The sequence below is a fragment of the Triturus cristatus genome, chromosome 5_2, assembly GCF_964204655.1.
Source record: "Triturus cristatus chromosome 5_2, aTriCri1.1, whole genome shotgun sequence".
In the NCBI taxonomy this organism is placed as follows: Eukaryota; Metazoa; Chordata; class Amphibia; order Caudata; family Salamandridae; genus Triturus; species Triturus cristatus.
Window position 1 is genome coordinate 1,099,939,533 of NC_140588.1, and position 144,179 is coordinate 1,100,083,711.

General features: G+C 44.2%; 1 protein-coding gene across 1 annotated transcript; it reads left to right on the forward strand.

Annotated features, from left to right (window-relative positions):
* The first annotated feature begins 6,870 nt into the window (after positions 1–6,870).
* Positions 6,871–76,540, forward strand: LOC146829763 (nicotinamide N-methyltransferase-like). The gene is made up of 3 exons (XM_085606728.1): positions 6,871–7,084; positions 20,745–20,952; positions 75,587–76,540. Exons 1-3 carry the CDS (start codon positions 6,937–6,939, stop codon positions 76,023–76,025), a joined length of 795 nt encoding a protein of 264 aa, XP_085462854.1. The 5' UTR covers positions 6,871–6,936; the 3' UTR covers positions 76,026–76,540.
* Positions 76,541–144,179: the final 67,639 nt, after the last annotated feature.

Below are 144,179 nucleotides of genomic sequence, written 5' to 3' on the forward strand. Positions count from 1 at the left end.
TTAATGGTACTGCACACAATATACATATTTAAGTACACCACATCAGTGTCAAAGCATGACTCATTTAATCAACGCATAAGCAAAGACTGTATTCTAATCCTACTAAAACTTCACAACATGACAGGTTTTAAAACAGTTATCTGTCAGCAAATACATGATGTTACCAAATGCTTCTCTCACAGTGATCCCAAATACACACTAACTCACAGTGTGATTCTAGACAAGCACCACTATCCCTATGAAGTTACCAAAACTCATTCACTACAGTGCAAGTGGTAAGGGAACTGCACACAATCTACATATTTCACAACTGCAATTTACTGTCAATGCCTGACTCATATAATGAAAGCATAAGCCATAACTGTCTTCTAATGCTACTAAAACTTGACAACATGACATGTTTTACAACACTTATCTGTCAGCAAATACACGATGTTACCAAATGCTTCTCTCACAATGGTTTCCCAAATGCACACAGACTCACTGTGTGATTCTAGACAAACAACACTATCCCTTGCAGTATACCAAAACACATTTCTTCATCTAGAAGTAGTACTACATTTTAGTATAGAAACATAACATAACTCATTTCACAAATTCATAAACAATGACTGTTTTCTAATTCTACCAAAATATAAAAACTGCACAGTTATCTGTTTACAAACACATGAAAAACACAAATGCTTATCACAGAATGGTTTCCACATGCACACACATTGTAGAGAAAAAAAGTACTCCCTACACTTTAGCAGGAAAAATACATTAGTCTGATTAAAATCAAAATAGTCTACATACATCCCCTCACGATTAAATAACTCATCTTTCAAGTTCTTTTGTAGATTAAGAAGTATATCAATCACTCACCATATTTTCTTTTACAGAATCTCTGCACAGTGCACCTCTCAGCAAAAGCAAAGAATGAAAAAGTTTCCCTTTCATTTTCCACACATATACATGTAAACATCCAATCACAATCCTTCGCACATAAACTCAAAGGCAAACACACATTTCTATTGGTTAAACATTTCAACCCTTTCCAACTGAAATACATTTCAACCCATCCCCCAATCTGCCTTCTGCCTGTTACCATAGAAACAGGTCATGGAACACTGCACTGAGCTCACAGGTCACAAGTAGGCCCTTTCCAAAATTTCGTTCCATTCGCCGAAATTGCGATAATTTGGCATTTTCGCGTTCCGCGGAAAGCGCGAAAATGTCAAAATTTCCGCATTCCGCTGCTTAGCGATAATTTGTTTCTTGCTCGCGCTGTAAAATAATACATTCTCGCGTGCGCGCGATCGCCTTACCTGAATCCCCGCGTTCGCCGCCAAGTTTTCCCGATCCGGTCACGTTCTCCACGAGATGTTGGATTGTTGGTAGCCATTTGCGCTGTCTCGCGACAGTTCGCTCCCGCAGTAACGTCATGCATCACGCGATCACGTCTTTCTTCTCACGATCATGCACCACGAGACAAGTGAAAACAAGATGGCCGCACCCGCGAGCAACCCCATGGGTAAGTTGGCGAGCCGCGACCACGCAGAAAATACCGCGAACGGGCGGCAAAAAAACTTCTGCATCTTCGCGATATTTCCGCGTGTTTGCGGAGATTTTTAACATTTCCGCGACAATTTACGAAAGTGAATTTCGCAAATTCCGCCCACCCCTAGTCACAAATTCAGCACACAATGTTCCTACACAAGACAGGCAGTGTGCTTGACTTTTCAACATCTCAGCTTATCATATATTATGTTCCTTACAATCTGTTTTTGTTAACCAATAACAATCATACCTTTAAAAAACAGAACTATACACCCTACCGTTCAGTGTAGAAAGTTGTCATACAACCAATGATTTCTTGTCGGTTTTTTAAAAAACGTTGCCGTGGATCCACGCACCCACCGCGAGAGAATCCGTGCATCCAACGCGATAGGATGCGCGCACCGTGCGCGCCTTTCCCCATGTTTTTTTTAAAAAAGGGGGCTCCAGGGGGTCCTTCTGGGACCCCCTAAGCACCTCTAGAGGGTCAGAGTATTTCCACTCTGCCCCCTTTATATGTTTTACACACTTATTCCCCTTGCATCTTCAGCCTCGCTTCTACCGAGGCAGAAAATGGCCGCCAACAGTTCCTGGTTTTCGAATGTAGAGAGACACTTGACAGCCAATTAGCATTCAGCGCTCGATTGGGAAGGTGCGCGCTCCGTTTGGGTAGGGTGTGCGCTCGGTTCGGGGAGGGTGCGCTTACGGTGCGGGTAGGGTCCGCAGATCCTCCGCGGCCATAGATATCACTAACTTTTTTACCCTAATTTTCTCAGGAACTACTGAACAGATTCACACCATATATGCAAAAGGCACGAGTCCGAACTGAGGACTACCTCTTTGCCAAATTTGGTGTCATTCCGTTCAGCGGTTCGGGCTGTAGCTGCGACAACAGATCCTATGGGAAATTGCATGGGGAAAACATGTTTTGGAACCCCCCTTTTTTCTCGGCCCCCGCTTGACGGATCACCGCAAAACTTTCAGGGTCAGAGCGGAGCGGAGCTGGCCAAAAGTTTGGAAACTTCCGCGAGGATTCATCAACCGGCGCTAACGTTATTCCAAATAGAATGTTGCGGATTTCCTATGGAAAATAGGTCCTAACTATAACTATCTACTGGCGACAGCCAGTAGATAATATACATATATATATATATATATGTATATTAGCTACTGGCAAACGCCAATAGGTAGTCATAGTTAAGTCCTTGTTTCTATTCAAAAAGCGTTTATCTTTGGCGCCGTTTGACGAATCTTTGTGAAATTTTTAAAACTAATGACCAGCTCAGATCGGCCCCTGTCTTAAAATTTCGGGGGTGATTTGTCAAGCGGGGGCTGAGAAAAAAGGGGGGGCCCAAAACATGGTTTCCCCATGTTAATTTCCATAGGAAATTTTAGAACAGGCTACAGCCCGAACTGCTGAACGGAATTACCCCAAATTTGGCAAAATGTAGCTCTTGGTTCAGAAAGCAACCGTTTTTCAAATGGTATAAATCCATTCAGAAATTCCTGAGAAAACCCTCCCGAGCATAAGCTTAATTCTGAATGGCTGCCAACACTCCAAACCAGGAAGTGTTGGCAGCCATCTTGTGATTCGGTAACTGAGTCACAAGAAAAAGTAAAAAAATAGATCACAAACAAGAAAAGGGGGCAGGGTAGAAACACACTGACCCCCTAGACCTGCTCAGGGGGTCCCACTAGGACCCCCAGGACCAAAAAAAGCCCTGGGACCGCCACCTCCTTAGGGCTTAGATAAATATATATGGGGGGACATGCGGTCCCTCCACAGCCCCAGGGACCGCCATCTCTCTGGGGTGTTGTAATTTTAAGGCGGGGGCCTCACATGCCCCCAAGCCCCGGGGACTGACACATCCCTGGGGCTATTAGGAATTTTGGGCAGGGGGCCTTGTGGGCCCCCCCAAGCCCCAGGGACCACCACCACCCGGGGCTACAAGATTGAAATGCGGGAGGCACGCAGCCCACCCACAGCCCTGGGGACTGCCACCTTCCCGGGGTGACTTCTAAAATCAAAGTGTGGGGGGGCTCAAGCCCTGCACACTGCCCCGGGGACCACCACCCCCCAGGGCACAAATTATGCAAATTCAGGGGTTCATTGCGCACCCCCAGCCCCGGGGACCACCACCCCCCCCTGTGCTTTCAATAGTTGGGAGGGGAGCTACACGGCCTCCCTCCTGGAGCCCTTGATGGCCATGGGGACTGCCACCACCCAGGGCCGGCTCCTGGAATGTCCTATGGTGCCCAACCCCAGGACATTGCTGTTTGCTATGGCAGGGTGGGAGCACGGCTCCCATCTGCCATAGCAAACACTGCTTTGCCATGCAGCCCCCCTCCCAGGAAAATTAATTATTTGTTTTAAAAGGAAGGCCGGCCCAGGGGGATGGGGTCCCCGGGGCCATAATTGGCCCTTCGGAGGAGGGCCACGCGTTCCCCCTCCTCAAAAAAAGCAGGCTTGCCAGGCCCTGGGGGATGGGGTCCCCGGAGCCAGAAGTGGCCCAGGGAAGGGGGCCACACGGCCCCCCTCCCTTTGTAATTATTATTTTTTTTTAAATGAGGCCGTGCCCCCCCAAAAATTTAAATAAAGAAAGGCTGTCCAGTCCCCAGGGGATGGAGTCCCCAGGGCCCAAAATGGCATAGGGAAGGGGGGCCATAATTTTTTTTAAATTCCATGAACAAGGCCATGCCTTGGAGGATGGGGTCCCCACGGCCGAAATCGGCCCTGGGAAAGGGGGCTTCTCGGCCTCTTTCCTGTTTTTTTGTTTCAAATGGGTCAGGCCCTGGGGGATTCTAAAAGAAGGTGGGCACACAGTCTCCCGTCTAAAAATGCAAAAAGAAAAGAAAAGCCAGCATCTCGCTGGAGGCCTCGCCCCCTCCCTGCGCCACTCTGCAGACACTCCTCCTGGAGTGTTCTGAGTTGGGGGATTAGGTCCCCTTGATTCCTGAGGATCCCTGGGGGCTAACTAGGCCACCGGGTACCTCCAGTGGGATTGCTGAGAGGTGGTCCGAGGCCTCATCCCTTTTTACAGCACTCTGCAAACCCAACTCTTGGTGCATTGCTGGTGGGGCGATGAGGTGCTTGTGTGTCCTAAGGACTTCTACACCCAATCTTGCCTTTCTGTTTAATTTTATCGCAGATGCACTTGCTTTTATTCTCTCGTCTTTCTTTCACGCCAGCTCACAGCAGCAATCATGCTCATGGTCCCGTGGTTCTGACACCCCAACTACAAGTGCAAGTGTTGAAAGATAAGTTTTCAAACGGGCACTGTCGAAAGCAGTGCTGCATTTGAAAGTGCAGGTACATTGACTACAGACGTGGCTGGTGTCTCTGGACATTTGCATAACTGTAGATTTAAATCAATGCACTAATAACTCCAAAAATACCCTTCTTGAAATCTAGGTATTATAACGTTTTGGAATCATTTAGAAATTGGTGGATTTTGTGTTCATTTGTTTACATTTGATACGTTTTGAAGAGCGTCACTTATACAGATTAAACATTTAGGTTTAATTGGTGCAGACAAATCAACTCGTACTGCGGGAGGACACACACCCGCTCACCTCTTAAAAGGGGTTTTAGAAGCGGGCTTGACACCCCAATGCTCCCAACTCGTACTGTGGGAGGACACACACCTGCTCACCTCGTAAAAGGGGTTTAGAAGCGGGCTTGGCACCCCCATGCTCCGAACTCGTACTGCGGGAGGAAACACACCTGCTCACCTCTTAAAAGGGGTTTAGAAGAGGGCTTGGCACCCCCATGCTCCCAACTCGTACTGTGGGAGGACACACACCTGCTCACCTCTTAAAAGGGGTTTAGAAGAGGGCTTGGCACCCCCATGCTCCCAACTCGTACTGCGGGAGGACACACACCCGCTCACCTCTTAAAAGGGGTTTAGAAGAGGGCTTGGCACCCCCATGCTCCCAACTCGTACTGCGGGAGGAATCACACCCGCTCACCTCTTAAAAGGGGTCTAGAAGCGGGCTTGGCACCCCCATGCTCCCAACTTGTACTGCGGGAGGACAAACACCCGCTCACCTCTTAAAAGGGGTTTAGAAGCGGGCTTGGCACCCCTATGCTCCCAACTCGTACTGCGGGAGGACACACACCCGCTCACCTCTTAAAAGGGGTTTAGAAGCGGGCTTGGCACCCCCATGCTCCCAACTCGTACAGCGGGAGGACACACACCCGCTCCCTCTTAAAAGGGGTTTAGAAGAGGGCTTGGCACCCCCATGCTCCCAACCCGTACTGCGGGAGGAAACACACCCGCTCACCTCTTAAAAGGGGTTTAGAAGCGGGCTTGGCACCCCCATGCTCCCAACTCGTACTGCGGGAGGAAACACACCCGCTCACCTCTTAAAAGGGGTTTAGAAGCGGGCTTGGCACCCCCATGCTCCCAACTCGTACTGTGGGAGGACACACACCTGCTCACCTCTTAAAAGGGGTTTAGAAGAGGGCTTGGCACCCCCATGCTCCCAACTCGTACTGCGGGAGGAAACACACCCGCTCACCTCTTAAAAGGGGTTTAGAAGCGGGCTTGGCACCCCCATGCTCCCAACTCGTACTGTGGGAGGACACACACCTGCTCACCTCTTAAAAGGGGTTTAGAAGAGGGCTTGGCACCCCCATGCTCCCAACTCGTACTGCGGGAGGAAACACACCCGCTCACCTCTTAAAAGGGGTTTAGAAGCGGGCTTGACACCCCCATGCTCCCAACTCGTACTGTGGGAGGAAACACACCCGCTCACCTCTTAAAAGGGGTTTAGAAGCGGGCTTGACACCCCCATGCTCCCAACTCGTACTGCGGGAGGACACACACCCGCTCACCTCTTAAAAGGGGTTTAGAAGCGGGCTTGACACCCCCCATGCTCCCAACTTGTACTGCGGGAGGACACACACCCGCTCACCTCTTAAAAGTGGTTTAGAAGCGGGCTTGACACCCCCATGTGATACCTGCTCCCAATGTTGGGAGAATCCTATCTCCTGGTCAATATCCTCCTAGGACACTGGGATTCGATTCAGATACTCAGCAATCTGCATTTATTTTTGCACTTTTAAAATAAGGAAAGTATTTTTAGGTGACTAAGCAGAGAGAGAGGAAAAGGAATGGCAGCCAGTCAACTTCACGGCGCGTCTTCTGAACATTGGAAGGTGGCTTTGAGATATGCACGCAGGCTAACCATCATCAAAGGCAAGGTAAACGATCCGTCAACAGAGGCCGGAAGCCATATGTGATCTGCAGTGAGTAAGCAAAGACCAGAAAGAAACAGGAAGTAGGTCCTGCTCAGAAACATATAAAACACAAGCTTGTCTCGAGGAGTACCGGACATACTTAGAAGACTCACCCAGAAGCAGCCGTCCCTGTAACTTCACTTCACTTTGTGGCAGAAATGGAAGCAGATTTGTCCATTCAAAGTATATATGAGGAACATTACGACGCACAGTATATACTTGAGACATACTTTAAAGCCCAGGGTCCATTCCTTGAAGACTTACTCCTGCAGCCTCTGAAACAGATGGAGGAAGCGTTCACCTCATGTGAGTACAAGTGCACGGATTGTCTTTAAGCAGGCATTGTTATCCTTAAATGCCCTTCATTCTGTCCCATTAATGGAACTTTACTGCTTATCTTCCTGCAAAAGAAAACATTGTGCTGCACGGAAATGTTTTGAGGGACACTGATGGAAAATGCAAAGCTAGTAGGAAGTTTGAAAAGTATATTCGGGAAGATCATGCTGAATTTCTAAACAGGGTGCAAACCCTGATATTTAGTATGAGTTTTTGGCGTTAACGAATACATTGTTTGCTGGTATTCTTTTCTGGCTTTGCCTTATATTTGATCTGCCAAATTGAGCATTGGCGGAATCGGAGACACAAGTTCCACAAGGTCACGATGGCTTATCAAAGGGAAACAGAAGGTCTCACTGAAGCATCGATAAGTGCCTATTCAGGAGCATGGGTAATTATTATTATTTTTTTTAAATCATATGCTGTTACTGAGGCACAGGGTGTGTGTAAAAAGAAAGGGCCATATTTATCACTTTTTCACGTAACACAGCAAACCACCTGCGCTACGTTGCTTGAAAGGGCAGGAAGGCACCGTATTTACCATTATACAGCACATTACTAGCCTTTTCTAGCACTGGCGCACTTTTGGCTGCTAGCGCAGGCACCCTTGCATCATGGTGGAAGTGTGCCTGTTCGTAGGCAGGATTGTTATTGTGCATCACACATAGAAAGAGGAAAAAAACAAGGAGAAATAAAGATATTTCTCCTCATTATGCCTCACCTGAGGAGGAGTAGCATTTTGACGCATTGCCACGTCTACAACCAATATCTGTGAATGCACCAAAATCCATGGGTGGGTGAGTGAGAACACCCACGCTCCACCCATGAACGCCTCCACGGGGCAGAGTAGCAGCGGTTTTTGCTGCCTTGCTTTACTCCAGATTTATCAAGCCATGTAGGACCATGTACGGTGGCATTGCATGGCTTGATAAATCTCACTTAGGTTTTGCGTCACCTTTGCGCCCCTTTGAGTCGCTCAAGGGTGATGCAGAACCTTGCTTAATGTGGCCCCAAGAATTAAAAAGGGCATATAACAATCCACAAAATAAGACGTAGCACATCAGACATAACTATGCATAATGGTTTTCATAACATGTCTTTAGGGTCAACACTTAGGGCCTGATTATGAGTCTGGCAGTCCAAGGACCACTACACTCATGGTGGTGCAGCAGTGGCGGTCATCCGACTGCCACATTTCGAACCTAGTGGTCATGGCGCTTTGGGTCCACTAACTCAGCCAAGGAACAGCTGTGTCCTGGAGGTGGCCCGGCAGTCAAGAGAAATCAATACGGTAGTCCTGCCAAGCACATTATTACTTTTATCACCGCCACTGATTTCATGGTGGTCTTTCCTCCATGAAAACAGTGGTTGTGATGAAAAAAGGGGGCCCTGCAGGGCCCTCTTGTGCCTCACCCCTTATGGATGCACACAGGGGGCGCAACATGTGCCCCATTGTGTGCATGCACAGAAGTTCCGTCATGGCATGGACTTTGGAGCCGAGGCTGTGCTGCAACTTTCTTTGACGTTCCCATTGTGGTGCCTATTTTATAGGCCCCGCCATGGGAACGACAAAGGAAATATCCACCAATGAAAAAAATTGCATTATTGGGCGGAGGTCCTCACGTGGGTTTGGTGGTGTGGCGGTAGAGTGGTCCCGCATCCGCACCGTCAAACCCATAGTTGGGCCCTTAGTGTACAATTCACTAGTGAATGAATGAATGAATGTCTAGGACACATTGAGGATGAATTATGAAATCATCATGTAACAGATGTTAATAGATCTACAAGATCCCCTATGTCCACCTCCCACCTTCCACCACCCCAGCCCTTCTTTCTGACCTCCCTAACAGCTTTTTTCGATTTTTAAATATAGTTTTTGTAAATGTGTAATGCATATGTAGTTAATTTTACATGTAAAGCACATTTATACAACTAGTGAAGTGGTGCGATAAAAAAACAATGTAAAATAACAATATACCAAAAATTGCTTTGACTTTCTTTAGAGGGATAGAGCTAAAAGCCAAGTCAAAAGTGTAAATATTGGGTCGTAAGTGGAGGTTTGTTTCAAAGGAAAATATATCTTTATCTGTGTAAAATGTTTGATGCCAGGCAGCTTCAAGCTGCATCCAACAACAGAAGCACAACCTATGGGCATGATTTTAAAAACTGACACACTCTGTGGGGGTCAGAGTAGACACTTGGCAGGTGCAGCTGGGCAGGGCACCTTTGGCTTTGCATTCACTAATTTGCGATTACCAAATAGGTAATTGCAAATTAGCAAAGGTAAAACCATGTGCACCTATGGTCCTTTTGGCCCATAGGAATGAATGGAATCATATTATCTAATAGTCAATCGCTATTTACCAAATCGCTATTAGGAAATACTAAAGAGTCACTAAAATTTTACTGATTCCCACTTACATAGCAATTTGTTATTCCCAAATAGCGATTCGGTAAAAATCGCTATTTAGGAATTGTAAAATGCTTGTTTGATACATCTGGCCCTAAGGGATTTAGGGGCATATTTTTTCAGCTTTCATGCAGCACAGTGCAGCCAGTCGCCGTGCTGCATTGCTTGATAGGCAGGTAGGCTCTTTATTTAACAGAATGACCCATTTCTGTCTCTTCCTTGTGCTGGAGCCCTGTTGACTGCCTAACGCGAGCGCAGGCACCCTTGTGCTGTGGTACAATGGTACCTGAGTTGTAGAAAGGATTGTTTTTGTGAAGGAAGGGACACCTTCCTGCATCAAAAAAATCCTCTGAGGCCTTTTCCCTTTTCTATGTGTGCTGCAGAATGCAGCAGATGTACAAAGAGGAAAAAACAAAGAGAAATAAAGATATTTCTCCTCGTTACACCTCCCCTGGGGAGATGTAGCATTTTGACCAATGCCCAGGTTAACCAGTGTTGGTAAATCTGGGAATGGGCCTAAATCCATGGGTGGATGCATGGGAGCACACACACCTATGGAATGCCTCCCTTGGGCAGAGTTACTCAACACGGTGATGTGTGCTGCGTTGTATTACTCTGCATTTATCAAGCCATGCAGGGACGTGCCAGGTGTTCTTGCATGGCCTAAAAAATCCGACAAAGATGTTGTGCTACCGTTACGCCTTCTTCTGCAAGGGTGTTGCAAAACCTTCATGAATATGCCTCTCAATTTTTGTCTTTTTTCTAGTTTTTGCTATCAAACAACTTCTCCAAGAACTTGGTAAATTCATGTCCAACCCCATATATGGCCGTAAGGTCTTCTTTATGCATTTCACAAAATCATTTGGGGCCAGATGTACGATCCAAAATTGCATGCGCAAATGGGTTTGCGACCCGTTTGCGCATGCAAAATGTTACAGGGTCATGTACAATTCCTAATTAGCGAGTCACAACTTTTTTGTGACTCACTAATTAGGAATTGTGAGTCGCAAGTAGTAAGGGGCATGCCGAGGCCGTCCCTTCCTAATAGCGAGTCTGTACCCTATGTAAGAATGTTTTGGGTCTGCAATTGCAGTCGCAAAACACTCGCAAATTACTGCCCTGTTCAAGAGGGTGGAAATGGAGTCATAAATGACCCCTTCCCCTTTGTGACTCTGTCCAAAAATACTTTTTAAGGGCAGGCAGTGGTCCCAGGGACCACTTACGGCCCTTAGAAAATCAAACAAAAAAGCACTTCATTTTTTTTTTCAAATGCTTCCCATTTTCCTTTAAGGAAAACAGACTGCATTAAAAAAAAAATGTTTATTGAAAAGCAGTCCCAGACATGGATGTCTGCTGAGTCCAGTAGGCCACCATCCCTGGGAGGGCCAGCCATTCACAATGGGGTCACAGATTGTGAGTGCCTCATTAATATTCATGAGGCTTACATTTTGCGACTCCATTGGGAATCGCTAACAATGTCTCTGACAATGTTGTACATTTGCTTTTGCGACACGCAATTTTTCGCAATTTGCGAGTCGCAAAATCAAATGGTCCTAAATCTGGCCCTTGGTCTCCATAAATATGCAGAAGATGTGAGACAATCAATTAGAGATACATCTGATAGTGCCTTGTTGGTCCAAAGCCCATGTTACCTTCTTCAGATCAAGCTTTCAGTTTGGCTTCCCAGGATATTTCCATGGTTAGGGCCTCTTGTTGGTCCTCTTCTTTCAGAGAAGTTTCTCCTGCACCTCCATCTAAAGGTTTGGAACTTGAGAGAGTCACCTTAGAGGCTCAGGTTGTTCAATTTAAGTTGCCCTTTGTATTCAACAATCTTATCATGCTGAAATTCCAGCCCACGTGCAAGACCCTGCCATTATTTTGTAGTATTACCAATGACACTTCAGGTATCTTACAGTGAACCAATTACGATTTTTGATTTCTCTGAAATTGTTTTTGAACATTTTTCAGTCTCCACCCTTGGAAGGCAATAGGTTGCCAATAGGGATTATCGAAGCTGTGATTACCATCCATCCATCCATCCATCCATCCATCCATCCATCCATCCATCCATCCATCATCCATCCATCCATACATCCATACATCCATCATCCTATCTCCTTCTCTCCTTTCCACCTTTCCCTCTCTTCGTCATTGGACTGTTAGAGGTTGTTTTTATGAGCTTATTGGAGAGGAGACTATCTGATGTTTCTTGTTACAAAGTATTTCGCTGTGACACCTACCTCTGCTGAAGCTGATTAAGTGGGGTTGTTTATGGTGCCTCTGCACACACCTATTGCACCCTTGGGGTACTATAAGTAATACTGCCCCAGAGCTCAGGTTATCTGCCAAAATGTTTGAATGTTATTGGTGGAGGAGGTAGGGTTGAATGGTTCATGTGAAGATGCACAACATCATGCATAATGTTGATGCTGATTTCACTTGAATGACCTTCCAGTATATAGCTTCAGCTCAGGAGATTACCAGGTAACTCAATTAACATACTCTATTAAGGTAGAGAGACTGAATTTGTCAGTGTAATGTGTCATGTTGTCAGTGTAAGAGTTTGTACATTTACATCTACATGCTTCTCATAGATGGCATGAAAGAGAACCGGGAACGAAGAAACGACAAAAGAGATTTTTATGTATTTTTGGATTAAATCATGTAAGTAGCTTCACCGTGGACTCTTTTCACTATGTGATAATATTCTCCACACAAAGAGCAGATGGCGCTAAATACAAGGAAATTTGAATATTCCTCACTAGGGGCTGTATTATGTGAAGTGCCTGGGGGTGCAATGTGTATGAGCTCCCACTTCCAGCCCCCTGGGGCACTTTGATATTACAAAAAGACTCTTGTGTGACCCTTTCTGGAATACAGATAGCACTGGCACTATCATAGAGTGTTACTTCATTTGCTTGCGACTTTTGTCCTATGCAAATATGGGAACCCCCTTGCCTCTGTCCCCACCCTGAATTATGGAGGTTGGCGCAGAGGCAAAGAAGCTGTCAAGAGACGCACTGACAGTGCACCATCCAAAAGGTGGTGCACTGTCAGTGCACCCCCTAATTGCAGCCCTCTGGGAGGAGGAAAGGGGGTCCCAAGGACCCCCCCAGACATCCCTGTGCAGGCAGGTGCAGTCACTCACTGCACCCTCATGCAAGGAGATCTTGAATCCCCCTTCAAAGAACAGGCTGGTTGCAGCCTGCACTGTGAAACATGGAGCGGCTGCTTCAAAACTCATGCTATATAATATGACACAAACAGAGTACACAGTATTCTGTAATATGGTTCCTGGTCTACCTAATAATAAAATGTTCTAAATGCCTGCTATGAGCTTTAACACAAATTCACATTACGTAGTGTGCTTTTCATGGACATCACCTCTCACTCGCATTCCTACAGGCCTGACTGTTGCCAGCAGCCCGAGTGACAGTAACTTTAAGTAATACTAGTCCTCTACATCAAAAAGCTGGCTTCTTTTTTGAGTGTAGGTAAAAACAAAAAGGTGGAAAAAAGGAAAATAACATCTGGGTGTTTCCTGGGTGTTTCCTGGTTGTGTGTGTGTTACCAGTGCAGCACACATGCAAAGTCAGAAAATAAATGAGAAATTAAAGCATTTCTACTTCATAGCGCCTATTTGAAATGGATGCTATTTTCTCACGCTAATCCCTGTCCACTTATTTAAGTAAATGAGGCTTAACATCAGAAACCTTGTGTGGTTGCATGGGAATACCCATGCACCACCAATGGTATGCCCTATGGGGCTAAGTAATGCAAAGAAGCGCCATGAGCTCCTCTGTACAAATTTCAACTGATTTTCCAGTTCTAAACAAGTTTAGTGCTGAAACATAAGGGCCTCACTTACAAGAAATTGGCATAAGGCTGTGCTGCAAGTCTTCTTTCCAATTCCAAAGGGCTTGAATGCACTATATTTACAAAACACAGTGCATTCCTGTCCTTCTATCTGGTGCATAATTTGCAGTAGAGTGCCAATGCAGGCACCCTTGTACCATGATGCAAGGGTCTCTGTGTTGTTGACATGATGGGCGGTAGTCCCAGAATGTGCAGCAGGTGCAGTCCTTCAGAGTGCAGATTGTTTTGGGTTTAGATCAGGTTTCCAGCAGCGACAGTTGTTTTCTTGTTGTTGTTTCAGACAGCAGATCTGAGTTGCCATGCAGCCATTCCACATTTATGCAGTGTTCCTTGAAATCAAATAGGGGGGCACCCCTGACCAGTGGGATGCAGGGTGCCACCCAGGTGTATGACCATGTCCTCCAAAGTGTGGTATATTCTTTCGCCGAAAAGCATCATTCTTCAAAAATCAATAAATGCTCTCATTGGAGATTAGATCAGGCTTAGCCAACCCACTGGTGTGGTTAATATTCCCTAACACTCCCCTTCAATCAATCAATCAATCAATCAATCAATCAATCAATCATAGCATTTGTAAAGCACACTGCTTACCCATGAGGGTCTCAAGGCACTGGAGGGGGGATGCTGCTACTGCTCGAATAGCCAGGTCTTGAGGAGTCTTCTGAAGGTTAGGAGGTCTTGGGTCTGCCGTAGGAGGGTGGGGAGGGTGTTCCAGGTCTTGGCGGCGAGGTGGGAGAACGATCTGCCACCGGAGGTTGCTCTTCGGATGCGGGGGACTGAGGCGAGGTCGGCAGAGCGGAGCTGGTGGATGGGGGAGTAGAAGCTGAGTCACCTGTTGAGGTATGCTGGTCTGGTTTTGTGGAGTGCCTTGTGTGCGTGGGTGAGGAGCTTGAAGGTGATCCTCTTGTTGACGGGGAGCCAGTGCAGGTCTCTCAGGTGGGGTGTGATGTATCTTCGGCAAGGGATGTTGAGGATCAGGCGTGCGGAGGCGTTTTGAATGTGTTGGAGTAGTTTCAGGAACTTGGCCAAGGCTCCAGCGTAGAGGGCGTGTCCGCAGTCCAACCTGCTGCTGACGAGAGCCTGGGTGAATGTTCTTCTTGTTTCTGTGGGGATCCACCTGTAGAACTTGTGGAGCATGTGAGGATGAACCCTAGGTTGCGTGCGTGGTCGGTGAGTATTGGAGCTGTTCCCAGTGTGGTCGGCCACCAGGAGTTGTCCCAGGCCGAGGGGGTGGAGCCGAGGATGGGGACTTACCTTTTTTCTGAGTTTAGCTTCAGTCGGCTGTTTTTCATCCACTCGGCGATGGCTTTCATTCCTTCGTGGAGGTCGGTTTTGGCAGTGAGGGGGTTCTTGGTGAGGGAGAGTATCAGCTGGGTGTCATCAGCATAGAAGATAATGTTGAGGTTGGGCAGTCGGGTGACGTGAGAGAGAGGTGCTGTGTAGATGTTGAACAATCTTGGGCTGAGGGATGAGCCCTGGGGTACACCGCATATGATCTTGGTGGCTTTGGAGCGGAAAGGGTGAGGAGGATGCTCTGAGTTCTGCCGTAGAGGTGGTCCAATCCAGAGCCTTGTCTTGGATCTCAGCATCACGGAGGCGTGTGCGTCGGGTGCAGTGGCAGACAGTGTTAAAGGCGGCTGATAGGTCCAGGAGGATGAGAGCCGCGGTTTCTCCGCTGTCCAGCAGGGCTCTGATGTCATCTGTGGCTGCGATGAGGGCAGTTTTGGTACTGTGGTTGCTGCAGAACCCGGACTGGGACGGGTCCAGGATGTTGTGCTCCTCGAGGTAGCGGGTCAGTTGTCTGTTGATAGTCTTCTTGTTGACCTTCACCGGTAACAGGAGCAGGTTGATGGGACGGAAATTCTTGAGGTTCTTGGGGTCAGCCTTGGGTTTTTGGAGTAAGGCGTTGATCTTGGCGTGCTTTCAACTCTCCGGAAAGGTTGCTGTCTTGAAGGAGATGTTGATGGCTTTCTGGAGATGGGGTGCGATGGTGGTGCTGGCTTTGTTGAAGATGTGGTGTCGGCATGGGTCTGACGGAGATCCAGAGTGGATGGTGTTTATGATTTTGATAGTGTCTTCGTCGTTTATGTTGGTCCAGGAGAGCAGGGGGTCGGAGCGGATGGTGGTCATGGGGACGGAGGTCTGAGTGGTCGGTGGGGTGGTCGGGACGTTGAAGCTGTTGTGGATGTCTGCTATCTTGCAAGGGAAGAAGGTGGCAAGGGAGTCGCATAGGTCTTCCGAAGGTGGGATGTCGTTGGTGTTGGAGCTGGGGTTGGAGAGTTCCTTCACGATGTTGAAGAGCTTTTTGCTGTTGTATGCATTGTTGTCTAGGCGGTCTTTGATGAAGGCCCTTTTGGCCGATCTGATGAGGTGATTGTGTCTGCGGGTGGTGTTCATGTGGGCTGAGTAGCTGTCCGGTGTCTGTTCACGGTGCCATTTCTTCTCTAGCTTTCGGCAGGTTTGCTTGGAGGCCTGGAGGTTTTCAGTGACCCAGCTGGCTTTCTTGTTGGCATGTCTGTTGGAGGGTTCCTTGATTGGGGCAAGGGTGTTGGTGCAGTCGTCGATCCATTGTCTGAGGTTGCGGGTGGCTGTGTCGGGGTGGGTGGGGTCGCAGGTGGGTTCCGGGCGAGGGTGGTGGTTAGCTGGTCTTCAGTGACTTTGCTCAAGCAGCAGTGGGGGATCTGTTGGGTGCGGTGGTGCATGGTGGGTTTCCAGGAGGCGAAGTGGATGCAGAGATGGTCGGTCCAGTGGAGCTCGGTGGTGTGGTTGAAGGAGACGTGGGCACTTGTGGAGAAGATGGGGTCAAGCGTGTGGCCGGCGGAGTGGGTGGGTATTGTGACAAGTTGTCGGAGTCCCAGATTGGCAAGGTTGTCGATCAGGGTGGTGGAGTTGTGGTAGTTGTTGTTCTCGAGGTGGAAGTTCAGGTCCCCGAGAAGGATGTAGTCTGTGGAGGCGAGGGCGTGTGTACTGACGAAATTGGCGATGGAGTCATTTAACTGTGGTCGAGGTCCGCGGGGTCTATAGATGAGAGTTCCTCTGAGGGTGGTGTTGGGATCGGTGTGGATCTGGAAGTGCAGGTGTTTGGCGGTGCTGAGGGTGTCATCTGTGTTGGTCGAGACTCTGAGATTGTTCCTGTGGACGATGGCGATTCCTCCTTCTGCTCCGTTGGTGTGGTCCCTGCGGGTAATCTTGTAGCCGTCCGGGATGGCTATGGCAATGTCGGGTGCCGAGGAGGGGTTCAAACAGGTCTCTGTCAGGAAGGCGATGTTAGGGGAGGTTGAGTCGAGTAGGTCTCAGAGTTCAACTGCGTGTTTGTGGGCGGAGCGGGTGGTGAGAAGAATGCATCTGAGGTAGTTGGGTTCTTTCCTGGTGGGTGGATTAGCGGGTCAGATGCTGGTGAACCTGAAGTTCCGGCAGGAGAAGGGACCTTGGGTGTGCTTTGGGGCAGCTAGGAAGCAGGTGTAAGATCATCCGTTGTTGAGTGCATGGAGGGTGCTGGCATCGTAGCGGCGTCTGGTGTCGTGGTGTTCGCAGGGGCCAGGGGTACTGGTGCTGGGCGCGATCCAGGCATGGATGGGCGCAGATGGCCTTGCCTTAGGCGCGCCTTCGGCACGCGAGCGGCACGCTGCTGTGTGCAGCCGCCATATAAGGGGTGGTGGGAGGGAGGAGCAGCTCAGAGGTGGGAGCGGGGCGGTGAATGGGCGAGCAGGGGGGCAGGGCCGCAGGGACGTAGCGGCGGGAATACGGTTGAGGAACAGCAGAGGGAAACAGAGGGCAAAACAGGGCACAGAATCACAGAAAGGAAATAGAAGCAATATGGATGGAAAAGACGGTACAAAAACCAATACAGGGCACAGAATCACCAGAACCAAGTACAGTGAGCGAGCCACAAACACTTCCAGCCCTCTCCCAAATCTAATTCAATTGGCTCTTGTGTGGTTGGGTTTGCAGGATGTTGGGGTGAGCCAGTGCGGTACTAAAGTGTTATCCTCCCTTTGAAGACAAGTTTGGCTACTTCTTTCTCATCCTGCTTTCTGCTGTTTTCCAACCACAGGACATCCTTTGTCTCTTTAGCAGGCCCCTTCATACCTCATTAAGACAGCTTGACTCAGCCCGACATAGGCTAACCAATAAGAGAAGGGTTGCTGAAAGGTTGGATTTTGGCTTACAGAAAAGAAAGTTGAATGACTTATTTTCTGTTTGCAAGTTGTTGGATTTATCATAACTATCATTTTAAGTCCTCAAATGACATTTTTAGCTTGTTCTTGTCAATATTTATACTTAAATACAATATTCCATTATGAACCTACGGAGCGAATTATCTGCAATGAGGAAAAATAAAATGGTCGGGTTGTCCCTCACCAGGGCATATACAACATATTTTCTAATATCCCTTCATTTAGTTACATGGCACCCTACCCCTGGGACACCTAGGGGAGGCCTTGGGGCTGGCTTATGTATATATATAATTTAATTTTAAGGGCAGTCTGCAAAGCAGGACTGCCTTTAAAATGACAGCAGCCAACACAACAGTGCACACTTCAGTGAAGCAAATCAACTGGGCCTCTAAACCTTCCTGCCCTATTTTATACTAAGACTTATAGGTAGTTTGAATACCCCGTGCTTTATTATATACTAGGGACTTATAGGGCTGGTGTATATGTCAATATATAAGGTAGATTACTACTTTAGAAAGTACCTTTAATTCCAAAGTTGAATTTGTATATGATTTAATTTTGAAGGCAGTCTGCCTTGGGTTTCTTTAAAATGGCTTTGCTTGTTTGTTTAAAAGAATTGTGTTTATTATTTGAGTAGGGCTTCCACCCCTCTGAACTAATATCCCAATTCCTCAAAGAGCTGCATCGCGGAGTGCCCCCAAATCCCCAATATGTTTACAGACAGTGCAGTTAGGAGCAGCGGAGACAGAGACAGAGACTACCACATGTAGTTTTGTAAATACCATTTGTTTGTATGTGCGTAGTACTTTTGTAGTAATGCTAAACGTCGCATAAAGTGTAGTTTGTGTAATAGACCCTGTAGTTCTTAATTTTCTATTACCATAGTTGGCAGAGGAAGATACATTAAAGCATATATTTAGCATTGCTTGATATATAATATTAAATCTGTCATTCCGAAATCCCAAAAACCCACGATTTCCATATCTGATGCTAGGGTCCATCAGTACGTGGCTAAGTGTTGAACCTCTGGTTCACAATTATCACCCCAACCTATACAACAATGGATGGCTTGTTCTTTCTTGCAGTTCCTTTATCTTTTATTTATCAGCTAAGTGGAAGACAGAGAAACACAAATGAATGCTTTAAAGAGTTGAGGGTCTGTTTCTGAACTCTGCTATGAATGGCAGGTCATGGGATCCAAAATAAGTAATTGATTGACCCTTTGAACTGAGTGTTGTAGTCTTTATGTCCTCATTATCAGTGTATCGTTCCTTAATCTGAGAAGAGAGTTGTGAAATCTTTTCAACAGTGTCAACATAGATATCTGTTGTTTCTTATCTCTAGACACAGTAACATCTCTGACTGACAAGATTAACAAAGCCTGAGATCAGAGTATTGGAGAGATGCTGTCTTGATTATATGACCTATCTCAATTCAACAAATGTGATATACATTGAGTCAGGTTGATGTCAGTAGTGTAATGCTCTTAGCACATTCGCTCAATGTCCCCTCCTCATTAGGACTTCCAGACCCCTGAAGTTGAGAACCGTTTTTTATGATGGCTGTAGGGCTTTACATGGGGCTGTACGTCAACTGCACATCTTTAATGGTGTCTTAGTGAGGAGTCATTCTTTGCTCTGACAAATGTAGTCAGATTGTGGCTGAATCCCTGTCCAAACAGAAGTGATTTAATGCTATCAAATGTACTGTAATTATGTTATTCATTATTTTATCCTCTAACTTAGAGCACACATGATTTGCAGTCCAATATGATTGAGTTCACTTTTTTTAAAGTCCTTGATGCCAAGAAGAAGAATATAAGAATAGAGCTGCTGGACGTATTAGAAATATCCATGATGTAATCTCTTCAAAGGACTTTCAATTGGATCCTATATGTATCCATCTAAAGGTTGTGGCACTGCTTTTGAATGCCTTTGTGCATGTGCTGTCTCAGCAATGCAAGCGGTGTTGGTTGATGGTGCATTGAATGTAGGCATCCTAGTCCTTTTGCTTTGACTGGTGCCCAAGCTACCTGACCATATGTTTGCATGTTGAAGGGAATAACAGATTCTCTCATAGCAGAACACAAGCCATCACCGTTTTTTGCCTTCGACAACTACCCCAAAACTGCTGGCTAACATAATCCATCTCAATAGCATTAGAATCATCTATCACTTCCTTGGTTAGAAGGTTAGTCTAAATGAAGGTAGAAGTGAGGTGTTGTTTCTCGAACAAGGGTCCTCAAATGCACACACAAAGTAGTGAGATTGGATTTAGGAGTTTATACCTACCTGTATATACTTATATTCACAATATTATGGTACTCAACTTTCTGAATATGGGTCCAGATCTACACTTAAATCATGCAACACAGCACAGCAAGTGAAGTAACTGGGCTGTGTTGTATGAACAAGAGAGAGAGCAGTACAGAGACATATCAACAAAGATGAGATGTGGCACTGTTCTACTGTCTCTCTGTGCTTATGTACGTTATGCTGCCATGCGCCAATGCAAACACCCTTGCACCATGGTGTTTCTGTTGTGATCAGAATAGTTTTTTGTGCTGCAAGCGTTCCCTTCCCAAACAGACACTATACCGAAAGGCAATTTCCTCTTTGTAGGTTATTTCCTCTCTGTGCAGCACACAAGCACAGAGCAAAACATGAGGAAAAAATAAAACTATTTCTCATCCTTCTGCTAGTCTCAGGAATGCACAGGAATTTGGGGCAAATCCAGGTCTACAAGTCTTTGTAGATACAGATTTTCATCACAATTCATGGATTGAATGCACAAAAACATCCATGCATCACCCATGGAAAGCATCCTTGAAACAAAAAAAAAAAGGCAACACATTGTAGCGGTTTGTGTTACTTTGTGTTACAGTCCAACTCAAATGTGATTTGCATTGGATTGTACATACCAACACAACCCTTAACGTTGGGTCTGTGTTAAAAAAAGTATAACAAACCTGATGCAAAGTTTTGGGAAATCTAGGCCTTAATGTTTGACAAGTCAGTACTTAAAACTCGATATGGTAATAGACACCCCACCGTTGATGACTGTATTATTCATTTGAGGATTTATGAAATGTAAAATTGTATGTGGTGCTTGAGGAACATCTATGCTTGGGGCACAATAACTATCCGCTTTAAACTTTGTAATTCAGGTGATGTGAAGGGAGATATTCTGATTGGACTGTCCTTACCACCCACTATTCACCAATTTCTACCAGCTTGTGAATTGTTCCGCGAGGTCATTGTTGCCCAGTACACTGACACTTGCCTTCAGGAAATCAAGAAATGGTGGAAAAAGGAACCTGGAGCATTCGATTGGGCACAATTTCTAAAGCTTTCATACGAGGCCGAGGATGACAGGTACTGTACAAATACACATCTTGCATGTGTTGGTATTGCATCACTTACTCTTGGTTTCATGTGATCCATTTACTAGCTTTCTAAGTAACATATAAATGTATAGGAATTCTTCTGGTCACTGTGATTTTTGTGATACTGTGCCCATTTGACCTAATGAGGGTATTATTTGTGAGACCAGAATATTATTAGGCCTGGGTAAAATGTTAGGTATGACGGAGTAATCTGAGTAATTTTGCGCTACTATTATAACATGAAATTACTGAAAATTACACAATTTCATCCACTTGTAAGATTCTTAGTCATTCGTGGAAAAAATGCCTAGCTGAAGAGCCAGGTACAGAGAGTGAGTGGCTTCTGGCAGCTGCTGTTGCATTTAGCGCTGTTTCCTTAGATCCATTTTGGACACAAGCGTGCATTTTGAGGTAAGAAAATTGGATTAAATGTTAGGTTACGCTTCCAGCATTATTTTGTGTAATTGTGCATAATTTTGCTGTAATTTTACGTAACTATGCTACTGTAAATAACACGAGTTATGCCCACCTATGATTATTATTTCAATTAACAAAAATATAATAATATAAAAGCTCTGAATTAAAATGTGACCTACAAAACTGACTACATCATTTGGATGTTACACAAGGAAGGCTCACTTTTCAAATTAATACTGCTAAATACCATGAATGCTGAAGAATCAAATTTGGTAATGCACCCTAGATGATTTGAAGAAACAGCATTATCTTTCCAAGGACAGAGAATATTCTACATGGTATGTTCACTGCAGGAATTCATAAGGAGAGAGAAAAAGAGTTCTGACATTTGCCATTTGAATTTCTAACTCCACTGCAATCAGAAACCATGCATCTGCAAATTAAAAATAAATGTTGCGATTTTTGGCCAATACTGTTTATTCTGGCTGCTTTTATTTGCACATGAAAATGGGATTTCTAGAGAACTGCTGATTGTGTGAATCATGGCAAAGAGAGGATTCTCACATTGGTCTTTTAATCCACCATTATACAGTCTGTATTACGGGTTGCATCATCTTGTGGCAAGTGCGGTTCTGAAGGCATTTCTTTCAACATCACTGTAGTAATTGAGGAAGAAACAGATATAAAAACATATAAGTATTTCTTAGAATTACATGGTCGTGGAGCCAGTAGAGAACAGCTCTACCAGGCGCAGCAGAAACGACCAACTGAACCAATGCATTCAATTCCTAGGCAACACAGAGATTCTACAGGTGACATCATAAAGAATAAACTATATTCTGAAGAAGCACATTTAACACTACAACATTACTACATACCTTCCCTTGTTTTCAAACTAAAATATAAAAAGAAACAAGAAGAAAGGAAAACTTATCAAAAACGAGCAGGAAGAGTACGAGGTCTGGTACTTCTTCTCACTGAATGAGTAGGCATGGGAACTTGCTTTACAACAGAATCAAGAGCAATACATTTTCTCTGAGTTTCAGAACTAGCATCTGACACGTCATCAGGATTGTGAAAGTCTGAAGGACTAGAACGATGAACAACCTCAGAAACTTTTGACAAATTCCACCAGTCCCCACCTTCAACTTGAACAGCATTGTCATAGTGGCTTCCCAAATTTGATTTCCCCTTTCTTGGCATAAATAGGAGACATCATTTTGACAGAGTCACCAACGTTAAGATAAGACAATTTGACACCTTTCTTTGAGTCAAACCAATTTTTCTGTTTAGACTGTGTGTCCAGCACATTTTCTTTGACAAGAGGCATGAGTTTATCAATACTGGTGTCAGATTCCACCCATTTCGTCATCCACCCAGGTCTAAAAAATGTATTGGCTTTTCTACCTCTCATGAGAACAAAGGGTGCAACTTTAGTTGAAGAATGCGGTGGCGTTCTAAAAATTCAAATCATGTCATTAACAGCACGCACAACATTGTGATGTCCCACTCTGGCCCATTTGACACAATCACCAACAACACGATTCATTCTCTCTACCAGACCGTTACTCTGGGGATGAAAAAGTGAGCTCTTAACATATTTGATACATGAAGACTGAAGAAATAGCTGAAATTCCCTGCTGACAAATTGCTTGCCATTGTTAGACACAACTATCTCTGGAAAACCGTCCATCAAAAATACCTCAGTGAGGAAATCAATGATAACTTTGGCATTAGCTTCTTTGACAAGTTTTATCTCAGGCCACTTGGATGCATAGTCCATAATGACTAGAACTTACTTATTCTGTAATCATAAAACATCATAGGGCCCCTGGACATCAATCCCTACCTTAATCCATTGGCCATCAGGACACTCAATGGATAACAAGTGAGGGGTAAACACTTTCAGAGACTTATCTGAAGTCTTGCAAACACAGCACTCTCGAACCATGTCCTCTACGTCAGTATCCATGGATGGCCACCAAAAGGCATCCAGAATACGACATTTTGTGAGTGTGGCACCTAAATGGCCTTCTTGAGCCCTTTTCAAAATGTTAAGCCTGAGAGAACAAGGAGGAACGAGTTTCTCACCTCTCATCAATAAACCATATTCTAAGGATAACTCACTTTCAATCTTGCAAAAGGGTTGTAATGATGTAGAGAGAACTTGTTCACGTGGCCAACCATTCTCAACTAATTCACAGACATCATGAAGAATGGAATCAGCTAGAAAAGCAGATGTCCATTCCTCTTCAGACCCTACTTTAGTTTCAGGGATATCAAGAGTGGCAACAAAACAATCTTCACAATCTTCGTCAACAAGGTCATTAAACTTAATGTTGTCTTGTTCATTGTTTCTAACTGGAAACCTAGAAAGAAAGTCTGCCCTAAAAATTTTTATGCCAGCAATGTGCTTGACATTGAACTGATACTGTAACAGTCTAGTGCCCATTCTGAGAATCCTGGGTGTGCAGCACTTACTCACCCAGAATGTTCACAAGAGGTTTGTGGTCGGTAAGGAGTAAAAAATGCTTACCCCACACATATGGGTGAAACTATTGTATGGCCCAACAACAAGCCAACAGCTCCTTCTCAATGACTGAATATTGATGTTCTTCACCTCTCAGAACTCTAGAGGCAAACCTAATGGTTTGCTCAACCCCATCAACAATTTGAATTAACTAGACCGACTTGGCTGGCATCAACAGTAAAATAACAATCATGATTGGGATCAAAAGGTTCAAGAGCTTGACAATTAGACAATCTCACACTTTCCAATGCAAGCCCACACTCTTCACTCCTCTCAAAGGGCAGCCCTTTTTTTAATAGGGCACTTATGGGGCGAACAATGGTGGCGAAGTAAGGAATGAATTTTGAATAGCATTCACAAAGCCCTAACAAGGACTTAACACCACTCTTGTCTGATGGAGCAGGAGCCGTTGTGATGGCTTCTAACAAGTCTGGCTTGGGATTCACACCTTCTTGAGACACAACATGTCCTAGGTATTCCACTTTGTAGCAACCAAACTCACACTTTTTTGATTTGAGAACAACAACATGCTCTTTGAATAACAATATCACAACTTTGGGTCTCTTGTACAAAGACTAGAACATCATCCTGAAACACCAGAAAGGAGTCTAAACATCTAAGGATATTGCCCATGACCCTTTGGAAGACAGAAGCTGCAGAGGATAGCCTGAAAGGCATGTGATGGTCCTGGAAAGTGCCTAAAGGAGACACAAAGGCAGTGAGGGGTCTGAATTCCAGGTGGAGCTCCACCTGATGATATGCACTGGCAATATTAAGTTTAGAAAAGCACTTAGCTCCCCTTATGGCAGCAAACAAATCAGATATTTTTGGTAGGGGATGAGAATCAATCCATATCTTCTTGTTAAGGAATCTCAAGTCGACACAGACCCTGAGTTGACCATTCTTCTTACGGACCACCACCAAGGGAGAAAGACACAAGGAGGACTCGGCCGGCTCAATGATTCCCTTAACACACAACTCGTTGAGCGCCGTCTCCAAGTCAGACCTAACGCTAAAAGGTGCTCCTCTAAGTTTCTGTTTCACAGGTGCAGCACCATGCTTGATCACAATCGTATGTTTGAAACCACTTATCTTAGCTAGATGATCCCCAAACACGGAAGGAAATGTGGTTATCCACTTTTGTTTAGTGTCATTTTGTTTTGTGTCATCATGTCACTCCACCACTAACACTTGTTCAAGTGTGCCAGGCTTCAATATCATACCAAATAAACCCTGGTGAAACCACCCAAGAATGTTTAAGCCTTTGAAAGCAACATAAATGTTGCCCTTTATGTGCCTCCCTTTAAAAGACATTTCATCTTCGAAAAAATCCAAAAAGATCAATCTTGCGTCCTTCATGAGACACGGGTGATCAATCTGGAGGGGACAGCTCAATTGAATTCTCCATGTCTCCACAAACAATTTCTTCATTATCATCGTAATACGGGCACCTGAGTCTACCAGTAGGGGAAGAACTTTGTCCCCAACACCTATGTCTGCAATAGGGTCTACACAAGAAGAAGGATCACCTTCAACAGTTTCATAAGAGAAACTGATATGCTTGTTTGCATTCTGTGAAACTAAATCACTCTCTTTGCAAATTAAAGAACCCCCCTCTGAATCACTTTCAGTCAGAATCAACCACACACACAACAGGTTTCTTTGAGCTTTGCCTCTTTGGACAAACCTTGGCAAAATGCCCTACTTTCTTGCAGAAATTGCATGCAACAGTAATAGCAGGACATCTACTATTCTTGGTATGAGTGGGGTTGCCACACCTAAGGCAAATATTAGGATTTATTCACTCAGGTTTGACAGACTTCAGAAAATGTTTGTTAAAAACATTCTTGGATTTGGTATGAGGCTTACTAATCTTAATGACGTTAACACTTTCATTACGTTTGTCACTACTTTTGTCCACAAGTTCTTTGAGAGACGTCATTGAAATCTTGATAGCAATTTTGATCGTCTCATCAAGCGAGGGGTCTCTTAGGCCTAGGAGTTTTTGTCTAATGCTTTTGTCTCTACATTGACAAGCAAACTGGTCTCTTATGAGTTGGTTCGTGAAATTTTAAAACTTACAAACTTCAGCCTGTCTCCTCAAAGCAGAGATATACAAATCAACATCTTCATCATCCAATTGCTTCCTCCTGAAGAAGTTGTGTCTTAACACCATAAGACTGGGTTGCTCATCGAATCTTCTTTTTAACTACAAAACATTTTCTCGAAACTCATCTAGACCATCACTTTCTTCTGGAGATAGGGTGGGTAAATCTTTGAAAATAGATCTGCTTTCAAACCACAGTGAGTGAAGAAAAAGGCATTTTTTCTATCAGCAGCATATCTTGATGCTCATATAGCCCCTAAGTACGTTTCGAAAGCATCAAACCAGATTTTCCATCAGACTGGAGGCTCACCTGGATTGTCCAGGAATGAAGGAGGAGGGTTGACAGCTTGTACACATTTTGAGAATTGAAGGAGAAAAAAAAAATAGATAAAAACGACGTTATAATGTATATAAAAGAAAAATGGAAATAATGTTAGACATGCATTACTAACACACACTATGCAATTAAAATAAAAGGAAAACCAGTGTCACTCTGATAAAAATGTCAAGATGAATCAATGGTGTGTATGTCACTGTTTAACACACATCCTTACGGGTAAACCCATAATATTAGAATAATGTCACTCAAAATGGGTTAAGGATGAAGATTAGAAAGCCAATTGGTGTGTGTATTGCTGCAGATCGGAACTCCTAAATTCTCCCTACTTCCACGGACAGAGTAATTTTACATTCACACGCACATACACTCACCATACGCTAGGGCCCATCATACTTACATTCATTCTATTACTCTATCCACACTGAACTTATGAGAGAACTCTCCAAAATTAATCCGCATCTGTTCTGAGGTCAATGCAACCTAATTGATTTGTCTCGAGTCATGATTTAAACAATTAAACACATTTGAGATCTCAATAAATGACAAAGAAATAACAACCCGACACTGAAATTCAAACAAGAATGATTTATCTAAAATTAGTTCAAATGGAAAAGTCATTCAATTGCAAAATCATTATTCTCATAATTACCTATTCTGGCTAAATATTCTCTAAGTCAGATCAGGTCTCCCGGCAAAGTAACAGAGTCTCTTGAGTTGCCGTCAGTCAGCATCGATCCTCTTGTACAAATGTTCAGGAAGAAGTGGCCACAGACCCTCTCTAGTCTAGTAATATTTATACTAAAACTAACACATTTAAAGTTACAAACAAACTCCAAACGTCCGTTGAGCCATTGAGCAGAGCGAGCAGGAAAGGATGTTGACTCGCAACATTTTAGAAAAATCCTCCGCTCTCGAAAATCTCCAAAATAAAAACACGGAATAAGGAAGCACAAACTAAAAAATGTAACATCCATGAAAATCGGCTGGCTGTCGTGATGCAATGGAATTGAAAAGAAAGCATGGCATAAATCAATCACTGTGTACCATTCAACATCATGAGGAATCTGATACAAAATCACAGATGGATTTGGCACAATGAGACAACACGATACCACAATTTTGTTAACTTTTCTCAAATCTTGCTCTATCCTGAACTTCCCATTAGGTTTCTTCAAACCCATTATAGGTGAATTACATGGGCTACTCAGTAACTCTCTCAAAACACCTTGCTGAATCATCTTATCAATTATAGGTGTTATCCCCTCAATTATCTCTGGTGTCAATCTGTATTGTGGGATATTAGGGTAAGTAATTCCGTCTTTCACTGTAATTTTTACTGGATCTACATTATTCATCAATCCCACATCTTCTCCAGTAAAATCCCAAACTACTGTTTTTACTGTGTCTCTCAACTCTTGAGGCAAATCATCTGGATTAAAGACAGCATATGTTCCAACAATTTCACTTTCTCTATTATCCAGAGTCATCCTGTATAAGACATCCTCATCTGGTGTCTCAAAGGCTATTCCATCCGGAGTACAGAAAATTGTACAGTTCATCTTACACAATAAGTCCCTACCTAGCAAGTTCACTGGACTAGTGTCGCACACCACAAATCTGTGCATATCAGAAAATTTCCCTATTCTAACCCTTACTGGTTCAGTAAGACGAGTCTTAATCTGTGTATTAGACACACCAACCACTTGGATTGCTTCGTCCGAGAGAGGAAGATTTCTTATATCTGCTGACCTGACAGTTGATCTCGTTGCTCCTGTGTCTACTAAAAAAGTAACACCTTCCCCATTTATTTTCCCATCTACAAATGGTCCTGCCTGGTCTATTTCTAGAGTTGCTCCAAGTATGCACTTTTCCTCCTCTCTTCGGCACCGTCAGAAGTCACCTTCAGACTCACTCCCTTCATTCTTTAGCCAATATTGCTGTACTGGGTTAGTACGTCTTTACCTGCTCTTCATTATAGAATCCCGAGTCTTGATTGTATTTCTGGGACCCTCTGTTCTGCGGCAAGGGCGGTTTCGGCTCTTGATTCTGCTGCTTGACAACCTTCTGCTGTTGCTGCTGATGATTACACCCCTCGTTCTGCACCTGTTGATTCAAGGATTTATTCTCATTACTCACTAATGGTGGATTCGTACACTCGGATCTCCAGTGCCCCAATTGCCCACAGTTGTGGCAAGGGAACTTCTTTTTGGCCTCTTCTAAATTTCCCGTTCCTTTTCCTGTACCATATCTGGGCCTGTTTCCCGGATTATGTGCCTGTTCAACCAGCTGTGCTTCTTGTCTTTCTGCAACCTTCACCTGTGCCCACATTGCTTTTTCCTTCAGCTTTCTTTTGTTTCACCTCAATTTCATCACGGAAGTATTTTGCATGTCTCAAGATCTCATCAATCTTCTTACTCTGCCAATCAACCGTATGCTCACGAATCATCTCACTGATCTCAGGTCTCAGGCCATATACAAATCTGTATACAAAATGACTCAAATCCTTGTCACCCAGGTGTTCATCTCCACTGAACTGTTTAAAGGCCAGTATTAACCTTTCATAAAAGGCATGAACTGATTCTTTCGCTTCCTGATTTGTTCGATCTATCTTAACCCAGTCTGTCTCTTTTGGAGGTACCTTATTCTTCAGGAACACAATAACCTGCTCGTATTTTTTCATAACCTCTGGATCTGGAGCTCCTGTCTTTGGATCTCTTGGGTATTCCTTAGCAGGCCAATCTATGACTATTTTACACTCTGCCCACAAGTCTGCTGGAACAATTATATCAAACAGACTATTCAGGTCAATCCACAGCACTTTTGACAATTTCACAAACCTGTCTACCTGCCTATACCACTCGACAGGCTTCTCTCTCAGTCGAGGAAAATCATTTGTAAATGACAAAATATCCTGTCTGGTCCATGGAACATGTACATATCCTCCTCCAGGTATCTCTCTCATAGGATAAGCATCCACTGTCTTTTCCTTTTCTCTCATGGGAAATGCTGAATAAGTCCTGTCCACTGAATCTTCCCTTTTCTTGTACCACCTATCCTTCCATTTTTCCACATCACCCCATTTTCGCAACAAGGAAATCATTTCCTTAATCTGCCCTGTTCTGCCAACATCATTTAGATTCTCAATGTCCTTGTCAGAAAAGTCCACCCTGTAAGGCTTCTGCAAAGCTTTCACTTTATCCATGTCAACTCCCATTTCACTCGCTATTCCTTTTAACCTATCATGTGTACTCTTTGCCCTCCAGGTGATGCTCTTGCACATGAATAACAACTCTCCATCATGATGGTTTTTCAACATTTCTGTAGGAATTGTTCCCGCAATAAGCTCCTCCAGTTCTATGCGCAACCTTGCTACATCCATTGCCTGAGAATCTTTATCCTTCTTTTGGAGAACTTTCAACCAATCATTCAAATCCTCAGACGTTATTTGTGTAGACGTTTTCACTGTACTCACTTTTTCCACCATCCTCTGTGGTTCCAAAATTGATCCTCCTAAACAACCAGTATTCAATCCTGAATTAGGCTGTACATCTGACTCATCATCACATATAGTATGCCTCAACTGATTTTCTCCCGTCCTCATTCCTGACTCTCCTGAAGAACCAGCCAGTCCATTTCCTACATATGGAACTGTTAAACCACATTCACCCATTCTTTGCTTATCAAAAATAGGCATAACTGGACCTATAGTTAGAGGCACTGTAACAGCTTCTAGATTCTTTGTCAACTCCCTAATTCTCTCAGTCAGCTCAGATGTCGTCCTTGCTAATTCTCTGGTTTTCTCATCCCCGATTGCATTCTCTCTCTCTCGCTCCCTCTCTCTTTCCCTTTCCGTGAAAGAGCTACCACTTTTCAGATCAGGCGACACAACTTCTGTCTTTATAATTCGCAAGGTACCTCTTATTGGTGTAGCAACTGGTGTTCTCACTTCTGGCTCTGGTCTATATGGAGGTGGTCTCTTATAAATCATGTCATCCAAGACCTCATCCTCAGAGTCATTCATCCCATACCTCCTCAATCCTGCATCAGATACCCTTTCCGTACCTTTCCTCCCTTCCGTTTCTTCAACAGTTCTCATAGGATATAGTCCCTCGGTCATACTAGCATCTTGCCATCTCCTCATTCGATCATGATGAGTTTCACGATCATATTTCCTCCCAAACATGTACCAATAATTTCCTCCAGACCTCTGTTTTTCTCGCTCATGTACCTCATCTTCCCATTCTACCAATGCCTCGAACTGTGTCGGCCTTGGTCTTGGCTCTAGAAACAACATCTTTTCCCGTAAATTTCTCAACACGGCCAGATTAAATGAACCATGTTCCGGGAATGCTAAAACACCATCCTCCTTAGTGTACTTAGCCCAATTGTCCAACCATATACAGGTATGATACCCATATTTTGCAACCATGAAGGATGCAGGAGTTCTTGTCGGAGGTAGCAATTCACCTTCTCTAGTTATTATGTTCTTATCCTTGTCGAACCACTTTTTAATTTTACCGAACAAGGATTTCTTCTTCTTTTCCTCTGCATGGTAATACATTTTCGCGTTTACCACAACCCTCTAGTCCTTTCCACAACTGTACGATCTTTTGTCCAATAACAGCGCGACTCACATCAACGCACCAATCCCGGAGCGTCTACATCACCCTGTACTTCTTCCAATCCCTGCGCGGCTCACACCAACGCACCAATCACAGCGCTTTCGCTGTTCTAACCCACTGCCCAATCACAGCGCGGTCTTTCTGACATCAACAGTCGCTGCAGTCGCTTCTACTCCTGTCTCCTGTCACTCGTCTACCCCTCCTTTACAAAGCCTTCTCAGTAGAATCTGTTTCAGATTCTACAAAACTACAACATATAAACATCTCCATTGTCTGCTTCGCTAACCACAGAATAGTAAAGAAAAATCTTTCTCACAAGAATCCCGCCTTTCCCTGAAACAGCGCTTACCTCTGCTCCACTACGGAATTATTATTTTCGTTGACACAGTAGCACATCCCTCTACTCTGCCCTTCTAACATGCATCCATTAACTGCTTCCTCCCGGAATGTTCCTAGGAGCTTCACAATTAACTAAATGCTCATACATTCACGCACTTTCACACCAGAAAATGTAGTACATTTACACAGAATCCTGCCTTTCCCGAGAACAGCGAACAATCTGTCCTACTACAGAATTATAACACACGTTAACTAGGCAGCGCTTACCTCTGCTTAGTCCTTCAAACAAGCTCAGAATATACCTACTACTTCTCCAGAAGTAAGCTTTAACGGCAAACCTTACGGATCCCTGGGACTTAAGACCAGAGTTTCACAGATAACCTTTTGATTTCATATACACTTCTCTTATACAAGAAATATCTCTAATAGTAACACACGACGATGTCACTGATTCCAAATCCAGACAATGTGACGCGCAACTTCAATTGTCACACGTTTTTCCCTGCATGCGTACAGGGCCACCAATTCCGTCTTTCCATAGAGCAGCACTTACTTCCCTCTGCCCTACTACAGAACCGTCACCAGCTCCCTACGTTCCAGAAGCCGTACACACTACATAGAACTCAATACGACGATTTCAACATTTAGTATTAGTACATGTATCAACATCAATCAATAAATTCAAAAGCCTATGTACAAGCAATCTATCAGATCAAGACAATAATCAAAACCATCATACTGCTACCAGGAAACTGCTGCAGATCGGAACTCCTAAATTCTCCCTACTTCCACGGACAGAGTAATTTTACAGTCAAACGCACATACACTCACCATACGCTAGGGCCCATCATACTTACATTCATTCTATTACTCTATCCACACTGAACTTATGAGAGAACTCTCCAAAATTAATCCGCATCTATTCTGAGGTCAATGCAACCTAATTGATTTGTCTCGAGTCATGATTTAAACAATAAAACACATTTGAGATCTCAATAAATGACAAAGAAATAACCACCCGACACTGAAATTCAAACAAGAATGATTTATCTAAAATTAGTTCAAATGGAAAAGTCATTCAATTGCAAAATCATTACTCTCATAATTACCTATTCTGGCTAAATATTCTCTAAGTCAGATCAGGTCTCCCGGCAAAGTAGCAGAGTCTCTTTAGTTGCCGTCAGTCAGCATCGATCCTCTTGTACAAATGTTCAGGAAGCAGTGGCCACAGACCCTCTCTAGTCTAGTAATATTTATACTAAAACTAACACATTTAAAGTTACAAACAAACTCCAAACGTCCGTTGTGCCATTGAGCAGAGCGAGCAGGAAAGGATGTTGACTCGCAAAATTTTAGAAAAATCCTCCGCTCTCGAAAATCTCAAAAATAAAAACACGGAAGAAGGAAGCACAAACTAAAAAATGTAACATCCATGAATGCTCTTCCTCGGAATCATAGCGAAGCCACCGCAAGTTTATCAGAGTTCATTGTGGCTTTTATTCTCTTCCAAGGGCAACTGGCATCAAGCCCGGAGCTGCTGTCCACACGGAAACTTTGAATACAGCCAGAGGCCGAGGTCAGGTGGTTTCCAACCATATTCAGCGAGGCCTCTCTTCGTATTTCATCTACTCAAATGCAGGCTGTAAATATCGGCCATCTTTGACTAGGCCAAAATGAACCATCTTAATTAAAAGAAACACAAAACAACGTTACTACAACGTAATGATTATACAGTGTTAATTCCCACTAATACCCTTATGTGTATGTAATCATCTAGCCATTTGCGACATAAAAAAGCATTAAAGCATGTTAGTTTAAAGCGCAAACACATAACAAATAGCACATAAGTCACACTTATTTAATTGATTTGCTCACCAACTTAGTTCACTTATTAATTTAGCCATATATTAGCATTCCCACGTGTAATTTCTCCCATTAGTAAGATTGATTAGTTTAAAGACTCAACAAACTTAGTATTTATTTATTAATCATTAGTAATTTTAATTATGACATATAAAAAATATAAACTGATGTTTGGGTTTTAATAGAAAACCCTGCTCCAGCATATCACCATGTAATACACAATAAGAAGGGATGTGCACTTGAATATTGATGATTTTAGAGCACCATATGGTGTGTATATCACCGCATAATTTATGAAAAAATGATGCAAAATGTTAATTCCTACGTGGGTGTGCGTATCACCGCATGATAGACAACTGGTTGACTTGGAAACGATGCCCGCTGCAAAATCGCATTTGTAAAGATGACAGAAATTCAAACCGTGCACGTCTAGAAAATAAATGAATGGGAGTGTGTATCACTGTGTGATACACAAAGCTGTTGTCATAGAAACCACCTCCCAAAATGGCCACTGCAACGCAAACTCAAACTCTGCACGTCTTGAAATGAATTAGTGGGTGTGTGTATCACCTCGTGATACACAAAGCCGTTGTCATAGAAACCACCTCCAAAGTGACGATCTCAGGATCGTTGAGCGTATGACTGTGAGCTGGAACGCTGATGTAGGACGTACAACTAAGAGCTTGAAAGAGAATGGCAGAATAAAAATGTCCGCGTAGGGACAGAATAATTGTCTGCGTTCCCGGCTGCCAAGGGAAGCAGAGAAATGTAAGTGGCGGTTAAGTCTTTGAAAAATGCCGAGTGCACGGCAATGTGCAAAATACACTGAATGATAACTTGTTTGCGTGAAGACAGACAGCACTGAGCCTGAAATGTGGTGTGAGGTAAATGTCTATAAGCACAACACGGCAGACAAACAAAAAAAAACGCAAGCTCCTATCATTTCGTCGTTTTCAGGAGTTAGGTACTTGGAAACAAAATCCAAAGCTCCCAAACAGTTGAAGCAAAGGGAAAGGCAATCATCTTATTGACCTTTGAAACGGCAGGTTTGCTTGCTGTTTCCTTCTCGATTCATGCAGAAAGCTGCAAAGGTGTTGGCACTCAGGGTAGCAAGGGTGACCTTGTAGTTCGAAAAATCGTCGCCAATCAATTTGTAGTAATTGAGGCGGAAACGGTTATAAATACATATACGTATTTATTAGAACTGCATGGTCGTGAAGCCAGTAGAGAGCAGCACCACCAGTCTCAGCAGAAAGGACCAACTGAACCAATGCATTCAATCCCTAGGCAGCACAGAGATTCTACAGGTGACATCATAGAGAATAAACTATATACAGAAGAAGCACATTTAACAGTACAACAATCATCCTATATGGAACTTATACATCCTGCACCCAAAGTTTATTAGGAATTAATAGCCAAGCCTTTACAGACATTTAGGGATTCACCTGAGAGGGAGCTTTTGCTGATGCAATAAAAAGGCAAGCAAAGGACTCTGAAAGCTTAAAGAATCCGCAAAACAAAATGCCAATGAATGTGTGACTCTTTCAGTAACCATGCATTCATATTGTTGCTTGTTTTGAGAGCCGTTATTGTAATGCTACTTAATCTATTGGATAAAAACAGCAATTTTATTTTATTCTTATAGTAAATGCCCAGCAAGTGCCAGGCCCAGCTCTCAACCTACCTCTGAGTGGCCTTCAGGCCAACTCCAGGATCTGGGTTCTCCTGCTTATCCTTCAGACCTTCCATTCTGCTGCATTCTTCTTTGATTTCCATTTCTGCCTCGTATTTTACAGCAAATCTCCTAATATTGTTCTTTACTTTCTCTACTCCCTCTTTGCCTCTTATTGGTTGCCCCTCTTTCTCTCCCTTTTCACTCTTCTTCCCATCCATTCCATGCTGCTTCCGCCAATTCTACTCTCCTTTTCACACTTTCCTCCTCTTGCGTCATTCTCAGCTTTCCTTTTGGGGTTGGCACTCTTATACTCATGCTCTGCTCACTTCAGCTTCCTGTCTTTTGCTCTAGTTTTCATCTTATCCCTCTTTCTCATTGAGAATGGTCTGATGAGGGGCGATACCCCGAAACTGGTTCCAGGATGCTTGCTTCCTGGTCCAGGGAGTACCTGGCCTCGCATTTTGGGCTGGACTTTCCCATGGGGAGTAGGGTCAAGACTGATTTGCAAATGGCTGGGTCCAAACTGGAATGGAGCTGTGAGCAAAAAAACATTGGATTTTACCCAGATCTGTGAGTGGAGTGAAGGTTTAATTTGTTCAGCATTACGAACATCATCTGTTCTTTTTGCACTCTGCAAACACGCCATCGAGATCTGGGATCTAATCAACACTTTCACTCAATTCGAGTACCTTCTCGTTCAAAGACTACAGACCATCCAGAATGCTGCAGCAAGACTCGTACTTGATCTCTCTCATCGCATCGCTATCAGCCCCCACCTGAGAGAACTCCACTGGCTCCCTGTACACAGGAGATGCCAGTTCAAGGTTCTCACCTACTTGTAGAAGACCCTGCACGACTCTGTACTTGCCTACATCAACCATCACCTGAGATTTCACAAACCCTCCAGACACCATCGCTCTGCCTTCATGGTGCTTACTCACAACCCCTGCAAACGCCACAGCAGAAAGGGAAGATACTCTTTCTCCTACCTCACAGCCAGGGCCTGAAATGGCCTCCCCCTTTCACCTCAGGATCTCTCTTTAACTGAGAGTCTGGTCCCCGCTAAACCTGGATACCTTCACCTGTGACACATCGCACTCTACAAGTCTATTGATTGATTCATTGAATACCCTGACCATTTTTATCTGTGTATGTCATATTTAGAGCTTGGGAGATGGATTACATCTGCCAAAAAGAGCTGGTTTTCCTATTTTCCCCATCTAGAGAGTAAAGATGTACTATATACTGTGAATGGGATGAACACAACAGCCACTGCTTTTTGACACGTGACATATTCAGCAAACTCTAAATCAGAATCTTTTCCCAGTATAAAGCCCAGGTATTGTTGCATCATTGCAGCCTGATATTCAAGCTGGTCACAATGAATCATGCATATATAGTCATAGCTATCAGCTATACAGTGAAGCACCTTCTGGTAGCTTGTGGAAAAATTGTAATCACAAAGATGGGTAGATTAGTTTCTCTTAGGCTAAGAGATAACCCCCCCAACTCAGGATGACGAGTTTACAAAGTCTGTTGACAGTGGACCTCATGTTATATAAATCGTAAAATACATAAAAAAGGTAAAGAACACGTATACATGTTAGGTGATCGTGTGAACGTTTACTTAAAGACATTAAAACCGATATGGTGCAGTAAACAGTTATGCATGGGCATATATATTGAGCAGCAGACAGGAATGTATGGACTACAGTTTCCAGATTTTAGGGGTGTTTCCTAGGCATGTTAAAGCATTTGTTCTTATTTTCTTGAACCAAATGTTATGTGCATCTTAATGAACAGATGAATTCAATAAGGTAGTGTAGGAAATTGGGTTAACTGTTGAGGTAGGATTAAACCCTACTCAAGCAGCAATCAGCATTCCTGTCAGGTGAAACAACAGCAGACCCCAAACTAACCTTTGCTTAAACCTCTGGTAGATTCGTACAAAGCAAGCAGGCTTAACTTAGAGGCAAGGTGTAAAGTATTGATGCTGCATTTCAGACTGTATTAATGATAAAACACAACACAAATAAATCCCACACCAAATTTAGAAAAATAGAGTTAGATTTAATAAATTTTTTGACACCAAAATGGCAAAAACCCAATTAGTAGAATTGGAGATGTGCAATTTTAAAGGTCTTGTGAAAGTTAAGCCCTAAGAAGGGAAAAGCACCAACCACAGTAGTTGGGGTCCACGTTCAGGCTGACTGTGATGAAGCGAGTACTGGATGCAGGACTTTTGGGCCAGGGCATTGAGATGTGATGTCCTTGCACCGAGCTGCGTGGAACAGCAGTGAAGAGCAGTCGATGAGGAGCCGCGATGCAAGGTCCAGGCATCAAGGTGCATCATTGAGCAGTAGGTCGTTGGCCCCTCTTTAAGAAGATGCATCAGGTAGATTCAGCTGTTGATGAAGAGGTGCAATGTGATGCCCTGCGTTGGTTTCAAGGGAGTCATTGGAGCTTGCAAGGACTTGCGCTGAGATTCGGTGACATCAATGATGAGCTGCGTTGTGCTGGATCAGAATCAAAGGTGAGTTGCGCCGGGTTCAGGTGCATCAAGATCCTTCAAAATGCACCAATTTCTAAGCAGCCTGTTATGTCCCTTTTGCTTAGAACAGGTGGCCAGACAACTGACCATTGGACCTTAGGAGATTTACAGGAGTCCTGGGTCCACACAGGTAGTAGGCTGGATTCAGCATGTGGTTCACAGCAGCAGAAGAATCCTGGTGCAGCAACAGCCGGCTGCAGGGCACAAAAGCACTCCTTGATCGGCAAGCAGGTTAGCAAGGCAGACTTCACAGCTGGGCAGTCCTTCTTCCTGGCAGAGTCCACAGGTCCACAAGTGATCTGATGATTTGGGAATAAAGGTCCACTATTTATACCTGGTGGTGGAATGTTCTAATGGTTTCCACCCCGGTGATGTGTGGAATTTCCTGCCTACTTGCCCAGGACCCAGCTTGTCTGGGGGCACAGCATACTGGTGTCAAACCCTTTGTGGGTTTGCTCATGGAGTGCTTTGGTGATGTGCAAGTGTGGTAAGTGACAGCTCCACTCCCTATTCAAGCCAGAGACTGACCATCCTGCCGACACATATTCCCCCTTTGTCTCACCATCTGGGAGCAATACACAAAGACCAACTGCCAGCTATCCTCATGGGATTCAGGATACAGGCTGCAGGCACCAAAGGGTTAGGAGAAGCAAATGCCAACTTTCTAAAAGTGGTATTTTCAGAATTGTGACTTAAAATCTAACTTTAAGATTAAAGAGGGTTTTTATAATACAAGTTCATAGGCACCACACTGGGCCATACTTAATGTTGACAATTGAAAGGTACCACATGCTAAATATAATAATTAAATCATATGCTATCCTATTGGAGAGATAGGCTTTGCCATAGTGAAAAACTAATTCAAGAGCTTTTCACTAGTAAGACATATAAAACTTAAAAGAACATGTCCAACTTTTAAAGTAAAATGTACCCGGCTCTATGGGATATTTAGATCCTACCCTAGGGGTGACTTCTATGTATTAAAGTGGAAATATTAGGTCTGGTAAAAAGGTTTATTTTGCCAGGTCAAAAATGCTGTTTAAAATCCACACACAGGCTGCAATAGCAGGCCTGAGACATGTTTAACGTGCTACTTAAGTGGGTGGTACAATATGTGCTGCAGGACCACTAGTAACATTTAATTTACAGGTCGTGGGTACATGTAGTACCACTTTACAGTGCCATTCAGTTGTTTCCCAATGTTACAAATTTAAAAGAGAGAGCACAAGCACATTAGCACTGGTTAGCAGTGATGAAAAGCACAGGAAACAGGAGGGTGAAGGGAAAACCTTTGTGGATGACCATGCAAAGAGGGCCGAGTCCAACAGGTACGTTTAGGGTCCTTTATTTGTGTTTATTGAGAACCATAAACACCAGCAATGTCATAGCCAGTTTGCATCTGCCTTAAAAGAACACCCAATAGAATTAGAAGCATATGGCGTCCAGGATTCCTAGCTGCAGTGTAGCAGCATCACAATATTAGACAACTTTAGGACTCCTAAATGCCTTCTGTGAATACCGAAAGTCTTAAAGTTAGGATTTTTCTCAGTTTAGGAGTAATACAGTTAGGACTCCTAACTTCAGGACTCCTAAATGCCTTCCGTGAATACCGAAAGTCTTAAAATTAGGATTTTTCCCAGTTTAGGAGTAGTAAAGTTAGGACTCCTAACTTCAGGACTCCTAAATGCCTTCCGTGAATACCGAAAGTCTTAAAATTAGGATTTTTGCCAGTTTAGGAGTAGTAAAGTTAGGACTACTAACTTTAGGACTCCTAAATGCCTTCTGTGAATACCGAAAGTCTTAAAATTAGGATTTTTCCCAGGTTGGGAGTAGTAAAGTTAGGACTACTAACTTTGGGACTCCTAAATGCCTTCGGTGAATACCAAAAGTCTTAAAGTTAGGATTTTTCTCAGTTTAGGAGTAGTAATGTTAGGACTACTTAGGAGAAAAATCCTAACTTTAAAACTCTCGGTAGTCACAGAAGGCATTTAGGAGTCCTAAAGTTAGGACTCCTAACTTCTGTGAATACCGAAATGAGTAAGTGCCTTCTGTGAATACCAAAATGAGTAAGTGCCTTCTGTGAATACCAAAATGGTAGTAAGTTTAGGATTTTGTCTTAAGTTAGTTCTGTGAATCGGGCCCATAATGTTTATTTTGAGACAACAGTTCAAATGTACCAATGATATCTATTCCAAATTATAGCCATGTCTCAGAAGGAATTTCTACTGATGTAAGAGGAGTGGTGATTGTGGCTTTACTCTTATCACTGTTTTCAAACTTCCAGCAGGCTCTTACTGTTTCCTCTACTTGGCGATCCACCCAATCATTTCAAGTGTCTCAGAAATATTTGCAAAGGCTGGCGATCTACCCAAATATACTTATTAAATTCATCTAGATCGACACACATTCTTAGTTCTTTCATCCATTGTTAAGTGCTAAAACCGTTAGAGCAAACCATTTCAAATTTCTAAAGCAATGTGGTCCTCTTTGAGTGGGCTAACATCATGTTTGGACTTCCTTCACTTTATGGAAACAAGGTACCATATTTTTCTTCAAGATAATGTTATGCTGGAAACATTTAGGCAATCCTAATTCATCAACAAATATTTTGGAGAACTCTGACCAAATATCACTGACCAGTTCTGAGTTGGTCAAGAAAAGGACGAATTAAAATGAATTGTGATTCAAATTTTTCCCTGCATCAACTTGATTTCACGACGCAAGCAGCTTGTTCGAACACCTGGCAAAATATAAATTGCCCATTAATTCCCTATACTGAAATTGAAATCTTATAAAAGAATAACCTTGTATTTCAATTCTCCTGCCCCCATATCTCATGGAATTTATGTCAGAGGGGACAGCTGGATATTATCTTCACCAAAAATATGTTGGCACCTATCATTGTAAAAGTAGTCTGGGGCAAACTTTTTATTGCACCTAAGTATTCAGAGTCATTTTTCATTACTCTTTAAATGCAAAATTATTGAACATTTTGCAATTAGGCCTGTTGACATGATGATGAGTAATTGGGCACACAAATCCTACCACAGGAGCAAAGGAACAATGAACTTAGCTAGCCAGGGAGCCTGATGAATGTTGGCTGCTGCAGTTCATGTTCTGTTACATTTAGCACTATTTTCTTAGCACAAAATGGATCATAGAGTCCACTTTGGACACAAGGAGGCCTTTTGCACTAAGTAAATAACTCTGAATTCTGGATGCATGGTCCTTGCATAATTTCTCACATTTATACTATGATATTTTGGTGTAATGTTGCATAATTACATGAGTTATGTCAAAGGTGAACCTGAATCCACCAACAATATCAGTTTTTTACCCTCAACTTTGATTTCACATGCAGGCATTATTATGGGTTCTCTGTCAACTCCCTTGTCTTCTCTTATGCTCAAAGTCCCCTTTTTCAATTGTAAAACAGTTTACGTTATGCATTTTCTCACTATGACATACTCTTGCATAATGGCCTCTTTTTCTACATTTCATAAGTGTCGCTGAACTGACAAAACACCAGAGACCATAATAAAGATGACCCTCTCTTTCACACCTGTAACATGTGTTGTGTTGTTTACAACAATCTTTGTTGGAAGATTTATTATAATCATTACCAGATGTATGGGCAATCAAATGCTGGAATCACATTCAAAGATTTACTCATTTAATTTACATATTTGGTCCTGTAGTCTCTCCCATACCCAAGAGAAGGTGTTTTCCAGTCCCTAAATTATAGCCAATGTCTCGTTAAGGTCAGTAATACTAACAACAAGCAAGATTCCTTTCCTTCACTTTCTGGCTATTGATACATCTCACTCATTGATCCCTGATCAACAAATCAATGAGAGTACAGAAATCCTATGTGCTTGTAAATTTTGTCCCAGATGTCACATATGTTCCTACTTTTTCAGACTTCCTCCTGGACTCTTGTGAATTTATGAAGCTCCAAAACTATATTGAGCAGTGGCCCTAAATGTTTTTCAAGCATCTGAACAGACATCTAATATAATACAATGAGTTATCCTTCAGCATTGCTTATAGGAGTCCACACATTCAAAATACTCCTGCCTTCTACACCCAAATTGTAATGTAGACAGCTTCTTTCCTGGCTGCAGAAAATTCTTCTCTTCTAATAAGCACAAGATTCTCGTCATATATTGTTTTCCAATGTTTCAAAGTTATAAAGGATGTGGATGGTTGAACATACTTTCAGCAGTCATTAGTTAAATCGTCTTTCCAGTGCGTTATACGTTTGATGAAATGAGTCAAAAAAAATTATAAATGCAATGCCTGAGGCCTTGCTGAGAAAAGAAATATGGGCCACAGACACAGTAAATGTTCATCAAGTCTAAATTTGTGTTTAAATGCTTGTCAACCAGCAGTATGCTTTTTTTAAATACCTTCGCCATCTCAGAGCAGATGGTGGCTAATTTGTGCCATCCGTCTTTAACCTGTTTTTTAAATAGCCTAGAGAATTATTTTTTCATTTTAATGCAAAGCTTAAATGTGTAAAGTCTTCCTGTGTTTTGCCAACCAATTCAATGAAAAAACGTCACAACATAGAAACGTATGCATGTGATGTCACCGCATATGTGTGTGATGTCTGCTGTGTGCAATTGGACTGGCAAGATTAGGACTTACCTCTGCTGTGTCACCTAGCACTTTTCATAAAAGCAGAGAACTCTTGCTCTTTGAAAATTGGCCATGTCTTGGACTCCCTTTTACAGTGCTCATTGTGAAAACAAAGCAAAGTAGCTGTGTCCTTGCTCTGCCTGCTATCTTTTGAAAACAAAGAAGAACAGCACGTTACATATTGACCTTTTCCTCGCACTGCTTTTCCTTAAAGGATCTTGCATGTTCTTCTCCATAACAAATACTCAGCCCTGTAGAGAAGCAGAGAAATTACCAAATGTCTGTGGACTTTCTCACCAATCACAAGATCCAAGATGCTGCAAGCTGTTGCGGCAATGATGCCACACAGAGGAAGACGTTGCAGAGTCTTCAAAAGGAAAAAGTCAGTGGTCCACGACTGTCCCTGTCAGACACTTGTGGCTGTGTAATGCTTGCCTTAATACATAGATGAATAAGTTAAGTTCCTATTTGACAAAAAGAGAATTGGGTACTGTGTTTAAGCATTTTACTTGTGGGACAGATATAAGCAAAGCTTGGTTTACCTTGGAGGCACCCATGAGTGAAGTATTCCTTAAGTTGAGCATGACTATGATTTGTGATTGAACCAATGTTTTAAAGTCATACAAAATAGATAAAATAAATACAGATTTGATCATGAGATGTTTTATTTCATATGGGAAAAGACATCCAGGACTCAATGGGGCATATTCCCAAGGACGTATTGCCGAGTTATCGGAACTTCATCGCTGCCAAAGTGGCAAGAAATTTATCGCCCGATTCACAAGCTGGTGCAAACAGCCAATACCACCAGTTTCCCTGCGATAGCAGCTGCAAAAAACATTGCAACAGATGACCCCGGCAACTAACGCTAATGAGATACAGAGTAGGCGTTCCCATGCAAAAAGCTACGACAACACCACGTCACAACATTCTCAACGACTAGCCAGTTCGGCGAAAAGATCAAAAAACATGCATTAAGGCAGCAGTGATTTAACACCTGTTCTGACCTGGGGTAAAGTCGGCCAACAACCAGCACCATGAAAGGGAACCCAGCCCAGAGCCACACCTGAAGAACAACAGATGCCATGTTTTAAAGTCAAATCCAAGTATCTTGGCTTAAACTCCTCAAATAAATGTAAGTTAATACTGGAGGACCTTTGCTGTGACATTTGTATGTCTTTGCATCTGTGTATTTGTTTGTGTGTGTGAATGTATGCATGTATATGTGTGTTTTTGTTTTTATCTTGTGAGAAGATACTCCATAATGTGAGGTTTGCAGTCCAGTACAGAGTGAGTCTAGTTAAGATTGAAGTAGGATAAAATAAAACATATTCATACAAAATAGATAAAATAAATACAGATTTGATCATGAGATGTTTTATTTCTTATGGGAAAAGACATCCAGGACTCAATGTCTTCAAGAGTCTGCTCCAGTAGTGATATACCTTTTATGGACAATGCTGTTCGGTGTAGTTGTGTATCATCTACACATAGATTATACAATATTTGAAATTGATTAAGAAGCATGGCAAAAGGATGTTAGTACAGATTAAAGAGTGCTGACAACAGAAAGGGCTTTACAGAACCACCAGACCTAGAGCCGAAGAGCTGAAAGATTATTGCTCTATTTTAATTGTTCAGATCAGTTTTCAATGAATGTAGATAATGCACCATTTAAGCCCATTCTATTGTTGAGTGTGCTAAGTATGATGTTATGGTTTCGCATTCAAACAGTGAGGGGATAAGAAGGATGGGCATGCTGAAGGCACTTTTTGTTCAGTAAATATAGTGTTGTATAAACAATTTGCAGGATGGCTGCTTCAGTGCTACATCAAACTTCACAACCTATATACTTCATAGTGTTAGCATTATCAATAAAATAAATTGTGTCTTCAGTTCGATCCCCTTTAATATAAGACTAATAGTGTCTTCTGTCCACAGAAATATTTCTTAGAGTGTGTAGAGTGTTATGAATCAGACAACGGATGATCTATATGATCCCATATCTATTCCAAAGAAACAGAGGGGTATGGTTAAGAGACTGAAAGATAAACAGAAATAGACTGATCTATGTCACAGACTGTTTCAAGTACGAAGAAGACAAAATGCAAACTATAATATCTTAGTAAAAATTAAAGAGAAGGTAAGATTTCTAGTGAGAGAGATCAGACAATCACTGACAGATTACATCATTTTGGAGCATTTGGACTCCTTAGTCCAGTGTTTGATATCTCTTAAAAATACTTGCGGTGAACAATCGAACAGTTTTACTGTTTATTATTTATATTTATTTATTTAACATACTTCTACAGTGTGGTCCTAGCCACAAAGCAGCAGAGCTGTCTCCCAATAATGGAGTGGTCATTGTTCATTAAATAGGGAAGGGATATGAAAGAGGGGTTGGTCAGGGAAGTACTTCCAGAAGAAGTATGTGTTTAATTCTTTCTGGAAAGCAATAAGTTCTGGATGTTGACAGGTGTAGTCTACAAAAGAGCAGAATAATCTTGTAACTAGGCAGAAAAATGAGAAAATATGTGTTGATATGTTATTTTTTTTCTCAAATTAGGACAATTTCTGATACTGGTAATACGCTGCCGAAAAATGAATTGCAGTTCGTTCGTCATATTGGGGTGTAATGCTAATATGGAAAAAGTCAATGCTAATATGGAAAATTATACATTTATTTATGAGAATTAAATCACATCCTTGTTGACTAAATCACCCGTTGTAAACTTCACATAACCCCAACTCACAAATGCATAGTCAGGCAAGTTCTGAGAACTAGGCCCAGGGTTACTGATTGATAGGTCACAGATGTAATGGCACATAGCCGGAAGACAAACACACAAACTGGAAACCTTAGATCACTCCCACAGATAGGCGTAGCAACATTTCAATGGTCAAGGGAGATTAAGTAAATATAACGGATGGGGTACGCCTGCTCCTAAAACACCATAAAGTCAGATGTCACAGGAGTTAGGAACATACAGCCAATCAGTACACAGCACACACAGTGATCACACACTCTCCACGTCGGACATCTAGACACGTTACCCACTGGCCACATTGTGTCCACGCAAGGTTGAGGCCCACCAGTAGTTGACATTATACAATTAATTCCAAAAGCTGTAACCTACATTCCGCACCATATACGGATCACAAGAAACTTTTAACACCTACAATTAACAGTATAAAAGCCACAGACCAATTGTAAATTGAGACAGTCTTCGGGCCCTGTGCCTGTAACTGTTCTCCTGGCCTATGTATTTAAAAAAACAAACTGCTCCTTTTTTGCCAAACGCCTCTTGTCTCTTGTTTTTTGTAAGGCATTTTGTGTTCAAGTAACATTTTGGCAAGCATCCAGGAGCTGATTGGTACTCACATTTGTGCAACAAGGAAGGTGAGCAGACACCGCGATTGATTGGAAGCTCTGCTGAATCCACAGGATGGAGGTCCATCATGAAGAAGCTGTCACAGAGGATAAGAGACTACATCAGAACGTAATTTAAAGCATTTTCTATATGGTAAACTAGGGAGAAGCTTAAAAAGATCGCCTGAGCACCTTTCCACTGAAAGAATCTGGCATATTACCTATTTTCATGTCCTAGCTGAGTAGTCATAAGGCGCCACCACAGGCGATTCCGCGGAAGTCACTTTTTTTCGATAGTCAGCACACTTGGAAAGGTGAATATTTATTGTATAGTCCTTGATAACTCAGAGGATGCTATTTTCGTGATAAGGTTACCCTGATTGGGAAAATTTGGCACCTCAATCTCATAGTTGTTAATTCAAAAAGGTTTTCTCAGTGCTACTGGTTTCTTGGCACTGTTGGTATCTGACAAATTAAACAAAAAAATAAAACTGAGCCATTCCATATTACAGGATAAAGTTCATCTATAACTATATATATAGGTAGCTTAATGTTAAATAAATATTTAAAAAATATAATAATACATTCATAAATTAGCACTTAAAAAACCTTGCAAATTCACTTAAAAAACCATAGGTTTCACACACATTGTAGTTAGGAATTAGCATTTAAAAAACATTGCAAATTCACTAAAAAAACCATAGGTTTCACACACGTTATAGTTAGGAATTAGCATTTAAAAAACCTTGCAAATTCACTGAAAAAACCATAGGTTTCACACATGTTATAGTTAGCTGGACATTTCACTCGTAAAAAACCATTAAAATTCCCCCGTTATAGTTAGTTCAGCTAACTATAACTTGCGCGCCCGCAATCAACTGCTGATGACGTCCAATATTACATCACTCATGACATGGTCAGTGACATCACTCATGACATCACTGATGACATCTCAAATGACATCACTGATGACATCACTGATGACGTCATCCATGTGATAAATTACCACATCTTCTCACACACTAATATAACCTTTGATACACCGACTAAGAGTTCCATTCTCAAAACCATACATACTGCAATACCAATAACTACATACCCACTTATTAACTCTTAGGTCTACATACACCTCCACTCATTCACCTGTACAGTCACTCATACTTACAGTCATAACATACTAAACTATCATATGCATTTATACACCTATATAGACACTAACACACTACCAATCATCCATAGAGGTACTCTCACACCTACTCAGTCATGCAAATATTCACACTCCCATTTACTCACCTATGTGGTTATACACACTCAAGTTCACTTACTCATAAAAATAGTATCACATTCTTACACTCTTATAGAATCATTGATACAAGCACACACTCATCCATACAGTCACTCTCACAATCACACACTCTCACATCTCCCCACTTATATACTCTTACACTCATTCAATCCCTAACACACCCATACATACACTCATTCAACCATACAGTCCATCACAGATGCACTCTTAAAAACATGCACACATAGAATCACCCACTCACATATCTATGCATAGAGTCACACACACCCTACTCACACAAACACTCAGGAACCCATACAGATACTGAGACAAGCAATCAATAACTCATATAGACACTCATATAGGTATTCACAAAACCATGCAGCCACTTATACACCAACATACAGAAACATACAGACATTTACACAGTTTAGTCACTAGTCTGCAGTAAGATACATTTAATGACTCACTTATAGAGTTAGTTACTCACCACAGAAAATCATCCATTTACACACTTGTACACCCACTCATTCTTCAACAGGCCTTTCCCTATATATATTAAACATATTAAAATTGTTCAGAAACCCATACTCAATGGATGATGTCATCAGTGATGTCATCAGTGATGAAATTTGAGATGTCATCAGTGATGTCATCAGTGATGCCACTGACCATGTCATGAGTGATGTAATATGTGACGTCATCAGCAGTGGATTGCGGGTGCGCGAGTTATAGTTAGCTGAACTAACTATAACGGGGGAATTTCAATGGTTTTTTACGAGTGAAATGTCCAGCTAACTATAACATGTGTGAAACCTATGGTTTTTTCACTGAATTTGCAAGGTTTTTTAAATGCTAATTCCTAACTATAACGTGTGTGAAACCTATGGTTTTTTCAGTGAATATAAATATATATATATATATATATATATATATATATATAAAGATAAAGAAACAATCCATCAGGACTACGAGGCCCAGCAATCTCTGCTTGTGTTCTATCGGAACTGCCCATAAGGGCGGGCTTACCTGCATTAAAGGAGGGTGGTCCTGAAGGCACAGAACTTTCACCTGCGTCCACGCCTCTGAGGAAGAGGATTTTACTTCGAAACGCGTCAGGCGGAAAGGACGCCGTTGACCTGTCTACGCTTTTGGTGACACTTTTCCCCTTATACCATTAAAAAGTTTTCACTACAAACAGCGTTGGAGTGCTTCCCATTACAAGGGTAACCTTTGAGCAAGCATATATATATATATATATATATATATATATATATATTCACAGAAAAAACCATAGGTTTCAGGCACGTTATAGTTAGGAATTAGCATTTAAAAAACCTCAGAAATTCACTGAAAAAACCATAGGTTTCAGGGGTGTTATAGTTAGCTGGACTTTTCACTTGTACAAAACCATTGAAATTCCCCCGTTATAGTTAGTTCAGCTAACTATAACTCGCGCGCCCGCAATGCACTGCTGATGACGTCACATATTACATCACTCATGACATGGTCAGTGACATCACTCATGACATCACTGATGACATCTCAAATGACATCACTGATGACATCACTGATGACATCATCCAGTGAATGTGTGTTTTTCTGAAAATTAAATGTTTTATATATGTATATCTCAAGGTCGATGGAAGAATAAATGGGTATATAAGTGTCTAAATGGATGATTTGTTTTTGAAAAACTTGATTGTGTAACTGACTGATTAAGTGTATCATAGTGAATACATGGCTTAGTGAGTAATGTTTAAATATGTAAATATCTGTATCAGTCTCTCACTTTGTGTATAAGTGGCTGCATGGGTTGGTGAGTAGCTACATGGGTGTCTATATAGGTTATTAGTTGGTTTTTTGAGTATCAGTCTGAGTGTCTGCATGGTTCGGTGGGGGGTATTACGTAGTGCATAGGTGCATGAACGAGTGACTCACTGTTTGTATGTGTTGAACACAGCATGTGTGCAGGACTGTATGGGTGGATGAGTGTGTGTATGGGTGTGTTAGTGAGTGAATGACTGTCTCAATAGTGTCTTTATGAGTAACTACATATGTTTTAAACTAGTATATGTAACTATTGGTGTATATATGTGAGTATATGTGAGAGTGAGAGATTGAAAGAGTTCCTGTATGAATAAGTATGTGTTTCTATAAGTGATTGTTTAAAAGACTAAGTATGTGTAAGTTTCCGTAGAAGTAAGTATGGTGGTGTGTGTATAACTGTATATGCAAGTATATGTATGTTTGATTCTTTATTAGCATGAGTGACTATGTGTGTGAGTAACTCTATGGATGAGTGGCATTGTGTAACAGGATGTATAGGTGTATGAGTACATATGATGAGTGAGTACATGTATGAGTGACTGTATAGGACTGTTGGTGAATGAGTGGATGTGTATGTGGATCTTAGAATTACTGAAGAGGTTGTTGTAACTGGTATTGGTATGTCCATTGTTTTGAAAATTTTAGTCTCTATTTTTGAATGTGTGTATCAAAGGTTATATTAGGGTGAGAGGAGGTCTGCCACTCTATCACAAGGATGATGTCATCAGTGATGTCATCAGTGATGTCATTTGAGATGTCATCAGTGATGTCATGAGTGATGTCACTGACCATGTCATGAGTGATGTAATATGTGACGTCATCAGCAGTGCATTGCGGGCGCGCGAGTTATAGTTAGCTGAACTAACTATAACGGGGGAATTTCAATGGTTTTGTACAAGTGAAAAGTCCAGCTAACTATAACACCCCTGAAACCTATGGTTTTTTCAGTGAATTTCTGAGGTTTTTTAAATGCTAATTCCTAACTATAACGTGCCTGAAACCTATGGTTTTTTCTGTGAATTTCAAAGGTTTTTTAAATGCTAATTTCTAACTATGCCTACAGAGATAGGACATGTGAAGAAAGAAGAAAAAATGCACAGAAAGAAACAAAAGAAGTGCAGAAAGAAGCAACAGAAGCCCTCAAATACGAAGATAAGTGCAGGAAGAAGGATAACGTGCAGAAAGAACAAAAAGAAGAGCAGAAAGAAGCCTTGTTGCAAAATCATCCTGTACCCTCAACTTTTTCAGACGGATACTGGTGGTAACTGAGTCTGACTAACCAGTCCTAGAGCCAGTGCTATGTTAAAAGACACTTAGAATACAGTGAAAACACCTACATACACTAGGGAACATTATGCGTTGGGGTCCCCCTGTGATTAGCATGACCTCCTCTGTAAGCCCCTAGTGTATAATAGGGCATGGGGATTAAAACTACCTCTTAAAACAGGCCACAGGGCGTTTTTGCACACGTTAACTCAGGCCCCGTCCCCTCCCTTCACCACTGTGTAAACACGCCCTGTGTCCATTTTTAGTTGGGAGATTAAGTTAATTTGAATCCTGAGGGTCCCTAGGGTCCAACTAGCCCACTAGGTACCTCCAGTAAGTGCCACAGAGCTGCGTTGCAGAGAGGTGTAAAAAGTGGCACGGCCTGGACCACCTCTCTGCAATGCAGCTCAGTGGCGCTTACTGGAAGCACTTGGTGGGCTAGTTAGCCCCCAGGGGCCCTCAGTATTGAAGGGAAATTATATCCCCAATTTAAAACGTGCCATAGTGCGTGTTTGCACACGTCACCTCAGGCCCCGTCCCCTCCCTTCACCACTGTGTAAACGCGCCCTGTGGCTGTTCTAAGTTGAGAGATTAAGTCCCCCTGAATCCTAAGGGTCCCTAGGGTCAAACTAGACCACTAGGTACCTCCAGTAAGCGCCACAGAGCTGCGTTGCAGAGAGGTGTAAAAAGGGGCTTGGCCTCAGAACACCTGGCTGCAGCGCAGCTCCCTGGCGCATACTGGAGATGCCTGTTGGGGGCGCGTTTGCAGAGTGCTGCACGGAGGGGGCATGGCCTCCGGCACGATGCCAGTCTTTTATTATTTTAGTTTTTTAAGAAGGGGGGCTGTTTGGTTCCCCTTCTTATTCTAATTTATTGGCCCTGATGACCCCATCCCCCAGGGCCAGTCTCCTAATTATATTTTTTTGACCCCAATCCCCAGGGCCGGCCACTGTTTTTTATTATTTTAAAAAAATATATATTTATAGACACACCTAGGACATGCTGGACAAACCGTACGTACCTATCACCATGACGATTTGCGTGATATTCATTAAAAGGCGACTATGCATGCAATGAATCCACGTGGAATGTATTTACACCACTAGTGAAGCTCTGACATGTCTGATGCCCTACCGTGCCTAATCCTGGTAGACACCCTTGTCGTTTATTTATACAAACATGGGTAGCTATTGACGGGCACATTTAATACACATGCACACCAAGCCATTCAAAGGGGATTCGACAAAAATTCGTTCAAAACTATGCAAGAAACCCCCCTCACGGTTAATAAAACACACATCCACTGCCGGATGTGTAATACTTTTTACTTTACTCTCTGGAAAGGGGACGAACATCACTTGAGAGTCACAGCGTGCTCCTGACAGAGCCCAATGCTGTGTTACACCCACCATTGCCTGCCGAGTGCCACACACCTCTGTGTTGTATTCCACTAGCTAGTGCATATGCTATGACACTCTCTAGCCCATGTGCACTGTAACACCACCCCGTGAATATGTCATGCCACACTTGTCTTCGCACGGGTTATATTTCCCCATCTAACGTGCCTTTCTCGATGCCTATGTTATAACGCACAGTGCTATGCCATACATATTACAATATGGGATCCATATCTTTGTCACAGTGCATATGCAACGTTACACTCCCCAGCACATATTTTATATTACAACTTTAGAGACTAGTTAGGTTACACAACACTGCCCTGTGCATATTACACTCCAAGGCGCATATCGCATAGCACGCGCTAGTGCCTGTGCTATCTCGCGCTCTCCAATGAATCTGTCATTGCGCACAATGTATTGCATATTATATTTCACGCCCGGTTCATCTTATATCACACTTTTTGGTGCATAGTTTATACCATACACTATATCTAGTTTTCATTTTCAATCGTGCTCTCAGGACTATGTTCTATATAACACTGTGTTCACCTACCCTTTTCACGGGCATTACATTTTGCGATAGGGGGTGGAGGGTCAGGGGGTGTTTCTGCCAAGTGAGCCCGGAGTCACAGTCACAAACGTCCTCTTCTTCCTGAATAAAAGTGAGATTATGCTGCATACTTGTTCATATTTTAAGTAGTTCGCACAGACACAATGTTTTAAAAACAATAAAGTTCCTAATACCCGCCTTCTCTGAACAGTTAGCTTGCTGCCCCATCCCCTTCCTCCCTATCCTCTGTTGTGTGAATCCATGGAATAGCCTCCTCCCTCCTGCCATGCATGGTCTGATGTGCTGCCACTGCCCTCAATTTAGTATGATGTACCAGTCCACTCCTCCTGCCCTCCATTGCCCAATTCTATGCCCCATCATTGACCTCCTGCTTAAACTCTGTGCTTAGCTTGCTGCCCCTATTCTCCTTCCCCCTGCCCTCCGATGTCTTTGTGCATGCCCCTGCTCCATCCTTTTTGCCCACCATGTCCCATGGACCTGCCACTCCTATCTACTCTGAGTGTTCTGTTGAGCTGCCACTCCCCTCCCACCTGCCTAGCATTGTCAGATGACTGTAACCTGTCCCTGCCACCTCCACCCTGCCTGTCCACATGCCATGCCCCTATCCTCTTCCTCCTGTCCTACATGGTCCATTGTACTGCCACACCCTTCTGCCCTCCCTGGTCTGTTGTGCTGCAACTGCTCCTCCTGCCTGCCCCGTGTGGTCTGTTGTGAGGTCCCTTCCCCTGAACTTTCTTGTCTGTGCACAGGTCCTGACCCTCCCTTCTATCCTCCATCGTCCTTTGTGCATGCCCCCCCACCCTCCTTCTTGCCCATCATAGCCATTGTGCTGCCACTAACCCTCCCACTTGCCATGCATGGTCTTCTGTGCTGCCATGGCCCCTCCCACCTTCCCTGTGTGGTCAGTTAGCTGCCCCTGACCCCCTCCCACCTTCCCTCCATGGTCTGTGTGTATGCCATCACAGTCTCACTGTTGCTCTTCATGGTGTGTCTTGCTTCTAGTGCCCATCCTGCCTGACCTCCATGGTTATCTTGCTGCTCCTGCCCTGCCCCCTTGCCCCCAGCCCTACTCCCTCCCTCCTGGCTTGCCTGTTCCATTGTAATGCCCCTGATCCGTCCCTCCTGCCCTTTATGGTCTGTTATGCTGCAGCTTTCTCTCCTGTCTGTCTATTATGGTCAGCTAGCTACCATTGCCTCTTGCCCCTCTGTTCTCTGTTGTCCATGTGCATGGTCCTGTCCCCTCCCTCTTGCTTTCTATGGATTGTTGTGCTGCACTCCCGTCCTGCATGCCCTGTGTGGTGTATTGTGCTGCTGCAAACCCTGATGCCTGCCCTGCAGGGTCAGTTTGGTGCACCTCTCCATGTCCCTCCTGTCCTCTGTTATCCAAGTCCATGTCCCTATCCCATTTCCTTCCATGATCCAATGTACCATACTTGCGAACATTTTGAACTTGGTAAGAGGGAGATTTTGAAAAAAACTGGGGTATTGATTTTCCCCTTTGAGTTACATTGAAAAAGAGGATATTGTAGACAGGAGACAGATCAAATAAAGCCCATTTGAGCTTAAAAACATTGGACGTTTCCTGGCTGAATCGGGTCTGTTGGCATGTATGGTTGTACTACCATTGCCTCTTCCTTCTGCCCACAATGGTCTATTACATTGCCACAGCCTTGAAGGAGGGTAGATTTTGTATCACAGGGGGCCCCTGACCCGTTCTGTCCACACCTGAAGTATGAGACCCTTGTCCTTGCCCTGCCAGCTGCATTTGTAGGCCGTATTAAATTGACCAGCGGGTCCTGTGTTGCTATATAATTATCCTGAGACATCCTTACCACTCAGCCAGCATAAAACCCCTGTGTAGGCCCTTCTGTTCAATATGTAGGCCTCTTTGTTAAATTGACCATAGCTCTGCAATTTTAGTGTATAGCAGTCTGAAGGCAGGTCTGCGAGGCCTTCTGATCCAAACTAGTAGCCCCCACCCTACCCGAGTACTCCGTGCTCGGTATCAAAGTTCAACATCCCCCTGAAGCTGTCGACATACAGTAGGCTGCATCCTGGACTGGTACTTGCTTCCTGGGCAGGTTTCCCGCTTTTAAGGAAGTGGCAACCGCAGAGCGTCAAGTTAGGAGAACTGAGGAGATTTTATACATGAATATATTGAATTCCCGTACAATACCCATTATTTTCTGCTTGCTCTATGGAACTTACGATAAGCGATTGGCCTGAGAGACTGACCTTTTCACCCAGTCCATTGTCAGCATTAAGTGGGTAAATGACGAAATGTCTGGTAAAATCTGCAGACGAAGCTTTTGGGTAGCATACGTAGGTAGATGTAGCGTGCAAAGGAGCCCACAAAATGATATAAAAAGGGAGCACCCACAGATATCGACGGACTACCTCGCCGTCTGTATGTAGGTTAACAGGCAGTGCAGGTTTTCCCCAAGAGCTGGGAGCTCTTGTCTTCCTTTGCTTAAAATGTCTTGCTCTGCTTTGCTTGAAGTATCTTATTCTATTTTACCTATATGAAATGTCATGTTATGTTTAACCATTGTTCTCTTTACTTTTGCATTTAAAAGATTTTGTATTGTAATTGCAGGAATGCTTGCTCTAAGAGTAAACGTGAGTGTTCCTAGGTAACATTTTCCTTGGTGTAACTTGTTTCTCATGATGCATTTATAGATGTGTTTTCTCTCTCTCTCTGTCAGTACATTAATTGAGATACAGAGAATATTATGACAGCTGTATGATTATCTGGATTCTGTATTTTGTACTTTATGTCTCTATTCTGCGGTTTCTTTGAAGTTGCATCTTCTCATTAAACTGCCATTGTATTCTGCCTCCAATTCCATGTCTCATATGTCTGTTTTCTTCATTTTTGGAGCAAGCGTTCCTAGGCACCCCGGCTCAAATTAAGGTGCCCCTTTTGTCCCTGACTCACTCTCCTGCTCAGTTCTGTGGTGGCTCCCGGGGATCTGGGGACCGCCCCTAGCTTCCTTGACCCGTAATAGATCTTCCCTCCAACAGCCTCTCTTGCAAGTCCTGTATTGTTGGTTTGTTGCCCCTGCCCCCCTTTCCACTGCCCTCCATAGTCTGTTGTGCTTCCACGGCCCTTCCTGCCTGCTCAGTGTGGTTAAATTGTTGCCTTTGCACCCTCCTACATTCCTTCAATTTTCAGAGTCCGTGCCCCTGGCCTCTGCCTCTCAACAGTATCCTAATGAACAACTAGATTGCTAACATTCTATATTTATTACAAAAGTGTGGAACGCCTGACATCATCTTGATGTAATCAAAACTGTAATACCTAGAGCATTTCCTTTAGAAATTACATATATGAGAGGGTCTTATTGGCATCAAAATTATGGTTAGTGCTCTAAAAGACTAAAATAAGGACATATTTTCTGAGTTTTCAAATAGCGACAAAGCACTTTTAAATTATTTGTTATCTTTATGTTTTTTTATCCAGTTGACCACTTGATTAAATGTTGCACTTAGGGGAGAGGATGTGGTGTTACTTCCAGAACTGCAGACTTTGCAACTGGGGAACCAGGTTGAAGTTTCTGCTTCAGCTCGACATTCTGTGATTCTGGTCAAATCACTTAGTCTCCCCATGTCTACAACCAAAATGAATTTGTTCTTGTGTGATGTAACCAATGCTCATGTAAAGCACTCCAATACCTGACAAGTCTGCACTATATAACACTGCAAAAACACAAAATAATAAGTGTTTTGCACACTTCTGTCATTGGGCTATATTTGGGCTACATCTGGGTGATTTTGGGCTACATTTGGGCTCTTTTGTCTCCGGTGGCCATCTTGGGAGATTTATTTGTTATGAAGTTTCCTAATTTCCTCATGTACTGCAGTCTCCTCAGTAGGAAATGCTTTCAGTTTTTTACTTTGATTCCATCATGAAGGTATTCAGATATGTCACACATTTGCCATAAATTCTGAATGTTAGCACTCTAGTTGCTCATTAGATCACTGTAGTAAAACTACTGCACCATGGAAGTCTGCTCCTGGTATTAAAAGTGCATGTTTCAGTCTGCATGTCAGAATTTTTTTATGAAATAGAAGAGGATTTGAGAAGTCACTCAAAATGTGCCCTCATTTTCTTTCTTCAGCATTAATCATAATTTCTATGGCAAAATGAACCTCCTCATTGTGTTCCTTTTTAAATTAAATGTTTTAAGTGTTACCAGTTTATTCCAATCAAGATGGCTTCAGGTGTGCCATACTTTTGTCATAATGAAGACAGTAAGCGCTCTAGTTATTTTTAAGAACATTCTGGGACATTCTGTCATTGGGCTATACTTGGGCTACATCTGGGTGATATTTGGGCTACATTTGGGCTCTTTTGTCTCTGGTGGCCATCTTGGGAGACTTATTTGTTATGAAGTTTCCTAATTTCCTCATTTACTGCAGTCTCCTCAGTAGGAAATACTTTCAGTTTTTTACTTTGATTCCATCAAGAAGGCATTCAGATGTGTCACACATTTGCCATAAATTCAGAATGTTAGCACTCTTTTTGCTCATTAGATCACTGTAGTAAAGCTACTGCTCACCAGGGAAAACTGCTGCTGGTATTGAAAGTGCATGTTTCAGTCTGCATGTCAGAATTTTTTAATGAAATAGAAGAGGATTTGAGAAGTCACTCAAAATGTGCCCTAATTTTTCTTTCTGCAGCACTAATCATATTTTTTTATGGAAAAATGAACCCCCTCATTTTGTTCCTTTTTAAATTAAATGTTTTAAGAGTTACCACTTTAATCCAAGCAAGATGGCTTCAGGTGTGCCATACGTTTATCATAAGTAGGACTGTTAGCGCTCTAGTAGTTCTTTGGAACACTCTGGGAAGCTGCAGTAGAACACAAAGGAATCAACTGACAGTCTCTGCCCTTGTTGGATGTACATGTTTTACTGAGAATGTCAGACTTCATTCTCACATGACTGAGAAAGATAATGTGAATTTACAGAAAATAAGCTCTCAGTTTAGCCTATAGATCACCTTCCAAACCTCTGTGGTAAAAGCATGAGAAAATATTTTTCTCTCAATCATGATATCCCAGCAGAAGGCTTTTTCACATGGTGAAATCACCTTAGAACATACCACAATTCCTAAAATGAGTATGGTACCATCAACAAATGATTTATAATGTAACTAAAGTCTTAAAACCTTCTATTAACTGCAATGCTTTTTAATGAGGTGCTATCATGTATATTGGTCCCAAGATGGCTGCCAACACTTCTTGGATGAAGTGCTGACAGCCAATCAGATCTCAGGATGAGATGTGTGGTTAGGCTCCGCCCACATATATATATGCTTTTAAATGCTATTTTCTCAGGAAATACTGAACAGATTTACACCAGACCTGCAAAAGGCACTTCCTTGACCTTATGGCTACCTCTCTGCCAAATTTCAAGTAATTCTGTTCAGCCGTTCGGGCTGTAGCTGTGTCTAAAGGTCCTATGGAAAAATGCATGGGGAAAACGCGTTTTGGGACCCCCCTTTTTTCTCGGCCCCTGCTTGACGAATCCCCCCGAGACTTTCAGGGTAGGAGCGGAGCGTAGCGCCCCACCTATTTTGAAACTTTCGCGAGGATTCGTCGACCGGCGCCAAAGTTATTCCAAATAGAATGTTGCGGATTTCCTATGGAAACAGGGTCCTAACTATAACTACCTACTGGCGACCGCCAGTAGGTAATATATATATATATATATATATATATATATATATATATATATGCTTGCTCAAAGGTTACCCTTGTAATGGGAAGCACTCCAAGGAGGCGCTACAAGGAGGAGTAAATGCGCTGCTTGTCCCGACCTGCAATAAAGACAGGAACTTACCTTCAACTGTGTCGGCTTTCCTGTATTAAGGGCAAACTTTCTCGTATATATATATATATATACATATATATATATATATATATATATATATATATATTACCTACTGGCGGTCGCCAGTAGGTAGTTATAGTTAGGACCCTGTTTCCATAGGAAAACCGCAACATTCTATTTTGAATAACTTTGGCGCCGGTCGACGAATCCTCGTGAAATTTTCTAAATAGGTGGGGCGCTACGCTCCGCTCCTACCCTGAAAGTCTCGGGGGGATTCGTCAAGCGGGGGCTGAGATAAAAGGGGGGTCCCAAAACGCGTTTTTCCCATGCATTTTTCCATAGGACCTTTAGACACAGCTACAGCCCGAACGGCTGAACAGAGTTCCTTGAAATTTGGCAGAGAGGTAGTCCCCAGGTCAAGGAAGTGCCTTTTGTAGGTCTGGTGTAAATCTGTTCAGTAGTTCCTGAGAAAATAGCATTTAAATCAATATATATATCTGTGGCAGCTTACGGTGCGCTTACAGTGCGCTTACGGTAAGCTTACCGTACGCGTACGGTGCCGTGCGCGAGCGCGATTCTGATTGGCTGTTAGATCTTAGTAAACATTCGAATCGGTCGAAACCAGGAAGCGGCGGCCGCCATTTTCTCTCTCGCAGTCTGAGGGGGTGTAAAACAAAAGTGGATAACGTGAAAAGGGGGCAGGCTGGACAGTTCCTGACCCCCTAGCCTTTGTCAGGGGGTCTCAGAAGGACCCCCAAGGGCAAAAAATGAATTTAAATTTTTTTGAAAAAATCGCCGAATGCGCGCAGCGTACGCGCACGGCGTAAACGGAGAAATTTCGCGAAATTCGCGGAATTACGCGTAGCGTGCGCGCACGGTAAAAAATGTCCAAAAAAAATTTGCATTTAAAAAACCGTACAAATTCACTGAAAAAACCATGGGTTTCACACACGTTATAGTTAGGAATTAGCATTTAAAAAACCTTGCAAATTCACTGAAAAAACCATAGGTTTCACACATGTTATAGTTAGCTGGACATTTTACTGATAAAAAACCAATGAAATTCCCCCGTTATAGTTACTGTAGGCAACTATAACTCACGCGACCGTAATCCTCTGCTGATGACATATGTGTCTTTATGAAAAAAAAATATTTGTAATATATGTATAGCTAAAATGTAATGGAAGAAGACATGGGCAAATAAGTGTCTAAATACAGTATTAGCATCAGCAGAGGATTGCGGTCGCGTGAGTTATAGTTGCCTACAGTAACTATAACGGGGGAATTTCATTGGTTTTTTATCAGTAAAATGTCCAGCTAACTATAACATGTGTGAAACCTATGGTTTTTTCAGTGAATATATATTTATATATATATATATATATATATATATATATATATATATATATATATACAAGAAAGGTTGCCCTTAATACAGGAAAGCCGACACAGTTGAAGGTAAGTTCCTGTCTTTATTGCAGGTCGGGACAAGCAGCGCATTTACTCCTCCTTGTAGCGCCAAACGTTTCGGGCCATAATGCCCTTGTTCACTGGCTTTGAACACAACGCTGCAGCTGCGCCAAACTTTAAACCTCATGCCCCGCCCTGATGGGACTTCGAAATGTCTCATGGGAGAGGTAGTTCGTGCATTCTCTGTAGTAGTTGCTGCAGTTCTGTTGTGTGCAACAATTTCCTTCCCCAAGTGGGTTACACAGAGGAAAGCGACAGCGTCCCTCCAATAACACCCCTGCAACAGCGGTCCTACAACTCCACATGGCCCCCAAAGTACGAGAGCCGCAGTCCGCAGATTACACGGCGGGGCTTTCCTATGACGAAGGCATCGCCGCAATTAAATCCACAAGAAAGGTTGCCCTTAATACAGGAAAGCCGACACAGTTGAAGGTAAGTTCCTGTCTTTATTGCAGGTCGGGACAAGCAGCGCATTTACTCCTCCTTGTAGCGCCAAACGTTTCGGGCCATAATGCCCTTGTTCACTGGCTTTGAACACAACGCTGCAGCTGCGCCAAACTTTAAACCTCATGCCCCGCCCTGATGGGACTTCGAAATGTCTCATGGGAGAGGTAGTTTGTGCATTCTCTGTAGTAGTTGCTGCAGTTCTGTTGTGTGCAACAATTTCCTTCCCCAAGTGGGTTACACAGAGGAAAGCGACAGCGTCCCTCCAATAACACCCCTGCAACAGCGGTCCTACAACTCCACATGGCCCCCAAAGTACGAGAGCCGCAGTCCGCAGATTACGCGGCGGGGCTTTCCTACGACGAAGGCATCGCCGCAATTAAATCCACAAGAAAGGTTGCCCTTAATACAGGAAAGCCGACACAGTTGAAGGTAAGTTCCTGTCTTTATTGCAGGTCGGGACAAGCAGCGCATTTACTCCTCCTTGTAGCGCCAAACGTTTTGGGCCATAATGCCCTTGTTCACTGGCTTTGAACACTACGCTGCAGCTGCGCCAAACTTTAAACCTCATGCCCCGCCCTGATGGGACTTCGAAATGTCTCATGGGAGAGGTAGTTCATGCATTCTCTGTAGTAGTTGCTGCAGTTCTGTTGTGTGCAACAATTTCCTTCCCCAAGTGGGTTACACAGAGGAAAGCGACAGCTTCCCTCCAATAACACCCCTGCAACAGCGGTCCTACAACTCCACATGGCCCCCAAAGTACGAGAGCCGCAGTCCGCAGATTACGCGGCGGGGCTTTCCTACGACGAAGGCATCGCCGTAATTAAATCCACAAGAAAGGTTGCCCTTAATACAGGAAAGCCGACACAGTTGAAGGTAAGTTCCTGTCTTTATTGCAGGTCGGGACAAGCAGCGCATTTACTCCTCCTTGTAGCGCCAAACGTTTCGGGCCATAATGCCCTTGTTCACTGGCTTTGAACACAACGCTGCAGCTGCGCCAAACTTTAAACCTTATGCCCCGCCCTGATGGGACTTCGAAATGTCTCATGGGAGAGGTAGTTCGTGCATTCTCTGTAGTAGTTGCTGCAGTTCTGTTGTGTGCAACAATTTCCTTCCCCAAGTGGGTTACACAGAGGAAAGCGACAGCGTCCCTCCAATAACACCCCTGCAACAGCGGTCCTACAACTCCACATGGCCCCCAAAGTACGAGAGCCGCAGTCCTCAGATTACGCGGCGGGGCTTTCCTACGACGAAGGCATCGCCGCAATTAAATCCACAAGAAAGGTTGCCCTTAATACAGGAAAGCCGACACAGTTGAAGGTAAGTTCCTGTCTTTATTGCAGGTCGGGACAAGCAGCGCATTTACTCCTCCTTGTAGCGCCAAACGTTTCGGGCCATAATGCCCTTGTTCACTGGCTTTGAACACAACGCTGCAGCTGCGCCAAACTTTAAACCTCATGCCCCGCCCTGATGGGACTTCGAAATGTCTCATGGGAGAGGTAGTTCGTGCATTCTCTGTAGTAGTTGCTGCAGTTCTGTTGTGTGCAACAATTTCCTTCCCCAAGTGGGTTACACAGAGGAAAGCGACAGCGTCCCTCCAATAACACCCCTGCAACAGCGGTCCTACAACTCCACATGGCCCCCAAAGTACGAGAGCCGCAGTCCGCAGATTACGTGGCGGGGCTTTCCTACGACGAAGGCATCGCCGCAATTAAATCCACAAGAAAGGTTGCCCGCCGCGTAATCTGCGGACTGCGGCTCTCGTACTTTGGGGGCCATGTGGAGTTGTAGGACCGCTGTTGCAGGGGTGTTATTGGAGGGACGCTGTCGCTTTCCTCTGTGTAACCCACTTGGGGAAGGAAATTGTTGCACACAACAGAACTGCAGCAACTAATACAGAGAATGCACGAACTACCTCTCCCATGAGACATTTCGAAGTCCCATCAGGGCGGGGCATGAGGTTTAAAGTTTGGCGCAGCTGCAGCGTTGTGTTCAAAGCCAGTGAACAAGGGCATTATGGCCCGAAACGTTTGGCGCTACAAGGAGGAGTAAATGCGCTGCTTGTCCCGACCTGCAATAAAGACAGGAACTTACCTTCAACTGTGTCGGCTTTCCTGTATTAAGGGCAACCTTTCTTGTGGATTTAATTGCGGCGATGCCTTCGTCGTAGGAAAGCCCCGCCGTGTAATCTGCGGACTGCGGCTCTCGTACTTTGGGGGCCATGTGGGGTTGTAGGACCGCTGTTGCAGGGGTGTTATTGGAGGGACGCTGTCGCTTTCCTCTGTGTAACCCACTTGGGGAAGGAAATTGTTGCACACAACAGAACTGCAGCAACTACTACAGAGAATGCACGAACTACCTCTCCCATGAGACATTTCGAAGTCCCATCAGGGCGGGGCATGAGGTTTAAAGTTTGGCGCAGCTGCAGCGTTGTGTTCAAAGCCAGTGAACAAGGGCATTATGGCCCAAAACGTTTGGCGCTACAAGGAGGAGTAAATGCGTTGCTTGTCCCGACCTGCAATAAAGACAGGAACTTACCTTCAACTGTGTCGGCTTTCCTGTATTAAGGGCAACCTTTCTTGTGGATTTAATTGCGGCGATGCCTTCGTTGTAGGAAAGCCCCGCAGCGTAATCTGCGGACTGCGGCTCTCGTACTTTGGGGGCCATGTGGAGTTGTAGGACCGCTGTTGCAGGGGTGTTATTGGAGGGACGCTGTCGCTTTCCTCTGTGTAACCCACTTGGGGAAGGAAATTGTTGCACACAACAGAACTGCAGCAACTACTACAGAGAATGCATGAACTACCTCTCCCATGAGACATTTCGAAGTCCCATCAGGGCGGGGCATGAGGTTTAAAGTTTGGCGCAGCTGCAGCGTTGTGTTCAAAGCCAGTGAACAAGGGCATTATGGCCCGAAACGTTTGGCGCTACAAGGAGGAGTAAATGCGCTGCTTGTCCCGACCTGCAATAAAGACAGGAACTTACCTTCAACTGTGTCGGCTTTCCTGTATTAAGGGCAACCTTTCTTGTGGATTTAATTGCGGCGATGCCTTCGTCGTAGGAAAGCCCCGCCGCGTAATCTGCGGACTGCGGCTCTCGTACTTTGGGGGCCATGTGGAGTTGTAGGACCGCTGTTGCAGGGGTGTTATTGGAGGGACGCTGTCGCTTTCCTCTGTGTAACCCACTTGGGGAAGGAAATTGTTGCACACAACAGAACTGCAGCAACTACTACAGAGAATGCACGAACTACCTCTCCCATGAGACATTTCGAAGTCCCATCAGGGCGGGGCATGAGGTTTAAAGTTTGGCGCAGCTGCAGCGTTGTGTTCAAAGCCAGTGAACAAGGGCATTATGGCCCGAAACGTTTGGCGCTACAAGGAGGAGTAAATGCGCTGCTTGTCCCGACCTGCAATAAAGACAGGAACTTACCTTCAACTGTGTCAGCTTTCCTGTATTAAGGGCAACCTTTCTTGTGGATTTAATTGCGGCGATGCCTTCGTCGTAGGAAAGCCCTGCCGCGTAATCTGCGGACTGCGGCTCTCGTACTTTGGGGGCCATGTGGAGTTGTAGGACCGCTGTTGCAGGGGTGTTATTGGAGGGACGCTGTCGCTTTCCTCTGTGTAACCCACTTGGGGAAGGAAATTGTTGCACACAACAGAACTGCAGCAACTACTACAGAGAATGCACGAACTACCTCTCCCATGAGACATTTCGAAGTCCCATCAGGGCGGGGCATGAGGTTTAAAGTTTAGCGCAGCTGCAGCGTTGTGTTCAAAGCCAGTGAACAAGGGCATTATGGCCCGAAACGTTTGGCGCTACAAGGAGGAGTAAATGCGCTGCTTGTCCCGACCTGCAATAAAGACAGGAACTTACCTTCAACTGTGTCGGCTTTCCTGTATTAAGGGCAACCTTTCTTGTGGATTTAATTGCGGCGATGCCTTCGTCGTAGGAAAGCCCCGCCGCGTAATCTGCAGACTGCGGCTCTCGTACTTTGGAGGCCATGTGGAGTTGTAGTACCGCTGTTGCAGGGGTGTTATTGGAGGGACGCTGTCGCTTTCCTCTGTGTTACCCACTTGGGGAAGGAAATTGTTGCACACAACAGAACTGCAGCAACTACTAAAGAGAATGCACAAACTACCTCTCCCATGAGACATTTCGAAGTCCCATCAGGGCGGGGCATGAGGTTTAAAGTTTGGCGCAGCTGCAGCGTTGTGTTCAAAGCCAGTGAACAAGGGCATTATGGCCCGAAACATTTGGCGCTACAAGGAGGAGTAAATGCGCTGCTTGTCCCGACCTGCAATAAAGACAGGAACTTACCTTCAACTGTGTCGGCTTTCCTGTATTAAGGGCAACCTTTTTTGTGGATTTAATTGCGGCGATGCCTTCGTCGTAGGAAAGCCCCGCCGCGTAATCTGCAGACTGCGGCTCTCGTACTTTGGAGGCCATGTGGAGTTGTAGGACCGCTGTTGCAGGGGTGTTATTAAAGGGACGCTGTCGCTTTCCTCTGTGTTACCCACTTGGGGAAGGAAATTGTTGCACACAACAGAACTGCAGCAACTACTAAAGAGAATGCACGAACTACCTCTCCCATGAGACATTTCGAAGTCCCATCAGGGCGGGGCATGAGGTTTAAAGTTTGGCGCAGCTGCAGCGTTGTGTTCAAAGCCAGTGAACAAGGGCATTATGGCCCGAAACATTTGGCGCTACAAGGAGGAGTAAATGCGCTGCTTGTCCCGACCTGCAATAAAGACAGGAACTTACCTTCAACTGTGTCGGCTTTCCTGTATTAAGGGCAACCTTTCTTGTGGATATATATATATATATATATATATATATATATATATTACCTGCTGGCGGTCCCCAGTAGGTAGTTATAGTTAGGACCTAGTTACTATAGGAAAAAGGCGACATTCTATTCCCAATAACTTTGGCGCCGATTGACGAATTTCCGCGACATTTTCAAAACTAATTCTTTGTTGAGATCAGCTCCTATGTTAAAAGTTTGGGGGTGATTCGTGAAGGGGGGCTGAGAAAAAAGGGGGGTCCCAAAATGTGTTTTTTCAATGTTAATTTCCATAGGAAACTTTAGACAAGGCTACTGGTTGAACGGGTGAACGGAATAACCCCAAATTTGGAAGGGAGAACGGTATTGGTCTAGAAAGCATGCTTTTGTTTATTTGGTGTAAATCCCTCAGTAGTTTTTGAGAAATATCGAAATTTACAGATATCGATATTTGGGAATTCTGCCATCTGATTGGCTGAGGCGTTACGAGCACAAGCTTGCTGATGATTGGCTGCGAGCGGTGAGAGTGGTTGCAACTAGGAAGTGTTGGCCACCATTTTGTGATTCTGTTGAAGCGAGTAAGGGGAAAAAAGGGAGAAAAAAGTGGGAAAGAGGAGGGTAGGATTGCTGTGAGGTTTGTAGGGTGGGTAGGGTGTGCTATAGAGGGAGTGTGAAGCGAATTATTTATCCCTACTGGTGTGAAAATGCTGTTTTGCCCACTGTGAGATGGTGCTGAGGTGAGGTGCCGGTACAGTCTGGGATGAAACCGTGCATCTAAACTGTGAGCTGAGTGCTGTAAAGTGATGTGCTCTGGGCGCTGTAGCATAGTGGGTGCTGTAACATATCTGTGCAGGTGGTGTTAGTATGAGTTTAGAGTGTAGCGGAGTGGGAAGCAAAGTACTTAGTGGTATCGGTATGAAGACTCGGGGATGAAACTGTGAGTGTAAGTCGTGAGTTTATTGCTGTGAAGTGATGTGCTGTGGGCGCTGTAGGATACTGGCTGCTGAAGCATACCTGTTTAAGTAGTGTTAGCGTGCGTTTATTCTATACAGGGAGTGTGAAACGAACTACTCATCCCTATTGGTCTGAAGAGTGGAATGTAGTGTTTTAGGAAGCAGGAATAAAGGAATAATCATGAAGAATATAATGCAGAATGTTTCAATGCCAGAGAAGGAAAATGGTGAAATGAGTTGTGTCTAAGAAAGTAGTTGTGTGTAATAAAGGGATGGAGTTTGAAAATTATATAGAAAGTGTCTTTAGTTCAGTGCCATAATGGACCCACTGGTGCAAGAGCTAGGGTATCCAGCTGATGCAAAGTTGAACCACTTCTGCTGTATTCAAACGTAAGCTCCGGCATAGGTGAATTGTATATTACATGTTACAGTTGCATGTGGAATAAACAATAGCTATTACACTTGGATGACTCTACATTCTATAAAGAAAATAAAGGTAGGACCGATTAGTACATGTATCATTTAAGAAAAGAAAGAAATAAAAAAGAAATTGCAAAATGTAGTCATCAAACTTGTTATGTACCATGGCAGTGCTTTTTTGTACCAGAAAATTAACAACAGTAGAATAGTTAGCAATCGGTTGTACAGTAGAATCAATGTGGTGCGTGTCAGAATTGGTACAAGTTCTACCCACATTGGAACTTTGAGGATGAATACAAACATTTCGCTTCTGAGAAGCACATTCAGTACCTTTGTAGTCAAACCGTACATTATTGTCTTCAGCTGTTTCAAAAAAACATTCTTGTGTAGAGAGCTAAGGCATCGTGCTTAGACAAACTCCAATTGCTTCAGCTGTAGTCAAATCGAAGCTCCTGCATCAGTGAATTGCACATTATATGTTACAGTTCTATGTGACCTACAGAATAGCTATTAGACATGAATAAATACATTTTATAATAAAAATAAAGAAAGTTTACGATTACCACACTGTGCCAACCAGTTCCTAATCAAAGTCGTCTTTTTACATTTTTATCGTGAGGTTCTGAGCAGAGGCTGACTTTGAGTAAAATTATGTGAAAGGGCTTTGTGAATAACAGGCAGGCAGAGAGGTGTGTGCACAAAGAATAGACGTGGTTTCTAAATGGGTGTCGGGTTTAGGTTAATTTTGGAAGTAAATAGCGTATTTGCATAGGCCATACATCACCGATTCCTGGTTAGACTGGAGATGTAAGGGGGGATAATGAGGATAGAGTTCAAATGTCTGATTATACTTAGAAAGTTATTATATCAAAGTAGTAGGATTGAAGTGTTTTAGAAAACATTTAAAGGAAAAAGTCAAAAAAGGGACAGTAATGTTCCTCGAATGTTGGAGCGGTAATTTGAATGGGCAGGCAATCTGCGACGTTGTGAAAGGTCGCAAGTTGCAGGAGATCGTTTGCGGCTGCACAGGAATCTCATTGCGCTGCGATTCCTTTTTGCATTGCATTCGCCATTTTGGGAGTTAGTTTGTGTGGGTGGGAATAGACATTGCCACAGGAAGTTACTCGGTTTGAAACAGTAAGGACATAAGGTATGCCAGCTCACATTGTTTAGGAGTGCATGTTATTGAAAGCAGATTACTGCCGTTAGAAAGCTGTGTGAATGTTGGTCTGATTGTGGGAGTTGGCATCTTTTTAAGAAAGGACGCAAGATTGTGGTTGTAAGCTTAGAAGCGCCATGTAGTTGGACATTCTTGGATAGTAATGAATGACTGCTATTGTGGTCGCACTTTTCACCTGTGAGAAAAACGTCTGTATGCTCTTTAAAACAGCGATATGTAAATGGGAGAAATGACTGCTCGTGAATAAAGGCGCTGCTTCATATAATCACATACAACATGACAAACAACATGTACACCTAGCAGACACAACAACACTATGTACTGTGGGAACCGTGGCTAGCCATGTACAAAAAGCAAACATGGCATGGCACCTCTGCCACACAATGCAGAATCCGGGGAGAGATGGGAGCAAAGTATGTGCGAAGGTGGCAAGTAATTCTCGATTATAAAAGTACACAATGCAAAGTCTTGAGGGGATGTGCCGGACAGACTTGAGTATGCAGAGCACAGACATGTGCATGTCAACATACACTGATGGTCTATTGAGTGAAGTGGACAGTGGACGCAACCATGATAGTACAGTCAGTAGGGAAGATTACGGAATGTTAGCTCGTACGTGCCCCCCCCCCAAAATGTTTAGGAAAGTGGGCTGGCTCGCCGTACGCAAGGCTAGCGTAGAGGTATGAATAAAAGGCACATTTCTTTGGGTGTGGTTCTCTTCCAGATTGGCGAACGTGTCTGCCAGGTCTGCGCAGCTTACACCGCCACAAGACTGACGCTGTGAGCGAAGGTGGATGCGTGAATGATGCTCTCAGCCTGCTGGTACTCAGAAACCATCATGGCCGCTGTGATGCATATATGCCCCACAGTTCACCTTTCGACACCGCTGTATGTGAAAGAGGGCCAACCACGTGCCGGGCCAAGGTCTGCGAGCTCGGAAGGCTCCTGAGATTAACGCTGGCTACCGTGACACAGGCACACAGAGCCCAGCCTGAGGCCCAGGAGCGTGGAGTGCTCTGTATAATAGTAACACAGTAGTCCGATAGGTACCAACAGTGGAACGGTGTTTTAATACCATAGTGGACAATGTTAGAACTGTATCTGAGAGTGGAGATGAAGGTACTCCCTTCGACCAGCTGCTACCAACTCTGGGTCCCAACAATGGAACGGTGTCTTGATCCCATAATGGAAGATGTCCGATATTACCTGCTGCTGAGTTTTCAGAGAAATTCCTCTGTTAAGGTGCATCACACTCTGTACTTCCATAGCTAACTGTTGCACATGATTATAGGGGTTGGCTGACTGCAGTCGGTGGAGTACACCGCGGTACAGCAGGTCCGAACAGTGGAACGGTAACTTGATATCACAATGAACGTTGTTAGAACTGCATCTGAGAGTGGAGATGAAGGTACCCCCTCCGATCAGGTGCAATGAACTCTAGGTCCGAACAGTGGAACGGTGTCTTGATCCCACAATGGACGATGTTAGAACTGCATCTGTGAGTAGAGATGGAGGTACTCCCTTTGACCAGCTGCAACCAACTCTGGGTCCCAACAGTGGAACGGTGTCTTGATGCCATAATGGATTATGTTAGAACTGCATCTGAAAGTGGAGATGAAGGTACTCCCTTTGACCAGGTGGAACCAACTCTAGGTTGCAACAGTGGAACATTGTCTTGATTCCACAATGGAAGATGTCCGATATTACATTCTGCTTAGTTTTTACAGAACTCTTTCCATTGAGGTGGTTCATGACCACAATACCGCCACCTTTATCCACTGGTTTGATTACGAGGTCAGGTTTATTTTTTAGGTTCGTGGTACAACGAAGAGTTTCCACCACCTTAACCTTCCAACTTTCCGATGTTCCCTCCATGACACAGCACCGCTCTCTACACGCTACTAATACCTTGTTTCTAATCCAGGATATCCTGACTGGGAATCTGACCCACATTGTTTAATTAACTGCTACCTCGCCCTCCAGGGACACGGGACCGTGTCCTCCTCAGCACCGCTCTAATTTCAGCAACCCGGTCCTGAAGATGATCCTGAGTTAAAGGATCAAAACGTCGTCGACCATTCAGCGCCAATAATAGCGCATTACTCTCTGTGGTTCAACCAAATAATTGTCTTCATTGAACAAACGTGTTAAATAATTGCTAGAACCACCAACACTCACTGTATATATCTATCCACCAATTTTATGTTGCACTGTTTTCCGCTGATTACACACTATCACTTGCGTCGCCACTTTTTGTGTCACTTGCACAATTGAGCACCAAGTCCAATTCGGGTTGTTTTTCGCATTTCATGCCTACAGTGCTGCTACAACTGTACTTTATTGCGTTTTGTAAATATATGATGCCAAGTGCACTATTCAAAATTTTGGACTGAGTCTCCCTTTTTCTTCCTTGCAATGTGATGTACATGCATTTCTAATTGTCCTGTATAATCATACCAGTTGAGAATTGTTGTTTTTTACCTCTTGTACTTGGTTATTGGGCTTAGTTGACTGGTATTGCTGGAATACACCGCGGTAGAGCAGGTCCAAACAGTGAATTAGGGTCTTGATTCTATGATTGAGGATGTCATAAGTTAAAGTCTGTGATGATTTTTGTGTACCCCCTCTGATCAGGTGCAACCAACTCCGTGCTTCCGAATTCAACGGTATGTGGCTGTGAGTTGTGAATGACCACTGGATTTAGTGTAGACTGCAGTTTGCAGGGTTCACAATTTAGATTGCGTGGTGATTGTTTAATTACAGAATCCAGTAGTTAAGTAATCAGAATGTCTATTGAAACATACACAATATTGTTTTAGTATACTTGCTTCAAGAAGTTTTTTTATATCAGTTATAGGTTTAGTGAAATGACCAAATTTATCTTGGAAGTCCAAAGGAACAGTGAATAGTGTAGACTGTGGAGAGATGTAATCCCAATTCGAATTTTTTTGAGTTATTCATTGTAGAATGCTCTGTAATTTAAGTTGTTTTATTTTGGAAAGAGGGAGTGAGAAAAAGTATTGATGGTTGTGTGTGTGAGTGCCGCTCTTAATTAACAATGCAGACAGTAGTGTTCACAATTCAGATCGAGTTGCTATTGTAGATGATGCATTCCAGTAAGAGAAGAGATTGCTGTAGTGTGCTCTGTCTGCACCACTCATACGCATAATTGCAGGCTCCGCACACGTTTTCTTTGCTTCATTTATTGCAAACTGTAGAGCCCAAGTCAATGCTACGTGACTGTGGGCCCTTGCTGAATGCTCTCTCTGGCCTATACTGCAGACTTCAGTGTCCACATTTGACATTGAGTCGGTATTGTAGATGATGCATGCCTGTAGGAAAAGACATTGCTCCAGTGTGCTCTGTCTGCACTACTCATACGCATCATTGCGGGCTCTGCACACGTTTCTTTGGCTTTGTGTATTGCAAACCGTAGAGCTCAAGTCAATGCTACGTGGCTGTGAGCCCTTGTGACTGCTCACTCTGGCCTATACTGCATACTTCAGTGTCCACATTTGACATTGAGTCGGTATTATAGATGATGCAGACCTGTAGGAAAAGACATTGCTCCAGTGCGCTCTGTCTGCATCACTGATATGCATCATTGCAGGCTCCGCACACTTTTTTTTGCTCCGTGTATTGCAAACTGTAGAGGTCAAGTGAATGCCACATGGCTGTGAACCCTTGCTGAATGCTCTCTCTGGCCTATACTGCAGACTTCAGTGTCCACATTTGACATTGAGTCGGTATTATAGATGATGCAGTCCTGTAGGAAATGACATTGCTCCAGTGCACTCTGTCTGCACCACTGATATGCATCATTGCAGGATCTGCACACGTTTTTATTCTTCGTGTATTGCAAACTGTAGAGCTCAAGTGAATGTCAGGTGGCTGTGGGCTCTTACTGACTGCTCTCTCCGGCCTACACTGCAGACAGTAGTGTTCAGAATTCAGATGGAGGCGCTATTGTAGATTAGGTAGTTCATAGGAAAAGACATTGCTCCAGTGTGCTCTGTCTGCAGCACTCATACGCATCATTGTAGGCTCTGTACACGTTTTTTTTTGCTTTGTGTATTGCAAACTGTAGAGGTCAAGTCAATGCCACGTGGCTGTGAGGCCTTGCTGAACGCTCTCTCTGGCCTATACTGCAGACTTCTGTGTCCACATTTGATATTGAGTCGGTATTGTAGATGATGCAGTCCCGTAGGGAAAGACATTGCTCCAGAGCGCTCTGTCTGCACCACTCATATGCATCATTGCAGGCTTTGCAGACTCTTTTTTGATGCTTCGCTGACGACAAACTGGGTAGGTGAAGTCACTTTACGTATCTGACAGTCATTTTTGACCGCTCATTATGGTCTACCCTGCAGGCAGCAGTGTTCATAATTCAGTTGAGTCGGTATTGCAGATGATGCAGTGTTGATGGCAACAGATATTGCTCCTAGTACGGCCTGTCTACAGCACGCATTATCGGTGGCTGTGCACATGCTGAATGCTTTTGATGTGGTTATGTGAGTGCACTAGAACTGATGGAGCATTTATGATATAATCTTTTTGTGTATTATTTCAGATCTATTGATTGTGTGTCAGTATACCACAAGTTGTTGTTCTTTTATGATGGAATTATTTCTGTATTATTTCACATCTACTGTCCCTACCTTACTGCAGCATAAATTATTGATTCTTTTAATATTGAGTTTCTGTGTGTGATCCAATGATTACTGTTGTAGTTGATGCTAGCAGCAACCATTGTCTAAAGGCTGGTTTAGACTTACAGCACACACATCCAGCACAGACGTCACTGGATATGTCACCATGGTAATAAAAAGGAGTCGAGCGTACGTGCCCGTATCCACTTCCCCTATCTATCTATGCCCGTGTGTTAATTATCTGTGCATGGTACTGTCTCTGGCCTGTACTATATCACTTTGTGTTGTGGACAGCGTATTGAACCATGTTACCTATGGTATTGGAGAAAAGTTCGATAATGTAACTTTTAGGTGTATGGGTATCATAGGTGGAAGGCTGCTTTACAGAGCATGAATATTGATGAAACTGATGGTTACATGTTGTTTGTAGTGTAAGATATGTGTATATTGCAAAATGTTTTGAACAAAGCTCTCTAAGCAGAAGAGGTGTGTCTCATGAAATGCAGTACAGATATTGACTACAATGGGTGGCGTTTTCGAACTGTTACAAAGGGAAATGTTATGAACTAATGAAATGCTTTTTTTTATGGTTACATGGCAATCGCGCAGCCAGTGCGCAATGAGACCGCACCCAATGTGAATTTGAGAAAATATATTTATTATAATATAAGTTTATTAGAGTCAGAAATGTATAACTGTTTAAAATATTTTTAATTATCGCTTGCTCTCATATACACTTTAAAGTTTTTTAGATATAGTTTAAAGAGAAAATAAATGAGGGATGGCGTATGTGGCGCGACATCGTATGTCTATGACATAATACAGGGCGTGGCAGCATGCACTCGTCACATACACAACACGCAGTGGGTGCCACCCTATACGTACATGACGTAACGCGCGGCTTGGTAGTGCGTACCTGTCGCATACCAAAGTAGCAGCTGGCATAACCTCATATGTACATGTTAGGGGGTTGCAATAAAAAAAAAGCATTTTTATTTTTTACATTTTCATCGGAATCCGCGGATCCAATCAAAAATGGAAAAAAAAAGAAAGCGTGGGTCCCTGCGGTTTATTCATTAGTGGTCCTCAGATGGGCCAGGTCCAGGGGACATTATGCAGATATAGGAGGCAAGTCACATGGACCTCCCTCTGGAGCTTACTAATGCCATAGGGACCACCACCTCCCCAGGGGTTCTCATTTCAAAACTGTGGGGTCTCTTGGCCCCCCAAGCCCCGGGTACCACCACCTACTTGGAGTTTTACTTGAAAATAATGAAGGGGGTTATAAAGACCCCCCTCTCCAGGGGCTGCCAGAACCCTGGGGCTTTAAATAGACATAATGCAGGTTGCCATGTGGCCCCCCTGCAGCTCCAGGGCTGCCATCTCCCCTGGGCTTTGATTAGACATAATGTGGGGGTGGTATGGGCCCACCTGCAACCCCGGGGGCTGTCACCTCCCTGGGACATTTATTGGAAATAATGCAGGGGGTGCCCAGCCCCCCTGCAACACTGAGAACCACCACATCCCCAGGGCAAATAGAAAGAAAGGAGGGGGCTGCACAGTCTCCACTCCTTGGACTGACACCCCCAAGGGCCAGCTACTGGAAAGTGCTATGGACTGGCAGAGCTGAATTGCTTGTAGACAGCATGTTCAGGAGCTCACCCTGTTCAAAATCAATGTCAGCTCTTGCAGGAGGCGGGGAGCCGACAGGGACTTCAGGGGTTTTCAGTCTCCCCTGTGGTCCTTCAGGCTCCCCCATGGTCCCCAACAAAGTGCCTTGGTGCCCTGGGTGGGACCAGGGCACCAAGACTAGAAGCCGGGCCCCAGGGGATGGGATCCTGGGGGTGAAATCGGCCCAGGAGAGGGGCCACCTGGCCGCGTTCCCTTGAATTTTTTTTTTAAAAGGCCAGGTCCCAGAGGCGTGAGGTGCCTGGGGATGAAATTAGCCCAAGAGGGGGTCACACAGCCCACCTCCCTATTGAAAAAAGTGCTGGCCCTGGGGGATGAGATCCCCATGGCCTAAAACGGCCCAGAGAAACAAAAAACAACGTTAAAGTGGAATTTTCCCCCAGCCGGTAGAGTGCCAGGACAAGCATTTGCAGAGTGGTGTTGAAAAGAGGGATGGCCTCAACAACCTCTCAGTAATCCAGCTGTGTGGGATGTCCTGGAGGTAATAGGAGGGGTAGTTGTCCCCCAAGGACCCTCTGGAGTAAAGTTTGGGGATGATCACTGAAGTAGGGGCAAAGAAAAAGAGGAGGAATGAGCGAGAGCGCCTGTTAGCTCCCTGACCAGCACCATACTGAGTGCTGATGGTAGCTTTCACAATTCCTTTACTCCTATGCAAGAGCAGCATTTTTCACTGTTCCCACCAGTGCAGAAGCACATTTATTTTCCATGACCGGAAGAGTGCGGCAGGGTATGCCTGTAATCTCTGGGCAGTGAACCATGGGGTCCTTGGGAATAGACTGCAAGTGCGCTCCAGAAAATGGGAACCCTGGAGCTGATCTTCAGAAAGGGGGGCCACACGCATATCCCCAGTTCCAACAGATATACACTGGCTCTGGGGAATGGGGTACTGAGTGCCGCTTTGAGGTTTGGGAAGAGGGGCAGGAGAACACTATTTTTATAATCATGTCCACAGATTCACGGATCTTGAAGGGATCTGCTGTGCTGAAAAAAAAATGTTTTTTGCTCCAGGGAGGGTGCCTCTGTGGATCCCAGCCAGGCCTGGGGGGGCAGGATATGCTAACTCTGCTCTTATATCTTTTTTAACTTTCATGTAGGACAGGGGACAGTGTCTCAGAGTCCTAAGGTGGCTATCACCATATCTTTCTTGATGTGATGGCAGCCAATCAGATCTTACTTTGAGATATGTTCGATCCACGGATCCTCCACAGCATGAAATATACAAAGTGTTAGAGCCTAAATATCTCTGAAACTATTGAGTGAGATTACACTAAATCATCAAAAGCACACTTTCTGGACGAGGATCTTGTTTTCTGCCAAATTTTGTATGATTCTGTTCAGTGGTTTTGCCTGTAGCTGTGTATGATTGTACTATTGAAAAATTATTAGGGAAAATGCCTTCTGGGACACCCCCTGTTTCTCGGACCCTGCTTGAGGGATAATCACCCTGAAACTTTTTAGTTAGGAGCCACGGTGAAAGATCATTTTTTACAAAGTTCTTTGAAGGTTTAACAAACAGCGGCGAAGTTATAAACAAACAAAAGAAATGCTTTTCCCATGGAAACGTTGTTAATATAAACTTGCTTTATCTTTGGGGGATGTGTGCATGATAGCAGTAAAGACGCTTCATATCATTCTGATCTACTATACACTTATTTTCGCAGCTCTAATGGCATACAAGGTTAAAGAGCAATGTGTAAAAAAAAGATTAGATGATGACATCAGTGAAGTCATCAGTAATGACATTAATAATATTATTTGAGATGTCATCAGTGATGTCACAATTAATGCCATAGAACATGTTACGAGTGATGTCATATGTGAGGTTCCTTGCTCGCTGTGCCACTGGATTCAATCTAGCCTGTCTGATGAGTGGTGATACCCCAAAACCGGTCCTGCCAATGTGTGCTGGACTGTTCCTATGGGGAACAGGGTCAAGACTGATTTGTATATATCTTGGCCTAAACTGTAGTGATGTGGTGTGGAAGATATAAATGGATGAACCCATATCTGTGACTGGGGGTGAGTATTTGAAGTTTCGCCACGCTGTCCATCATTTTATTTTGTGATGTTGAAATGTGAGGTCGTAAGCAGTGCATAGGCAAAAGTTGTAGATGGCTATGCTAACTATGACTGGGGAATTTTTGTGACTTTTAGATCAAAATGTTAATGTTTTCACTGGCATATTGACCTAACTGTGAACTTACTTTAACTTTAATTTTTTACAAAGTATTCCTAATATATATATATATTTTTTTACCTCTGATCTGTTTCTGTGAATATATATTGAAATATAGTTATACACAGATCTTCTAATATTAAAATGTTCCTTTAAAAACTGAAAGGACTGTGAAAATTCACCAGCTATTAACTTTGTTTTGTTTTTTTTGTAGGAAAAAGTGGGTTGAAAAAGAAGAGATGCTGAAAACAAAGATCAAATGTCTTCTAAAATTTGATGTGCTTCAAAGTAATCCATTAGCTCCAGGGGTGTTTCCTGAAGCAGATTGTATTCTTGCTGTACATTGTTTGGAAAGTCTTTGCCTCAGCAAGGAAAACTATTGTAGTGCTCTGAAAAATATTTCATTACTCTTGAGAACAGGAGGGTTCCTTGTAATGTTTGGGGTACTTGGAAGCACTTGTCGCATGACTGGAACACGCAAGCTTCCAGTTCTATGCATGGATGAAGAATTTTTGCAATATGCTATTAGAGATGCTGGTTATGTAATTAAATCATTGGAAGTTAATGCACGTGTTGAAAATAATCTATTTTCAGTGTCAGATGCAAATGCATTTTTTCTGCTTATTGCGTGTAAAAGAAATGATATTTGTTAGTCTCCTGGCGTAAATGAAGTATCAACATAACATAACTAGGACAATTCCTAAAAAGGAAGAGAGATCTTATGACTTATATCATGTTTCTAAATCCTTTAGTTTCTATTTCTATTCATATTGTACATGTACCAAAATATTTCCTCCATGTTTATGTGGTTAGTTTCCATACATTAGTACTGTGCCTTAGTTGCTGCTTTTTATGTTCAACAAAAAAATATTTATATACTTGCAATCAGCAATCAATGATGTCATTCATCAATTTTATATGTTATGTAATCTATTCTAACAGAGATTAATAGCTAGTAGTGGGTGCTATGCAGCAGCATTATATATTGAAGAAAAGTTGATAAATATTACTGTACTGCATTAATCTGTTGATCGGTTAGTAATTTCTAATAAAAACGTAACATGATCATCACAGGTTTCTCCTTCAAAACCTGCCATCCCCAGAGGCTTGTAGCTTTGTTCGCATTCAATTAGGTGACCTATTAAAGGGAATAATATTAGTGCTGTGCAGTCATGCCTCTAGAGTGAATGTTGATACTTAATACCCTTTTCCAATTTTTAACAGTTTATACTAAAGAAGGAAAACATGTTTTGGTTCATTTCCTTTGAAGTGGACAAGTTCTCATATTTTTTTCTGTTTATGTGCCCTGACGTGCTCCTTTTATTGATTTATTGTTTTAACTTGGGTGGATGGCACAACACAAACACCATGTTGAACATTAGGCCTACATGACCCTGCCAGCTCCCAGACCAGTCGACACAGCCTTTTTTCCTCAGCATGGGAGATGGATTTCCAGTGTTCTGCTCTCTGTCCTCCTCCAGACATGGGTAGTGGGAGGCTCAGGCCACAGGTGCATGACTGACTGTATAAGTGAGTGATTAAACATGTCTTACTGAATGCATGGTTTAGTGACTAAACTGTGTGAATGTCTGTATCAGTCTGTCAGTTGGTGTGTAAGCGGCTGCATGGGTTGGTGAGTAGCTACATGAGTGTCTATATGGGTTATTGATTGATTGTCTGAGTATATGTATGGGTACCTGAGTGTCTGTGTGGGTGGGAGGGGTGTGTGACTGTGCATAGCTGTGTGAGTGGGTGATTCACTGGGTGTATGGGTTCAAGAGTGCATCTTTGAAGGGCTGTATGGGTGGATAAGTGTGTGTATGGGTGTGTTGGTGAGTGTTTAGATGTCTCAGTGTTACATGTGTGAGTAACTACATATGTGAAAGGCAGTATATGTTACTATTGGACTACATAAATGACTATATCTGAGAGTGATTGATTGTGAGAGTGGATGTATGGATGAGTGTGTGCTTGTGTCAGTGATTGTATAAGAGAGTAAGTATGTGTTAATATCTGTATGAATACGTGAGGTGGTGTGTGAATAATTGTGTATGTGAGTAAATGGAAGTGTGACTGATTCTTTGCATGACTGACTATGTGTGTGAGTAACTCTATGGGTGAGTGGCAGTGTGTGAGTGTCTGTATAGGTGTAGGAGTGCATATGATAGTGATGTATTAATGAGTGACTGCATGTATGAGTGACTATATGGGTGAATGAGTAAATGTGTGTTAACCTAGGAATCAGTGAGTGGGTATGTAGTAACTGGTATCAATGTGTCTTTGGTTTCGAAAATGGTAGTATGTAGTTGAGAGTGGGTGGATCAAAGATTATAAATGGGTATGAGGAGGTGCATCAGATTATCACGTGGATGATGTCATCAGTGATATCATCAGTGATGTAATTTGAGATGTCATCAGTGATGTCATCAGTGATGTCACTGACCATGTCATGAGTGATTTAAAATGTGACATCATCAGCAGTGTATTTCGGGGGCGCGAGTTATAGTTACCTCAACTAACTATAACAGCCGAATTCTTCTGGTTTTGTATAACTGAAATGTCCAACTAACTATAACTTCCCTGAAACCTGTGGTATATTCAGTGAATTTTTAAGGTTTTTTAAATGCTAATTTCTGACTATAATGTCCATGAAACCAATGTTTTTTTCACAGAATTTCAAAGGTTTGTTAAATGCTAATTTCTAACTATGCCTACAGAGGTAGGACACATGGAGAAAGAGGAAGAATGGTGCAGAATGCAGCAAGAGAAATGCAGAAAGAAGCAACAGAAGTCTAGAAAGATGAAGAAAGGTGCAGAAGGAAGCAATAGATATGTAGAAAGAACCAAAAGAGGTGTACAAAAAGGCCTTGTTGCAAGTCATCCAGTGCCCCCCAACTTTTTGACTCTGACTAACCAGGCCCTGAGCCAGTGCTATTCTATAAGAAATATAGTGAAAATACTACATACACTAGGGTACACTATGGGTTGGTGTGCCCCTGTGATTGGCATGACCTCCCCTGTTAGGCCCTAGTACATTACAGGGCAGGGGGAAAACTACCTCTACATCAGAGGTGTAGAAAGAAGCAAGAGCAGTGCAGAAAGAACCAACAGAGGTGCAGAAAGAGGCAAGAGGGGTACAGAAAGAGGCAAAAAAGTATGGAAAGAAGTAAAATAGGTACCAAATGAACTGCAGAAAATGGCGAGGTGTATGAAGTGGCTGGAGAGGTGCACAAAGAGGCAAAAGTGGCACAGAAAGAGGGGTGCAAAAATAGCAAGAAAAGTGTAGAAAGAAGCAACAGTGGTGCTTAAAGAGGCAAGAGGGGTGCAGAAAGATGCAAGAGAAGTACAGAAAGAAGCAACAGATGTGCCAAAAGAGGCAAGAGGGGTACAGAAATAGGCAAGAAAGGTACAGAAAGAGGGAACAGGGGTGCAAAAAGAGGTAAGGGGGATACAGAAATTTGCAAGAGAGGTGCAAAAAGAAGCAAGAACAGTGCAGAAAGAAGCAGCAGAAGTGCCAAAAGAAGCAACAGAGGTATAGAAAGAAGCAAGAGAGGTGCAGGAACACAAAGGAAAGATGCAGAGAGAGGGAACAAGGGTGCAAAAAGAAGCAAGAGAGGTACAGAAAGAGGGAAAAGGGGTACAGAAAGAGGCAAGAGGGTTGTTGAAAGAAGCAAGTGAGGTACAAAAAGAGGCAACTGAGGTGCAGAAACATGCAAGAGAAGTGCAGAAACAAGCAGGAGAAGTGCAGAAAGAGCCACGAGAATTGCCGATAGAAGCAACACAGGCATAAAAAGAATCAAGAGAACTGAAGGAAGAGGAAACAGGGGTGCAGAAAGAAGCAAGTGTGGTACAGAAAGATGCAATAGAAGTGCAGAAAGAGGCAAGTGAGGTACAGAAGGAGGCAAGAGGACTGAGGAAAGATGCAAGAGAGTTGCAGAAACAGGTAAAAGGGGGGCAGAAAGAGGGAACAGGTGTGCAGAAAGAGGATAGAGGGATGGAGAAATTTGCAAAATAGGTGCAGAAAGAAGCAAGAGCAGTGCAGAAAGAACCAACAGAGGTTTAAAAAGAGGCAAGAGGGGTGTAGAAAGCGGTAGGAGAGGTGCAAAAAGAGGCACAAAAGGTACAGAAAGATTCAGGAGGGGTCCAGAAAGAAAGAAAAGAAGTGCAGAAAGAGGCAAGAGAATTGCCGAAAGAAGCAAGAGAGGTATAGAAAGTAGCAAGAGAAGTGCAGAAAGAGGCAAGTAAGCTGTAGAAAGAAAAACGAGCAGTGCAGAAAGAACCAACAGAGGTGCAAAAAGAGGCAAGAGGGGTGCAGAAAAAGTAGGAGAGGTGCACAAAGAGGCAAGACAAGTACAGAAAGAGGCAGGAGGGGTGCAAAAAGAAGGAAGACAATTGCAGAAAGAAGCAACAGAAGTGGTATAAGAGGCACGAAGGGTGCAGAAAGAGCAAGAGAAGTACAAAAAGAAGCAACAGAGGTAAATAAAGAGGCAAGAGAGGTACAGAAACAGGCCAGGGAAGGTACAGAAAGAGGGAGCAAGGGTGTAAAAAGAAGCAAGAGGGGTGCATAAAGAAGCAAGTGAGGTGCAGAAAGAGGCAACAGAGGTACAGAAAGACACAAGAGAGGTGCAAAAAGAAGCAGGAGAAGTGCAGAAAACGGCAAGAGAATTCAATTTCTGAAATAAGCAGCAGAGGTGTAGAAAGAAAAAAGAGAAGTGCAGAAAGAGGCAAAAGAGGTGCAGAAAGAGGCAAGAGATATGCAGAAAAAGGGACAAAGAGTGCAGAAGGAAGCAAGAGAAGTGCAGAAAGAGGCACGTGAGGTGCAGAAGGAGGCAAAAGAACTGCAGAAAGAGGCAAGAGAGTTGTAGAAACAGGTACAAGGGATGCAGGGCGAAGGAACAGGTATGCAGAGAGAGGCAAGACAGGTGTAGAAAAAGGCAAAAGAAGTGCAGAAAGAAGCAACAGAGGTAGACTAAGAGGCAAGAGGGGCACAGAAAGAAGAGAGAGAGGTGCAGAAATAGGAAAGAGGGGTACAGAAAGAGGCAAGAGTGAAGCAAAAATTTGCAACAGAGGTGCAGAAAGAAGCAAAAGCAGTACAGAAAGAACCAACAGAGGTGCAGAAAGAGGCTAGAGGGATACAGAAAGAAACAAGAAAAGTGCAGAAAGAAGCAAAAGAGGTGCATAAAGAGGCAAGAGAACTGCAGAAAAAGGCAAGAGAGGTGCAATGTAGGCAGGACAGGTGCACAAAGAGGCAAAAGAGGTACAGAAAGGAGGAGGAGGGCTGAAGAAAAAAGCAAGAGAAGTGAAGAAAGAAGCAACAGAGGTGCTGAAAGAGGCAGGAGGGGTACCGAAAAAGGCAATAGAAGTGCTGAAAGAAGCAACAGAGGTGCCAAAAGAGGTGCAGAAACAGGCAAGAAAGGTGCAGAGAGAGGGAACAGGGTGCAGCAATTTACAAGAGAGGTAGAGAAAGAAGCAAGAGCAGTGCACAAGAACCAACAAAAGTGCAGAAAGAGGCAAGTGAGGTACAGAAGGAGGAAAGAGAACTGCAGAAAGAGGCAAGAGAATTGCAGAAACAGACAAAAGGGATGCAGAAAGAGGGAATAGATGTGCAGACAGAGTCGAGAGAGGTGCAGAAAGAGGCAAAATAAGTACAGAAAGAAGCAGCATAGGTACAGAAAGAGGCAAGAGCAGTGCAGAAAGAAGAGATAGGAGTGCAGAAAAAAGCAAAAGAGGTTCAGGAAGAGGCAAGAAGGGTGCAGAAAGAGGCAAGGGCATTGCAGAAACAACCAAGAGATGTGCAGAAAGATGCAAGAGAGTTGCAAAAACAGGCAAAAGGGGTGAAGAACAAGAGGACAGGTGTGCAGACAGAGGCAAGAGAGGTGCAGAAAGAGGGAATGGAGGTACAGATAGATGCAATAGTGAAGCAGAAATTTGGAACAGAGGCACAGAAAGAAGCAAGAGCAGTGCAGAAAGAATCAACAGAGGTGCCGGAAGAGTCAAGAGAGGTGCAGAAACAGGCAGGAAAGGTGCAAAGAGAGGGAGCAGGGTGCAGACATGTACAAGAGAGGTACAGAAAAAAGCAAGAGCAGTGCAAAAGAACCAACAGAAGGGCAGAAAGAGGCAAGAGGGGTGCAGAAAGAAACAAGAGAGTTGCAGAAACAGGCAAAAGGGATGCAGAAAGAGGGAATGGGTGTGCAGACAGAGGCACGAGGGGTGCAGAAAGAGGCAACAGGGGTGCAGAAAAAAGCAAAAGAACTGTTGAAAGAAGCAACAGAGGTGCAGAAAGAGGCAAGAGGGGTGACAAAACAGGCAACATAAGTGCAGAAACAAGCAACTGAGGTGCAGACAGAGGCAAGAGAAGTGCAGACAGAGGCAAGAGAGAGGTGCAGAAACAGGCAGGAGGGATGTAGAAAGAAGGAACAGGGGTACAGAAAGAGGCAAACGAGGTGCAGAAAGAGGGAAGAAGGGTGCAGAAAGAGGCAAGTGGGGTACATAAAGAAGCAAATGAGGGCTTAAAGAGGCAAGAGAGGTGCAGAAACAGGCAAGAGGGGTGCAGAAAGTGGAGGAGTGGTTTGCACCCCATTTGTACCAATTTAATTCCCATATATAGTAATAAGTAACAGGTGATATTTCTAGGTTTGCAAAGGGCCTTCCACCATGCTGTAACACTTGTTGCTGCATTTTGGTAACATTTGAACCATTTGAGCTAGAAACAAGTCTTTTTTGTTCAAATCTGCAGATTATGCAGCAGATGATGGATTATGTAGCAAATGCGGAAAATGTATAATTGTGCAAAAGTTGGTGCAGCCAAACAGTCGCATAAATCCAGAGGCCCTGCTCCTACCTCTGACTAGGTCCAGAAGTGCTCCTCAGTGGTTACTTCTTTTTTTGTCTCATTGAGTTTATAGTTTAGCTTCTATGGAAATGAGGAAGGCTAAACCTGAGGATACCACTCCACAACACAGACTACCATACCACATAATTTCTCTCCATAACACGTGATCCCACTCTACATAATTTCTATACACAGAATTTCACATACTTTTGTCCACATCAAAGTCAAAGTCTATCCACATAATTTCATTGCACATCATACCACATAATTCCACTACGCACAACCTATGTCCATTCCACTCAGAGAAACATTAGTAAAACACTTCTACATTTACAACTCAAATAGCTCTAACTCACGCAAATGTGAAACCTATTACATTGCAAACACTTCTTTAACTAGTAGTCACATTTGCAGAGCGGTGGAGAAAGGGGGCTGGCCCTCCGACCAGAGCTCAGAAATTCCACTGCATATGACTTTAGGAGGTACCCGGATGTGTTCTTGGTCCCCAAAGTCCCTCAGGAGTAAATTGGACTTCATCCCCCATCCTGTAGTCTGCCAGGAGGCGTGTTTGCAGAGTGGTGGAGAAAGGCGGGCATGGCCTCCGAAGACGTCTTAGCAATCCCACTGTGTGGGACTTACTGACGGTAACAAGAGGGGTAGTTGGCCCCCAAGGACATCCTTGGGGGCCAACTACCCCTCCTATCAAATCCAATAGGTCCCACACAGCAAGATTACCAAGTTCTCATTGCAGGCCATGCCCCCTTTGCCCACCATTCTGCAAAAGTGCTCCCTGCTGCGCTCTTGGATGGGGATTGATGTTCCCTTCGCTGCTGGGGGTCCATAGGGGCCAACTAGACTACCTCTTACCTCCAGTAGGCCTCACACAGTGGGATTTCTGAGAGGTGGACACAGGTCATGCCCCCTTTCTCCACCACCCTGAAAACACGCCTCCTGGCATGCTCTTGGTTGGGGATGAAGTCCCCTTTCCTCCTGAGGGTCCCTGAGGGCCAACTAGCCCTCCTGTTACCTCCAGTAAGCCCCATACAGCTAGATTGCTGAGAGTGCTCAAATGCCACGCCCCCTTTTTACACCAATCTGCAAATGCGACTCCTGGTGCACTGCTGCTCTGGGGATGAAGTCCACTTTAGTCCTGAGGTCCTCAGGACACAAGAGGATCTCATCACCCCACCAGCAATGCTCCAAGAGGTACATTTGCAGAGTGGTATAAAATGGGGCATGGCCTTGGACCACTTCTCATAGGATTCTAGGGGACTTCCTCCCCCAACCCAAACGCACCAGGAGGAGTGTTTGCAGAGTGTTGCAGGGGAGGGAAGGGCCTCTGGCGAGATGCCGGCTTCTGGTTTTTGTCTTTCTTTTGTTAGAAGGGGGGCTGTGTGGCCCCCTCTCTTAATATTGTTTGGGCCCTGGGACCCCATCTCCTAGAATCTGAGCAATTTTTAATTAAAAAAAACAGGAAGGGGGCCTCATGGCCCCCCTTCTCTGGGTTGCTATTGGAAGTGGTGGTCCCTGGGCTTGGGGGGGCGCAAGGCACCCCACATTTATGAACTCAGTGCCCCAGGGAAGGTGGTAGTCCCTGGGAATTGCAGGGCTTGCTAGGCCCCCCGCTCTTAACCATGAATGATGAAGCAGTCCCTGGGTATGTGTGAGGAGGCCCCGGGAAGTGGTGGACTGCAAGGCTGCAGGGTCCACCATGGGCCCCTGCGGGCCCTTGCTCATTAATTTGCCATTGCCCCGGGACCTGGCCAAAACGGTGGTAGGGCTTTGCATGGGGCTGTGCATCAAGTGCACATCTTTAATGGTCTCTTAGTGAGGAGTCATTCTTTGCTGTGACAAATGTAGTCAGATTGTGGCTGAGTCACTGTCCACACAGAAGTAATTTATTTCTATCAAATGTAATGCTATTGTGTTATTTATTATTTTTTATCCTCTAACTTAGAGCACACATGATTTGCAGTCCAATATGATTGAGTTCACTTTTTTAAACAAAATGTGTCCGTCTAAAATATTGCTTTTTTTAAAGTCCTTGATGCCAGGAAGAATATAAGAATAGAGCTGCTGGATGTATTAGAAACATTCATGATGTAATCTCTTCAAATGACTTTCAATTGGAGCCTATATTTATCCATCTAAATATAGTGGCACTGCTTTTGAATTACTTTTTGCATGTGCTGTCTCAGCAATGCAAGCAGTGTTGTTTGATAGTGTATGATATGTAGGCATCTTAGTCCTTTTGCTTTTGACTGGTGCCCAATCAAACAATCAATCAATCAGTGAATTTGTAGAGCGCGCTACATACCCATGAGGGTCTCAAGACACTGATGGGAGGGGGTGCTGCTACTGCTCGAAGAGCCAGGTCTGAGGAGCTTCCTGAAGGTGAGCAGGTCCTGGGTCTGCCGCAGGTGGGTGGGGAGGGTGTTCCAGGTTTTGGCGGCGAGGAAGGAGAAGGAACTGCTGCCGGAGGTAGTTTGTTGGATGCGCGGTACGGCAGCGAGGGCGAGGCTGACAGAGAGGAGCTGGCGAGCGGGGGTGTAGAAGTTGAGTCTGTTGTTCAGGTAGGCTGGTCCGGTGTTGTGTAGTGCTTTGTGTGCGTGGCTGAGGAGCTTGAAGGTGATCCTCTTGTTGACGGGGAGCCACTGCAGGTCTCTTAGGTGTGAGGTGATGTGGCTGCGTCAAGGGATGTTGAGGATCAGGCGGGCGGAGGTGTTCTGGATGCGTTGCAGCTGTTGTGGGTGTTTGGCCGGGATTCCTGCGTAGAGTGCGTTGCCGTAGTCCAGCCTGCTGCTGATGAGGGCTTGAGTCACCATTCTTCTTGTTTCGGTCAGGATCCACTTGTAGATCCTGCGGAGCATTTGGAGGATGTTGTAGCAGGAGGAGGAGACGGCTTTGACCTGCTTCGACATGGAGAGGGAGGAGTCGAGGATGAATCCTAGGTTGCGTGCATGGTCCGTGAGTGTCGGTGCTGTTCCCAATGTGGTCTGCCACCAGGAGTCGTCCCAGGCAGAGGGGGTGGGGCTGAGGATGTGGACTTCCGTCTTGTCCGAGTTCAGTTTCAGACGGCTGCTCCTCATCCATTTGGCGACGGCCTTCATTCCCTCGTGAAGGTTGGCTTTGGCGGTGTGCGGGTCCTTGGTGAGGGAGAGGATGAGCTGGGTGTCATCGGCGTAGGAGATGATGTTCAGGTCGTGTTGGCGGGCCACTTGTGCGAGTGGGGCCATGCAGACGTTGAACAGGGTCGGGCTGAGGGATGAGGCCTGTGGTACGCCGCAGATGAGGTCAGTGGTTTCGGATCAGAAGGGTGGGAGGCAGACTCTCTGGGTTCTGTCGGAGAGGAAGGACGTGGTCCAGTCCAGGGCCTTCTCTTGGATTCCGGCCTCTTGGAGGCGTGTTCTTAGTGTGCGATGGCAGACCGTGTCGAAGGCGTCTGACAGGTCCAGGAGGATGAGGGCTGAGGTTTTGCCGTTGTCTAGTTGGCGCCGGATGTCGTCTGTGGCGGCGATGAGGGCTGTCTCGGTGCTGTGGTTTCGTCTGAATCCGGACTGGGAAGGGTGTAGGATGTTGTTGTCCTCAAGGTGGCGGGTTAGCTGTATGTTGGCGATTTTCTCGATGACCTTCGCCGGGAAAGGGAGCAGGGAGATGGGCCGGAAGTTCTTGAGGTCCTTGGGGTCCGCCTTGGGCTTCTTGAGGAGGGCGTCGATTTTGGCGTGCTTCCAGCTTTCTGGGAATGTCGCTGTGTCGAAGGAGATGTTGATGACCTGCCATAGTTGGGGTGCGATGGTTGTGTCTGCTTTGTTGAGGACATGGTGCGGGCAGGGGTCTGACGGAGATCCTGAGTGGATGGAGTTCATGACCTTGCTGGTCTCGTCGTCGTTGACGTGGGACCAGGAGGTCAGCAGGTTGGTGCAGGTGGCATTCGGGGTGAGGTCTGTCGGGGTCGGAGCGGACGGGGTGTTGAAACTGTCGTGGATGTCGGCGATCTTGCGATGGAAGAAGGCGGCCAGTGAGTCGCACAGATCTTGCGAGGGCGGGATGTCGTTGGTGTTGGCGCTGGGGTTGGAGAGTTCCTTCACTATGTTGAAAAGCTCTTTGCTGTCATGTGCGTTGTTATCCAGATGGGTTTTGAAGGAAGATCTCTTGGCTGTTCTAATGAGGTGGTGATGTCTGCGGGTGGCGTCCTTGTGGGCTACGTGGCTGTCTGGTGTGCGGTCATGAAGCCATTTCTTCTCCAGCTTCCGGCATGTGCGTTTGCAGGTCTGGATTTCTTCGGTGAACCAGGCGGCTTTCTTGCTGGGGTGGTTGATGGGGGGTTTCTTCAGCGTGGTGAGGGTTTTGGCGCAGTCTTCGTTCCACTGCCTAATGATACGGGCGGCGGCATCTGGGTCGGTGGGGTCTGTGGGTGGGTTCTAGGCGAGGGTGGAGGTCAGCTGGTCTTTGGTGACTTTGCTCCAGCAGTGGCGAGGCAGCTGATGGGTGCGGTGGTGTGTGGTAGGTTTCTTGAAGGTGAAGTGGATGCAGCGATGGTCAGTCCAGTGGTGTTGTTGAAGGTGACGTGGGTGCTTGAGGAGAAGATGGGTTCGAGCGTGTGGCCTGCGGCGTGGGTGGGTTCGGTGACGAGTTGTCGGAGGCCGAGGTTGGCGAGGTTGGCGATCAGGGTGGCATCGTTGTTGTTCTCGAGGTGGAAGTTCAGGTCCCCGAGGAGGATGTAGTCTGGGGAGGTGAGTGCGTGGGTGCTGGCGAGGTCGGCGATCGAGTCGCTGAACTAAGCCCGGGGTCTGGGGGGTCTATAGACGAGTGTTCCTCTGAGGGTGGTGTTGGGATCGGTTTGGATCCGGAAGTGGAGGTGTTCGGTGGAGTTGAGGAAGTCGTCTGCGAGGGTGTGGACCTGGAGGGTGGACTTGTGGACGATGGCTATTCCTCCTCCGATTCCATTGGTGCGGTCTCTGCGGGAGACTTTGTAGCCGTCCGGGATGGCTATGGCGATGTCCGGTGCCGAGGAGTCGTTCCACCAGGTCAGGAAGGCAACGTCTGGGGAGGAGGTGTCGAGCAGCTCCCAGAGCTCGACGGCGTGTTTGCATGCGGAGTGGGTGTTGAGGAGTAAGCATCGAAGGTGGTTGGGTCCGGTCCTTGGAGGCTTGGTGGTTCTGTCGCAGGTGAAGTTGCAGGTGTGGCAGGAGAAGGGTCCGTGGGTGCGTTTCGGGGTGGCCTGGAAGCAGCGGTGGTCTCGGACGGTGTTGAGAGCGTGGAAGGTGGTGGCGTTGTATTGGAGTCTGGCGTTGTGGGGTGCATGGGGTCCAGGGGTTCCGGCGCTGGGCGCGGTCCAGGCGCGGATGGGCCCAAATGGGCCTGCCTTTGGCGCGCATTCGGCGCACAGTCGGCGCGCCCGCTGCGCGTCCAGGTGGCGGTCGTCATATAAGGTGGAGAGGGAGGGAGGAGCAGCTGGGAGGCAGGAGCAGGGGGGCGAGGGAGGGAGGGAGCATGGCTTCAGGACGAGGTGGTGGGAAAAAGAAGGGATACAGAAGAAAAAAAGGGGTGGTGGGGTGAGTAGGGCGAAAAACGTAAATTAACACGGGAAAAAACAGAAAAGATACAATAAACAGCACAGCACAGTCAGGGGGTCTACCTGAGAAGCGGCAGAAGAGCGGAAGCAGCGGCCTCCACAGGCGCAGACTTGCGCTGGGAGGCAGCAGCAGCGAGGCGTCAGCAGGTGGAGCTGAGCGGCGGTCGGGGAGGCGGCTCGGCCTGCAGGTCAGAAGTCACCCCGATCACCCGCCAGCAGGCACCTTATGAGGCGGGAGGGAGGAGCAGCTGGGAGGCGGGAGCGGGGCGGCGAGGGGGCGTGGCCTCAGGACAAGGTGGCAGGAAAAAGAAGGTATACAGAAGAAAAAAAGGAGTGGTGGGGGTGAGTAGGGCTAGCGAAAAACGTAAATTAACACGGGAAAAAACAGAAAAGATACAATAAACAGCACAGCACAATCAGGGGGTCTACTTGAGAAGCGGCAGAAGAGTGGCAGAAGCGGTCTCCACGGGCGCTGACTTGCGCTGGGAGGCAGCAGCAGCGAGGCGTCAGCAGGTGGAGCTGAGTGGCGGTCAGGGAGGCGGCTCGGCCTGCAGGTCAGAAGTCACCCCGATCGTCCGCCAGCAGGCACCTTATGAGACGGGGAGGGAGGAGCAGCTGGGAGGCGGGAGCGGGGCGGCGAGGGGGCGTGGCCTCAGGACGAGGTGGCGGGAAAAAGAAGGTATACAGAAAAAAAAGGGGTGGTGGGGGTGAGTAGGGCTAGCGAATAACGTAAATTAACACAGGAAAAAACAGAAAAGATACAATAAACAGCACAGCACAATCAGGGGGTCTACTTGAGAAGCGGCAGAAGAGTGGCAGAAGCGGTCTCCATGGGCACGGACTCGCGCTGGGAGGCAGCAGCGGCGAGGCGTCAGCAGGTGGAGCTGAGTGGCGGTCGGGGAGGCGGCTCGGCCTGCGAGCAGGTCAGAAGTCACCCCGATCGCCCGCCAACAGGCACCTTATGAGGCGGGGAGGGAGAAGCAGCTGGGAGGCGGGAGCGGGGCAGCGAGGGGGCATGGCCTCAGGACGAGGTGGTGGGAAAAAGAAGGTATACAGAAGAAAAAAAGGGGTGGTGGGGGTGAGTAGGGCTAGCGAAAAATGTAAATTAACATGGGAAAAAACAGAAAAGATACAATAAACAGCCCAAGCTACCTGACCATGTGTTTGTAGGTTGAAGGGAATAACAGATTCTTTCAAAGCAGAACACTAGCCATCAATTATTTTTGCATTTGAGAACCACCCCTAAACTGATGGCTAACATAATGCTTCCCAATAGCATTAGAATCATCTATCACCTCCTTGGTTAGAAGGTTAGTCTAAATGAAGGTAGAAGTGAGGTGTTGTTCTCGATTAGGGGTCCTCAAATGCACACACAACAAAGTAGTGAGATTGGATTTAGGAGTTTATACCAACCTGTATATACTTATATTCACAATATTATGGTACTCAACTTTCCGAATATAGGTCCAGATCTACACTTAAATCATGCAACACAGCGCAGCAAGTGATGTAACTGGGCTGTGTTGTACGAACAAGAGAGAGCAGAACAGAGCTATATCAACAAAGATGTGGCACTGTTCTACTGTCTCTCTGTGATTGTGTACATTATGCTGCTGTTGGACTTGGCCCATTTTGCAGGGTCATCCCTGAAACATTTTGCCTTCCAGTTAGCCTTTTTTCTGACATGGTGTTGGTGGTTTTAGGACTCTGGGCACTTTAGCACTGCTGTCAAGTGTAAAGTGTATGTGCTCTCTGTGATAAATATGGTAAGATTGCTCTACACCTATTTGGCTTATTTATTTTCCTGTCAGTCGCTTGTAAAGTGGTTTCCCATATATATAGGGCTGGTAAATTAAATGCTAGTGGTGGGCTTGCAGCGCAAAGTAGCATTTCAACCCTGTCTCACGCCTCTGCCATGGCAGGGCCTGTGCGCGCAGTGGTACTGCCGCTGTGGTGTGGCACCTAAAGTGTGTGTCATGTCTGTGACCCCCCTTTTACTCCATGTCAGTCACCCCTAAGGTAGGCCCTAGCTAGCCCTATGGGAAGAGTGCATTGTAGGTAAAAGGTAGGACATGTACCTTAAGTGTATAACATGTTCTGGTAGTAAAACCAACGGGGATGATGGACGGAGTGTTGGACAATGCAAGCACTCACCCCCAGTCAACTGATCTGGGGTTAATCCATCATCATTCTTTAGCTAACTCCGCCACCCCTGTTCAAACGTGGCCATATGCAAATCAGTCTGACCCTGTGCCTCATGGGAACCGTCCATCCAGAACTGCCAAGCCATGTCTTCCCTGGACCGGAAACAAGCATCCGGGACCGGTTTCTGGCTAATCAGCCATCATCAGCCAGGCTAGCTTGATTCCAGTGGCAAAGTTCCCATAAAGCACAGGGTCAAGACTGATTTGCATATGGCCAGGTCTAAACTGGGGTGGCATGGAGAGGAAAACAACAATGGATTTAAACGAGATCTCTTGACTGGGGTGAATGTTTTGATTTGTTCTGCATTTCGTCCATCAATTGTGTGTCTTATGCTTTCTCACCCTAAGTGCCCCACGTATGCCGAGACATGGGTCCTGGGCTCACTGTGCCACTGGACTCAAGCTATCCTGGCTGAAGAGGGGTGAATCCCCAAAGCCGGTACTAGGATGCTTGTTTCCGGTCGAGGGAGGACCTGGCTTGGCAGTTCGGGCTGGACTGTTCCCGTGAGGCACAAAGTCAAGACTGATTTGCATATGGCCAGATCTAAACTGGGGTGGCATGATGAGCAAAAGAACAATGGATTTAACCCAGATCTCTTGACTGGGGGTGAATGTTTTGATTTATTCTGCATTCCGTCCCTCAATTGTGTGTCTTTTGCTTTCTCGCCCTAAGTGTGACACATATGCCCAGACGTGGGTCCTGGGCTCACTGTGCCACTGGAATCAAGCTATCCTGGCTGAAGAGGGGTGAAACCCCAAAACTGGTCCTAGGATGCTTGATTCCGGTCCAGGGAGGACCTGGCTTGGCAGTTCAGGCTGGACTGTTGCCATGAGGCACAGGGTCAAGACTGATTTCCATATGGCCAGGTCTAACCTGGGGTGGCCTGGTGTGCAAAAGAACGATGGATTTAACCCAGATCTCTTGACTGGGGGTGAATGTTTTGATTTGTTCTGCATTCCGTCCATGAATTTTGTGTCTTTTGCTTTCTCGCCCTAAGTGCGCCAGGTATGCCCAGACGTGGGCCCTGGGCTCACTGTGCCACTGGAATCAAGCAATCCTGGCTGAAGAGGGGTGAAACCCCGAAACCGGTCCTAGAATGCTTGTTTCCGGTCCAGGAGGACCTGGCTTGACAGCTCAGGCTGGAATGTTCCCATGAGGCACAGGGTCAAGACTGTTTTGCATATGGCCAGGTTTAAACTGGGATGGTGTGGTGAGCAAAAGAACAATGGATTTAACCCAGATCTCTTGACTGGGGGTGAATGTTTTGATTTTTTCTGCATTCCATCCATCAATTGTGCATCTTTTACATGTCCTGGTAGTGACAATCAGCCATTTTGGTTTCTCACTACTGTGAGGCTGTCCTCCCAAAGGAATGCATTGAGGATTCCCTGATAAGTCTTTCAGCGGTAATTCCTGATATGAAACGAGCAGCTTGGTCAAGTCTGGTATATTTTGAATAGTGATAGTAAATGCTACGCAATGGTGTGCGCAGATTTATTATACCTATTTTAGTAATGCCACTTTTAGAAGTTGGCATTTCTCTGTGCTATGTGTCTGCCAATTAAGTGACACTGAATGTTATGAATCCATTGCTCCAAACCCAATTTGTAAGTTAACAGATCATATTAACCCACACCTGAAACAGTGGCATGGGATGGGTATTCTGGATGAAGAAGAGTATTGTTATCTAAAGGTGGATAGGCCTAGATACCCTTCCATCTATACACTCCCTAAGATTCACAAGAACCTCCCTTTTCCACCAGGGAAGCCCATAATTTTGGGTAATGACGGTCCCACTGAAAGAATTTCTGAATATGTGGATATCTTTCTCAAACCCATGGTGTGCAATTTACCATCATTCATTCGAGATACGAAGCATGTCTTGGGAATTTTGTCTGATCTTACATGGGAGAACAACATGATGCTAGTAACTTTGGACTTGACGGCTTTATATACAAGCATTAGGAGTGATTGTGGTCTGAGATCCATCGGAAAGATTCTCAGCACACGATCGGCAAGCACACGGGATTATACTGAGATGCTGGTCACTATGATAGAACTGATTTTGTCACCAATGTCTTTTTATTTAACGACAATTGGTACCGGCAGAAGCATGGAGTGGCCATGGGCTCCAAATTTTCTCCCTCGTATGCCAACCTTTTCATGGGTTGGCTCGAGGAGATGTGGACCTGGTGTCCCATGGGCACAAAATGGAATTACTCCATCTTGTTTCGGGGTTGATATATCAATGACTGTCTTATGGTGTGGACAGGAGAAAATGGTAAACTGGTTGCGTTTGTAGAACATTTGAATAGTAATGCCTTTAACATCAGATTTTCGTATGAATTCAGCAAAGAGAAAATTTAATTTTTAGATACTGAATTATACATTAGAGACAATCAGATTCACAGCCTGCTATATCGTAATATTACAGAATGCAACTCAATCCTACACACATCTAGTTCGCACCCCATACATCAGATTCATTCAATCCCATATGGAGAGCTTGTTAGAGCAAGACGTAATTGTAGTTAAAAGCCTGAATTTGAAGAATGCGCAGAAACCATGATGACACTTTTTAAACAGAGAGGGTAGGATAGACATATCCTAGAGAGAGCGATGTCCAGGATCAAGAAAATTGAAAGACAAGAATCTTTGAAAGATAGGATGAATAAAAAGAAAGGTGATGACAAAATAAGAATGGTCACTAACTACAATAGTCGATCTAGTGCACTTCTCAAAAGTCTTAACAGACACTGGCACTGGCACTTAACAGAGAGGATACATCATTGGTCGGATCGATCAATAGTAGACCGGATAATAACATATAGAAGAGGAATGTGTCTCAGAAATATGTTGAGTCCGATTTATCCAACACCCAGAACTGACATGAACTGGCTCACATCACATATGGTGGGGTTTTACGGTTGTGGTCATTGCACAGCCTGCAAATGGGGTAGCAATAAGAAAGTGGACTTTAATGGTCCAGATAACAGGCTCTACAAGATTACCACCAACAACAATTGCAATACGAAATTTGTTGTATACATAATTGAATGCAGATGTAACAAAAAATATGTGGGTAGCACAATAAGAACATTGCGTGAAAGGATTGGGGAACATATTTCAGAATGCCCTTTCCAAGGAAAGAACAAAGACTTTATATTTTATGGGATAGAACAGACTTTGAGACATCCCAGGGGAGGCAATAGAGAGTTGAGGCTATAGAGAAATGAGGCCTCATGGATTCTTAAATTACGTACGACTGACCTGGGTCTGATTGTGGATCATGAGATGCACTACATTTTGGGACGATGAGCACCAGAATTAGCATGTGTATCCTACTAAAAGTCAGTATTGTCTAAATAAACTGCTGTAATTTAATATACTGTCAATGAGGTATGAGTTTGTTGTAAAATGTGGAGTAAGAACAGATTCCAATAAATCAAAAGGAGGGAGAAAGAAGGGGTATGCCCCACTCAGCTTCTTTGTCTTAAACGTTTAAATATCAATGGAGAGTGGATCACAGGTCCTGAAAGAACCAGGGTTAGTAGCAACAGTACTAAGTACTGTTAAGAAACCCTCAATCACGTGTTCGTTCACAGGTGGAATTCTAGCGGTATGTTCGATTATCCGCTATTTGCTTGACAACATGACAGCATCATCATCGGGTTAATGAATGCTTCCTCCACCCGGAGGTTAATTCCTCTGGTTTTTTCAGTTGTGATCAGAGAACCGTGTTTGGTGTGTTGTGAAGTGCTATATGGTGAGTGAAAAAAGATTTAAAAGACTCGAAAGGACAAGTTTTTTAATTTTAATGAAACTGGATTCGAGTTAGATTAAAAAAACACTTGTCGTGCACAGAGTAGACTAATTAGGGTCTAGTGCACTAAAATAATTATGTTTCCAGAAAATAGGTCGACATGTTTCAGCCTTATCTCATGCCCCAAAGGGTCATATAGGCTTTCATCAGGACCCTAGTGTATGTGTAGGAGACTCCTTAATTTGAAGGGGTCTCCCTCGTGAAATGGGTGAGTCCCGTTATCTCACCAGTCAGTCTGAGTTCAATTCGAACCTATTTCTAAAAAAGAGTGTGAGGAAATAAAATAAAATAGATGTTAGAAATACAGTCCGTGTGTGTGCTGTCAGGATGTTCAAAATTCGAGACATCAACTGTCGTAGCAATTTATAAAAAAGGCAATGCTTTTTACATGTAACATAACCAATTTGGCCAATCATATTCATTCATATGCAGTAAAAGGCAAAATCAGCCCTCCCTTCTAAAGATGACAAATTATAAGAACAAGGACTTTACAAGTAAAAACCAGATAATCATGATATTACGAACAGGTAACGTGTCCCAATGGGGCACTATATTCTAGGCGGAGAATGAATCATAACGTGAATAATATTTTGTAGTATCAGACTCTACGCCAACAAATTGATCTCATTCATAAACATGGCAAGTCTGTCTCTTTAGGAAATGAAAAGAAACATGTACATCAGGCAGTGCATTTGGTAGAAACGGTCAATTATTTGTAGTGCCCAAACTCCCTGAGATAGCGGGAGGTATTGTTAGTAAAAATGAAAATGAAGAGGAACGCTGCCAACATATTAAACAATGTAAATCAGGGAAGATTGTTTTACAAAGGATTGGAAAAACGGCATAATCAGCATTTCATAATGAAAACAGTGGCACTATATTCCTGGCGAAGAGTGAGCCATCGCGTGAGTGGTATTTTATGGTATCAGGCTATGCGTCAACAAATTGGTCTCATTAAAAATTAAGGCAAGTCTCTCTCTTTAAGGAAAAAAGAGAATGAAACGGTACACGGACTTCGGTCAGTGCAACCGGTAGAGAGGTCAATTGGCATGCCAAAACTCCCAGAGATGGCGGGAGATATTAATAGAAATGAACATTGTCAACATATTCATCAATATAAATCAGGGAGACGGACTACGAAGCCCAACTTAAGGTTATTTACCCAAGGATTAAAACACGCCATCGTCAGCTTATCAGAAAAGAAAATGGGAAAAGAATACCTTAATTGTTCTATTTGTGGGTTACATCCGATGGTGTAAGCTCTGCCCGCTCTTAAAGGGAAAAGAAAGGTGTTAGGAAATCAAATACGTTACGTTCCTTCTTCGGCGTCCTCGTGTATCGGGAACAGTACCTTTTCGGCGGTTAGTGACTTGTTCTGTCACTGCTTCTCTCCACCCGGTGTATTGAGCAAGGTAACCAAGTCAAGATAAAGGACGAGTTCATAGAAAACAAAAGAGGACTCGTGTCACTTACAACTCCCCTATCTCATTGTTAATATCGTGCATATAATTAACACTCTAATCTGTAGATCACTTGAAGATATCATGATGTTATATTGCAGTTTGTTGTGATTCTTGAATTTTCGCTGCGGAATAAAGTTTTACTTGTTTCAATAAAGTAAATGTAATGACTTGTGCGAGTGCTTAGTTTCTCCCCTAGCATGTTGCCTCACAAGGCTGTACTACACAGGACAGCGGCTCAATCGCGCTTATGAAATTATAGCTCTGATCAGACAGTACGACTAGTCAGAAGAAGAAGAAAGATTTCCCATTCTTCATCACTGCAACTGTGCCAATGCTGGTCGAATCAAAAAGAAGTACTGCTATACTTTTACACAGAGTGCGTTTTCTATGAAAGTATGGTTCCTTGTACATTGTATGCTAAGTGTTCGCTGTCATCATCAAATACTTTTAGCACCAGTTCACAAAGGCAACCGATCAATGTTTAGTCCACGATGCCACACATTCAGCGATGAGTGGCTACGCCATGACACGAATTTAGATGTCTCTGTGAGGATGTTGTTCATTCATATTCCTCATTTCATTTCTCCTGGCAAGTTCTAGACGCCGACCTATCTCTTGATGCTCAGCCACGGAATATTGTCATTTAATCCGTGAATATGAGTGCGTAAGCGGTAAACCCACCTCTGCTCCTTTTCGAACAAGATGTTTTCTGCATTAACATTTTTCATAGTTAGTGTTTCTAGAACCACCCATTGTAGGTGATCAACTGTATGTCCTTTCTCGAGGTAGTGACTACTCATCTTGGTTGTGCTTTTCTTACATTTAACGTTGCTCTTGTGTTCGCAAAGTCGTAGCTTGACTTTGCGGCAGGTCATCCCTATGTAATGTAATCCGCAGGGGCAGGTGATCATGTAAATTACATGAGTAGTATTACAATTGGTGTGGTTCCTCATGGTCCATTTCAGGTCTGGTAGTAGTTGTAAAGTCTTAGTTGGTTTTGTAAGGTGACAGACCGAGCACGAGCCACAGGGGTAGTGACCAGTTACTGGTGTATAGTCCCATAAGTTAGAAGTGATCATCAGACTAGGTTTTGATGGTGGTCTGGTATGCACTAGCATATCTTTCAGGTTTCTGGTTCGTTTGCTTGAAAATCTTGGTTTCGGCCATTTCAGAGAGCCGGAGGTGAGGATTTTCCAATTCTTGTTAATGATCTTTTTAACATCATTGGATACCACGCTGTAGGTACTCACACAGGTGACAAGATCTTTTGTGGGTTCTTTCACTGTTGTTTCCATGAGGGTTTCCCTTTGTTGATTTCTTGCTCTCTGTTGGCTCTTCTTGATGGTATGCTGAGGGTAGTCCCTATTTCGCAGTTTGTTGCAGAGATCTTTAGCTTGTTCCTTATAGTCTCGGATGTTGCTGCAGTTCCGTCGTAGACGGAGAAACTGCCCATATGGTAAATTCTCCCTCATTGGGCGCGGGTGAAAACTCTTAAATGACAATAGACTGTTCTTGGCAGTGGGTTTAAAGAAGGTTTTTGTCTGGATAGTATTGTTTTCGATGAATATGGTGACATCTAGGAAATCCAGTGTGTCTGGACTGGCTGAGTAAGTAAATTTCAACCATTCATCTCTAGTATTCAGCCAATGATGGAAGTCGATGAGGGTTTCTTTACTCCCTTCCCAGATCAGCAGAACGTCATTGATATAACGTTTCCAGAAGACTATCTGCTCGCGAAAGGGATTAGTCGGACACAGTATGTTCTTGGTCTCGAAATCACTCACGTATAATCCGGCCACACTCGGCGCAAATGTACTCCCCATGGAAGTACCATGGCATTGTCTGTACATGGTGTTGTTGTACTCAAAATGATTTTCAGTGAGCGCCAGTCTACAACATTCAAGAATAAAATTTCTGGGCGTCTTGTGGTCCCATTGTTGACTGAATAGTAGTTCCTCCAAAGTATCTAGTGTCTTTTTCTGTGGGAGACTGGTGTACAAACTCTCCACATCTAAACCCACTAGAAGCATCTTATCTCCTGAAAATTGTTGATCTTGAAGTAGGTTTAGGAGGTCTTTCGTATCCTTAAGATAGGTAGGTGTCTTTTGTACCAAGGGTTTTAGATAATGATCAGCAAATTGGGACAAAGGTTCCAGAACAGATCCGATCCCTGAGACGATTGGTCTCCCTGGGGGTGGTCTTCGTTCCTTGTGGATCTTTGGGAGTGAATAGAAATATGGCATCCTTGGTGTCCGGGCCAGGAGGAAATCGGCCTCGGTCTTTGAGATACAGTTGTTGGTTTCAGCTTCATCCACCAATAATGTGATGGTTCTCTGTAAGCGTTCTGTCGGGTCTGTCGTGATCACTTCATAGAATTTTCTGTCTGATAAGAGGTCAGAACATTGTTGGTCATAGCTTTCTGTGCTGAGCAGTACAATTCCACCGCCCTTGTCGGCAGGCTTAATAACTAGGTCTCCATTTTTTCGTAATGAATCCAATGCTTGTTGTTCGGCGTTGGATACATTCATGAAAGGTCTTTTACTTTGATCTTTGAGGCCTTCTATTTCCCTCATAATAGCCTGTTCAAAGGCTAGAATTTCGATTGGGACTTGGTGGTTAAGAGGACAAAAGGTAGATTTTCGGCGTAGATTGGTGTCGCCGTCACTCATGAAATCCTCTTGATCTTTGAAGAAAGCCTTTAGTTTTATCTTCCTACAGAACTCGGCAATCTCACATTGAAGTTTGAAGACATCCAAGGGTGGAGTAGGGACATAACTAAGCCCCTTATTCAGAATGTCAACTTGTTCTTTAGTGAGAGGCATGTTGGTTAAGTTAAAGATGAGGTCGTTGCGCTGGTCCCTTGTTTCGTGTTCTTCATGCTCCTGGTGTGTACTTGGCGTTGTTGATCGTCCCAAGTTACCCCTTTTCTTCTTGTTCTGTTGTTGGTCTGGCCTCTCCCTAAAAAAGGAGGTCTATGTGTGTAATTTTGACTCATATTCGGTGGTGGTGGAATGCCCATCGGTGATGGTCCAGGGAAGAAGGGACTGGCCCAACCTTGGAAGGCAGGATTGAATGTCTGAAAAGGAGCTGGATGTGATGGAGCACCAAAATAGGGATTAAACCAGTTGTTAGGTCTTCTTCTATTCTGGCGTCTGTATTGTCCTCTATTTCTCCTAGGTGTAAAGGTATCCTCACCACTCCAGGCTGAACCATTAGAGGAGGAACCTGCGCTGGAGTAACTCGAATTGTTATCGTAGTTGTCGTCCGGGACTTTATAGTCATCCGCGCTGTATGGGTGCATTCGTTCCATTGAGAACTTTTTTAAATCCTTGCCAAGTTTTTGGATTTTATTTTGTGTGATATAGTCTCTAGTTTCACTCATCTCTTTGTTGATTTCTTCTAATCTTTTCCTGTACACTGTAAGATGTACCATGTTCTTCAACTTGGTTTCGCTAGTCTGGATCTTGATCATGAGTTCTTCAGAAAGTCTGGTAGCTGTTTTAATAATAAGAACTAAATAGTCTCTAGTACACTTCCATGAAATGGAAGACCAGTCTTTTTCGGAAAATCAAGTCATGGAGAAAAATGCGCGGAGCGTTGTTCACCCAGAGACCTCTGGGTGCTGCGTTGGCACGTAGGTACTCAGTCATTATGATTCCATGAATGGCTGTCCGTACCTGTTCCTTTTTCAACTCTGATAACTCATCCCAATCAGAGGTCTGGGTTAAAGTTTGTGTTAGGTCCTTGTCTTGTAAAAGTGAAGGGAGGGACAGGATTGCGTTCATTTCATCAGTTGAATAACTCAGGCCTAGATTCTCGGCCATAATTTCTCCAAAGAACCTTACTAAGGGATAGTGTTATATCTGGAGAAATAGTATGTGTCAGTATAAACTAATGTTTAGAAAATACTCCCACAGCTGCACGCTGCTAAAGACATCAATAAATCAAAAGGAGGGAGAAAGAAGGGGTATGACCCACTCAGCTTCTTTGTCTTAAACGTTTAAATATCAATGGAGAGTGGATCACAGGTCCTGAAAGAACCAGGGTTAGTAGCAACAGTACTAAGTACTGTTAAGAAACCCTCAATCACGTGTTCGTTCACAGGTGGAATTCTAGCGGTATGTTCGATTATCCGCTATTTGCTTGACAACGTGACAGCATCATCATCGGGTTAATGAATGCTTCCTCCACCCGGAGGTTAATTCCTCTGGTTTTTTCAGTTGTGATCAGAGAACCGTGTTTGGTGTGTTGTGAAGTGCTATATGGTGAGTGAAAAAAGATTTAAAAGACTCGAAAGGACCAGTTTTTTAATTCTAATGAAACTGGATTTGAGTTAGATTAAAAAAACACTTGTCGTGCACAGAGTAGACTAATTAGGGTCTAGTGCACTAAAATAATTATGTGTCCAGAAAATAGGTCGACATGTTTCAGCCTTATCTCATGCCCCAAAGGGTCATATAGGCTTTCATCAGGACCCTAGTGTATGTGTAGGAGACTCCTTAATTTGAAGGGGTCTCCCTCGTGAAATGGGTGAGTCCCGTTATCTCACCAGTCAGTCTGAGTTCAATTCGAACCTATTTCTAAAAAAGAGTGTGAGGAAAGAAAATAAAATAAATGTTAGAAATACAGTCCGTGTGTGTGCTGTCAGGATGTTCAAAATTCGAGACATCAACTGTCGTAGCAATTTATAAAAAAGGCAATGCTTTTTACATGTAACATAACCAATTTGGCCAATCATATTCATTCATATGCAGTAAAAGGCAAAATCAGCCCTCCCTTCTAAAGATGACAAATTATAAGAACAAGGACTTTACAAGTAAAAACCAGATAATCATGATATTACGAACAGGTAACGTGTCCCAATGGGGTACTATATTCTAGGCGGAGAATGAATCATAACGTGAATAATATTTTGTAGTATCAGACTGTACGCCAACAAATTGATCTCATTCATAAACATGGCAAGTATGTCTCTTTAGGAAATGAAAAGAAACATGTACATCAGGCAGTGCATTTGGTAGAAACGGTCAATTATTTGTAGTGCCCAAACTCCCTGAGATAGCGGGAGGTATTGTTAGTAAAAATGAAAATGAAGAGGAACGCTGCCAACATATTAAACAATGTAAATCAGGGAAGATTGTTTTACAAAGGATTGGAAAAACGGCATAATCAGCATTTCATAATGAAAACAGTGGCACTATATTCCTGGCGAAGAGTGAGCCATCGCGTGAGTGGTATTTTATGGTATCAGGCTATGCGTCAACAAATTGGTCTCATTAAAAATTAAGGCAAGTCTCTCTCTTTAAGGAAAAAAGAGAATGAAACGGTACACGGACTTCGGTCAGTGCAACTGGTAGAGAGGTCAATTGGCATGCCAAAACTCCCAGAGATGGCGGCAGATATTAATAGAAATGAACATTGTCAACATATTCATCAATATAAATCAGGGAGACGGACTACGAAGCCCAACTTAAGGTTATTTACCCAAGGATTAAAACACGGCATCCTCAGCTTATCAGAAAAGAAAATGGGAAAAGAATACCTTAATTGTTCTATTTGTGGGTTACATCCGATGGTGTAAGCTCTGCCCGCTCTTAAAGGGAAAAGAAAGGTGTTAGGAAATCAAATATGTTACGTTCCTTCTTCGGCATCCTCGTGTATCGGGAACAGTACCTTTTCGGCGGTTAGTGACTTGTACTGTCACTGCTTCTCTCCACCCGGTGTATTGAGCAAGGTAACCGGGTCAAGATAAAGGACGAGTTCATAGAAAACAAAAGAGGACTCGTGTCACTTACAACTCCCCTATCTCATTGTTACTATCATGCATATAATTAACACTCTAATCTGTAGATCACTTGAAGATATCATGATATTATATTGCAGTTTGTTGGGATTCTTGAATTTTCGCTGCGGAATAAAGTTTTACTTGTTTCAATAAAGTAAATGTAAAGACTTGTGCGAGTGCTTAGTTTCTCCCCTAGCATGTTGCCTCACAAGGCTGTACTACACAGGACAGCGGCTCAATCGCGCTTATGAAATTATAGCTCTGATCAGACAGTACAACTAGTCAGAAGAAGAAGAAAGATTTCCCATTCTTCATCACTGCAACTGTGCCAATGCTGGTCGAATCAAAAAGAAGTACTGCTATACTTTTACACAGAGTGCGTTTTCTATGAAAGTATGGTTCCTTGTACATTGCATGCTAAGTGTTCGCTGTCATCATCAAATACTTTTAGCACCAGTTCACAAAGGCAACCAATCAATGTTTAGTCCACGATGCCACACATTCAGCGATGAGTGGCTACGCCATGACACGAATTTAGATGTCTCTGTGAGGATGTTGTTCATTCATATTCCTCATTTCATTTCTCCTGGCAAGTTCTGGACGCCGACCTATCATTTAATCCGTGAATATGAGTGCGTAAGCGGTAAACCCACCTCTGCTCCTTTTCGAACAAGATGTTTTCTGCATTAACATTTTTCATAGTTAGTGTTTCTAGAACCACCCATTGTAGGTGATCAACTGTATGTCCTTTCTCGAGGTAGTGACTACTCATCTTGGTTGTGCTTTTCTTACATTTAACGTTGCTCTTGTGTTCGCAAAGTCGTAGCTTGACTTTGCGGCAGGTCATCCCTATGTAATGTAATCCGCAGGGGCAGGTGATCATGTAAATTACATGAGTAGTATTACAATTGGTGTGGTTCCTCATGGTCCATTTCAGGTCTGGTAGTAGTTGTAAAGTCTTAGTTGGTTTTGTAAGGTGACAGACCGAGCACGAGCCACAGGGGTAGTGACCAGTTACTGGTGTATAGTCCCATATGTTAGAAGTGATCATCAGACTAGGTTTTGATGGTGGTCTGGTATGCACTAGCATATCTTTCAGTTTTCTGGTTCGTTTGCTTGAAAATCTTGGTTTCGGCCATTTCAAAGAGCCGGAGGTGAGGATTTTCCAATTCTTGTTAATGATCTTTTTAACATCATTGGATACCACGCTGTAGGTACTCACACAGGTGACAAGATCTTTTGTGGGTTCTTTCACTGTTGTTTCCATGAGGGTTTCCCTTTGTTGATTTCTTGCTCTCTTTTGGCTCTTCTTGATGGTATGCTGAGGGTAGTCCTTATTTCGCAGTTTGTTGCAGAGATCTTTAGCTTGTTCCTTATAGTCTCGGATGTTGCTGCAGTTCCGTCGTAGACGGAGAAACTGCCCATATGGTAAATTCTCCCTCATTGGGCGCGGGTGAAAACTCTTAAATGACAATAGACTGTTCTTGGCAGTGGGTTTAAAGAAGGTTTTTGTCTGGATAGTATCTTTTTCGATGAATATGGTGACATCTAGGAAATCCAGTGTGTCTGGACTGGCTGAGTAAGTAAATTTCAACCATTCATCTCTAGTATTCAGCCAATGATGGAAGTCGATGAGGGTTTCTTTACTCCCTTCCCAGATCAGCAGAACGTCATCGATATAACGTTTCCAGAAGACTATCTGCTCGCGAAAGGGATTAGTCAGACACAGTATGTTCTTGGTCTCGAAATCACTCACTTATAATCCGGCCACACTCGGCGCAAATGTACTCCCCATGGAAGTACCATGGCATTTTCTGTACATGGTGTTGTTGTACTCAAAATGATTTTCAGTGAGCGCCAGTCTACAACATTCAAGAATAAAATGTCTGGGCGTCTTGTGGTCCCATTGTTGACTGAATAGTAGTTCCTCCAAAGTATCTAGTGTCTTTTTCTGTGGGAGACTGGTGTACAAACTCTCCACATCTAAACCCACTAGAAGCATCTTATCTCCTGAAAATTGTTGATCTTGAAGTAGGTTTAGGAGGTCAGAACAGATTCAACACTAGTCACTGACATGAATAGCTTAGGGCCAATCAAAGTAAACAGTAGAGCAACTTTATACAGATAAATACTGCTACACATCACCGTAGACTAACTATGAGATAATGACATTTTGATAATAATGTTATGAGCGCCCTGGTGCACACGGTGGGAGCCTTTAGAATCGAAAGGGTCGACCACAGTAAGGAGGATTTATCTACTCAATAGTGTTTGAAACAGAAGTGAATATTGACTCCTGCATACAAATTCACATTGTGTTTGTGGACTGAAGTATCTGTATCCGAGGAAACACTTGGTGCTAATATATAGTGGATGCACTTCACAATGGCGGCCTCTAGTGCGAATATGGCATAGGTAGTATGATGAAGGTGTTGTAAACCTAAGGTCCATTAATACATGAGTAAAATTATTGACCTAGGAGGTCTGGATTATTATATGATATACCCAATATTATGAACAGCATTGCGGCTATGGAATGGGAACGTCACATCTCAAATTTGATATTATGTAATCGGTTTTAAATACCGGGGAACGTTATGGCATAAAATCACTAATCACATTTATAATATGTTAAAATCTTTGGTCAGGTCCTTGTTATTCGTAAAATAGCGTTTTAATACATTTTTCGAAATCGTCCTTGCACACGTTAAGATGGTGGTGGAATTGAGACAAGCGGGACTATGATATAAAGTTAGAGGAGTCGCATGATCGTAATTACAGCTTAAGAGCGCTGATCACGTGATTTCGGGTTGTCGTACACGAGATACCAGGCGTGAGCTGAGAAGATGCAGATCGGCGGCTCTGATTCAGGTAAAAAAGAGGGATAGATGCTGGAACCCGTACTTAGGGCATTTGGCAACTTGAATAATTTTCTGAAAAAGGAGCATTAGCTCAGACGGTGTGTATCTGGTTTACCCTTACAGACATTAAACAAGGATTTTAAAGGACAGGACTTTATACTCGAAGCCCAGCAGTGTGGCTTGTACCCCTCACCACAGGACAGTGTGGTCTGGAATTATCACCACACTTAATGTAGGTCGATCTTTAGTATCTGATTTTATCAATGATATTGATTTTAGAGTAAAATTTAAGGATATAGTACATTATCACATACTGATGTCTTTTCTTGTTTGGCTATCTTTTGTTTGGGTTGCAGACTTCTTAAAAGTGAATATTTAAGGTTGGTTAATTTTTCTTTTCCTACCTAACAATTGTTGGTTTGACACTAGTGGTTTTATTGTTGCGTGTTCTATCTTCTGTCACTGTGTGACACTTTGGTGTTTAACTGGTAATTAGGTATTATACAAATAGAACTATATTCAAGCACATATTTTCATGTGGATATCATTATCAATCGCCATTTCTGTATATAATATGTGTCTGCCTGCCTGGTGTGGATTGCATGCCTGGCTTTGGAGTTACAGGGGCTGGTGAGGTGTGTGTGGCTCCAGGGAGGACAGGGTGAGTCAGTGATAGGCTGAATTAGTCCCCTGAAAAGGTCGGTGACTGCTAGGTGAATGCTGGCTCCACCCCTCTGTGGAGTGTCTGATGACCAAGCCCCCAGCTGACAATAGGGGAGAGGAGCCTTGTCAACAAAGTGATCCAAAAACCCCTAGAACCAGTTCAGGCTGTTTCCCCCAAGCCCTGTGCCAGGGCAGACAAATAAATTGTTGATATAAATATTGGGGCTGTGACCCCATGAGTGGTGCTTTTGGTGCTCCCTGGTGACTTGTTGCTGCTGGGCCCCAGGAGGAACCGCCATGAGGGACTGCCTTGCTGCTGGAGGGCCCTGTGAGCTGGCCTGCCCGGGCCCAGCCTTTGCCCTGGACATTTCTGGGGCATAGCACCTCATGAGCACTATATATTTAATTCCAGGAGGGAATCCTTGTGCTCTGGAGCGCTGTACTGCATTCCGAAGGAACCCCGACATGGGATTCCCACGAGTTGCTGGAGGAAGCGGGAGCCTACCCCACATGGTAGGTGCATCTGCAGCAGAGTGAGAGCCCACCCCGCACTGCTGCTGCTGAGTATAGTGGGTGCCCACCCTGCACTTGTGTTTATTTGGCTAGCGGGTGCCCACCCTGCATGTGTGTAAATGCAAAGCAGGAGCTCACCCTGCATGTCCCTGGTGAAAGGATCCACCAGAAGGCATTGCTGTTACCCAGAAGTCAGACAAGCTGCCTGGTTGTGGGTGGGCTGCAAGAGAGAGACGCCGCTGACCTTCCTGGGGAACCCACCCTGCCTTCTGGTGGCCAGCAGAAGCAACCGGTGCAGGCAGGAATTCAGGCGAAGCGTACCTACGAGTAGGTGGGGCTCTTGTGTACCGGTGAGAGCCCCTTGAGTCGTGCCCATCAAGAGATGATGCTGCAGAAGCCTCCCCAGCGAGGGAGAAGTCCAAAAGGGGGCTGGAGCCTCACAGGCTCCATTCCGAAGTCCCAAAGGAGGCCACTGTGAGCAGCGATGGAGAGCCCCGGTGAGTGGGGCTCCCAGTGAGATTTTTGTTGGTGCTGGGGCCAATTCCGTTCCAGCTGACCCGCCCATTGGCAAGCAGCCACAACCAAGGGGGCATCTCTTTTTGGCACCAGGAGGAGCCCGGTGATTGGGGCACCCCCAGGCATGGTTAGCGCCGAAGCCACATTTTCACAGCTGCCCCGCCGGACAGTGGGCAGCTGCAATGTTGGGGGCCATTTTATTGACCCAGGAGGCACAGTGGTGCCAGGCCTAATTTCCAGCTGTGCCGCAAGCAAGAGAACGGGCAGCCGCAACCCGGGGGCATTTTGTTTTCCTAATGAGGAGGGGGTGAGTTGCACCCCACTCCCCCAGCGCATTGCACACTGTGATTTCGCTGCATTGGCAGCTACACCCTGACTTTCTGGACATAGGGCATTAGAGCCCCAGTGAAAGGCCAGTTGGCCTGGGGTCATTGCAGTGTTTAGACCAAAGGTCTTACTGTGTTTTAGGCTAATGTGATTTATGCCCAGGGTGTTTAGGCTTCTGATGTTTAGGATAAAGTGTATGCTAGTGAATTATTGTATAATTTGTTTATGCTGGTGATTCATTGCCTATTTATTCTTAATATATTTTATGTCTAAAGTGATGCAGACATAATGCGTTTATGTCGCTCATGCTAATGCTGAGAACAGTATTCTACCAGTAGTTACTGGTTGTGTTTTATGTGTGCTACTAGTGCTTCCTAAAGGTCCTGACAGTGGCCCGATTGGCCCTGTCAGATGTACATAATCCCCTGTAAATATTGCCTAGTGACAATTGGCACAGTGTATAATGTGTGATTATGATCTAATGTGTTTTGGATAATACAAAGGCTATTTTTTATATAACTGTGTGGAGTTTCTTTTGTAGTGTGCCTAGTGTGTTGCTGCTGAATATGTGTGTTTACACTTTGCCTCTGGGATAAGCCTGACGGCTCATGCCAAGCTACCAAGGGGGTGAGCAGGGCTTATCTTCAGTGTGTAACTCCCTTGCCCTGACTAGAGTGGTGGTTTCTTCCTGGCTTAGGTGCACGCCCTAGCCAACCAGAAATCCCATTTCTAACAGCTGTCATGCACCAATGCAAACACCCTTGCACCATGTTGTTTCTGTTGTGAGCATCATAGTTTTTTTTGTGCTGCACGGGGTCCCTTCCCAAACAGAAACTATACTGAAAGGCAATTTCCTCTTTGTAGGTTATTTCCTCTCTGTGCAGCATGCAAGCACAGAGGAAAACATGAGGTAAAATCAAACTGATTCTCATCCTTCTGCTAGCCTCAGGAATGCACAGGAGTTTGTCGCAAATCCATGTCTACAAGTCTTTGTAGATACGGATTTGCATCACAATTCATGGATTGAATGCACAAAAACATCCATGCATCACCCATGGAAAGCATCCTTGAAACAAAAAAAATGCAAGGCAACACATTATAGCGGTTTGTGTTACTTTTTGTTACAATTCAACTCAAATCATGATTTGCATTGGGTTGTACATACCAACACAACCCTTTGCATTGGGTCTGTGTAATAAAAAGTAAAACAAACCTGATGCAAAGTGTTTGGAAATCTAGGCCTTAATGTTTGGCAAGTCAGTACTTAAAACTCAATATGGTAATAGACACCCCCCACCTTTGATGACTGTATTATTCATTTGAGGATTTATGAACTGCAACATCAATCAATCAATCAATCAATCAATCAATCAATCAATCAATCAATCAATCAAATAATTTGTAAAGCGTGCTACATACCCGCAAGGGTTTCAAGGCGCTGAGGGTTTGGAGGGGGGTGCTGTTGCTACTGGTCGAACAGCCAGGTCTTGAGTTGTCTTGTGAAGGTTAGAAGGTCTTCGGTTTGTCGTAGGATGAGGGGGAGGGTGTTCCAGGTCTTGACGGCGCGGTGGGAGAAGGATTTGCCTCCAGCTGTGGTTCTACGGATGCGTGGGACGGTAGCCAGGGAGAGGTCTGCGGAGTACGTAGAAGGAGAGTCGACTGTTGAGATAGGCTGGGACGGTCTAGTGGAGTACCTAGTGTGCGTGGATCAGGAGCTTGAAGGAGATTCTTTTGTCGACATGGAGCCAGTGCAGGTTCCTCAGGTAGGGGGTGATGTGGTCGCAGCGTGGGACGTCGAGGATCAGGCGTGCAGAGGCATTCTTGATTCTTTGCAGTCTGTTGATAAGCTTGGTCGGGGCTCCGGCATAGAGGGCGTTTCCGTAGTTGAGTCTGCTGCTGACTAGGGCCTGGGTGACTGTTTTCCTTGTGTTTGTCGGGATCCGTCTGTAGATCTTGCAGAGCATACAGAGGGTGCTGAAGCAGGTGGAGGAGACTGCGTTGACTTGTTTGGTCATGGTGAGTTTCGAGTTGAGGATGATTCCCAGGTTGCGTGCGTGATTGGTGGATGTGGGGGGTGTCCTCAGCGATGCTGGCCACCAGGAGTCATCCCATGCTGAAGGGTTGGGCCGGAGGATGAGGATCTCCTTCTTGTCTGTGTTCAGCTTAAGGTGGCTATCCTCCATCCAGTCGGCGACAGCCTTCATTCCCTGGTGGAGGTTGGATTTGGCGGTGAGGGGGTCCTTGGTGAGGGAGAGGATCAGTTGCGTGTCATCGGCGTAGGAGATTATGTTGAGGTCGTGATGGCGGGCGATGCATGTGAGAGGCGCCATGTAGACGTTGAAAAGCGTCGGGCTGAGGGAGGATCCCTGCGGGACGCTGCAGATGATCTCGGAGGCTTTGGATCGGAACGGGGGGAGGCGGACTCTCTGGGTTCTGCCGGAGAGGAAGGAGGAGGTCCAGTCCAGGGCCTTGTCTTGGATCCCTGCGTCGTGGAGTCGTGTGCGTAGTGTGCTATGGCAGACGGTGTCGAAGGCAGCGGAGAGGTCCAGAAGGATGAGGGCCGCCGTCTCGCCGTTGTCCAGTAGGATTCTGATGTCATCTGTGGCGGCGTTGAGGGCGGTCTCGGTGCTGTGGTTGCTGAGGAATCCTGACTGGGAGGGGTCCAGGGTGCTGTTGTCTTTGAGGTAGTGGGTGAGCTGGATGTTGACTATCTTCTCGATGACCTTAGCTGGGAACGGAAGCAGGGAGATGGGCCGGAAGTTTTTCAGTTCGCTCGGGTCCGCCTTGGGTTTCTTCAGTAGGGCATTGATCTTGGCGTGTTTCCAGCTTTCAGGGAAGGTTGCAGTCTCGAAGGAGAGGTTGATGATGTTGCGTAGGTGGGGTGCAATGGAGCTGCGGGCTTTGTTGAAGATGTGGTGTGGAAAAGGGTCAGACGGCGAGCCAGAGTGGATTGTGCCCATGGTCTTGGTTGTGTCTTCGATGCTCACGTTGACGCAGATTGTCAGGGGGTCATAGTCGGTGGGGTGTGGTGGTTCCTGCGTGTTGGGGCCTGTTAGGGTCATCCGGGGGTTGAAGCTATCATGGATGTCGGCGATCTTGCGGTGGAAGAAGGTGGCGAGAGAGTCGCACAGGGCTTGCGACGGCGGGATGTCGTTGGCATTGGAGCTGGGGTTGGAGAGTTCCTTCACGACATTGAAGAGTTCCTTGAGGTTGTGTGCGTTGTTGTCGAGGCGGTCTTTGAAGGAGGTCCTCTTGACGGTCCTGATGAGTTGGTGGTGGTTGCGGATGGCGTCTTTGTGGGCTGCGCAGCTGCCCGGCGACTTCTCGCTGTGACATATGTTCTCCAACTTCCGGCAGGTGCACTTTGACGCTAGGAGTTCCGGGGTGAACCAGTTGGCTCTCTTGCTGGTGTCGTTGAAGGTTTGTTTTTTCAGCGGGGCTAAGGTGTCTGAGGGTGCGCGCACCATCGTCAGGGTTGGAGGGGTTGGTCGGTGGGTTGAGTGCGAGGTTTGTCTGTAGTTGTACTTCGGTGATTTTGACCCAGCAGCGAAGGGGGATCTGTAGGGTGCGGTGATGTGCGACGGGTTTCCTGAAGGTGAAGTGGATGGAGTGGTGGTTGGCCCAGGTGGGTTCGAAGACGTGGCTGAAGGAGACGTGTGGGTTTGAGGAGAAGATGGCATTAAGCGTGTGTCCGGCGATGTGGGTCGGCGTCGTGACGAGCTGTTCCAGTACGAGGTTGGCGAGGTTGTCTATCAGGGTGGAGGAGTTGCTGTCGTTGTTGTTCTCCAGATGGAAGTTCAGGTCTCCGAGGAGGATGTAGTCGGTGGAGGTCAGTGCATGCGTGCTGATGAAGTCGGCGATGGCATCGCAGAATTGTGGTCAGGGCCTGGGTGGTCTGTAGACGAGGGTACCTCTTAGGGTGGTCTTGGGATCCATGTGGATCTGGAAGTGCATGTGTTCGGCGGTGCTGAGAGTGTCGTCGGTGTTTGTTGAGACCCTGATGGTCTTCTTGTGGACGATGGCGATTCCTCCTCCGACTCCGTTGGTGCGGTCTCTGCGGGCAATCTTGTATCCGTCAGGGATGGCTATGGCGATGTCTGGAGAGGAGGCTTCGTTCATCCAGGTCTCGGTCAGGAAGGCGATGTCTGTAGATGCGGTGTCGAGTAGGTCCCAGAGCTCGACGGCGTGTTTGCGTGCGGATCGGATGTTGATCAGGATGCATCGGAGCTGGTTGTGTTTTATCGTGGCGGGTGTCTCTGTGTCTTTGATGCAGGAGAAGCTGCAGTTCTGGCAGGCGAAGAAACCGTGGGGTGGCCCTGCAGCACGTATGTGTTGCTTGACGAACATCTATGCTTGGGGCACAATAACTATCGTCCTTAAACTTTGCAATTCAGGTGACGTGAAGGGAGATATTCTGATTGGACTCTCCTTACCACCCAGTATTTTCCAATATCTACCAGAATGTGAATCGTTCCATAAGGTCATTATTGCTCAGTACACTGACACTTGCCTTCAGGAAATCAAGAAAGGAACCTGGAGCATTTGATTGGGCACAACTTCTAAAGCTTTTATAAGAGGCCGAGGATTTCAGGTACCGTACAAATAGACATCTTGCATGTGTTGGTATTGCATCACTTACTCTTGGTTTTATGTGATCTATTTACTAGCTTTCTAAGTAACATATAAATGTATAGGAATTCTTCTGGTCACTGTGATTTTTGTGATACTGTGCCCATTTGACCTAATGAGGGCATTATTTGTGAGACCAGATTATTAGGTCTCGGTAAAATGTTAGGTATGACGGAGTAATCTGAGTAATTTTGCGCTACTATTATAACATGAAATTACTGAAAATTACACAATTTCATCCACTTGTTAGATTCATAGTCATTCGTGGAAAAAATGCCTAGCTGAAGAGCCAGGCACAGAGAGCGAGTGGCTTCTGGCATCTGCTGTTGCATTTAGCGCTGTTTCCTTAGATCCATTTTGGACACAAACGTGCATTTTGAGGTAAGAAAATTGCATTAAATGTTAGGTTACGCTTCCAGCATTATTTTGTGTAATTGTGCATAATTTTGATGTAATTTTACGTAATTATGCTACAGTAAACAACACAAGTTATGCCCACCTATGATTATTATTTCTATTAACAAAAACATAACAATATCAAAGCTCTGAACTAAAATGTGACCTAAAAAACTGACTACATTATTTGGATGTTACACAAGGAAGGCTCACTTTTCAAATTAATACTGCTAAATACCATGAATGCTGAAGAATCAAATTTGGTAATGCACCCTAGATGATTTGAAGAAACAGCATTATCTTTCCAAGGACAGAGAATATTCTACATGGTATGTTGACTGCAGGAATTTATATGGAGAGAGAAAAAGAGTTCTGACATTTGCCATTTGAATTTCTAACTCTACTGCAATCAGAAACCATGCATCTTCAAATTAAAAATAAATGTTGTGATTTTTGGCCAATACTGTTTATTCTGGCAGCTTTTATTTGCATATGATTATGAGATTTCTAGAGAACTGCTGACTGCATGAACCATGGCAAAGAGAGGATTCTCACATTCGTCTTTTAATCCACCATTATACAGTCTGTATTACGGGTTGCATCATCTTGTGGCAAGTACGGTTCTGGAGGCATTTCTTTCAACATCACCCTATATAAAACTTATACATCCAACACCCAAAGTTTATTTGGAATTAATAGCCAAGCCTTTACAGCGATTTAGGGATTCACCTGAGAGGGAGCTTTTGCTGATGCAATAAAAAGGTTAGCAAAGGATTCTGAAAGCTTAAATAATACTCTGAGGGGGCGTGGCCGGGAAAGATGGCAGAGCGGATATAGACTGTCTCGGCTACCGGTCTACGCGCTGTTCCGGACCAGATACTGGCGGCTGTACGAAGCTTTGATCATCGCAAACGGAACCTACCTTTAGCGGAAGATGTGAAACAGCTGCGGAGCTCATCCATTCACTCCAGGCATTGCTGAAACGGCCTCAACCTGCCCCACGGGGAGAAGTCGGAGTCAGCCAAAATGGCGGCCAGAGACCTGCCATGATAGGAGACGATCTTGACCCTCTGATGGAGGTATGGTCACCGGAATTAATTTATGGGGTGCGGCGGCTTGTCTTTGGTGAAAGACAGCCCCGGAGGCACTTGTAACGTCTTGATCCTGGGAGCGGCTTTAGTCGATGTACTCCCCCCCACGCCTGCCTGACTCTAAAATGGCGGCCAAATTCTGACCGCAAATATCGGCTGGTGCTACCGCTTGTCTCCTGGGCCCGGCACCTGCAACATCTTCCATAACAGAGGCGCGCTTGGTGGCGCGATTCGCGGCTCCCCCTGTGGCACTGCCACGGGGCTGGTAACATCACACAACTGCACTGGGGGCCCAAGGTAGCGCTCTGCTTCGCCACGCATCCACCCACCTGCACTGGTACCCATCCTGCCCCGCACTGGAGAACGCCTGTACATCGCCGATCACTGCCCATGAGCCCCGCACCTGCTGACCGCATCAGTGACTAGAGGCCCAGTGCTGGTGCCTAGCTATTCTCTCTGGAGCTCTTCCCTTCCTAACTCCTCCTGGCTGAGCAGGGTGCAGACTGCAGCCCCTTTCATCTCCGGTGTCCTTACTTTTCATATGGCAGTCGCGCTCCCACATAGCGGCGTGGTCTCCTTTTGGACACTGTGCAACGGACCCAGCAGGTAACTTGGTGTGGGGCCACCACTGTTCTGACAGTGCCTCTCATTGGTGTCCTGCGCTCCTCCCTCAAACTAACTCTTCCCACTCGACTCGCTTCAAATTGGGCCTTGCATATCCCGCCCGCCCTTGACAGATCTACAGGGGTCATTTTTAGGCCTGGGCGGTAAATTCCGTTCCGCTCGCGGAATTTGCGGAATTTTGGTAATTTCGCGTTCCGCAGAGAACGCGAAATTGCCCAAAATTCTGCTTTCCGCGATTTCGCGAAATTTTTTCTTGTTCGCGTTCTCAAAATGCGTGTTCGCGAAATATTTCTCCCCGAGCACGCAAACAGCAACTGTGAACAGGAAAAAAGCATCGCGAACAAGCAATTCCGCGTGTTTGCGGAATTTCTGCATGTTCGCGGAGATTTTTTACCGTTTCGCAGAGATTTGCGTAACGCGTTTACGCAAATTCCGCCCACCCCTAGTCATTTTGGACTAATCCATATGCCGCTGAAGAAGGCGACGTACAAGACGCCAAGTAAAGTATCGGACTTCTTCACGCCCTCAAACAAACGCCCAACGCTGCGAGGAGATGCGGGAACTGCAGCTATGGCCCTCACGAAGGCCGAATTACTGAACATGCTTAAGGACTTTAAGACTGAACTACGCAACCAAGATACCAAACCTTCAATGGAACAATTGCGGACGGACTTAATGGAACGTCTGACCTCCCTCCAACACGATGTAGATTCTGTGGGCACTAGAGTACTAGACCTGGAGGTGCAGCATCAGGAACAAGAACAACTCTCCACTGAATTGCGTGACGATGTCCGTGCACTCAAGGACCAGCTGCACCAGACACAGCTCAAGGCGGAGGACCTCGACAATAGGGCACGGAGGGAGAACATATGAGTCAGGGACCTGGAGGAGGGCACGGAGGGACCGGACATAGAGGCCTTCATGGAGGGGCTCTTTGCGGAGGTCCTGGGTCCCCAACCCCTTAAAATAAAACTGGACAGGGTCCATCGTGTAGGAAGTGTGCAGAATGACGAGAAGAAGAGACCCCGCGACATCCTGGCGAAATTCCACTACTATAAAGTTAAGGAGGCAGTGCTCCAGTCAGTCAGGACGAAGGGATCCATCTTCTTCCAAGGTCACTCTTGCTCTATCTACCAAGATTTAGTGCCGACTACCCTGGCACGGAGACAGTTGTTCAGACCCGTCACCACTAAGCTGCGAGGTGATAAAATCAGATACAGATGGACCTATCCGTTTGGACTCAGCTTTGAATTTCAGAACAAACGTCGCCACATTACTGACTTGAAGGAAGGTTTGGAACTTCTGGGCCTCCCCTCCGAGGAGTGTGGCCCCACACAAGATAAAATTGGAGAGCCTCCCCGGGGCCCGCCGTCGACTTCCACTTGGTCTGTAGGCTCTCGCAGGGGTCGCCGATGAAATCGCAAAGATCACATCATGGGATCTACGTTGTCTATCATTTAAGCCTTGACTGGGTTTCACAGATTTATGAACATTTATTGCTGAGATCAACGTCTTTGGGGTAGCCAGTGGCAGCGGACAATGCCCTGCTCCTAACCGCAATCCCCACTTTCGGACGTACTCCTGCCCCTGTCCCTGGGGCTCCCGATACCTGATCAGGATGTGGGGAAGCCGTGGACTATGTTGCCTTTATATGTAAGAACAGTGTCCTTTTTTCTAAGAGTTGGTTCGGTTTGGATACTGGTGTCATAACCACTTGTTGATCTTTACTGTTATCTGGGGTCCTGTTCCATCTTTTACTTTCCATTGCAGGTGCTCTGTCTTTATCTTTCTTCCAGGAATGGATCTGTACTATCGACTAGTCTTCAGCCGCACAAAGATGTTTTTTCCTTTGAGACTTATACCGGGATATCGTGGACGGGGTCCTCGGACCTGTTCTTCCCCCTAGTCCTCGAGGGGGTGTTTTAGCCCCACGGCAGGGATTTAGTAGCGATTCTTCTATCACATTTCTGTTCATGGTTGTTTTCTTTTGTCTGGGGGTTAAGGGGTGGAAGTGGGAAGGACATGGTAGCGGCTTTTTAACATTTTGCCCTGATGGGTTCTCTGACATTTATATACCTACAGATGGCACGGGATGGCGGTACACGACCCTCTGGGGACATGCGGGGACTCGATACGTGGTGGGGCTGATGGGGCTCTCTAGGAGATATAGTTTTTCCCTTTAGCACAATGACGATAACTATTGGAACTTGGAACGTTAAAGGTCTTAATTCCCCCCAAAAACTCCAAAAGTTATGGAAGGATGTATGACGTTACAATGTGTGCTGTTACAACGCGTGCTGTTACAACGAAACTTTTACAACGCAAGTGGATTTACAACGCATGCCATTACAACGCAAGCCTTTACATCGACTTGCGCTAGATGGCGTGCTAACATTAGAAAAGTGTAATTTACTATTCCAACTCCAGTCCACTTAACAGTAGGGAAGGTGTTGGGATAGTAAACTACACTATTTGTAATGTTAGCACGCCATCTAGCGCAAGTCGATGTAAAGACCTGCGTTGTAATGGCATGTGTTGTAAATCCACTTGCGTTGTAAAAGTTTTGTTGTAATGGTAGTGCGTTGTAAAAGTTGCGTTGTAAAGGTTGTTTACCGGTATGGAAGTACATTGTTGATCACCATCTCAATATAGTAGACTTGCAAGAGACACACTTAGCCAGAGCTGAGGACACGCGCCTCAGACACAAAAACTACCCACTAATTTATAGGTCCTCGACCCATATGAAACATAGAGGAGTGGCGATAATGTTCAGTTCTTCCATACAATTCCAACCATTGGGCGTTCATAGTGATAAAGATGGCCGCTGGGTTATTGTCAAGGGTCGTCTGCATGGGAAAATTTGCACTTTTGTGACAGTATATGTCCCCAAGACTGGCCAGACGGTTTTCTTACACGCACTATTGGGGAAGCTACTGGACTTTGTGGAGGGGCCGATGGTCCTCATGGGTGACTTCAACCTGACCTGGCAGAAAGAGCTGGATAGCACACACTCACATCGCTCGGACATGGGCTCCTTTTCCATTGACACCCAACAGCGCATCCACGACATGGGCCTTCTGGACGCCTGGCATACTCTTTATCCACTCACCCGATACTTCACTTTTTATTCCCATGTCTACCGTACATATTCCCTACTTGATTATATCTTTATTAGCCAGTCCCTGCTGGGGGCCCTGCAAGAGGCTAAGATATTCCCTCTTTCAGTATCAGATCATAGCCTACTTTCCATATGTCTTTCCTGGTGTGGGAACACTTCGACTACTCCCAGGTGGTACTTCCCGACTTTGCTTGCACGGGACAAGGAATCCTGTACCAAGCTAAGAGAAACCATCACTGAATTCTTTGATATTAATTAACCGAGGATACATCGGAGTTTACCACTTGGGACACGTTTAAAGCAGTCTTCCGAGGGAAATGTATCGCCCTTAACTCAGCGCTAAACGCGCAAAGTGCTAGAGAGAGGGAGCAACTGGAGAAAGAGGTGGCTTCTATTGAACACACTCACAAATTGATTCCCACAAGGCAAACCCTTCGCAACCTGACACTGCTCCGAGGTAAACTCCGGGCTATTTATAACAATAGGGCAGAATTCATGCTCCTCAAACTACGACACTTATCTTATTTCCAGGGCAAAAAGATCGGTAAGCATCTGGCTAGACAGCTAAAAGATAAGCGGGAGAGAGAGTACATAGGTGGCATTCAGGGGCCCTCTGGGGAGCTCACACATAAAGACGAGGAAAAACCGAGATCTTTGGTTCATTTTACTGAAACCTCTATTCTGGGGATGGCTTAGACTCAGACGCCAAACGGGATTATCTCCGGACATTGCACTTCCCTCAGGTGTCTTCTGAGTGGAACGAGTTACTCACCGCTCCCATCACCCTAGACGATGTCAACACATGCCATTAAAGCTCTTAAGCCCCACAAAGCCCCAAGTCCGGACAGATATACCTCCCTCTTCTATAAAACCTTTGCTCCTGACATCAGCCCCCACCTCATGCAGCTCTTTAACAAGATGGCAGAAGAGGGCGAGACCTCTGGCTCCATGTCTGAGGCCATGATCTCTGTGATACTCAAACCAAGGAAGGATCCTCATCAATGCGCCTCCTATCGGCCTATTGCTCTGCTAAATCTCAACGCGAAACTGTATTCCTCCATTATAGCTAAACGATTGAACAATCTCATGCCTGACCTCATACACCCTGTCCAGTCAGGATCTATTAAAGGGCGTCAACCACATGATAGCACTCACCGAATTATACATCTGATAGAGAAGGCCAACAGACATCAAATCCCCGCCGTACTGGTAGGGTTGGATGCTGAGAAAGCCTTCGACAGGGTTGACTGGGCATTCCTATTCCACACACTCATGGCATATGGATTTTCGCCTAAATTTCTTAGTATGATTTGAGCTCATTACCTTCACCCTCATTCTAGGGTGGCAGTTAAAGGGGTACAATCATCCTCTTTTTTCCATTCTAGAGGCACTAGACAGCGGTGCCCCCTTTCACCCCTGCTCTTCGATCTTAGCATTGAGCCATTAGCGATGGTGGTTAGAGCCAATCCTGGAATCCAGGGGATACCATTCACTGGGGAACCACACAAAATATCCCTTTTCGCGGACAAGGTCCTGTCCCTCTCTGACCCTGCCATGTCCCTCCCACCTTTACAGTTGAAGCTTGAGCACTTTGAAGCAGTAGCAGGCTTTAAAATAAATTTAGGCAAATCATGCATCCTCAACCTCACACTCCTGCAGGCAGAAGTCCACAGGCTCCAGTCTCTTACATCTCTTCCGTGGGCCACTTCCTCTATACAGTACTGGAGAGTCTAACTAACATCAAAGGTAGAGGGTCTTTATGCCGCTAATTTCCCCCCGTTCTTACTCGTATCCAAACGGAGCTCACGAAGTTGAAACCTCTCTTTTTGTCATGGCTAGGCCAGATACATGCTGTGAAAATGACACTTCTTCCTAAGCTCCTTTACTTATTTCAGGCCTTGCCCATAGAACTGGGGAGAGATTCTTTTGGGCGAGTTAAGGCTAAGATCCTACACTTCATTTGGCAGGGGGGCCGCACCCGCTTCTCCTTCTCCCTATTTCGTCGCTCTCGAACGGAGGGTGGAGTTGGACTCCCAGATATCCAATTATATTATAAAGCGGCGCAACTGAGAGTCCTGGTTGAATGGTCAAAGCAGGAATCAGATAAGCACTGGCTGCATATGGATAGCAATGTGACGGGGAGGACTATATGGGACCTGGTTTGGCACCCCAAAAAGGACAGACCTAAGAATGCCTACATTAGCACTCCTATACGCACCACCTTGAAGGTATGGGATAAGTAGACCTCTTTCCCTTCACCATTCACACCACTCCATTTTAACCCCGCATTTCCCCCAGGCCTACAGGAGGGCCCTTTTGATGCTTGGAGGGAGGGAGGGTGCCTTGCTCTGACACATCTTTTTCATAATTTTGACCCCCTCACTTTTGACAACTGCAAGCTGGACTATGGCCTAGAGAACACAGAAAGATACCTCTATACTCAGTTAATACACTGGGCCCTTTATCCTCAGGTGCGAGAGGCAGCCACCCGTCCCCTCACCAAATTTGAGTCCTTCCTCACCAAGACCACTTCTATGAAAGGGGTGATTTCGTTCATATACAACTTCCTACTCAGTACCACACTCTCCCCTCGTCCACGATATTTGTTCATGTGGGAAGGTATACTACAGCGCGGTATTTCGGATGACAAATGGGCGCACTTGTGGGCCGACATCACAAGATTCAATCATTCCACAGAACTTCGGGAAGCTCACCTTAATACTATGATGGACTGGTATCTCCATCTGTCCAGACTTAGGCAGATCTTTCCCACCACCTCCGATAGATGCTGGAGAGGGTGCGGATTACTTAGGGACTTTCAACACATATGGTGGGACTGCCCGACTATCTGCCCCTTTTGGGAAGAAATACTTGCACATATCAAGGATATGCTAGGATACCCATCCTATCCACCATGGCGGGTGTTCTTTTGGGGCTTCGCGACCCTTCCTTAGAGCACCAGACCTGAGCAGATAAAAGAATTATGTGGCTCTGTATAGGAGCAGCTAAGGTTACCCTGGCAGCAGCCTGGAAGAAGAAGGAAGCCCCAGTTATCTTCCTTTGGCATTCTCAGCTTTGGAAGCTGTTTAGCCTGGAACGAATGTCAGACATTTTTAAGGACATTTATAAGAACTTTGAATTTAAATGGGGCCCCTTAGTCACCTTCCTTTCACGTGGCCTTCCATCGGCTGTTTGTCCTTCCACCATCAGAGCCCTTCATCTCTTTCAGTTTTGAGTCATCTTCTAGTACCACAAGTTAAATGGATGTTGCCGACACCATGATAGGGGAGGGTGGTGGGGGGGAGGGTTATGTTTTCTTCTGTTTATGTTGTCTCCCAGTTGGGAGTTGTTTTTATATGATTTTTGTTTATTCCATGTTTCACCTTCCGATTGGAAGGCTTGGGAAAATTACCATCACCAAAGAAAGATGGGACACAGGCTGCATCGTTTGCTATCACTTCGTAATTACAAAGATTTGCTCCAAGCTCCGTTGTCGTCAGAAACTGTAAACTTCATTTAAGCAGCTCATTGAGAAAGGGGTCAGGCTCCTATTGGGTAATGTGTAACTCTAGTCAATTGTAGTTCTGTCGAATTCTGCAACGCCCCCCTGTGAGGGGTGCCATGATGGTACTGTTCTAAGATGTACTTTGGAAAAAGTTTTCTAAAAATATGTTTGAAGAAATAATACTCTGAACAAAATGCCAATTAATGTATGATGCCTTCAGTCACCATGCATTCATATTGTTGCTTGTTTTGAGAGTCGTTATTGTAATACTAATTAATCTATTGGATAAAAACAGCAATTTTTTTTTATTCTTATTGTAAGTGCCCACCATGTGCCATGCCCAGCTCTCAACCTACCTCTGAGTGGCCTCAAGGCCAACTTCAGGATGTGGGTTCTCCTGCTTTTCCTTCAGACATTTTCCCTTCTGCTGCATTCTTCTTTGATTTCCATTTCTGCCTCGTATTTTACTGCAATTCAGCCGGCACATGTTAAGCGACAGTCTTAAGTTAGAACACACCTTAGAGATCAGGTGGTTGAAATACAAAAAAGAGTTTATGACTGATTTAGGCCAGCCTGAATACTACTACAATCCTTCCTCAATGTGTTCAATTTCTAGAAAGGTTTTAAAAAAACAAGGCATGAACCACATGGAGGCAATTAGATTCGCCAGCGAGGCATCCAAGCCTATGGTTCAAGCGACCCAACTGATGCGTTCTACCCTCGCTATTCAACCATACTTAACATACACAACAAGAGGGTAGAACAGATTTCTTCTCACATGCCTCAGACTCAATGTATTTCATCGTTTGGTAAGCTTTCTGACCATAAGCAAGTGGTCTAAAACCTTACCAAAATGTCCTTGCGACGGAGTCTCACCCCAATCAACAATCCACATTGTGAGAGCTGAGGACGAGGTTGATTAAACCCATCTTGAAAATCTGAGGTATGAGGCAATGTCGTCCGGCCTATCGTGCACTGCAGTTTTTAGATAATGAATGTTTTGTAAGAAATATTGTCCTGTTCTTGAAACGCACAATTAGATGTAGGAAACACCTTTTATAATATGTTCCTATGTCTTAATGCTTAACTATTCCTAAACTTGCAATTTTGTTTACATTTTGAAAACTTGGGATATGAGGCAATGTCGCCCGGCCCAACTTGCACTACAATTTTTTAGATAATGAACGTTTTTTGAGAAAAATTGTCTTATTCTTGAAATGTACGATCAGACGTAGGAAATATCTCTGAACTTTGTCCCTCTATGAAATATGCACCCAGGTCTTAATTTTCAAAAAATCTTAAAACTTGTTAATCTTGTTTTTAATTTTTTATATTAATTCTCTTTTATAATCATTACATAATAGGGGCAATATGAAATGATGAAACTGTTTTCACGTTTTAAATTAACTTTTTTATGACTATTGTGCAATAACTGTGATTTGGTACTGTAAAATTTGTGATTTTATGGGGTTTTTTTGTGCGCAAAATTAAAAACCGAATAAAGCTAAATTTGATTGATACTGCAATTCTCCTATTATTGTTTTTTACTTTCTTTTCTCCCTCTTTCCCTGTTGTTGGTTGCCCATCTTTCTCTCCCTTTCCGCTCTCCTTTCCCATCCTTTCCAGCTGGTGTAATGTTGCATAATTACATGAGTTATGGCCATCCCTATGTCAAAGGTGAACCTGAATCCACCAACAACATCAGTTTTATGCCCTCATATTTGATCTCACATCTAGGCATTATTATGGGTTCTCTGTCAACTCTCTTGTCTTCTCTTATGCTCAAAGTTCCCTTTTTCAATTGTAAAACAGTTTACGTTATGCATTTTCTCACTATGACATACTCTTGCATAATGGCCTCTTTTTCTACATTTCATAAGTGTTGCTGAACTGACAAAACACCAGAGACCATAATAAAGATGACCTTCTCTTTCACACCTGTAACATGTGTTGTGTTGTTTACAACAATCTTTGTTGGAAGATTTATTATAATCATTGCCAGATGTATGGGCAATCAAATGCTGGAATCTCACTCAAAGATTTACTCATTTAATTTACATGTTTGATCCTGTAGTCTCTCGCATACCCAAGAGAAGGTGATTTCCAGTTTCTCAATTATAGCCAAAGCCTCTTTAAGGTCAGAAATCCTAAACCTAGCAAGATGCTTTTCCTTCACTTTCTGGCTATTGATACATCTCACTCATTGATCCCTGATCAACAAATCAATGAGAGTGCAGAAATCCCATGTGCTTGTAAATTTTGTCCCAGATGTCACATATGATTTCCCCCTGGACTCTTGTGAATTTATGAAGCTCCAAAACTATATTGATCTGTGGCCCTAAATGTTTTTCAAGCATCTGAACAGACATCTAATATAATACAATGAGTTATCCTTCAGCATTGCTTATAGGAGTCCACACATTCAAAATACTCCTGCCTTCTACACCCAAATTGTAAAGTAGACAGCTTCTTTCCTGGCTGCAGAAAATTCTTCTCTTCTAATAAGCACAAGATTCTCTTCAAATATGGTTTTCCTATGTTTCAAAGGTGTAAAGGATGTGGATGCTGGAACATACTTGCAGCAGCCATTAGTTAAGTAGTCTTTCCAGTCCATTATATGTTTGATGAAATGAGTCAAAACATTTTATAAATGCAATGCCTTGCTGGGTAGAAAAAAATATCGGCCACAGACACAGTAAATGTTCATCAAGTCTAAATGTGTGTTTAAATGCTTGTAAACCTGTAGTATGATTTTTTTAAATACCTTTGCCGTCTCAGAGCAGATGGTGGCTAATTTGTGCCATCCGTCTTTAACATGTTTTTTTTAAATAGCCTAGAGAATAATTTTTTCATTTTAATGCAAAGCTTAAATATGGAACATCATCCTGTGTTTTGCTAACCACTTCAATAAAAGAAGGTCACAACAAAGAAACGTATGCATGTGATGTCACCGCATGTGTGTGTGATGTCTGCGGTGTGCAGTGGGACTGGCAAGATGATGACATACCTCTGCTGTGTTACCTAGCACTTTTCATAAAAGCAGAGAACTCTTGCTGTTTGAAAATTGGCCATGTCTTGGACTTCCTTTTATGGTGCTCATTGTGAAGACAAAGCAAAGTAGTTGTGTCCTTGCTCTGCCTGCCATCTTTTGAAAACAAAGAACAACAGCACGTTACATATTGACCTTTTCCTCGCCCTGCTGTTCCTTAAAGGATCTTGCGCGTTCTTCTCAATAACGAATACTCTGCCCTGTAGAGAAGGAGAGAAATTACCAAATGTCTGTGGACTTTTTCACCAATCACAAGATCCAAGATGCTGCAAGCTGTTGCGGCAATGATGCCACACAGAGGAAGACGTTGCGGGTTCTTTAACAGAAAAAAGTCAGTGGTCCACGACTGTCCCTGTCAGACACTTGTGGCTGTATAATTCTTGCCTTAATAAATCTAAGAATAAGTTAAGCTTCTATTTGACAAAAAAGAGAATTGGGTACTGTGTTTTAGGCATTTTACTTGTGGGACAGATATAAGCAAAGCTTGGTTTACCTTGGATTTACCCATGAGTAAAGTTTTCCTGAAGTTGAGCATGAATATGATTTGTGATTGAACCAATGTTTTAAAGTCAAATCTAAGTGTCTGGGCTTAAACTCCTCAAATAATTGTAAGTTAGTACTGTCAGACCGTTGCTATGACAATTGTATGTCTTTGCATCTGTGTATGTGTTTTTGTGTGTATATGTATGTGTGTTTTTGTGTGTTTTCGTTTTTATCTTGTGAGATGAAGATACTCCATGATGTGAGGTTTGCAGTACAGTACTCTGGGTGAGTCTAGTTAAGATTGAAGTGGGATAAAATAAAAAATATACATAAAAAATAGATAAAATAAATACAGATTTGATCATGAGATGTTTTATTTCATATAGGAAAAGACATCCAGGATTCAATGGGGCATATTCTCAAGGACTTATTGCCGAGTTATCGGAACTTTATCGCTGCCAAAGTGGCGATAAATGTATCGCCCCATTCACAAGCTGGTGCAAACAGCCGATACCACCAGTTTCCCTGCTATAGCAGCTGCAAAAAACATTGCGACAGATGACCCTGGCAACTAACGCTAATGAGATACAGAGTAGGCGTTCCCATGCAAAAAGCCGTGACAATACCACTCCACAACATTCTCAACGACTAGCCAGTTCGGTGAAAAGATCACAAAACATGCATTAAGGCATGTTAGCAGCAGTGATTTAACACCTGTTCTGACCTGGTGTAAAGTCAGCCAACAACCAGCACCATGAAAGGGAGCCCAGCCCAGAGGCACACGTGAAGATCAACAGATGTCATGCAGCTACTAATCATGCAGTTCGGAGCCCCAAGAGGGCCACAACCTCCACTGCCACCACACCCAGGCCGCCACCCCCCCCCCGGGGCCCTACCCCGGGCACCCCCCAGGACAAAGATATGTCACATCAACCTTACTGAATCATGAACACGCCAATTCGCCTGATGCTGCAAAATTACAACACCTCACATTCATTTGTGGTCAGGAAAAGTAGAATTACTCCTACAACTTTGAATGACCAAACAAAACAGTTCATTCAAATTAAACTCAAAATAACTAATTTGAAGAGTCTTGGCGGGTCTTCTCAGGACAATCTGTAAGACACAGTATGCAAGGCAAAATACAAGATAAGAAGGTGCGTCATGCGCTCTTCAAAGGACAGGGACAGGGAAAGAGAGAGAACGAGAGAGAAAGAAAGGGAGAGAGAGAGGGAAAGAAAGAAAGAGAGAGATAAAAAGAGAGGGAGAGATAGAGACAGTGAAAGGAAGAGAGAGAGAATGAGAGAGAGAGAAAGAGAGAGAGAGAAAGAAAAAGAGAGGGAGAGCGTCGGAAAGAGAGAGACAGTGAAAGGAAGAGAGGAAGAGAGAGAAAGAGAAAGATCAAGAGAGAGAGAGAGAGAGTGAAAGGAAGAGAGGGAGAAGGAGAGGGAGAAATAGAAAGAGAGGGAGAGAGAGAGAAAGGGAGAGAAAGAGAGGATGAGAGAGAGGCAGTGAAAGGAAGAGAGGGAGAGAGAGAAAGAAAAAGAGAGGGAGAGAGAGAAAGGGGGAGAAAGAGAGGGAGAGAGAGGGCGAGCGAGAGACAGTGAATGGAAGAGAGGGAGAGAGAGAAAGAGAAAGAGAAAGAGAGGGAGAGAGAGAGAAAGGGAGAGAAAGAGAAGGAGAGAGAGAGAGACAGTGAAAGGAAGAGAGTTAGAGTGAGAGAGTGCCAAAACTGCAGACCCAGGCCTCACTGCTCACCTGCTGCCACCGGTGTGTCTCCAACCATGTGCTGGTGTACACTGCAGTCCACCCAGTCCCTTATCTGAAACAGAGTCCAGATACATGAATTTCAGAGTTCATATCATTGCACACACCATTATAGCTTGCCTGCCCCTGTGCACACAGGCTGCTGCACCCCAGCCCCTCCTACCGCCCAGTGGTGATTGCCTGCCCCAGCGCACACAGGCCTTACTGCTCACCTTCCAACCCCGGCGTGTCTCCAAGAGGGCCTACCACGTGCCGGTGCAATCTCCAAGCCCAGGACCCATGACCTTGGCAGCCTCCACATCATGAAGCCCCGCACCATGAGCAAAAAGGTCACATACTTGATTCTGGGTCTTGATTTCGCAATGGCAGAGATCATATCAGTGCACATGGCATCACCGCAGGTGGCACACCCACCCAGCCCTTTAAGTGCCATTAACTCTGTGAACCGTGAGGCAACGCCACATGGTGGTAGGCCCGCACTGCCCGCTGGTTTAGGCCCACACTGCAGTCCAGCAGAGCACACACAAATCCTTACCAGTCTTGACCGCGAGGACAGGGCATCATTGCAGGGTACCGTCCTGTGGAGGTGTGCCTGTGCCAGCCTTAGTGTATCCGGTGCCACCAAGTTTGTGCACCACAATTCTTGGACCCTCTATGATTGGGTATCGTGGTGCGGACACCTTCATGCCACCTCTGGCAGTGGGGAATGTGATGTGGTAGGGCTCTAGGCCATCATGCATAAATAATAACCACACGGACACACCCAGATAGAGTGGAAATGTCATTGAGCACGTGCGCCCGGTCCTTTTTATTGGCAGGGTCACATGTCCTGTGATGCCTGTGCTTGATGGGTGTGGTGTGGGTGTAAACCAGCCGTGAGGGAGTGGCTGTGGCATGCTGACAACTAGACCTGTGATCAGCAGATCTCTACAGGGAGGGCCTGGCATATGTAGCGTTGTCGTCCCCCCGTGAGTGTAAGCGGAGTGGGCTTGCCTGGCGTATGCCATCACAGCGTAAGGGTGTGAACAATGACCCCGGGGCTCTGGGCATAGTTCCGTCCAGGGCTGGACAAGAAAGTAATTAATGCATGTGTCTCTGTTGTTGTGTCAGTGCCACCCATTTCGCAAACGGCAATGTGCCACCCTGTGACCCAAGTCCCACAACATGAGCAACATGGACGTAAGGGGGAATCAATGGCCTTACATTCATCCATGCTTCCACACTTGAATGGTCATAGACATGACACATCTGTGTGAATATGAATGTTTAATGCACATTCAGTGGAGTGTTGTAGCTGGAGCAGTACAGGCCCATGCAAACCCCACTTTACATTGTTGGCCTGTGGAGGGCCAGCCAGAGTCCTTTAGGGAATGACAAGTCAATCGGAAGAGGAAGGAGGAAGAGTTCAGTTCGCAGTCTGAATGCTGTGTCATTGGTGACACAACAGAATATGGCAGTGCATGTCGAGGTCCAAGGTGAGCGTCGCAGAGTGTATCGGGGGACAGTGGAAGGTGATGATGCAGAGGGCAGAACCAAGCAGAAACCGGCCATATGGCAGAGATGAATGCTACTGCGTTCTCTTACCACGAAGGCAGACTCATCCGCATCTTTATCCTCTGCTGTTTCAAGTCCTTCACATGTGGGTGGTGGTGTTCTGTCTCCAGCACTGTGTGGCAGTGACACCTCAGGGGCCGGAGCTGGAATGTCTGCCGCACTGTGTCGCACTGACACTCCAGGGGGTGGAGATGTGGATGGAGTGGTAGCATCAGCAGTCATCCGCTCCAGGCCTTGTGGCAGCAATGTCATGAGGGTCTTCAGGGCATTGAGGAATCCAGCTACCTCTTGCTGCTGTGCAGTCATGGTAGCAGCTCTTTCCACCTGCATCCGCTCCATGGTCTCCATTATCCTCCGCATATGTCCCAACTCCCGGGCGAGGTCACTAGAGGCACTCTGACGAGACAGTTGTTCTTTTCTCTGAGTCAAGACTCCAGCGATGTCAGCCATGGATAGTTGGAGAGCATGGAGCAGACTGTGGTTGTGCGTTAGGGACTATGAGTGGTCCCTGATGGGACTTAGACACCCACGTATGGCATCTAGTTTGGCAGCCATGTGGTTGAACCCCACCTGCACCTGTTCAGCCAGCTTCTCCTGGCACCCCAACACACGGCGTTCGAAGGCCATGTGTTCTTTGTGGGGGTCCTGGGAGGCCGACGTGGTGGTGGGTGCTGCCTGCTGTGTGGTCTGTGCAGGGGGTGGGGTCACATTGATGCAGCTGGGCTGCCCTGCTCCAGGAGTGGAGTTGACGTAGCTGTTGATGAACTCTTGGATGGCGTCAGTGTCAAAGGTGTGGAGGTCCTCCTCGTCATCAGAGACGAGAGGGTCGGTCTGCTCGGCAGGAGGTGTTGTGTTTCCCCCTGCAATGTGAAGGGGAGATGCAGTTTGACATTGTGTTGACATGTGTGTTGACGCATTGCACATGTTTATGTACAGACTGCATGACAATGTACATTGTGACTGTTTGGGAGGAGCTGCCTATTTGATGCAGGGCAGTGGACATTCCAACAGCATCATGGATGTGTTAGTACTTGTACATCATCAGCTCACATTTCCCTGCTATGCCAAATGTGATTCATCAGTTTCTACAGACAGGCTGCCCCAGTTGTGTCCCCTGTTCTGTTTTGGATGTGTTGCGGTTTGTTCCACATTGTTGTCAATGTTGATGTGCTCTGCATGTTATTTGTGTGCTGCATTTTGGGAGAGTCGCCCCTGCAGCTCTGATTTTGCTGCCCCCTATCCCTTTTATGCATTGTGCCATTGCCTTCTTTGCTTCTACAGTGCTGGAGTGTTGCATACTTGGGTACATTGGTTTATCGGTGGGAGTTGGGGGTCTGGGGCATGGTTTGTTTGCAGATGTGTTGTTGACATCAGGGGTTGTTTATGCACATGGATGTGTCAGAGTGTGACCTGCTCCTTTACAGATGTGGTCCACACTCTGCCACCTCACTGTTGTGGAATGCAAGATGTCATGATAGATTGACTGCAGCCATGCTATTCATCATGCAGTGTCAATTACATCATCAGTGTTACTCACAGACATGCTGCATTGCTGGGTTTGACACATGTGCATGGGTTGGGTGTTGGATTGGTGGTGTGTGGGATGGGCCCCCTCTGGGCACATACTCGACGGGGGCATTCTTGCTGTTCCTAGGTGTGCTGCAGTGTGCCAAGGTGATCAGGGACATGCTCCAGAGTCATTGTGGGTGTGCACTGGGCTCTGCTTAATTGTGCATGTGTGCCATTGTGCCCATCTCCCCCTGTCCCCCCAGTCCCTGGTCGTTACTCACCCTGTTGCTGTTGTTTAAGGTCATGTTGAACAGTGTCTGGTCCACCAATTCCTGCCACCGTCTCCCAATGATGACTGTGGACTCCATTTCCTCCATCTCATCTAGCTCCTCCTGTGGCACAGGACTGCCACCTCCAGTCTGCATTGCTATCTTCAGGTTGTTTGCGAGTTTCTGCTTGGTTTTGCTCTTCACATCATTCCAGCGCCTCTTGACCTCTTCCATTGTCCTCTTCAGCACTCCGACTGCATTCACCTTGTCCACGATGGACTGCCATATTCCATTTTTTGTTGCCAATGACACAGTGGTAGTGAAACAGTAGTTGATGGTGTTCTATCACCTCTGTCATCAGAATCCTGTTTTCCTGCGGACTGAACCGCGTCTTCCTCTTCTTCTTGTGCTTGCCTTTCCCTGACACCGATGTCCTGGCCTGGGCCTTCGGGGGGCTTGTGGGGTTCAGGTTTTTTTTTTTTTGCAGAGTATTATATATAGCGCAAACTTGACCCGAATCCAATCAGGTATCAGAGCGCTTTACATAGCACCAGTTACGTTACATGAGGACACACATTCATTTTTTTATTTTTTTGTTTTTTGTTAGTCATGGGGAGATTAAGTGATTTGCCCAGGATCACAGGATGTTTTAGCGTCATTACCGAGACTTGAACACAGTTCCCCCAGGTCCGAGGTTGTGCTCTGTACTTGCTCCTGCTCCCTCCATTGTGCTACGCAGTTGTTTTGCTTTTGTTTGTATTTTATTTCTACTTTTATAGTGCATTTTCCCACCTGACATGTGTGAATTGCAGGCCTGGCGCAGCTTAATGGTGAGTTTGTATCGCGATTGGACACATTGCAACTTTTTCCGCGTTCGTGTTTTTTCGGCGTCGCATCAGTTTCACGCATTATCATGAGGCTATCGCATGGTGCCACCAGGTTGAGAATACTACGTTAACATGGCGTTGTTTTTCCGCGATGGACTGCGATATTCAAAATTGCGTTAGACTAATTTTGCGATGATTATCATACGTTCTTGAGAATGTCCCCCAATGTCTTCAAGAGTCTGCACTAGTAGTGATATACCTTTGTGGACAATGCTGTTCGGTGTAGTTGTGTATCATCTGCATATAGATTATAAACTATTTTAAAGTGATTAAGAAGCATGGTAAAAGGATGTTAGTACAGATTAAAGAGTGCTGACAACAGAAAGGGCTTTACAGAACCACCAGACCTAAAGCCGAAGAACTGAAAGATTATTGCTCTATTTTAATGGTTCAGATCAGTTTTCAATGAATGTAGATAATGCACCATTTATGCCCATTCTATTGTTGAGTGTGCTAAGTAGAATGTTATGGTTTAGCATTCAAACTGTGAGGGGATAAGAAGGATGGGCATACTGAAGGCACTATTTGTTCAGTAAATATAGTGTTGTATCAACAATTTGCAGGATGGCTGCTTCAGTGCTGCATCCAACTTCACAACCTATATACGTCATATTGTTAGCAATATCAATAAAATATATTGCGCCTTCAGTTAGATCCCCTTTAATTGAAAACTAATGGTGTCTTTTGTCCACAGAAATATTTCTTACAGTGTGTAGAGTGTTATAAATCAGACAACGAATGATCTACATGATCCCATATCTATTCCAAAGAAACAGAGGGCTATGGTTAAGAGACTAAAAGATAAACAGAAATAGACAGATCTATGTCACAGACTGTTTCAAGTACAAAGAAGACAAAATGCAAACTATAATATCTTAGTCAATTTTAAAGACAAGGTAAGATTTCTAGTGCGAGAGATCAGACAATCACTGATAGACTCCATGTTTTTGGAGCTTTTTGTCTACTTTGTCCAGTGTTTGATACCTCTTAAAAAAACATGCTGCGAAAAATTGAACAGTTTTACTGTTTATTATTTATATTTATTTATTTAACATACTTCGATGGTGTGGTCTTAGCCACGAAGCAGAAGAGATGTCTACCAATAATGGAGGGGTCATTGTTCACTAAATAAGGAAGGAATTTGAAAGAGGGGTTGGTCAGGGAAGTACTTCCAGAAGAAGTATATGTTTAATTCTTTCTGGAAAGCAATAAGGTCTGGATTTTGTCAGGTGTATTCTAAAGAAGAGTTCAATAATCTTGTAACTAGGCAGAAAAATGTGTTGCTGTATTAATTTATTTATTTTGAGAGTTTATCAAATGAGGGCAATTTTTGATACTAGTAATTCATTGCCACAAATTAATTGCAGTTTGTTCTTCATATAGGGGTGTAATGTTAATATGGAAAAAGTCAATGCTAATATGGAAAGTTATACATCTATTTATGAAAATGTAATCACATCCTTGACTAAATCACCCATTGTAAACTCCACATCAACCCCAACTCACAAATGTATGGTCAGGGAATTTCTGACAACTGGGCCCAGGGTTACTGATTAATAGGTCACAGGTGGGATGGCACATAGCCGGAAAACAAACGCACAAGCAGGAAACCTTAGATCAATCCCACAGATAGGCGCAGCAACATTTCAATGGTCAAGGTAGAGTAAGCACACATGACCGAGGGGGTACGCCTGCTCCTAAAACACCATAAAGTCAGATGCCACAGGAGTTAGGAGCATATAGCCAATCAGTACACAGTTTGCACAGTGATCACACACATCTAGACATGTTACCCACTGGCCACATTGTGTCCACGCAAGGTTGAGGCCAACCTGTATTTGTCATTATAAAATTTATTCCAAAAGCAGTAACCTACATTTTTCACCATATATGGATCACCAGAAACCTTTATCACCTACGATGAACAGCATAAAAGAATGCCACAGACCAATTGTAAATTGAGACAGTCTTCAGACCCTTGCCGCGCATTTGTCACAAGAAGTTGAAAACAGGAAGAGGGAGCCCCGGAGACGCCGCGCTTCAGGTAAGTCTCTTTACTTTTAATTATTTAACATGCAGGGTATTATTTTAAAAGGAGGGTGGGCGGGAGGCGGGCGGCGCGTGGTGGGGCTACGCGGAGCGTGCGAGTGTGCGTAGATTTGGGCACACTACGCGCTGCTTCACGTAGCCCCACTACGCCCACTACGCCCACCCTTTCTTGAGACCCTGGATGTATGACGTTACAACGCATACTATTACAACGCATACCTTTACAACGCATTTTTTACAACGCACAATCCATTACAACGCATGACATTACAACGCAGTACACTACAACGCATTTTTAAAAACTACCTTTACAACGCATATCCATTACAACGCATACTACCTTTACAACGCATACCATTACAACGCATAATATTAAATTGCATTTAAGGTAAGTATTAGATAGTATAGGGTTAAAAACTTACTATTCTAACTCCAGGGGGTGCAACAGTAGGGTAAGTGTTGGATAGTATAGGGGTAAAAATTACTATTCTAACTCCAGGGGGTGCAACAGTAGGGAAAGTGTTGGATAGTATAGGGGTAAAAATTACTATTCTAACTCCAGGGGGTGCAACAGTAGGGTAAGTGTTGGATAGTATAGGGGTAAAAATTACTATTCTAACTCCAGGGGGTGCAACAGTAGGGTAAGTGTTGGATAGTATAGGGGTAAAAATTACTATTCTAACTCCAGGGGGTGCAACAGTAGGGAAAGTGTTGGATAGTATAGGGGTAAAAATTACTATTCTAACTCCAGGGGGTGCAACAGTAGGGTAAGTGTTGGATAGTATAGGGGTAAAAATTACTATTCTAACTCCAGGGGGTGCAACAGTAGGGTAAGTGTTGGATAGTATAGGGGTAAAAATTACTATTCTAACTCCAGGGGGTGCAACAGTAGGGTAAGTGTTGGATAGTATAGGGGTAAAAATTACTATTCTAACTCCAGGGGGTGCAACAGTAGGGTAAGTGTTGGATAGTATAGGGGTAAAAATTACTATTCTAACTCCAGGGGGTGCAACAGTAGGGAAAGTGTTGGATAGTATAGGGGTAAAAATTACTATTCTAACTCCAGGGGGTGCATCAGTAGGGTAAGTGTTGGATAGTATAGGGGTAAAAATTACTATTCTAACTCCAGGGGGTGCAACAGTAGGGTAAGTGTTGGATAGTATATTACTATATTATGCGTTGTAATGGTATGCGTTGTAATGGTAGTATGCGTTGTAATGGAATGCGTTGTAAAGGTAGTATTTAGAAATGCGTTGTAGTGTCCTGCGTTGTAATGTCATGCGTTGTAATGGATTGTGCGTTGTAAAAAATGCGTTGTAAAGGTAGTGCGTTGTAAAAGTTGCGTTGTAAAGGTTGTTCCCCGAGACCCTCATGTATGAGAAGCCATGCTACATAATCCTCTGATTGTTTGAATGATTCATTCATTGAGTTGGTATAGTGATTATGTGACATTATGGTACTGTTATTTATTGCAAACTGTATTTTATAAAAACCTTGATATTGTGCAGATACTGTTCTAATATTGCATTTTCCCCTGTGTTGCAATATTTCACATGCATTTTTATGTTGTATTTATCGAAATGTTCAAGTTGAATTGTTTGATGCATCTGTTAATAGCACTGAGCTCATAGTATGTAAAATTGCAAGAGTGCATCACGTACGTTTGTCCCCACATTTAAAACAAACAAAAACTCCCAAAAGATTTGAGCCATATTCTGTCCACAAAACCACTAAAACTGACATGGATTCCCAATAAAACACATGGAAACCTGATTTCCCACATAGGAAAGGAAACTAAATATGTTTTGCCATGAATGGCACACACACACAAATGCCCACACTTTCCCCTGGCCTAAGGAGAGAACATTTGACACTAACATAATTGAGCATGTTAAAACACACAATAAAAACTAAAAATACAGGTCAAAAGAGAGACAAAAGAAAGGTATTACTAGAATTATGGGCCATCTTTGAAGAGGCCAAAGGCGATAGCCATACAATGCCGGTAGGCAGCAAGGCGTAAGAGCTTCCCCTACATTATGCATGAATGGAAATGCTCATACCAGCTCCCCCTGCATTAGAATATTCCAATCTACCAATGGTAGGAACTAAAAGACAGAGAGTGAGGTCCTAGCATGAGAAACCAAAAGGCCAGCGACCACAGACGCTTCCAGAGCAGCTCAAGTTCCTTGGAAAGGTCTGAAAAAGATATACCCCCATCTACGATATCCAACACATAGGACCACCTACCAAGCACACACTCCCACTGGTTTAGGCGAACATACACAAGTGACAGGGAGGCTTGTGGTGGTTCTCAACAGTGACTCAGCAAACTCAAGTGAGGAAGGGAAATTCACTACCCTGGGAACCAGTGACACTGGTGGGGCTACAGAGGTTGCCAAGGTCACTGAGGAGACAACAGAGAGTGAGTATGAAGGAAAATCCTGGCCAGAAAGAGTAGCGTGAAGCTCAGAGCGAAGGAGGCAAACTTGTAGGGGGGGAGGAAGAAAGATCTGAGCTGAGGTTAGAGAGAGTAAGAGCATGCAACCAGAAAGTACAGCAAGAACACAGGGTAGCTTGCTCATCACATGAGAGAAGTGGGGGTGGATACGGGTAAATGATGTGAAAAGAATTGGAGGCAGAAATAAATGAGAGGCTTTTAGCAGGGATCAGAGCCTCACTGCTTGGTCAACAAAGGAGAGGACCTAACCAGGCAATAAAATACCATGGCAGCCTGGTACTAATCCACCCAAGATGCAGGAAAAATAAAATAGCTCTTTTAAGGGGGCATGAAAAAGCAGCAATGAGAATGCACACTGCTCTACACAAGAGCAAAATGAAGATAAACTAACCCCGAGGGAGATAGTAACAAGAGAGGAAGGTGAGATCTTTGCACACCTGTTCTGCCACCTATTAGCCTACTGGACTGAGGAAAGGACCCCATATGATTGGTCGTGGCCAATTAAAGGATTGTTTAAGCCAGAGGACACAGCTATACTGGAGGATTGCATCCGACATGGAGGCAGAGCCTCATGTGGAACTTCCTCTACATGCAGAAATACCTAAAACGATCGGAAGGCAATGTTAGGGAGAAACCCGTAGAGTCACCTGAAATAAGAATATACCCATTACTACAGAGGAGCATGGCGGGAAACATATATGTGCCATGGGATAGATAAAGAGGGGTTAAGGACAAAATTACCATCATTGCTGGATGGAGCAGGTAAATGTATTTCATGCTTCGAGAAGATTACTGCTGAAATCAACCTTTGCGACCATTAAGAGCCTGCTAAGTAACCTTATTGGGGAAACAGATTAACGCAGTGTTCACTCAAACTCTCATTCCAACAACTACGCAAACAAATACCGACTATGACTAAGCCACATTTTATTCATACATGTACCAGATATGGACAGCTTTGAAAGATATGTTCCCTGACCGCCCAGATGTCAAAGGCTTAATGGCAGAGGCAATGAAGCCTGGGAAAAGCATAACCGATTTCTTGAGTAGAATGAGTAAATGATGGGGACAAGAGACAGGACAGCCATGGACCGATGCTGGCCCACAAGTTCCACAAGTTCCATTCTTCTACAATATTCTTAAAAAGGGGTTACCCACTGAGATACAGAGCGGGGTGGGTAGTCCGGTTAGATATCAAATCCTGGTGGGATATACATTCACATATATTACTTTGCCACCGAAAGAAGTAAAAAAGGGATAGAGAAAAATAAGCGCGAGCACAAAGAGACACCGCTAAAATCGGTTCAACACAAATTGAAAAGACTGCCCTTGAGGTGGCTACAATGGCTGCAACCATTCAAATGGCAACAGTCTCAAGAGGGACTCCACCGCAAAACTCCAGAGGGTTCCAACCAGTTATGGGTGTACAGGCCAGGGGAGTGGCAGTGACCAGACCCTAGGGAGGGCTACTATTGCCAAAGGCTGGGACACCTAGCAGGCAGATGGCAGTTAAAGGTATACTATGAGCAGAGATACATATTACAGGCCAGCCACCACAAAACCCCACAAATGTCCCTCCGCAAAACAAGGCACAAGGAAATCAGAATGCACCCTATACTCAGCCTCATGAAAGTCTGCCATCTTCCACAACCCTACAGCAAGGATTAGATAATTGGACAAACACGTGGCAGTAGAAACCACACACAGGGAACTCAGCCCAACAGGAACTGGGGCCACAGCCCTGACAGGTAGGGTTAATTGTATGAGGAGGTAGCATCTTCATGCAACCCAACAGCCAAAGCTCACAGTAGACTAGACAGGTAATAATAATACCACCAAAACAAAACCCTACTAGATACAACCAATGTTCTCCTTCCCTTGAAAAGTGTGTAAAGGCAAACCAACAGCAATAGGGTTCCATGAATTCATTAGGGGTCCAGGAGCTTTGGGCTTCTGTAACTGTTCTGTCAACTGGGTATACTCATTAGAAGTCTGACATCAACCGCAAACCCAAGGGAGTGTAGAATAACCAGGTTACCTAGGGCGCCTCCAGGAGCTAAGGCCCCACTCTGCTGCTTATCCCACAGCTAGCCATGGAGCTAGCCATGCTCCAGGGGGAGAACCGTCTGAAAAGGGGGTGGGGAAGCACACACAGTATATATTTAAAAGTAGACACCCCGGTTCCAATCATCAAGTCAAAAGGTCCCCATTCTTGGACATCCGGCCCAGGAACCAATGTGTCCTTCATGGAGTGAAGTCCCAACAGCACCTCCAAAGATCTAGAAGACTCTGCCCAATGGAGGCTCACTTTCAGTTCTAAAATGAAGCTCTCCTCACTGGCTAGAACATGATTCCTGTGATCCTGAGATGGTAGAACCCTAAAAACTCCACAGCACACACAAGAGCCAAAAATCTGTGTGGCATCCACATGATTTCTAGTCTAAGCCTCCAGTTGGGGGGGGGGGGGGTTTACTAGGGTGACTAGGCATCACGGAATTGCTGAGGCAGTCCAGGTTGTTCATCACCACCCCGCAAACGTTGACAACATTTTTTGTGGGAAACGAGACTACTTGACCGGTAAAGGATTCCAGGAAGCTTAAGGAAGCTGAGATATTTCTCAAGTGGGGCGGCCGTTGTTTAAGCGAACACCGCTGGCGGTCCGGAACTATATTAGTGAATCGTCGATTTGCCGTTGGAGCTGAGAGACGGGTACGCCCCCTAAAGAATCCGTTAACATCCCTCAAGTGTTTTACCAAAGCGCGATCATGAGATGGAGTGATACGGAGTGGAAAAAACCGGGAGAGGCATCTTGTGAAACCGTAGTGTAACAGCTGGGGGAAACGAGAGAAATCAACCGGTGAAAGACTCCAGTAAGCTGAGAGGAGCTGGGTACGTGTCCGGGAAGCTTAGGAGCCGAATGAGTAAGAGTTGGAATCTTGCCTAACAAAGAAAGCAGTGTGTGAGTACAAGTCCAGCATATTACCGCAAAGGATTTCAATTGGGTAACCAATCATGAGTGACGAGGAGTGTTTGGCACGAGAGCTAGAAGCCAAAAAGCTCTTTGAAGATACAGTGTTGCCGCATAGAGCGGATAATGTTATCCCCGCGACAACAGAGGGCAATGACTTATCAAAATTGTTACAGGAATATGAAAGACTTAAAAAAAGAGAAATCTCACGTTGGTGGGAAGTGGCATCGTTGCGCCAGTATTTACAAGTAGGTCGAGTCCCGAGAGGACTGAGAATAATGACAACACCAACCTATGAGAATCCTCATGTTGATATGCTTAGGGAATGGGCAGAAAATAGTGCCGCCAGTTCAACTAATATGATACGTATACTAGTTAAGTATGCAGGACTTGAACGAGAAGAGGTACTGGAGAGAATTAAGGAATTAAACAAAATATTGGATGATCATGTGGAAAAAGGGAAGATTGAGAAATTTAAAAATAAATTAAAATTGAAATTAGAAAAATATGAAAAACGTATTAAGGACCGAAAAGCCACTAAGTTTACACGTGATAGGCTTGATTATGAAGCAGGACGCATCTACACCTTTGCCAAGAAATTCGATTCAGTAAGGAGGCAACAAATCCAAAGTGGAATATTTAGACAGCAAGGTGCTTCTCAAAGTGAATTGAGTGAAATAAGTTCAGATACTGGATCTGAACAAGAACAAGAGAGTCTTAGAGATCCAAAAGATGTCCGATTGGGAGTAACAGATGAGTTCCGTTTTTTACAGTTGGAACGGCAAACAGACTTTCAACCCTCGAGAGGTCACGGAAGAGGAAGAGGCCGAGGAAGAGGAGGCAAAGAAGGGGTGGAGAAGGATATAGGAGAAGTACAAGAAAAGCAAACAAAACGCTTAATGCGGTCCAATACGAAGAAGGTAATAAGGAAATGAATCTTAATAAAACCATTATAAATTTAAGCACAATTTCCCTGACTGAAGAGGAGAAGGGTGTTTTAAATCTGGGACTAACATACTGTGATGACAATGATTTTAATTATCCACACAGTAGAATGGACCTATATCAATATGTGCGTAAATTGAAATTAGCTAAAATGTTTGCTAATAAAAAAAGCCTCGATCCCCCCAATGAAGTTGATGAAGCAAATCAACTGACTGCCTTTGCCTTTGCCCTAACCTCTTCCTTGCTCCCTTTGCTCCCCTTCTCTGGACTCGGACGCAGGGTTGAGCACGCCATTGCACCCGACAGGTGACAGGTGAGGAGGTGTCGGAGTGTTTGCATGGGCTCTAGGTGACTTACTGGAATTGTTTTCCCGAGAAGCTTAAATCAATTGCAAAAAACTTAAAACTGTATTTGAGGAATCTGACGAATTACTGGTCCTTGTACTTGGAATTAATCCCAAGGGTGGGATACAAGGTAACAAGGAGCAACTAACTAACCAAGTATTACAAGCCCTTAACAGGTTCCTCAACAGGCTCCTGTGCATAGATTAAAAATCGCAGTTTATACATTAACATCATTATTAATTGCAACTATGCGATCAGGGAGGGTAAGGAAAACGACAGTAAAGGCAAAGTCAAAAGCCCAACTTAAAGCTGAGAAAAGGAAAGCGGTGAGCGAAAATAACGGCCCTTCTCAGGAGCCGAATCTTAATGAATCCTACGCGGACTTTTTAAAGATTAAACGCGAAAAACTTGACATAGCGGAGACAAAAGGGAGTGATAACAATAAAGATAAGGAAACTACCATAACAAACTCAAAATTAGAAAAAAGGAAGTCCCAACTCACCGTTCCATCTATAGCTCCTACATGGGAAATAAATAAACCTTCACCAATTAATCCAATTGTCACAATTGTCACACCAAAAAATACAACTAACGGAAACAAGGGAAATAACCCTTGTATTTACCAACCCAAGATATACACAAAATTCTCTTTTTTGAAAGATCCAACAACAGCAATCTTTTCAAAAACGAGTCTGTTAGAAGGCTTGCAAACCCCTCTTTTGCCTCTGGAACCAAATTGTTTTAATTGGACATCTCAAAGTAACCCAGAAATACACCAACAATCTATACCAGTGCAGCAAGGACTTAACGAGAAAATGGATATCAGGGATAATGAACCAGCTAGGTCGATCCTTCAAACAAATAATGATGAACCAACAAATTTAATGGAGACCGCCTGTGTGAAAGGACTTCAAATAAATAATGCTATCACACTATACAACAAACATTTCGAAACGGAAACGGAAAGTAACATAAATCTGGGACATAAAAACCAACTGTCAAAACCGTCTACCCTGGGACCCATTGACGATTTTAGTGGACTTATCCATCAACCACTAAGCGAAGAGCATGATAACATCGATATAAATACACAGAGCCCACAAATTTTACAGGGTCTGGTAGCTGACATTTCATCTATGACCAATAAAAAACCACTTGTTAACACGAATACACAGGAAGTAACAATAACTGGGGAGCTTGGGGAGCTCGGGGAGCTTGAGGAAAAACATCTAAACGAGAAAACAGTAAAAGATAAAAATCCAAAGGAAGGAGAGATGAAAGACATGGAAACAAAAGGATCACAACTTAAATTAGAACAAAATAGGGGTATAGGTACAGATCTGAACCAACTGTTACCAAACCAGACGGATCTAACATCATCAAAAAATGTCCACTCAGATTGCTCCCACCAGATCGCACTTGTGGACAAATCAGATAAAAGCGATATGTCCTTTCTAGCCACGCAAGAATGGGAAGAAATGGTCGCTTCTTATAATCAAGATACAATACCAGATACAATATTAGATAAAAACTTTTTGGAAGACAAAACATATTTAAACAATAAAATAATCTGGGAGGCAATGCTAAGCACAATGCAATACTCAACAGCGGCATTGCAGTACCAATCACACAAAATGGACCTTCAGCTGACTATTTTACAGGCGCTTGCTGATTCAACAGCTGGGATAGATAAGAAACTAGCTAGCCTGAATGATTTAATAAAGAAGGGCCAGGAAGGTACATATGCAATACAACAAGTTAACCAAGAATGCACATGCGCACCAATAATTGACAAATTATCTATATTACCATGTATATTAGGTGACTTATTACTCGACATAAAAAAAGTTCTCAAAGACCAAACACAAATAAAAACCGCAGGTACGACGGACAAAAAAGTACTACTCCTATCAACAGATAAAACGGAAATTATTGCAGATAATAAATCTCCGCAAAAACAAAATGAATCCCAAAAGGAAAACGGGAAAGTAGATGCAGAGAGAAATACTACTTTTGGAGAAAAAAATGTTGGTAAAACCAAAAGGAAAGGAAGGAAAAACAAACAGATAAGTAGAGGACGCCATCCTTTTTCTAATTCCAAAAGTGATCAACAGTTAACACCTCAAAAAACCCCTCCACATGTTTTGATGTCAAATGAGAATAAACAACTACAAACAGTAATACGGAAGGATAGCAGTTTAGGTAAACCCATAGTGGTATTAGAGAAGCAAGATCCCTCACCAATTATTCAAAATCTAAAAGAAAGGTTCGAAGAAACTAAACATAATCAAGATACTAGCCCCCAAGAAAGACCGCTCCTCCATAAGGAGGATATAACCCAGAGCCTAAACATTCAACCTATCCCTTATAATTTTAACACTATGATCCACAGAAGCAAAATCGATATGAACCCTCGGGCAACCAAACAACAAGCAGGGTCTAAAGACCTAGAAATGATAAGGTCAGCTCTGGACTCAAGGGTAAACATTAGCCATACGACTGATAGTCGATTCCACGATAATTACCAACAGGAAAATAAAACAGAATCAAACATCATTATATTTCATCCGCTATATGAATCGAGAGGGCCTATGGACATACTAAATAGACAGAACATCTTACAACTTTTACACTCTAATAAAAAATTAGAAAACATCATGTCCTCTGACCTACGATCAATCGAATTTATACGAAAAAATAACCTAAAATCAGAATCTACCAGAGCGACATGGCAAAACTCTGAGATTTCTAGAAGAATATACCAAGAAAAGGATTGCTTTAAAAACTGTGGAATAGAACTGGAGCTTGTTACAATACCATCATATCCGACTCCTTTCTTAATAAAAAAATTAACTGACCCAGATAAAACAATCAGTTCAGTATTAAGAGGTGCTAAAAGTAGAAGTCCTGGAGCCAATAGAGAAGCGAACTTGTCAACCACAATCGTGAACGATGCTCCCCAATTAACACAATCACAACTCTTAATTAACAAAAATTGGCAAGGAAACCATCGCACGATTACATTAGAGGCCAATATATGACCTGACCGGATAATCACTCACTCACCTCAATCTAAACAAAGTGGGATAAAAATATGCACGTGGAACATCAATGGATTAGCGGCTAAAATGTCAGAGCAAGAATTTTTGAGCTATATAGAAAAATTCGACATAATACTCTTGGAAGAGACATGGAAAGATAACTCATTCAGTTTGAAAGGATTTACATCACTGTCGACTCTAGCTACTAAGACCTCAAATCTAGGCCGTAGCTCAGGAGGCTTATCAATATTAACTTCTGCATCAACTATTGGAGAAACTATACCATTAACCTTTAAAATATCTCCTCCAAACAGCGTGCAAGCCATAAAAATAAAGCTGAAAATAGATAAACAAATACAGACAGTAATAATAATAAACACCTATTTACACCCAAAAGGGAAGAAAAAAGCGATTATGGAATTACCAGCTGAATTAGACAGGTTGATGGAAGAGAAAAAATCGGACCATATTATACTGGCAGGAGATTTTAATATGCATCTCATAGAACCGGGTCAAACCTCAGATTTCATACAAGAGATATCGGACGCCTGGGAAATACCAACCCAGATCCCTGGACCAAAAATTAAAATGTCCAATGGTGCAAAAAAATTTCTACAGGAATTAGAACATTGTAATTTGAGGGCTCTGAATGGCCGCTTTAGCGAAGACCAACCACCGGCGGCAACTTTCCACATGATTAAAGCCTCAACTCACTTAGATTATACCTTCGTGAGCCTAGATTTTTTTAGCAAGATAACTGCTTTTGAAATTGGCAACATTGACCTTAGTGACCATTTTCCTCAAGAACTAACCCTGAGAGCAAATCCAGTAGAGATATTTCCAGCAGCCACAGAAATAGTCCAAACTAATACTATCAATCTTAAGTGAATAAGATGCAGCTCGGAAAACATAGAGACAATAGCTGCAACTGCAAAACAACTCTATGCACAAATGGACAAAAAGGGTGGCAACCCCCTAGAATGCTGGACTAATTTCACCAAAACTCTCAGTGAGACTTCCGAGCAAATCAAATAAGGAGGCAAAATCAGCCTCGTATAATTCCAACAAAATAGTGAAATGCCCGGAGATTAAGAGATTGACCCGAATTACTAATCATACATTGAAATTGGTACGTAAATATCCTTTTAATTGGCAATTGCATAATACTTTGCGACAAACAAGGAAAATATTAAAACAAAAAAGATGGAGAGCCAAACAAGAGAAAAACCATAAAGCCTGGTCATTGTTGTATTATGAGGCAAAGCAAAAAAACAGTGCTAAATTTTGGAAAAAGGTGTCAATGTTGTTGAGACCAGGACATCATGGGATAAGCTCTAATGTCACCGAAGCAAAATGGTATACTTATTTACATAACCATTTTAATGACTCGGAACCGATTGTGGACACCCGGATAATAGATGCACCAACAACAGTCTCTGCCCTCAACTCAGTCCCGGAGAGTAGTAAAATAGCGACAAGCGAGGCAAGACAAAAAATATCTTTCTTGCCATCAATGAACAAAGACCAGTTGATTGAATCAAACCTAATGAGTTTATCAGAAGAGAACCCAGATAGAGAAATACAACTCATCAGGAAACTAATTGCAAAAGGCAGGAGAGCAGGTGCACCGGGGCCCAATGGAATTCCCCCGATGCTATTTAAGCAAGATCCCATTTACTGGAGTAAAATCCTGGAGCCAGTCTACAGATATGCCCTAACACATATGCAACTACCAGACTCATGGAGAGGCTCAATTGTAAGCCCGATATACAAACAAGGTGGACGTGACAATCCAAACAATTATCGGTTAATTGCTCTAATAGATATAGAGGCCAAATATTATGCAGGGATCCTACTGGAAGAACTTACAAGATGGACAGCCGAAACTAACATCATTCCCATAACACAGACCGGTTTCCAAAAAGGCCAAGGAACAACAACGAACATCCAGGCCCTGTCCTTACTTATGGATGCTGCAAGAGAAAAAAAACATGCACTATACCTCTGTTTTATAGATTACGCAGCAGCATTTGATCATGTGGACCGAGATATGCTTTGGTATAAACTGGCAAAATGGGGGATATCTTCTTTACTGCTGAACCAGCTCATACACCTATATACAGACACATGGATTAGGATAAAACTGGGAGAAGGTTCGCGATTATCGAGAAAAATTCCAACTAACAAGGGCCTCAAACAAGGCTGCGTCCTCTCACCAATATTATTTAACCTTTTCATGGCTGATCTGCCAGAAGAACTGGATAAATGTTCATCTCATAGTCCATCATTAGGAGGTAAAACCTTGACAAACCTGCTTTATGCCGATGACCTAGTTTTAATTAGCCGCACCCCTATTGGCTTACAACGCCTTTTGGACACAACTAATAGATTTTCGAAAAGAAATATCTTAAATATAAATAACTCAAAAACCAAAATTATGGTAGTGAATTACCATAAAAAATCTTCGCCAAAATGGTACCTGGATGGGCATAGAATACTACAAGCCACCACTTACAAATATCTGGGGATCCTCCTGGATCACAACAACTCGTGTAAACCACAGCTGGAGTCCCTAAAGAAAAAAGGTATGACATCCTGCCTGGCACTCAAACCACTGAAGAATCAATAGCCAGATCTCTCCCTTGAACCTTTCTTAAAAATTCTGAGAGCCAAATTTCAGCCTACAATCTCATATGGGAGCGAACAAATGAGAGGGAGAGACGCTTTACCGTTAAACAATATCATAACAAAAGCATATCGTGTGATATTCCAGCTTCCAAGATATGTCTCTCCAGCCCAACTTCGACTGGAATTTGGTGTACAAAACCAAATAGTGGAGCGAATGGGATCCTACGTAAAAACATGGCACAAAATTAGACTTGCCGAAAAAGGCACTTTGAATGACCTTTTATGGATTGAACTAACTCGGAATAATAAATCCCCATTTAATAAATACCTTATAGATGCAATTAAGAAACTGAGCCTAGAGAACTTATGGAACACTTCAGTATCTCACAATGTTTTTAAAAAAATAGTGACAAAAACAACAAAGAGTATCTCCCTCGCACTGGATAAGGAAACATTGTCAAAACGTACTCATGGATGGACAGTTATAAGCAATTACAAGAATAACAACCCTCAATCCTATTTAAATTTAGGAATAAGGATACATATAAAACAAAAATTCCTGAAGTTAAGATTGGGGGTTGGACCTATAAAAGCATTATTACCGCCATGGAAATGAATCGGACATAACAATGAATGTAGATTATGTGGACTAGGTGAAGAGAACATTACCCACATCATCTGTATATGTGAAAAACTGAAGGACATAAGGGTATCTTTATTAAAACCGTTTTTTATTCAGCATGGTGTGAGGACCTGCAGACAAGCAATACTTCTATGTTTTAATCCAACTGTAACTCAATTAAACTGCCGCCTTACAAAAGTTTTGGACATTACAGAGGAAAGATTAAATATCCAATTAGATTTGCTATCAGTTTAATGAAACAGTGACTAGTCTTCGGATGATTTGCAAATTTCTCTTACTTGCAC

Excerpts from the sequence above, each read along its gene's own strand:
- LOC146829763 (XM_085606728.1), top strand. The coding sequence starts at position 6,937 with ATGGAAGCAGATTTGTCCATTCAAAGTATATATGAGGAACATTACGAC. Across the intron at positions 7,085-20,744 it reads GGAGGAAGCGTTCACCTCAT|GTGATGTGAAGGGAGATATT; the intron begins GTGAGTACAAGT and ends TTTGTAATTCAG. Across the intron at positions 20,953-75,586 it reads TACGAGGCCGAGGATGACAG|GAAAAAGTGGGTTGAAAAAG; the intron begins GTACTGTACAAA and ends TTTTTTTTGTAG.